Genomic DNA, 122,753 nt, shown 5'->3' on the forward strand with positions numbered 1-122,753 from the left:
AATTTATGTTATTAATTAATATTTTGATTTAAAACTGTATGCTACTAATTAATGTTTCATTTGATACCGTTTTTTCTTTTTTTTTTAAGGACCCGGCATGGCCAAGCGTAAGGCACGCGACTCGTAATCCGAGGGTCGCGGGTTCGTGCCCGCGTCGCGCTGAACATGCTCGCCCTCCCAGCCGTGGGGGCGTTATAATGTGACGGTCAATCCCACTTTTCGTTGGTAAAAGAGTAGCCCAAGAGTTGGCGGTGGGTGGTGATGACTAACTGCCTTCCCTCTAGTCTTACACTTCTAAATTAGGGACGGCTAGCACAGATAGCCCTCGAGTAGCTTTGTGCGAAATTCCAAAACAAACAAACCGTTTTTATTAATTAATATTTTGATTTAATTACTGTTTATTATTAATTTATGATTGAATTTAATATTGTTTGTTATTAATTATTATATTGATTTAATACTGTATGTCATTAATTAATATTTTAATTTTAATTTTAGTTGATAAAATAATATATATATATATATATATATATATATATATATACACACACACATATATAAGTGTGTATGCTTGCATTTTAGAAATGATTTAGCCATGAAAGGTTATGTTTATAAGGGGTGTTACTGTGTCTGAAATATTAAGATAACAGAAATATTAATTATTTTAGCCATAATGGAGGATACATTTTAAGTAGATTAAACATCAATGAGAGAGTCTTCGAAAGAAGTTATTGTATTTGTGACTGTATACGTTAATTGTTTAGTCATCGGCTGTACATCTCTAGGAAGCATACAGAGTGTTTGATGGTATCTTTCTTGGTACTCTACGAGTAAGTGTATGAACTGTGTAGATCTAATATTATAAAGATGTTATACATCCATTGTTGGTTGCTTAAATGTCAGAAAGCTCTCCAGGATGGTAAGAAAAACAAGTGCACGTTAACATTTTCATAACTTGTTGCTGGTAGAGATCTGTAATAATTACTTCACAATTCCGTACACAACTTTGCAGTATACGTTGACTTCTGATAGTGTTAATTTCTGTAGAAGCATTTTCTTATAAATGTTTATGTCCATTTATGTTACTTTTTAGCTGTTTTTTTTAGTTTCTTTCACATTTCAAATTACTCATTCTAATTTTCATTGTTAGGTAAGCTTCATGAAATGAGCCCTTACATGTGTGTCGTTTTTATTAACATTACAAAATTAAAAGTAATTAATTGCATTATGTAACAATAACAGTATTTTAAAACCAGTATTGAAACACCCAAACAAATCCATATTGTAGTTGGATATGTGGGGTTGTCAGATTATATCTTTTATTACACAGTATTTCCAGTAGGTATTTATACTTACTACTAATTGTGATGTGATATGAATAATCAGTAAAATCTGAGAACAAGACTCAGAACCAGAGTCAGTTTACCATTTTAAGTTTATCTAACACTCACTGTGAGAACTGTAATTAGGTGTTTTCAGTTACTCTGAGTAGGTTTTATTTCATTATTACAGTTTCATATGCCTGTTACCAGAAGGTTAATCTATAATAAACTGACTACATGATAAAAAGATATCATAAAATAGCTTTACTAAATTCATTCAGCAATACATGCTAGATTTGTTAATTTAACACACTTACTACTTATTGTCAGGTAATACTGATAGTGTAGTTTTATATACAGGAAAAGTTAAAAAATAGATAGTGTAGGTATTTACAGTGAAACTAAGATAATAGTCATAAATCACTGTAACTGTTGTGTGTTTTAAGAAAAGTAAGTGAAATTTAAAGATTTATTTGTAAATAGTAATAATACACACACACACACACACACACACATGTGGAATGTATTAGAACTAAATGTGATTGTATTATACAAATTACTGGTCTTCTAAAACAAAGGAAAAAGTTGTACTTAATAAAAGTCAGTTTTATACTATTTTATATCAGCTGTAGTTACATATATACTTAATACACTAGATGTTGTTGCTAGTATGTACAACAGAAGGGTTGGAAGAGTCAAGTGATGCTGTTGTTAGTATACACAACAGGGAGCAGTGGTAAGAAACAGTAAGGGTTAAATGCAAAGCCACATTATGGGCTATTTTTGCTGTGCCCACCACAGGTGTCAAAATCCAACATTTAATATCATAAGTATTTTTGTTTGTTTATGTATCTTATGAGAATAATCGTTTGGTTGAATGTTATCTATTAAGGATATGAGGTATGACTATTAATCGATTAGCAAATTCCAGCCCAATTAGTTTTTGAAATAAAGACCTCTCAGTCCACTACCTTTACAATAAAATCTTCAAAAAATAAGACTTGATAGATTAATAAGGATAGATTTACATTCAATGAATCATCTTTGATTTTCTTCATGAAAGCATGTTTCACTAGAGCAAGAAAGTTATTTGAATTTGATAATTAATTGATCATTGGGCTCATTAATTTATTTTACTAAACTCTTGAGCTGTTCTCTCATGGTACTTGAATTGACATAAAAATAAAATAATGAGAAATACTACACTTTTGATCAGTTGATTCTTTTCACATGTCATAATACTAATTAGTTCAGCTGAGCAACCTTGAATTTAACTCACAATGGTAATACTAAATTATGATAATATTTTGATTATTTGGATAACACTATGCAACACAAATTTTGTTCCTGGATAGCATATGCTATTTCTTAATTACTTATGTTGTAAAAGTACAGAAAATGGCCATTATTCCCTTCAAACTTTGCTTTTGTGATCTGGATAATGAATTTAGAAACTAACCTATTTTCTATGTAAAAACAGGCAAATTTGCACATTTTCATTTACATAAGGTCTGAATAAAGCAACATATGTATGAAGATTCACATGTATCTACAGTAAAGTTATACACAAATGTTAAGAAGTGAGTAGTTTTCTTTTAGATTTGTGACTGTAATATAAATCACTTTCAAGTATTAGCCCCCAAATACAGTCTTCCATTATGTTTTGGTTATACACTCCCAGGTCACAAAAGCAGTTTGTAGAGAAAAATAGGTCATTTCCATTTACTTTAGGCATGAGCCATTGGGAAATAACATTTTCTGCCCAGGAAGAAGAAAAAGTAAAAATTTGGTTACATAGTGTAGTTGAAAAGAGGGAAATTCTAATGTTTTTAACTGATTTCACAGGCTTATGAATTTGAACTTCATGAAAGTTTTGGTTTTATTTATAGATTTGCCATAATTCATATATGCAAATTTCAAAAATAATATATATATATATATATATATATTTTTCTATCACATAAGGATGTCTTACAAATCGTGGAGTAGAAAAAACTAACTCAGATGAAATTACTATTTCATTTACTAAAGTGAACATGTATGTGTTTTATTGTGTGTTTCTTGTGGGTTCTAGATAGATTGATAAGACTACTTGGTCAATATTAGTTGTCATTATTTTAATAAATCACTTGTGTTGAAGTATATATGACGTGGAAAATCTATATGTGATGGTGATAAATGGATATCATATTTGGATTCAATGTACAGGAATTACTGTAGAACATGTACACATTTCAAGACAGTAAAACCATTGATTATTTATAAATAAGCCTTTCTTATTTATGCTACACTAACCAAATCTCCAAGATAACCTAGATATGTTGTATTTCATTAGAATTTTTGCCAAGTTTATTTCATTAGATGTTTTGAGAATTCTTCACATACTAATGTAACAAATATTAACTGGTCTGCAATTTCTAGAGTAACTATTTTATTTTCTTTAAAAATAGAAGTAACATCATTGATAAGTCACCTGGCAATTTTCTGTTCACATGTGTCTGATCTTTGACTCTTAAAAACACAGATAAATATTGTTTGGCTCTGGTGCTTCAACTAGTATTAATTATTCAGTCTTGTTATTTTTACTACCAAATTATTAATTTTTACATTCTGTTACAGTGTATGGTATAAAGTGTAGTCTGAAACTAGCTTATGCTACTGAACATACTTTCAGCTGTGTGGTGAATCTTATACCTGATATTTGGTTACATGGTTACAAGTAGCATATTATTAAGTGATTCTGGTGTTGACTAGTTTTCTTCCACCTGGTTAGCAGTTCTGAATTTGTTATGACTATGCCTAAACATTATAGGACTCCAGCCTAGGTGTTTACTATAAATGTTGCAGAAAATACCTTTCTTTTTTTCTTTGTATTCAGAACTGTACCATAAATGACAGGTTTTTCACAAATTTGTGTGTAGTGTTTTATAAGTTCAAAAAAGACAATTTGAATGAGTAAACAGTAAATGGTATCAAGATTTAGATATATGTTTTTTAGTATTGAGAAAATAAAGGATATATTTGGATTATCAGTACTGTCCTATCTTTGTTATTGCTGTTTCATTTCGAAGTAGGTAAAGAGAGTTTGTGAATGTTTAATAGCTGTGTAGAGTATTTATTTTGAAAAGTATCTCTGAAAGTACTTGGTTACGTTTTCTATATTATTATTATTACTGAAGGATGAACAGACTGTTTTTAGTGTATTTAATTTTGGAAATTGTTCTGAAATAGTGACTCAAGGAAGTTGGATGTGTTGTTGATTGGGCTTCTGTTAAAACTGTGATGACTTCATAAAACATTATATACCACTGGTGCTTTTAGTTTTGTATGAGAAATACCTGTTTTCAGTACACTGGAGACAACATAGACTTGTTTCAGTCGAATGTTTAGATAATTTATCAGATGTAACTTATGCATCTGTATTGAATATGAGTTAGTAATGTGAGAAAGTTGCAGGTGTAAGTTGATAACAAATGGAAAACAAGCAGATATCATCCTGTGAAATGTGAGTGGTTTTCATGAGATCACAGGAAGCTTCGTACATATATGTTGATTATATACTTTAGGTATTGTTTCTCATGCACATATTCAGAAAAAGTATATGTGAAACCAAAAGTTTGTCTGTTATTCAAATATAAATGTATGAATTGTATAGAACAGTCATATCTTTAAACATTTAAGCTGTCTGCTTGATATTTGTTGTGATTTGCTTCAGATTGCAAATTCTGTTGATTGACGTAATTGACTTTGTCTATTGATTGATATTTTTGTTAATGAGTATAACTCACGTGCATGTTACAGTTTATCACAAACAAGCACACATGTGGTCATAGATGAAATAAATCATATACAAGTCTACATATATATAAAAGTTTATTATATGATCATTTGAAATGCTAAAAATAAGTTGTATATTATAGTTTCAGAGGTGATCTGATAACATATACATGTAATTGGTGATAAAGCAATGTTATGCCATTTTATAAGCATTTTGTTCTGAAAGTAATTACAACTTAATGATCCATCCTACCCTAGACCTAATTAACTTGCATTCTCTTAGGTACTGCCAAGAAATGTTTTGTGTTTAGCTGTACATTATTAGTCTATGGAGACAGACAAAAATGTTTTTTTTTATTTAATGTAAAATAAAATAGAATTTTAAATGTACAGGTCTAACTAAAATAGGAGTTGTTAGAGTCATTTATTTATTACCCTGTTATTTAACTCTTAAGTTTGTACTTCAGACTGTATTTCACTCCTTAAATATGCTCCAATGTGTGGTTGATCTAATCAGGACTTTAGCAGGTTCTTAATGTTTGATGAAAGAGTGCACATACAGCATACCTTTTTCAGAATTTCTACAGATAAATTTGAGAAGTCTGTTTACTTACTTATCACATCTAATTTATTTTATTTCTATACAATGCCTTTATGTTCCTCTCATCCAAAATACAAGTTCTTTCCAGAACTAAACTAAACTAAACTACCGTGGCAGGGGTTCAGTTTAGAGAGAGAGAAATCAGAAGAGTTCTCTCTCCAACTGGGGTGTTCAGGAACTTTGTAGTTCCTCTTCGTCCCCTTTCGTGGATTGTGATTAAGATTAAGTGGTGATTTTTTAATTTTTTTTTATTATTATTTTAATAAATTAATTATCGTTATTATTCATGATTTTTTGGGTGGAGGATGTCTCTCTAAATGCTGTTTTGGGTGGAGGCAAAGGCAGCAGTGGAAAGAAAGGCCGGGACTTGTCCCGAAAGGAAGAAGTTGGGAGATGTGAATATGAATATAATTCATTCAAATCCAGATCAAATCAAACGGCATGATTCAGGGTCTGGCAAAAGAGTTGCCTGGGCTGGGATCTAGAAATCCAATGCCTAAAGATTTTGATGTGGGGGGAAACGGGAGTGCCCCGAGAAAACCCACTTTCACACCGACAGGCGCGAAAGTTTTGCCTGTCGTGTGCCCTGTACCTGAAAAAAAAGGAATACATATTAATAACATGGATTTTATTTATTTAGATTCTTTGTTGAGTGGATTGTGATTCTTGAAATATGTTGTAAGGTGATATGTATTTTGTTGGTGCACTTGATAATTTGTGTAGTGATGCCGTTAGTTCTTTCCAGAGTTTCACACCCAACTTTATATTACTCAAGTTATTATCCACTCACTAAGATTGTCCATGTTCTTATAAGTTTGAAAACAAAATCTCAACAATTCCTACATTTTAGTATCACCATCAGACATGGAAAGTTACTACAGTGCACAGTTACTGTAAATATACCCATTAAAAAGGTTTCAAAACAGGCTTTTAAAAGATCCCAACTATTGTAAACTTTTATCAGTACCTTCTGCTTTGCAAACTTACTGTAAAATTAATTTTTTTTACCTCCTGTTATAATTATACCTAACTGTTGAATCTTTCTAAACATTGTTTCATGCTTTTTTATCAGTTTGTGTTTGAAATATACAAAGATTTACTTTTCACCATAATTTAGTTGATGAAAGGTGCAGTATATTCTTTAACTTGAATATAATTAGTAATTTATTATTTACATTATTTTTATTTACTGAGTTTTGGTTCTAAAAATAAACAAAAAAGTCTTAAAATTGATTTGTTTTCTTAATATGTTTGTTATAAAGTGTAACAGGATACACAGTGCATATTCAATGCTTGATGCAGTTTGGTAGAGTGCAGTCCAATTAACCATTCGCTGAATAATAATTTGATTTATAGATCATCTTTTACTTTAATAATACTGTTGAAGTGTTTTTGTTATGTTTATCTTACAATATAGTCAGTCTGAGATGTCCATTTCATTCATTGTTATGTTATTTGTGTATTTTGTTTTTAAAAAAAGTGATGTTAGAGGAAGTTCTGAAATAGCTGTTCTTTTGTAAAGAACATGACTTGAGTGTGCATATGCTTTTTTCTTCAGGTATTCATCCTGTTGGAAACATTGGACGAGAACAAGGCTCCTTCTGGTGGCCACTGTTAGGTGCCTACTTGACACACCCATTATACTTTTGGGACCTAAACTCTGTCTTCTCAGTGTTTTTTTTAACTGGTATTCTAAGAAATGGCAAAGAAAACCCTTCCTAGACGTTCCATCTCGAAACGACTCTTGGTCCTTTCTTTTTGTAGAGCATTGTACATCTCTCTCTGGACTTCATGGCTATATTTCAACTGCACTGTGACAGATCAGAACGGAAATGAAATGAAGTGTTGAGATGCAGCTAAGAATTTTTTTTGACAAGTCTTGTGTGGCAAGAAGTTAAATCTGTCATGAAAGATATTTGTCTTTGCTCAGTATAATGGTCGGAAAGAAATATGGCACCAATTAATTCAAGTATTTGATCTGCAAGTAGAGAGAAATGCTTTAAAGGTAATAGATCCAAATAAATTGAATTTTCACATTTTAATATTTTATTCATGTTGTTTTATTTATGTGATAAATTAATATATTATGTAGATAGGTTTTGTTGTTATATTTACTTTTGACTAGAAATAACTGAAGAAATGTATAAACAATATAAAAAATATGTTTAGTATAATAGCTTATTTATTTTATTTTTCTAAGACAAACTTTGATATCTGTTTTTAGTGCTCATATTAAGGCTAGTAAAATGAACAATGCTTATCTGCCTTTTTCTATACCCTCTTCTCATACATAAAGTGATAAAATGAATCTAAACCAATTTTTATAGACATCCAACATTTAAATTTATGTAATTGGTACTGTTTTATGAATGTGTTAAAAACACATTTAGAACATCACATGCATTTGTATCTTTATAAATAAACATTTGGTTGCTAAAGTTATTCCTGTATGATTTATGTTATAACCAGTTCTTGGTTGTGACACAAGTCATGATACTAGAAAGAGAAAACAAATAGATATTAATAAGGTGGAAGCTAAAGCAACAACCTATTGTGTTGGTGGAACTTATCATAACTAACATTTGTGGTAATGTAATGAATCATAAAGGAAAATTTGCAAGCCAGTGTGATTCAGCATGTCACATGTTGCATTGGTTGTATACTCTTGTTATAGTAAATGGGAAACACACAGAACACCTGATCAAAGGTCAATGGTGACATCCTCCATAACTGCTTCCAGTTGTGTCTTGGAAGCTTGATTTCTACTGGTACAAAAGGCCAGGTTTTGGTTCTGCATATTATCATAGTCTCCTTATACATCTCAGATCACATTATAAAACAGATTTGTTTCTTGTAAATCATACAGATGTCTGTTAGTGCTCTGTGAGACATATAAATCCAGTTCTCTCAAACCAAATCCAAAAGTTCACTTTGTTAGTCAAGCTGGTAATTAATGCCCCTTCAAGTTTGTGTCCTGGACAAACTTACTTCTTGTATCTCAGAATGGCTGGTATGGGTATTAACACTTTTACTAATAAAGTGGAGAACAACATTTTGACCTTCTTAAGTCATCTTCAGGTTAACCCAAGAAGATCGAAACATTGTTCTCTGCTTTATTAATAAAAGAGTTAATACCTGTACCAGCCATCCTGAGATACATTTTTACTTACCTCTTGCACTACCTATGGTACAGAGCTGCATGGTAAGATATTATTTCAAATGCTCAAACTGTAGCAAAATGAACTTGCATTGAAAGTCATAAAAGTAATATTTTCCTCTCATTTTTAGGTTTCAAATCTGTAGTCCAGTGCTATACAGGAAGAGATCACTGTTCATTACCGGATACTCTCCATACAGTGACATCCTGATGAGCATAAATATCCTGGGGAGAAGGAGGTAGTACAACAGGGGGGTCTTCCCCCCACAGCAAAATCTCTGGCATCGGACCTGTAGATCCCAGCCTTATTCTGAAAGGGCCGTTTACCCAGTCACAGGGTATCTAATCAATCACAGTACATTTCAAAATCAATTCGCCAGCTGCCAGTGTACTCCGTCCTCGAGCCAAGGATTGGCTCACTTCACTTTCGCTGCTTTCGTCCAGTTCTCTCGTCCTTCCTCTCACTCACAAATACACCACTCCATTTTTTGAAATGTTAAAAATAAAGTAAAAACCCCACGGATATTTTAAAACATTTCTCATGTAAGGGGACGAAGAGGAACTACAAAGTTCCTGAACACCCCAGTTGGAGAGAGAACTCTTCTGATTTCTCTCTCTCTAAACTAAACCCCTGCCACGATAGTTTTGTTTTTTTGTTTAGGTAGCACAAGAGAAATTCATTGAGATATGAAGTGCTGTCTCAGATCAAGTCCAAGAGGCTGACTCATAACAAAAGTAACAAGATAATCCTAGGGCAATGCAAAACTAAGTAGGAATTTATAATGGAGCAATTAAAATACATATCTGTTTCAGTATGACCACATCATACAAAGAATCTACTGATAAACTGGTCTAAATATCTGATATCTGCAAAACATTTCAATCATTCTTTTGTTTATATAATGTTTACAGTTAGTTAGATTTCTTCAGTATATGTGGTCTGAGGATTATTATTATTCTGTCTATTTTGTATAAGAATGGAAATTTCCAGTATTGTTGGAAGAAAAGAACTTATGAATATGTTCAGTGAATCCGTCAAAGTACAGCTTTTAATAGTCAAAATACAGTACTGTGAAAAGTATTTGGTTAACTAAATGTATTCTCCTTTAATAAAAAGGACTAAATCTGTACTTCTATTGGGTAGTTTTATGTGTAACTGATAATGGTTTATTTGTAAAAAAAAATGTAGACTTGAATTCAAAGTTTGTGTTTTATGATGGTTGATTGCTTTTGGAAACTTTCTTTTGAAAAAATTCTCCTTCTGAATTAATTCCTTAAACCTGAGTGGATGCTGCCAGTATTCAGCTAAAAATCCTGATTTTATCCACCGAACAGTGACAGCATCTGACAATGTGTACGTCTCTTTTATGAAAACTAACCTAAACCATGTTATTGTCTGTAAAATTAAGAAAATTGAAATTTCATAAAGTATGGTGACAGTTTTAAGGGAATCATTAAAATAATTCCAGCAAAATGTGCAACAAATTACAGCTTTAAAGAATTGAAGCACAACAAGTAATCACTTTTGGGGAGGATCTGATTTCTCAGTGTGTTTGTTTCTGAAGTTTCCTTCATGCACCATTGAAACTTAATTTCCAAGAAAAAGAAACAAAACAATTTGATACCAGTTTAAGTGATTGGTAGTAATAAGTAGAAGGAAAAATATAATGGAATATTTAAGTTTAGAACTACCTGGATGATAGTTGTTGAAACACAAGTAGAAAGACAAGTGTACAAAGTTAAGTATTATTTTTTGGACAAGTATTCAAAATCTCTTAGAAAAGCTTCTATTTTATTTATATATCGTAGTTTAAAATAATTTTTTTCTAGGCAAGACAGTAAGTTAACCAAACTCAATACAGAATAATAACAATTATTTATATGAGGAAAATTTTGTAATTCATCATATCTATTATTTCCTTGGATCTGAGGTACTACTATTGAATTATGAGGTCCATATTTTCCTTAGCTGTAGAGCATACTTTGATAGCAGGTTTGAAGATTTTTCATGTTATGGATTACTTACAGATGTTTTTCTTTTCTTTTACTTGTTTTTAGAACTATATAAAATATCTTGCCAAAACACAGTAACATATGTTACTCAGACTGTTTATTTAACAAATGAAGGTTTCCATTAATGCTACACCAGCCAAGTTAAAATTATGTCCCTTGTGGCTTTTTCTTTTCTGTTGTTGTCAAGATGTTTTCTTTACTGTGATGTTGAATTAAGAATAATTTTTGGTATTTCAAAGTTATTACAGTGTATAGTATTTTTTTCTTTAAATATAAGTATCTGAATATTTCAATTGTTGCACTAATCCAAACTCTCTACTGTTTTTGATGTATTTGTTACATCTTCTCTTGGAAATATTAATTTTTACAAGTCAGAGCTGAAATATGCACTGTTCATTTAGTGCAGAAACAATCAAATATGAACATGTTGTCAGGTATAAACTAAAATGTTGTATAATATTCTGTGTGCCACATTTGTCATTTTACGAATATGAATTCAGAGCTTTGGAAGAAAGTAAATTTGCAGTTGTGAAACTACTGTAGTTGGTTTTACTGTCATCACATTGGTTCATGCTTATTAAGGATGTTACATTTGTCTGACATTGAGTCTTGTTAAAACTGTTGAAGTTATCACTTCTAATCATTATAATTGTTCAAAATTAATTGATGGTGGTGATGTGTAGGTTTAAAATAGAATGTAACAAGCAAAATTACCCATTTATAGTGATGGTTGCTGTTTAAGTAATCTAGCAAAAGTACACGTACCCAGTAACAGTTACTGTTTACGTTTGTCTTGCAAAAATACTTGTCCCAAGTGACAGTTGCTGTTAAAATTAATTTTTCAATGTAAATTATTTCATAAACGTTTAAAAGGTTAACTTTTTTGCAATCTTGGTTTCACTTAGAGCCAAAGCTCTGAGCTATTTATACTTCACACCATAAAACAATTAATCACTTCAGTCATGCTAAGAGCCTCTCGACAATAACATATTGTAAATGTACATTTGTATTTTTTTTAGTACGTCATATTTTGAAATGTTAATGATAGTCTGATAAATTAAATATAGAACATCCTACTTGTGAAATAAAGTTTGGTATTAACATTATTCATACTTGTTTTACTATCATTTCAAAAGTGAATGTTAAACTTTGCCCAAATGAACAGATCTTCAAATGCTACATGTTTCCAATATATAAGAATTCAGAAGTTATTAACAGTTGCCAGTTTTAAACATAATGATAAAATAATGAGTATAAATGAAGATTATCTGTTGACAGTAACTGTTGACAGTAACTGTTGGAATAATAGTTGTACAAACAGAAACAGGTGTAGCACCAAGATGAACTCAATTTTACTTTTCTGTTATCTATGTGTAAACAGAAGGTTAACAATTGCTTTGTTCAGTGAACCAACGGTAATAACTTTGTATTAATTGTTAGTAATGTGTGTCCATTGTCTGTATATTTCACAAAGTATTCAACAATTCCAAACATTTGCAGTGTTTGATTTTATCCTTTTTATGGCAGATAGAAACAAAACAAAGTATACTTTGTACATACTGGTTGACAAGTATTCTTAAAGTAATAAAAAATAGTGCCTTATTTAAAACAAAGTACTCTAATAGATTAATAAATCTTCATTGCCACTTATTACATCAAACTAAAAAGGTCATACTGTATCACTAGGTGTAAATGGAAAGGTTTATAAGTTATTTTTAATTGAGAAAAAAACTATAAAATGTGACCAGAGAAAGGTTGTTTGTTATATAACAGTTTTCATATGTATTCATCTTGAGCATTGTTTGTCGTGTATGAATATTTATGTCTAATATTTTTTGCACATCTGTTTATAAGTAGCAGTTGAAGCCTATTTAATATCATTCTAAAATCTTAAAATGGAAATATATAAAGGCAATTTAAGATGCGAGTACAAATTTAAATGAAATTGAAATATTTTTAATAGGATGTTAAGGTTTAGTTATTCATTGGGTCCTAGAAAATGTAAGAAATGTTTGGTAATGAGGAAATGTATTTTTCTTAAAATTTATATTTGAAGATTTAGTCAAATAAGTTATAATCATTCATATATTTTTCAAGCCATTACTTATGGGGTAGGTGAAAATGATTGATACTTAAAAGATGCTTCTTTTTTAATTTTTAAAGCTACTCGAGGGATATCTGCACTAGCTGTCCCTAAATTAGCAGTGTAAAGAAGAGGGAAGCTAGCTTGTCATCACCACTCACAGCAAACTTTTGGGCTACTCTTTATCAACGAATAGTGGGATTGATCGTAACATTATAATGCCCCCACGGCTGAAAGGGCGAGCATTTTGGCGCGACGGGGATGCAAACCCGCGATTTTCAGATTACAAGGCGCACGTCTTAACCCACCTGGCCATGCAGGGCCTAGTCAAGAGAAACGTGAACCTCACAAAGATAATAGTTGAACAGTTTTGAACAGCTTATTTTATTAAGTAGTTAATATCTGTTACTGAGTATATCTTTCACTTTGTGCCTAGCATGGCTAAGTGGGTTATGGAGTTCGACTCGTAATCTGATGATCGCAGGTTCGAACCCAGTCGCACCAAACATGCTCGCCCTTTCAACCGTGGGTGCGTTATAACGTGACGGTAAATCCCACTGTTCATTGGTAAAACAGTAGCCCAAAGTTGGCAGTGGTGGCAATGACTAATTGCCTTCCCTCTAGTCTTACACTGCTAAATTAGGGACAGCTGGCGAAGATAGCCCTCGTGTAGCTTTGTGCGAAATTCAAATAAATATTTAATTTTGATCTTGGAAGATATCTTCATCTGTCGGAAGTTAATGTTAAACGTCAATGAAAAAGGCAAAATTCGACAATAAATAGAGCACTGCATTTTGTTTTTTCTCTCTTTGGTTTTGGGTATCATATGTACTCTGGAGTGTCAGGTGCTCTCTGACTTCTGCCTTTCTTTACTTATATGATCATGCAGTGTTGGTTGGTGTTAGTCACTGCTTTAGGTTCAGAGTGGGCTGAATTTACTCCGACCCTTTTAAGATCAATGTAATTTTGGTCAAAAGCTTGATGTTAGTTTCGTCTGACCAAAGAATACTCTTCCAATAGGTGAAGGGTTTATCTACATGCTTTCTTGCATACCTCAATCAGTTTAATTCACAAAATAATTTATGTAGATGTGTATTGGTATAATATTTGTAATATATTATATTTCTATAAGTCTTATCGTGATACTTTTTAAGTTATGAGCAAAAAACTACTCGGGGCAAGGGATACAAACACTTTCTGTCGTAACTGGAGTTATGTTGAAAGAGAATAAAATTCATATAATACGTTCAAAAATCTTTACAGTAAAGGTAATCAGTTTCTAAATGCAGGTAACTTTACACGTGGTTTGGGGTTCACCACGTTAATATTTGGTAACACACACATGCGAGTGAGACGGCATTACGAGAAGTTACTGAAAATCTTTCCCACCACTGAGAGTCTATTTTAACACCGTATTCACTATATGGGAGGAGAGTTGTATATTATCTTGTTGGAAATTGTATAGTCCCCCCATCCCCCTGGAATAACAGTAGTTATAATCCTTGTCTTCTTAAATTAGATCACGTTGTTCAACAAGATATAAAGCTCTTACGGAAAATGGAAAGCCAACTTCAAAGAAAATTTAAAATTTTAGCCTCGCCATAATGGCTCATAAAATGTCTTTAAGTTGGTTGTTGCTGTTTTGGAACAGCTCTTTTTTCTTTCTTATTTTTGTCTTTATTTCTAGGATCATTAAATAAAATATTTCAAATGATTGACTTAAGGTTATCAGGATCTCAATAGCAATATTCTGCAAAGACAAAAATTCATATAATAGTTTCAATTCTCAGTGTCAAAAATTTGAAGCTCTTACCTATTTCACCAACCAGTTAAACATGCAAATCTCTTGTGCGGAGATACAAATGTTAACACTTTTACACTTAAAATGTATTTTTGATAGGTATCTATCTCCTATCACACAAAGCTATCTCAATTACTCTTTGCACTCTAAGCTTTGCTGAAAAATATTTTTGTGATCAGTGCATCAGTCTTTATACCCTATCAACTTTATGCTTTTTCTAAACATGTGCATATCATGTGACTGTTCTCCACCAGTAGTGGCACATCTGTCTCCCTCTACTATTCCTTCTTACTCCTCACTTTCAAGAATTGACCTGTTCTAAGTGAAGAACACCAGCCATGAGGAGGGTGGATGTGAATTACCAATGGGAAATTATATTTTGATGTTAAAAAATAACTTCTGATGTGGTATTATCTCCACTCTATAAAAGTAAAAGGGTCAGTTAAGAAGCACAGCAGAATAACTAACTATCCAGAATGAACAGATGTACTCTGAGATGAATAAAGCCCATAAATGGGGTACTTCTGGAACAGGTATGTTCCTTACACAGGAAGGTGGGAATTAAAGTAGAATGTGTGAAAAATGGAACAATAGGTTCAAGCATTATTCATGTATAAATAAATGTTAGTACAATGAACTATATACTTTCTCACCCTCAACAGGACAGATTCTATAACTCATTTGTAACCACAAGATTGTGGATAAGGCATGTAGACCAATATACACACACACACACCAACAATCAACTGTAAGTAGAATACCATCATTGTTTGTTCTCTTGTCTTCCTGAGAGACAGTCAGTCACACTTTGATGGTGTTACAGAACAGTTGCCATCTCTATTTTTCATTTTGGGGGATTTTAATAGACACTCCCCTGTGGAGTAGTACTAATATATACATGAGGGATTGTTCCATTGAAAATATGTTCTCAGATCACAACCTATCTCTCTTCAGTAGTGGTTCTTTTCCCTATTTCCATGCACCTAGTCAGTCTTTTATTGCTGTGGATCTACGTATCTATCTGTTCCCCTTCACTTTTCTTGGAGAGATGACAATGGTAAGTGAAACAGTGAAACTACCCATTGTTTTAAGAGAGAATGGTTGTGGTCAGTGCCCTCTTACTTAAGTGCCATGGTGAAAGTTGGACCAGGTTGACTGACTTTTTTTACCACTCTTTTGGAACTTGGTCTTGCAGTCCTCAGTCTTCCATCTGTTAACAACTGCATGGAGGCAGTAAGTAATTGCATAATTCAAGCAGCTGCCAGTATGCCAACTGTATAACATTTCAATAAAAGTTATTTTCTCATTCTTTAGTAAGAAGAGGTATCATCCAATTTTCACAACATCAGTAATTGTAAAAAAACATTACAATGCATCTAAGAATGGTTTTGTAATAGTATTGACATCATTGTTGTTTAATGAAAGGAGAGATCAAAAGAAATCTGTATGTATGTCATATTGAAAGAAATAATGGTGTCTGTAACTGTTTGTTAACAACAGCTTAGCATTCTTATGTTAGTTCCTGTTAAACTATGTTGAAGCATACTAAATAACCCTATCCATCTGTTAACAGGATTAAAATTATATATTTCTATATCAGTTCCTGTTGAACAAGTCAAAATTGTGTTATCATCAAGATTAAAAGTGATGTAACATTAACAGTTGCCTGTTGAAAAGTCTAGGAATATGTTAAACAGTTTCTTTCAAGGTTAAACATTGGTTCATGTTATACAATCTTGGAGTTAAACAGCTGATACCAAAACTAAACGTTAGTTATTTTCAACAAATTTCAGACATAGTAAACAGCTGGTTCAAAACCTAAACAAACATGAGACACACAGTTGCCACCACTTCTAAGCATTGCTTCCTGTTGAACACAAGTAACACATATTAAAAGCTGTTACCAAGATTTGTTAATTTCTTCTATACTCTTTGTGTTGAATTTCTTTAAACAGAGAGTGAGATTGTCATTGAATGATTTGTAAAAGATGATCTCATTTTGTTTTTCTCAGTCTCTTAAATATACAGATCTTTTTTAGACATCATTACTGGCATTTCCAGATCTACATTTGCTGCTAACGTACATTACAAATGCACTGAGAGCTCTTTCTATTTACATTTTAATTATTTCTATCTTTCTTGGTACAAACACTACCTTTAAGGGTCAATTCCTACATTTGAGATGTCTATACTCTGACATTACAAACAACATTACTTGTTATTTCTAGACATCAGAATTATTCCAACAACACCAATAAAAAGGCTAAATTTGCCACATTCTTCATTGCAAGCTGTCTCTGGTCTAAAGACAAACCACATAGTGACAGAGATCCTTTAGTCTTTACATACTTTCCTTCAACTTGACAGAGTAGTAGAACTATCCAATGCAACATCACCTTACTGACAAGAGAAAACACATCTCTCAACATTTTGTCACTCCACTTTCAGTTTCTTTCAAATGTAAAGGAATTTCAAAGACTGTACATGTCAAATTACAGACAGAATCAATCACCTTCACTTGTACAAACTGACAGAACTGGTCTGTGTTGGTGAGCTATTTGTCTTGCATGTGATTATATCACTAACTTATCAAATCTCTCCAGTTCCACCTTTCACGTAAAAGGCCAATTTAAATCCGACTGCATTGCTTATTTATTTGCTTTACTGTACGTAAACATCCCTGACTTGTACGTAAACATCCCTGACTTGTACGCAATGACACTCTTAAACCCTCAGATCCCAAACACCTCAACTTTCCAAATCACAATGGCATTGGTGACATGAGTGTACTGGTTTTATGACATGATCCCCACAAAAAAAGTATCATTGCAAAATCGAAGAACATAAACTTATATTTAACTAAATTTTTGCACCACATGGAAGTAATAAATGTTTTTTAAAGTGATTATTATCTTCCTTGTATTTCACTTTTCCACTCCTGTTACCATGACATCATATACATATATTCCCTGATCAATATTCTTTTTATTATAAAATTCTTTTCTTACTTATGGAAAAATGTTATTTACAGAGTTGTGAGAGCATCATACAGTTTTTTATATATTTTTTCGTTTGTGTATGTTATAAATGAAACAAGTAATAAACTGTCAGTGACATAGATAATAGTTTTTATTTTATTTATACAAACAGACAAAGAAAGATAAAAGCTCTTGCACATCAATTAAAAGCACAAAAGATGTTTGTTCTGAGATTTTTTTTCAAATAATTTATGAACAAACTTATATAAATTAGTGACAGGTTATAATGACTGTGGAATTAGTGTATCCAGTGTAGCTAAACTGAATGAACAATTATCAGTGCTAGATTTTACTTCTTACAGTAGAGTTACCCTGGATGTAATAATGTCTCCACTAATAAATAATATGAAATTGAAAAGTCCCCTTATTCATATAATGCTAATCATAGTACAATATATATGCACCACTTACATATTAGATTTGTTTCTTTTATATAACTTCTGTTTGTGTATGTATGTGGTTTATTAAGAAATTCCAACTTTTAGTAATATGTGCACTGTTGCAACAAGGAAAATATATAGAGAATAATGCAACTGAAAATAACGCACTTTGCAACTTAATTATTCATATATGTTTATATGAAATTTAGTCGTTGAGTCACATTTATAAAAATAATTCATATGATCCCAGTGAATTAACATGCAAAGTCTATCCAATTTATAAGATTTAAATTAGAAAACGGTCAGCAAAGTATACTGATGTTTTTTTTAAACTATTGTCATACACCAATTGCTTCCACAAATTCCAAATAAACTTTATCATAAACCTAATTTTGTTGGTGAACATTGAAATATTAGATATAACTGCATGTGTGTGAAAGTCAGCACCTGTGTGTGTAATCTTATAGAAGAAAGTACATTTGTTTTTATTCATGACAGTTACTTTTCTCATAACGTTTTCAAATGCATTTGGGAACACAAACTCATCCACATAAGAAAAAGCCTCGAATTAAGACAAGTAATAATTTTGTTTTAAAATTTCTCTGATCATCTTTTCAGGTGAAATTAAGAGCATGGTCATTTCTACACATAACCAGAAAAAAAATTGTTTCCATAAAACTAAAATGCAGAGATTATACAATTAATCTGAGAGTTACCAATGGGGGTCATCAAATCCATTAGTTGCAAAAAGTTGGGTACACTATAAACCAAACATCTGAGTAAACTGAGGGTTCAGTACATTATAAACAAAAATTTAGAGTATAAAGAGGGTTGAGTGCATTTCATTGAGACAATTCTGAATAATTACTTCAAGAAATGTTACAATAACCATAGCAGATATAAATAGCAGTTGAAAGGCATGCAAGTGAAGGACATTTATAACTTGTTTGGCGTCATGGGAACAATAATGCTACCAAAAAATGGTCACATTTAAAAAGGTTATTTAACACCCCTTTTCTACACAAAATTTTGACATTGGAAAACAAAGCAATACATGTACAGATTAACTTGTAACGTCAAAACCATCCAAAAAGAGACCTGAAAGAAGTCATACCCCTCACCCATGGTACAGAACGTGCAGCATCTTGCAACAGATGAGAAAACATCAACATGGATGTCAGTCAGTAACAAAATGCATCTTCATCAGCATGTAACATAATAAAGAGTATGCACATCTAAAAATGCCAGAAGTCACATTTGAAAAGGTATCACTATTTTATTTTATTGCAAACAACCTCAGTTATTACCTGTTGCGAAACTCAACGGTAATATCAATGACACTTAATACTAATAATTAACACCAGAAAACACTTAATGTTAATCAATTATTAGACATAACACTACACAACAGCAATTAATAATGACTAAATTAGACTCATTAAATCAAAATGTTCTTGTAAAACGACGCCATAGATTGACTGAAAATGAAGAATCAAGTTTGCCAAATCTCAATAATGAATATACTCGTATAGTTCAGAGATGTTAGCCAAAATTAATGTGTAATCCAAGGTTCGCTTATTCAAATTCCCATCACACCATACATCCTCGCCCTTTCAGCCATGGAGAAATTATAATGTGATGGTCAATCCCACTATCCATTGGTAAAAGAGTTGCCCAAGAGATGGCAGTGGGTGGTGATGACTAGCTGCCTTCCCTCTCGTATAACACTGCTAAATTAGGAACGGCTAGCGAAGATAGCCCTCGAGTAGTTTTCTCGAAATTCAAAACAAATTATATTGATTTAATTTTGGTTTTAGTTGCTGTATAAGTAAAGCTTCTTTGATTTTGCGTTTTTGTATTTGGTTCCCTTCTTAATATCTGGTTGTTTTCTGTGGTTATGTTGTTTTAATTTCATTTGCAGTGTTCAAAACGTGTGAAGATGATTTCTGTTTTGTTTTTTTGTAGGTTCATTGAATCTAGTTTCCATTTTTCTTCTTGTTTCTGTAGTTTTAAGTCGTGGCAGTTATTGCATTGTATTTTATAAATTATGTTGGTGTTGTGTTTTTACATAGTATGGACTTAAGTTTTGTACATGGTTATTGAATAGATTTGGTGTTTCCTGGAATGTTCTGTTTTGTTATGTCTTTCTCCAAATGTTGTTTATTTTTTTCGCTGATGTCAGGAACATATGGTATGCAGCAGTATATGATTTTGTAGTTTGTTATATCTTGGGATTTATTGTTTGTTCTTGGTCTATGTGTGTGCCTATTCTCAGATAGGAGACACAACAACATGTAAGGATGTTTTAGAGTACGAACAAGTTTGTATAACTGTAGAGCTGAGTAGCCAGACACCATAGAATGTAAGGATGTAGTTTTGTAAGGACACTTTTTGATAACTGTTCAGCTGTCTAACGAGATACAACAGTATATAAGAAAGATGTAGTGTAACAACAAGTTTGGATAGTTGTACAGCTGAGTGACTAGACACAAGAACATGTAAGGATGTTGTAGAGTAACAACAAGTTTGGAGAGCTGTACAGCTGAGTGACCAGACACAACAACATGTAAGGATGTTGTAGAGTAACAACAAGTTTGTATAGCTGTACAGCTGAGTGACCAGACACAACAACATGTAAGGATGTTGTAGTGTAACAACAAGTTTGGATGGTTGTACAGCTGAGTGACTAGACACAACAACATGTACGGATGTTGTAGAGTAATAACAAGTTTGTATAACAACAGACCTGGATTACTAGACACAACAACGTGTCAGAATGTTGTAGAGTAAGGATAAGTTTGTATAACAACAGACCTGGATTACTAGACACAACAACATGTCAGGATGTTGTAGAGTAAGAACAAGTTTGGATAACAACAGACCTGGATTACTAGACACAACAACATGTACGGATGTTGTAGAGTAAGAACAAGTTTGGATAACAACAGACCTGGATTACTAGACACAACAACATGTACGGATGTTGTAGTGTAAGAACAAGATTGGTTCATTCTACAGCTGATTGAATAGACACAGCATGTAAGGATGTTGTAGAGTAAGAACAAGTTTCTATAACTGCAGACCTGACTTACTAGACACAATAATATGTAAGTTTATTGTACAGTAACAATAAGTTTGAAAAAAGTGTAACGACTGCTCCTTGACTAAAAATAATTATATATTAGGATATTGTAAAGTAGGAACAAGTTTGTATAGCTGTACGTCCGAGTAATTAGAAACAACAACACGTAAGGATGTTGTAGAGTAAGAACAAGTTTGGATACCTTTACAGCAGAATGATTAGGCCAAGTGGTATCTTACAATTTGTAAAAAAACAACAAGAAATGTGGATGCCTGTACAGTTGAGTGACTCGATTCAACAGTATGTAACGCTGTTGTAGTGTAAGAACAAGTTAGGTTCGTTGTATTTCTAAGTGAATAGACAAAAAACACGAAAGGATACTGTAGAGTGAAGTGACCAGACACAATAAAATGTAATGATCTTGTCTTGTAAGACCAAATTATTATAAATGTACACCTGACTGACTAGATACAACAGTTTGTAATGAAGTTATATTGTAATTACAAGTTTGTTTAATTGTACTACTGAGTGACTAGATACAACAGTTTGTAAGGAAGTTATATTGTAACTATAAGTTTGTTTAACTGTACTACTGAGTGACTAGATACAACAGTTTGTAAGAAGGTTATATTGTAACTATAAGTTTGTTTAACTGTACTACTGAGCAACTAGATACAACAGTTTGTAAGGAAGTTATATTGTAACTATAAGTTTGTTTAACTGTACTACTGAGTGACTAAATACAACAACATTTAATAATATTGTAGAGTAAGAACAAATTTGTAAAACAATAGGCCTGAGTTACTTGACATAATAACATGCAAGGATGTTGTAGAGTAAGGACACATTTAGATTTTTGTAGATCTCTGTGACTAGACACAACAACATGTATGGATGTCGTACAGTAAGAATAAGTTTGTTTAACTGTATAGCTCAGGGATCACCAAACTTTTTTCACAGGGGGCCAGATTACTTGGGGAATGAGAAGCGTTGGCCACATGATAATTATGTTCAATACTCATAAGTTAGAACGAAAGCTCTCTGTAAAAGACTTAACACTAAGTTTAGGATGCCACATTAGCCACGTGGGAGTAGCATGCAATACACACATATAATAAAAAACAAACAGAAATGCAACCAACATTTTTATTTACCAAAACGTTATCAAAGAAGGTTACATTAGCAAAAGCAATTGTCACATCGCACACAGTGAGTACATATCTGAATTTCACTAAGCCGCAAAAATGTTAGTGAGATTTATGAAATTGGCGTTTGCTTTTGAAATATCTTAAATATTCGGTTTTTAATTGCTGCATCCAATCATTAGAATTGGTTTCAAATGTTCATCAGTCAACCTTGATCGATGTACCGATTTCACATACTTCATTTTTGAAAATGCTTGTTCGCAGACATAAGTTGTTCCGAACACTGATGCCATACCAGATGCGAAATTCTTCAGCTTTAGAAAATCATCTTCAGGAATGTAGCTGTAAAATGCAATAAGTTGTCTGTCTCTGCGAGTTGCTTTGAACAAGTCATTTTCTTACAAATCCATGACCTCCAGCTGAAGTTCCACTGTCACGTCATCAATGACAATATCAAAATGATTCTGAAAAAGAAGTGGATCGGCTCTATATTTCTCGATAATAAATATATATATTTCTCTTCTCAGCTTATAAAAACGAGACAAGACTTTACCGCAGCTGAGCCACCTCACCGCCGTGTGATAAGGCAAGTCACAGAAATTCGAATCAATTTCTTCAAGAAACGCCTTCAACTGGCGATGATTAAGTGCATGACTCCGTATGCAGTTCACTGCAGAAATGACTGAAACCAGACCCTTCTTTACTCCAGCCATGTTTCTTCCTCCATCAACTGCAACACCTCTAAGTTGATTCCACTAAAGGCTATAGTCTTGCAAAGTTTTATGCACTTCCATGAAAATGTCTTCTCCACTTATTCTTCCGTGCATGCTGCAAACTGATGTCAACTCTTCCGTGATCTGAAAGTCCAAATCAACTCCACGAGTGAACACGAGAAGTTGTGACGTACTTGAGAGATCAGTAGACTCATCCTGTGCCAGAGAATACCATAGGGAGTTTCTAGCTTTTTGGCGTATCTGTAATGCGATATTCTCTCCAAGTTCTTCTGCTCTCCGTACAACTGACGTTGCTGAAAGGCTGATACTTTCAAAGAAATTGGCATTTTCAGGACACAGCTCATTTGCTGCTTCCGTCATACACTCTTTGATGAAGTTGCCGTCAGTAAAAGGTTTTCCTCGCTCTGCCATCCTATGCACTATTTTGTAACTTGTACGAGTGACAGATTTATTTTCAGCAAACTTTCTCGTGAAGAGATTCTTTTGAGATTCAAAAACACGTATCATGGATTCAAATTTTTCAGAACGGAACTTTCCTGAAAATTTCAAATATGTTGATAGATGTTTTGTTTCATAGTGACGCCGAAGACTATACTCTTTTAAAATGGCAACACTTTCTGTGCATATCACACAAGTAGCTTTCTGTTTTCTTGTTTCCACAAAGAATTGCTTTTCTCCCCATTCATCATTGAAAGCATGACACTCAAAGTCCACTTTTCTTCTTTTAAAAGCAGTCATGAAAAAAGAACAGGGTCTGAAAATGAAAAACACAGAGCGCTGTGAGAAAAGTATTGTACTGGTCCAAGAACGCACAAACAAAATATATTGAAACGTACTTTTGCCACGACACTTACCTGAGAATTTTTATTTTTCATTTTATTTTATTTATTTTTTTAAATGGTTATTACTAGTAGTAGTTGCATTTTCTCCATGGAGAAAAGCAAAAAGAAGAAAAAGGAGAAAAATACAAAAAAAATATGTATATTAAAGGAAAAAAAAATATATATATGAATATATATATGAAAAATACAAAAAATTCAAAATGTAAATAAAAAAGTACAGAAAATGTATAAAAAAAAGGAAGAAATAACTAAAGGAAAAAAAAAACTTTTCTTGCATAAACTGTGCCCTGAAATAGGCCTGAGTATGGAGTTATACTTTACTTTGGCCCAAACGTTCGGAAGGGAGGAAGAGGTATGATGTACCTGACCCTCCTGGGTATTTAACATCAATACCCAAATACCTGCTCAGCGAGACTTACCTAAGAACGAGTTACGAAAAGCGCATAACACGAATACTGAGAGAAATGAGCTTGCTGAAGCGGTAATCCCTAGGCCGCCGAATTTACAAGACATATCGATAGGACGAGGGTTAAGTCTGTACTTGTTTTTGAAATCCTAATGCTTTTATAGATACGTGCCTCGATATGAATAAACTGGAAGCAAGGACGAAAAAAAATTTTCCTATTAGTTAATAAAATGCGCGTGACAGCCTTGTTTCTTTTTATCATAACGTCTTGTGTTTGCTAGCTTAAAGCGACCATCGGTGTGATTTATTTTGTTATGACAGTAGAACATTTGATGAAATTCCCCTATTTATTTTCGGCCTGGCATGGCCAAGCGCGTAAGGCGTGCGACTCGTAATCCGAGGGTCGCGAATTCGCGCCCGCGTCGCGCTAAACATGCTCGCCCTACCAGCCGTGGGGGTGTATAACGTAACGGTCAATCCCACTATTCGTTAATTAAAGAGTATCCCAAGAGTTGGCGGTGGGTGGTGATGACTAGCTGCCTTCCCTCTAGTCTTACACTGCTAAATTAGGGACGGCTAGCACAAATAGCTCTCGAGTAGCTTTGTGCGAAATTCCAAAACAAACAAACATTTTATTTCCAAGCTGCTAGCGGGCCGGGCAAAATGACCTTGAGAGCCGTTGTTTGGTGACCCCTGGTATAGTTTATTGGCCAAACACATTAGTAGGTAAGGATGTTATAGTGATATTATAGTTTAACTGTACAGCGTATTGACCAGACACAGTAGAATGTAAGGATAATGGTACAGCTGCGTGAATAGATACAACATCATCCGACAGCTGTTTCACTGTGTCGTTTGTTTTTTTTTGTATTTTTCTTTTTTTCTTTATAGAGAGAATGCTACTACTACTTGTAGTAACACACACACACACAAAAGAAAGTAATAATAATTATTATTATTCAATATTAGAGAAAAAATTATTAAAAAAAGAAAAATAATAATTATAATAATAAAAAAGAAACAAGGACTAAGTGTCTAGTGCATAGTGGCCAGCTTGTGTTACATTTCTTAAATATATGTTAAAAGGGAGAGGTATTTAGGACTATTTACATCATGTACGTGATATCTGTCGAGATCACACATTAAGTCATTTTTATGCCAATTCTTATTGAAATATTTTAGAGAATTATGCAAGAGTCTTTCAGCTATTGTATCTATGTTTGCATACTTGTGCATGAATGTGGTTGAGGTGCTACGTGGTACTTTATATGCTGAAGTTAGTACTGAATTTTGTATACGTTGAAGTTTCTGTACATGTGTGGGTGCTATGTTAATCCAGGCAGGTGATGCATATTCTGTTGTTGGTCTGATGTACGTTTTGTAGATTGTAAGTATGTTGTCTGGTGTTGTTCCTTGGATTTTACCTGAAAGACTTCTTGCATAGTTTGCTCTTTTCCAGATTCATATCAGTATATTTTTAATATGTGGTAACCACGTTAATTTTGAATCATAGGTTAGACCTAGAAATTTAGCAGAAGTAGCAGTCAGTAAAAGTGATCCATTCATATAGAGTTTTGGTGGATCTTTTTTCAGCTTATTCAGTCTGCTGAATAATATGACTTGGGTTTTTGGAATATTGATTTTGATTCTGTATTTCTGGCAATATTTTTCGATGTTATTTAGGACTGGTTGTAGGTTCGTTGCTGCTATTGACGGAGTGGGGGCACTTTTCCAGACTGCTACATCGTCAGCGAACTGTGATGCATAACCTAAATTTAGGTCTGACAGAGGCATATTACTCACGTACATGATAAATAATATAGGGCTAACAACCCCTCCCTGCGGGACTCCTGCTTCGGGTGAAAAGGCCCCTGAGTGGGCCCCGTTTACATTTACTTTACACATTCTGTTTTCCAGGAAGTTAGACAGCCAGCGAATAGTTTACTGGGGTAATGCCATCTCAAGTAATCTATGACGTAAACTATTATGCCACACTGTGTCAAAAGCTTTCTCAATGTCGAGAAAGCAAGCTACAGTGCATTTGTTTTTGTTGAAACTGTCGGTAATTAATGCTGTAAGTCGAATCAGGTGGTCTGCAGTTTGGCGGTTTTTTCGAAATCCGTTTTGAATTTCTGGTGATTTTGAATTTTCTTCTAAGTAAACTGACAGACGATTACTAATTATCCTCTCTAATACTTTGCCAATACAACTTGTTAAGCTAATCGGGCGGTAGTTGTTTGGTTTATTCGCTGGCTTTCTTTCTTTCTGGAACATTAATATTATTGCTTCCTTCCAAGAAACGGGGATATATCCTGCTGATAGTGATAGATTAAATAACGCTGTTAGGTGTTCATATAATCTCTGAGTGCCTTGTTTAAGGAAGATAGCTTGAATACCATCTTCTCCAGGGGCTTTGTTTTTTGTGTTGTTAATAGCAGTTACGACTGTTGCAGTGATATGTTTTATCAGTTGATGAGTGCTCCAGTCTTTTGTTTTTTCTTGGTGTGTAATAGTGTTGAATGGAAATTTAGGTGTAAAAATGCTTCTGTTTTGATCAATAAAGTTGGTAACTGTATTATAAAAGTATCTGTTCATGTCTGGTTCATGTCATCTGAAGTTGGCTTTTCCAGTCCTGGTTTCGAGTTATTTGGCGTCACGGCCATTTTCTAATTTTGTATCGAACTAGTTTTACTTTAAATCGTAAAAGACATCATGTTAAAAAAACAGTCTAATTTGTGAATACTTAAATAGCGTTTAAAAGGCCAATGACCTTAAAACACTAAAAACATTTGTAAGATGGACATTGTCATCATTGTTAATGACACTTTTCAGTATCAGGAATAAACCTTGGGACAAAATATGTCTTCAAATGGTGCCGTCGTTGACAAATCGGAGAGTTGTCTGAAATAAAATTGTAGTAAGTAACAGTACAAACTTTTGTTTTCAATTTACAAACCTCTTGAAGAGGCCTCATAATCACATATATTACATACAAAACAATTACAAAAATCAAATACACAGTTACATACAATTGAATGCACCTAATACTATCTGTAATTGCTCATATTAAAGGACACACAATAATGTAACGTTATGAACAAGGACGAACAAGTTTAGAATAAAATTAAAATAAAGAATTGACATCATTATGAATAACATATCTGGAATAATCAAAACTTATTTTCTTTCCTAACTGACTTTTATAAAATGACAACAGATTTAAATGGATATTTTTGGCTAAACAAATTTTCCTAACAGTCACAATGCAATATTTAGCTAATGTAATAAAAACTTACACTGTAGGCTGTCATCTTTTCTTAATCCTTCTAGGAAGCCCTGTACAAGAATTCGACGTTTCTGATTCATTGGTACTGATTTTTGTATGATAAAAGAAATAGCTTCGAATACTAACGTCCATAAGGGTTGAACCATTGGACACAGGTAATATAAATGTCTCACTGTTTCAGTTTCTTTTCCACAAAGTGTACATAAGCCAGTATCATGTTTTTCATATGAACAAGTTTATTGTTCGTTGTTAAAGCATTGTGATAAAATAAATAATCTACATCAACAAAACAAGCCTTTGAATAGGTGATAAGTATGTTTATGTATTTTTTTTCCAGTTGGTATCTCTTAAAATATCTTTCCATGCAGTAATTTCTTCAGTAGCGGGGATGGAGTTCCGGTACATTAACTTAATCGGTTTATTAACAGAAAGATCATTTAAGTGGATAACATTTTCACCATATGAATCACACATCTCGAAAATAAATTTTGTTGTACCTGTAATTGTGTGAATCTCTCTTTCAACCAAGTCTTCCCATTCTTCTGGAATAGCATCATATAACTTTTTGTAATACTGTCTAACGTGAACAGGTGTCACACTTTCAGATACATCCTGACAATAGTTTTTAAGGGAAACCAACGAGGGACAAATTCGTAAATGAAGTCCCTTAAGCGAATTAGTCCCGCGCTAATAAATTTTTATTATAGAATGTGCTTAATCTCATAGTGGGAACAAAAACATTGAGAAACAGTGGTTGCCGGAAAACAATTTATGTGTTATTTGGGAAGATTCGACGACACCTAACGAGCGTTTTACATGACTCTAATACTTCTCAGTAAAATGTAGGAACATTCATCTTGTGTTGTGGGAGAATGTCACAATACCACACATCGTGCCCAAGATTTAAATCACCATATTTGCTTAAAAGATGGGCAAAAAGGATAAACAGAGATGGAACTGTGTTATAATCTGTTGATCTGAAGAACCATTTAAACCTAAACGCCGCCTTTTTCATCTTGACGTCTGTTAAATTGAGATCACCTTTGTCTTTCGAAGATACCAAAATATCATAACGCACTTTATGTACTCCACCATCCCATATAAACCGTAAAATATCATGTATAATTGTCAGATAAATCCTGGGTCACTAAACTACAGCCCTCGACGTCATTTTGTCCGGCCCGCCAGCAACTAGCCGCTTGGAAATAAAAAGTGACATTTCATCAAATGTCCGACTGTCATAACAAAATAAATCACACCGATGGTCGCTTTAAGCTAGCAAACACAAGACGTTATGATAAAAAGAAACAAGGCTGTCACGCGCATTTTATTAACTAATAGGATATTTCTTCTTTCGCCCTTGCTGCCCGTTTATTCATATCGAGGCACGTATCTTTAAAAGCATTAGGATTTCGAAAACAAGTACAGGCTTAACCCTCGTCCTATCGATATGTCTTGTAAATTCGGCGGCCTAGGGGTTACCGCTTCAGCAAGCTCATTTCTCTTAGTAGTTGGGTTATGCGATTTTCGAAACTCGTTCTTAGGTAAATTTCGTGGCAAACGTACGTTTCAATATATTTTGTTTGTGCGTCCTTGGACCAGTACAATACTTTTCTCACAGCGCTCTGTGTTTTTCATCTTCAGATCCTGTTGGTTTTTTTTCACCCATCGTTATGGCTGCTTTTAAAATAAGAAAAGTGGACTCTGAGTGTCGTGCTTTCAATGAAGAATGGGGAGGAAAGTACTTTGTGGAAACAAAAAGCCAGAAAGCTACTGGTGTGATATGCACAGAAAGTGTTGCCGTTTTGAGAGAGTACAATCTTCGGCGTCACTATGAAACAAAACATCTATCAACATAGTTGAAAAGTACAGTAAATTTCCTTTCTGAGACATCTGAATCCATGGAACGTGTTTTTGAATCTCGAAAGACTCTTCTCACGAGAAAATTTGCTGAAAATGAATCTGTCCCTCGTACAAGTTACAAAATAGTGCATAGGATGGCAGAGCGAGGAAAACCTTTAACTGAGGCCAACTTCATCAAAGAGTGTATGATAGAAGCAGCAAATGAGCTGTGTCCTGAAAAAGACAATTTCTTTGAAAGTATCAGCCTTTCAGCAACTTCAGTTGTACGGAGAGCAGAAGAACTTGGAGAGAGCATCGCATTACAGATATGCCAAAAAGCTAGAAACTTTCTATGGTATTATTTGGCACTGGATGAGTCTACTGATCTCTCGAGTACGTCACAACTTCTCGTGTTCATTCGTGGAATTAATTTGGACTTTCAGATCACGGAAGAGTTGGCATCCGTTTGCAGCAAGCACGGAAGAACAACTGGAGAAGACATTTTTTTGGAAGTGCATAAAACTTTGCAAGACTAAAACCTTCAGTGGAATAGCTTAGAGTTGTAATAGTTGATGGAGGAAAAACACGGCTAAGTGAAGAAGGGTCTGGTGGGGCTGATCAAGAAACAGTTGGAAGATCTGCAACTCCTAAGCGCTCTGTTCATACACTGCACCATACATTAGCAAGCACTCTGTGGAAGAGACTTTGATATTTCTTGCATACTGAAACCACTCATTTCTGCAGTGAACTCTATTCGGGGTCATGCACTTAATCATCGTCAGTTCAAGGTGTTTCTTGAAGAAATTGATTCGAATATCTGTGACTTGCCTTATCACACGGCGGTGAAGTGGCTCAGCTGCGGTAAAGTCCTGTCTCGTTTTTATAAGCTGAGAAGAGAAATATAGAGCCGACCCACTTCTGTCGGATCCAACTTGGTTGTCAATTTTGGTGACATCACATCCCACATGAATGAATTGAACTTGAAACTTCAGGGGGAGAATAACTTTGTCTGTGATTTCTATAGAATCATTAAAGGATTTCGGAGAAAGCTGTCATTGTTTGAAGCACATTTGGAAGAAGGAAACCTCTCTCATTTTCAGTGTTTCAATGAGTTTCATGCTGGAATCGCAGAAGATGTAAACCTGGAGTTTCAGAAAAAGATTATTAGTGATTTAAATAAGCATTTTTAGAGAGATTTTCGGATCTCAACAGAATCGAAAGTGACATTCTCCTTTCTCAAAATCGTTTTGATTGTGTCATTGATGACGTGCCAGTGGAACTTCAGCTGGAGTTCCAGAGTTCCATAAAACACAGAGAGGAGCAACTTTTTGAATTTTACAGCTGCATATCTGAAGATGATTTTTCAAAGCTGAAGCAGTTCGAATCTGGTATGGCATCAATGTGCGGAATAACTTATGTCTGTGAACAAGCATTTTCAAAAATGAAGTATGTGAAGTCGGTACTTCGATCAAGGTTGACTGATGAACATTTGAAAGCAATTCTAATGATTAGATGCAGCAATTCAGAACCGAAAATTGAAGATATTTTGAAAGCCAAACGCCAATTTCATAAATCTTATTAACATTTTTGCGGCTTAGTGAAATTCAGATATGTACTCACTGTATGCGGTGTGAAAATTGCTTTTGCTGATGTCACCTTTTCTGATAATCTTCTGGTAAATAAAAATGTTGGTTGTATTTCTGTTTGTTTTTTATTATATGTGTGTATTGCATGCTACTCCCACATGGCTAATGTGGCATCCTAAACTTAGCGTTAAGTCTTTTACAGAGAGCTTTCGTTCTAGCTTATGAGTGTTGAACATAATGATCATGCGGACCGCGCTTCTCATTCCCCAAGTATTCTGGCCCCATGTGAAAAAAGTTTGGTGATCCCTGGTCTAGAAAATTAAATTCGAAATCAGTACGTTAGATTAAATGTTATGATTTTTATTATATGCATAGCTTATAGTATACATTCGGTTGGATATTATTAGTATGTAGCTTACCTAGTTGCAGCCAACAGTATGTAATATTCCACAGTTTTAAAATATATATGGATGAGTGCAAAGTGTATTAATTTCATTATGTTGTATATTGTTTTAATTTGACTGTGTACAGAATGTGTAGTTATTCTAAATTTACTATATACATGGCAACGATGTTTATATATCTTTCCATAACTTGTTGTAATGACTACGTACACTACTATAGATAGTATTTTGTACGTGATTACGTAGTTCAGATTACATAATTTTAAACATAAAATTCCAAGACAGACATGAATGTAGTTTAAAGTTTTAAATCAACTGTATTATGGTTATATATTTATTTCGTTTACCTTTGCACAAACAAATTGTGTGTAAAACCTCAGCAGATATTTACAACTGTTATAATAATAACTTGGTACACATAAGATAGTTAAATGTATAATTATAGTAATATTGTCTCACATGACATATTTTAAATTTATTTAAGGCATAATGAACATTAAAATTTTAGCACATACATAAGCTCTCAACATTAGGTTTAAGTTAGTTTTATTTCTGTTTAGCATTGTGTTGATCAGAATTGTATATTTCTACTAAATTGGTTTGCCATATATTTTTATGTAGAATGAGCAGGCTTGACAAATGGTGACCTTCAAGTCATTTGTTAAAAATGGTACGGAGTATTACACATATTAAAGTTTAGAACTCATTTCTTGTGAGTGTGTTTAACTGTTGGTTGTTGTGGAGGAGTGAATTTGAACTTGAGTACTAAAAACAAAACAGGTTATTGCAACATTCTACATGTAATGAATAGTGTATTATAAGGAACTTTACAAAGTCATACAGTTTACTGAGATTTACTAAGAATGCTACTATATTTTTATTTGAAATGTTTCCAGGGTTTTTTGCTCATAATACTGTACTGGTATCTCTCACTTTCTTTAAATGTTGGCTGTGATTAAGTTTTCGTTTACCATTCTTTGTATTACTTTTATATTGTTTTAATAATTTCATATTGTGCTTTTGCTGTTTTTTTACCTCATGAATTGTTTGTTCTGTTTTACTGTATGGGTATTGTAGTTTGTAATTTAGTCTACATATTGCTTGCTGCAGGTGAAGAAGTGCCAACTTCAAGTTTATTCTTTTAAGAACTTTATAAAGATTTATACTGAATACTATTCTGTTTTTTCTCAAAGGTAATTTTTACAGGAGCATTAAATGAATATCAGTAAAACTTGTTAAACAGTTAACTTTCTTATAATTGTATATTTAACTGGAAAAGAAAAATTATGCAAATTTTAGGTGAGTTTCATCTTAATCGTCCAAGAATTAGGAAAATGTTAAAAATAAATTGGGATTAAATTTGGATTTTGTGATCAGAACAAGGTTTAGTGTGAACAAAACTGTATTTTTGTTCTTTACAAAACTATGAGATTTTAAGCCTTTTTCACTGTGTGAATGGCCTTCAAGTTCAACTTTCCAGCTCCTAGTAGTCACGCCGGTGATGCTGAATAAGATAACTGTGAAGAAACTTGTGAAGGAAGAATCTGTCCATCAGAAGGAAAGGTACCAATAAACAGTGGAGGTGAAACTATGGGAGTAGAGGTTACAGTCACTCCACAGCACGCACACGCTTGTCCATTTCATTTTTTTTAGGTATGTTGCTATGTTAATTTTAGTTTTGTTGAGGTTTAAAAAATATTATTAAACATTAAATTTCTTGAAGTGAGCTAAACATATATAATGTAGCTCCTACAGTAACATTATAAAGGCAGGGAACCATCAACAAAACGGGGGTCACAGAAGGCTGTGGGTTTCCTCTACTCCATGTGGGTTGATCGATGTAGATCTCTCATTCTCTTCAATCAGTCTTACAAACCCTTTTAAAATGTAAAATTGAACAGCAATTTCTTGTATATCAACATTTAATATTTGTATATGTGTCAATTATTTTTAAAGCTGACATTTGTATTTCCAAGCTCACAGCAGGCAAGGTCTAATTATGGACAGTGTTTTATAAAGGGTAAAAGGAGCACTTTTGGAGCATAAGAGGAGAAAGACAGGTACTTTAGTTCACCCATCCACTTCCATTGTTTGTATTGTTGAGCTCTTATTAAAAACCAAACTGTCAAATGTCTTGTGATGACTGAAATTTCACTCTAGAAGGTTGTGTGCCTTATTGTAAGATAAAAACTAGGGTATATTAAGTAATTATTTAAATTATAAAATGAAAGAACATATTTGTTTAAAACTGTTATTATGTTACGATAATTACATAAAGTTCAAAATGCTTTGGATGATTGGGTGAAAATCACTTAGATTTTACATGTGGAGAGAAAATTGGAGTTGCCAGTTTTTATATTGCTAGGACCCTCGTCAGGTATTTGTTGGCGTTATAAGCATGACACCAAAGCTTGAAGTAGTATGGGATGTTATCTTGTTGTTTATTTTAGGAGATATAAGACCACTCCACTGTCTCTAAACTGTCTTGGGTCTACACCAAATATCTTACTGTTTTTATTTTCCCTTTCATTCAAGTACAAGTGGCAAAATAAAACACAAAGTAACAATGAAACAACATACAACTGTAGGCTTCTTGGAATTGTAAGGTTCAATAGACACTGCAATAAATACTTACGGGTTAGAGGAACTACATTTTTCTTCTTAAAATTAATGTAAGAGGTAGGTAGGAATAAAACAAAGTCGTAAATGGATGACACAAATGAACCCTTTCATTACAGACTCAATCTGTGTGAATGTGTTTATAACTGTCAGTTCCCACTTTTAAAATGATATGTGTATCTTCATAAAAGCTAACTAGCTTTCTGGAAATATTACAAGTCTTGTACACAAAAAAAATTGAATTTTGTGGTTAAATATTTTCACTAAAAAGGGTTTTCTTTTTCTTTTTCAAATTCAAGAATTTTACAAACCAGACCACTTTCTCTTTTCCTCCTTTTCAAAAATGCATTACACCAACATTATTTAAGTGTTTTCAGTTAATGACAAATAGTGTAATGACTAAAAAATATAAGTTTAGGGCTATAAGATAAAACACACTGTTTTAATGTAGGTAGTGTTAATTAATTTACTTTGTGAGATAATATTTCATGATTGTTTTTTTTTCACAATAAGAGAGTTAAAAGCAGACAGTTATTGGAAGTTTTGTAATTACTGTCAAGGCTACAGAAATTTCTAGAATGCCCCAATACAGGATATAAAAAGTTACAACAACCATATCAGAGACCACAGAGTAAGAAGTGAGCTAAAAGTAAAGCCAAGGAAAAGAGAGTTTCAGTCAGATAAAAGTTAGAAAATTTGAAATTTAAAATAGAAAAAAATAATTTGGCTTGTCAACTGTATTTTAAACCAATTGATTTCAGCCAAAATAGATTTTTGTCAAGAAGAGAACCATAAAGTATTTAGATCCAGTTGTGATACATGTGGTGTGAAGAATTTGTCATGTTTCACTTGTTTTGAACATATTTTATAATAAGTAGAATGCATGCTGTTCATTTATTATTGAATTTATCTCCAAGAAGCTGCAAACACCCACTGTAAAAGAATCGTTAGTCAACACACCAAGTTAAATTATTATATACAATATTTAAAAATAGATTTGTGATTGGAACAAAATCAGAACATTGGAATAATTGTGGTTCTGTAAAAACTGTAGGAATGGGTGTGCTTTTAGGTCCAATGCACCAGTGTCCAACAGTATTTTCATAGTCACCAAAACTGTGTAAAATGTGTCGACATTTTCACAATGTGGCAGAAGAATTAACCATGTTTTTACAGATGGGTAGTAAATTCAAAGTAATGTTTTCAGTTATTTATTAATAGAATTAATTATACTTAAAAAATAGGTGGTAGAAGTAAAGCACCAGTTCACCACAGGTCAATAACTGCTTTGTCATGTGGCAAGTGGTGACCGTGTTGGACACCATGGTTTTGAGAGTCCACAGTAAGTGAAAAACTATACTATACTCTTCAAAAAAAGAAACGCAAAAGGGATATTTTTGTTATTTTAAAGAGAAATATATGTAATAACGTTACAAGCTTAGAGTATGTGATGTAACACATGTTAAGGCACTGATTGTCAGACCAAAATGACAATAAAAGTTGTGCACTTTGAAAACGGAGGAAAACATCTGATTTTTCGGCAAAACGCATGCGTGTCCAATAAATTTGTTTGAGAGATCTGCATGTTCTGCAAGTGCAACATGTGCAAAATCCCTATAAAAGTGACGGGTTCTCGGTTTCCATAGCTCAGTGTTAAGCCACCGACACGCAATACAGTTATGCCAAGACTGACTGAAGCACGACACAACGCCATTGGTCGGTTGGAAGCAGAAGAATCTCGAACAGATGTTGCCAGAGCTGTAAATATCCACCCAATCACCATCACGAGGCTATGGAATCGTCACCAACAACATGGATGAACTCGTGACCATCCACGATCTGGCAGACCTCGTGTGAAAACGCCCGCACAAGATCGCTACATCCGGTTACGTCACCTTCGGGATAGGACCACCACGGCGACGTCTACTGCCTTAACAGACCTTTTGCACATTCGAGGGAATCTTACGGCTCAACGATACGTCGACGAGATTCTTTGGCCCCATGTGCAACCCATCATGGTGAACGTCAACGACGTTTTTCAACATGACAACGCCAGTCCTCACACAGCCCGACTTACCACTGTCTTCTTGAAACACCACAACATCAACGTTTTTCCCTGGCCCTCCAGATCACCAGATTTAAATCCCATCGAACATCTTTGGGACGATTTGGACCGACGTCTGTGACGGCGATGACCTCAACAGCAGACTCTATCTCAGCTTGCAGCAGCTTTGCAGGCTGAGTGGACAGCCATTCCACAGGATGTGATTCGTCATCTCATCGCTTCCATGGGCAGGAGATGCCAAGCAGTTATTGATGCTCACGGGGGGCATACTCGTTATTGACGTTGAGGGACGTTAAACTTCAATTAGTGAGCGTGGACTTCGCCTTTGCAGACTTTGGATGTTCAGCAGTGAATGCAGAAAGTTTCACACGTCATACAGAACTACCCGGAATAAACTTGTTAACAATTTGTCTCATATTTTGCCTTTTGTGTTTCTTTTTTGAGGAGTATATTTTCTCTCTATCACACGTCTGCTAGTGATGAACATGTTTGATTGTCAAACAAAATGAACCTAATAATTACATGTTCTTATTCTGTTTGAAAAGAAGAAAGTGGTGTTTATGTTCAGGATTTTCAAATAAAAACTGATTGATAATTTTTAAAATACATTTATTGCAAATAGAAACATTTAAATGCTTCATATGCTTTAATACTTTTAAAGGCAAACATATTTATCAATGCATTTGATGCACAAGCAAAATATGCACATACTGAACTGGAAACATAAATTTTGATAAATGGATATTTCTAGGCATCTGTTTAAAACCTTGTAAGAATTTTCCAAAATTATTTTCCTTGTTCAGTAAAATGAAACTTCACTTTCTCAGAGGCCTTGTATAGGGAAAGTTTTATTTACATATTTCAGCACTCATGCTGTTTCGGCTTCCTTTATGAAAGGTAATTAAAGGTTATTGAATCAACTTATAGATAACAACCAGAGTAACCAAACAATAATAAAGCTGTTATATTTAATTTTACTTTTTTTTTTTATAAATCAACAAACATGGCAGCAGATGTGAAGTACTAGTACTACACACCTGGGAAATAGAATAACAACTGTTCTCTGGAAATGAAACAAGAAAAGAAGGAAAATAGCTTTATAAATCCTATCTTGATTTGTCTAAAGTAGAATAAGTAAGTAGTAATATGCTATGCAGATACCATATTCCTCATTGCTATATAGCATATATACAAAAACATAAAAATTTGTGTCTCTTGTTCCATTTTCTAACTAATCCAATATAACTGGACCGATTTTAACCAAACTGTGTGAAATGTTTACAAAGGAGTCTTAAAACAGCAGTGTTTTCAATAGATGGCTATCCTTCTACATGAGATTAAATGTGGAGATAATTTGTAAAAGGGAGGCGTGTTAATGAAGGGTTCATGACTACTCTACAAACATTACTGCTGTTATTGAACGCTTTGATGTAAGTTAACGTTAATTAAATTCATAGATAGTGTCTTGTTCTTAAACTAAAAAGTAAAGCACATTTATAAAATGTTCTCTAATACACATTCACACGTTGTGCTCAACTGATAGATCTAAAAGGTATTGTTGTATAAACTTAATAAAGCTATTTTTTAATATATCTTATGATCTAATCAATTTATTTTACACTATGTCTTTGATAAACAGGCATATAAAATTGTCTTTCTTTGATACCCATACAGTAACAATATAATAAAATCTACTAATCTGGAAACCCCTGATTACAGTTCTCACAAAACTAAAGTGTTAGTTAAACTTGAAATGGTAAACTGACCAGTTTTTAGTTTAGTTGTTGGATTTTATTCATTATTGAAATCACATCACAATTAATTGTAAGTGTAAATATCTACTGGGAATACTGTTAAGGAAAAGTTATGATTTGACAGCCTTACATATTTCTCTATGTTGATATCATGATATGTACATATATTTGAATATAACATAATGTTAGACACAGGAGGTTTATATATCTATATCTTAACTTTGAAAAATTTATATACAGGAAATATAAAACTAAATTTAAACATAACAAATCTGTAGCAGACGAAAACAGAAATAAACTGATTTTTTCATCCTTAAACAGCCCGGCATGGCCAAGTGTGTTAAGGCGTGCGCTGCGTAATCTGAGTGTCGCGGGTTCGCATCCCCGTCGCGCTAAACATGCTCGCCCTTTCAGCCGTGGAAGCGTTATAATGTGAAGGTCAATACCACTATTCGTTGGTAAAAGAGTAGCCCAAGAGTTGGCGGTTGGTGATGATAACTAGCTGCCTTCCCTCTAGTTTTACACTGCTAAATTAGGGACGGTTAGCCCAGATAGCCCTCGAGTAGCTTTGTGCGAAATTCAAAAACAAACAAACAATCATCCTTAAATAAACCGGAAGTGATATAATTTTTACAAGTAATAAAAAATTAGCAATTAATTAAACTTTAATCTTTGAGATGACCTCAAGAGATTTATTGGAGTGATTTGTTAATTTGTAGTTAACCACAAACATAAAGTCATAGAATGGGATGTTTGTGCTTAGCCAACCAACCTGATTTTAAGCGTTGTAAGACCGAAAACATGCTTCTAAGTTAGAGGGTGGCTTATAAAGGATATCAAGAACAAATAAAATAAAAAATTAGTAGAACGAGATAGAAAAATAAAATATTATAATAAAGGAAGAAATTATTTTAATGAGCAAGAAAAGTCAAATATCAGGATGTTTTGTTTGTTTTTGAATTTCGCACAAAGCTACTCGAGGGCTATCTGTGCTAACCGTCCCCAGTTTAGCAGTGTAAGACTAGAGGGAAGGCAGCTAGTCATCACCACCCACCGCCAACTCTTGGGCTACTCTTTTACCAAAGAATAGTGGGATTGACCGTAACATTATAACGCCCCCATGGCTGGGAGGGTGAGCGTGTTTGGCGCGAATCCACGACCCTCAGATTACGCAGCGCACGCCTTAACGCCCAAGGCCATAATATCAGGAAGGAAAGAATGTTTAAAAATGTACTTACCTGTTACCATTATGTCTGAACTAGCATACCGTACACCACTACACACAGTTACACAACCCCTTTCAAAAATGTTTAAAAATGTAACAGGTGTAATACCAATATCATATTACAAGTGTAATGGTAGTCATTCTTTGACAACTTCTAGGAGACAAACGCGACATCAAATATTAATCCACTGTCTTCTTGTTTGCAGTAATTGATAACATATTAACCACCGAAAATAAGATAACCGAAAAAAAAAAAAATACGCTATACTATAGATGCAATCTTTGGGGTAAATACCCTTCCGGGATCTGTACCGAAACAGTAACTTCCTAAACGAAAAAGTTCCAAATACTGATGTATAATGTGAAATGGTGATTTAGGCACGAGCTCTAACATTATTCAAATACCTAAACTATTTTGCGTTACTTTATTGGTGATTGAACAGAACTTAACCCCTTTATTAATGTCATACATATATTTTAGTGCTTACGCTTGTTTTTGTATACTTTTTGCATGTGACGTTATTGTGAATATTGTATTACGTAAGTCCTGCCTGTTGTTGAAACTTGTGAATTCTTGAAAGTGAAAAGAAACAATAATTGTTTGAAGAAGCGCGCGAGAACAGTTTCAAAATTTCTACAAACTCGTGTGGTTCTTATCAAATGCCGAGTCAAAAAACAGAATATTGTTGGTGAGTGTTCTATAAGCCTACGAAGCTATAACGTTAACTGATTTCGAACATTACCAACCGTTCAACTTCAATGAATAACTTCAGACGTTATTATTCCTACGGAGGCATTAAATGTCTTCGTCAAAAGAAATGAATTAGTAAATGTGTGAGACTTGTTAAAAAAATACGACGTTAGGTTAACTGAGGTACAACAATAGCAACTTAGAATTAATTTGTTCGGCGTGTGCTTGGATCGTCGATAAAATATTCAGTTCTAAACCGGATACACGACTTAGTGTTGTTTGTAAAACTGTTGTATATAAACCATCATTTGTAATAACTATTAGTAATAATCGTAATTATACATTGTATTGTTTTTATGTTTGCATATTAAAATGTATTTACGTAAAAAAAGGCAACTGTGTGTATCAATCTTGTTCGCAAATAATATGAATATAATATTAACTACTAGGCTAATTTGAACTTCAGGTTATTTGAGATAGTAATATAACACGTACAAAACATAATAAATCGAAGAGTGGTCCGAAATAAATTTATAATACGTAATAGTGCAAACTACTGCATTATTTAATTCTCGTTGGTCTGTCGACGTTACATTCTGTTTTCACATATTGTTTCATTTCAAAATATTCCTTACGGTTTGTAGTTAACCGACAGGCTTATTTCTGTCTTCAAATAGAACGGTTACTCGAAGCGTTGCCAAGTGATTAAAAAGTAATAAAAATTTTTAATTGTACATACGTATGTATAAGAAGATTTACATATCAACGAAATAAATATTAACAACATATAAAGGTAATAAATTAAGATTATTTTAAAATCTTACAAGAACTGAACCAGTGGTTAATAATAAATACATCTAATTCAACAATTACCGTACTGTAACGTGCACTGATGGTTCAAGAACTATTGTAGAGCGTCACTGTATCATAGCAACTTAACGGTTATTCTGAAAAGAACGCAATAATTCGAATAGTGAGTAAAGTTTGAAATAAAACTTGAGAATTGTTAGTAAAATAAAATATAGATATTAAATTAAATGCAAGTAAACACAAAACAAATCGGATCCAGAATTATAAGTACAAACAAAGAAGATACAGTAAATTGATTTATATTTTACAAAATTCTTTAGAAAGAATTAGCCGGTAAAAATATGCCTTAGATTTTGTGAGCAGTTCTTGACTTAGGTTCAAGTCAAAAGGCTTAAAACAACAAAGTTAATAAATTAATGTGTTACGGAAAACATTCTCATCGTAACATTCGCATAATCTCGACAAACGTCTTAAGTTTATCCATTAAATACCAAATGGTTGTTATTTAAAGAATGAATAATTAAAGATCTAAATTGTTATTTAATCAAGCCATGAACAAGAGACTCCTCTTGGTAACATTATGTAGGGATGCAAAGATGAACGGAATTGAAAATACTTAAGATGCACAATTTTTATTATTATTATTAGTGAGAAGCATGAAACTGGTATTTTTCTGACAAAATTACACTTAACTGAGGTTCAAAGTTACTGCTTCCTGTCATCAAAAGTGATTGTAAATGCTCATCAGATAAGGTTGATCTGTAACTAGATTTCACGTACATCTTTGAAAATGTCTTCACAAAAGTAGGTAGTGCCAAAAACCGAAATGAATCCACGAGTAAAGTTTTTTAAATTAACATATTGAACACCTGAAAAGTATTTATAAAATTCATCAGTTTTCCTTTTATGTATTTATCTTTCAACATGTCGTTAGATTGCAGATCAGTCACTTCCGTTCGAACTTCAGGTGGCAGTTCATCAATAACACGATCAAATGGGCTTTAGGAGATCCTTATTTCTATTGTACTCGCATCGAGATCAGAAAATCGCTTACTGAACCGTTGTTTTAGGTCAGAAAGGATATCCACTGCAAATAAAAGCTGAAGTCTCTGACCGACTTTGCGCAGCGTGCCTTAACATGACACACTGAAGGATAAAAACGCACGTGCAGAACAGAAAAGTATTATTCTTATGTGCTCTTGCTCCAATAACACAGTATTGGATTAAGCTGGGCATATGTTTCCTACAACACCTACAAACGAAATTTACAAGGGTAATAAAATTGTAATTTAAATGTGTGAAAATATTTATTATATGGTTCAAAGTTTCACTGGTTCAGTAAACACTGAAGGATCTGAGATAGCAGGTGTTTTAATGGTACTGCTCATCTATTTAACGTCTGTCGATTTCGTAACATATGTGTATGAAGGTGTTATTTGGATACTTATATAATTTAATACCCTCTTGTTTTAAAGTTCTCAAGTTTTGAATGTGGTATTAAATTTACCTTAGACTTTAGACTGAAACAAATGCAGTGTGCCTAACTGTGTATTGGCCTACAAAACTATACTATTTCGGCTACCGTACGTTACTGAATAATATATACATGCATATCACTACTTTTCATTAATGTTTACGTTTTAGTATGTTTTTAGAACATATAAAGTAAATAAGAAAAAAGCATTGATTTTGAGTGCATAACGTTCAATACTAAATCTTGCCAAGATTTGCGGGTGATTTGTTTGTTTTCGAATTTCGCGCAAAGCGACTTGAGGGCTATCTGTGCTAGCCATCCCTAATTTAGCAGTGTAAGACTAGAGAGAAGGCAGATAGTAATCACCACCCACCGCCAACTCTTGAGCTACTCTTTCACCAACGAATAATGGGATTGACTCTCACGTTATAACGTCCCCACGGCTAAAAGAGCGAGCATGTTTGGTGCGTCCCGAAATTGAACCCATGACCCAAATGCCACCTCTTAGGGGATGGCGGTATGGCTATGCACTTAATATTTGGGATTAGAGACCTCCGTCAATGGACAAAACATATAACCCTATATTTTTTTCAAGCAAAGCTCTGGAGGCTAACCGTTATATCTGAGGTTTAAAATATTATTTTATTCGATTTTTGTGCTGGACAGAGTACAAATACTGCACTGCGACACTTTGCGCTTAACAACAAACAAACAAACAAACAAACACTTCCAGCTATGAAACAAGACATGATGTCGTTATTACTCGATAGCCTCTTAATGATTTAATAATTGTGTTTTGTGATTTTGATCAAAACAAGGTCGAAAATCTTCTCTGATAATGTGTGTGACCTGCCATCTAGTGAGTAAAATAAAACGTAATGACTACATCTGTTTGTTTTTTAGAGATCATACCCTTGTAAAATAGGAAATAAAAACATATGGAATGGTAGTTATTCGTAAAATTTCTATGAGGTATATGTAAAACGAAATAAATTTGCTAATCAACGTAATGATTTAAATCGTTTTAAACATTGTCCATCCACACTATCACTTTACTTGTTTACGTACTTTTTACTGTACCTAATATTTTGTTTTTGGATACATTTATAGCAATTCTATGAATAACCAACGATTTATAGTTTTTGTTAAAAACGTGATTTTACCCTTTGTATTAAAATTAGATTCTGTTTAGTTTTATTTGAATTATTTTTATTGAATTTAATTGTATGTGAGTGAAATAAAATGTTAGGCTATCTTTATTTTGGTGGTTCTGTTTCTGATTCAGTTTAGACCTCTACTTCACCCTCTAATGACTCTGTGCTGTTTTTTTTAAATTTCGCGTAAAGCTACACAAAGACTATCTTGGCTAGCCGTCCATAATATAACAGTGTAAGACTAAAGGAAAGGCAGCTAATAATCACCACTGACCGCCAACTCTTGTGCTACTATTTTACCGACGAATAGTAAAACTATCAGTCACATTATAATGACTCCACAGATGAAAGGGCGAGCATGTTTGGTGCGTGCGACGGGGATCCGAACCCCTCGACCCTCAGATTACGAGGAAAGGGTAAAGAATATTTTTGTAAAAAAAAGACGTTAGGGATATCAGAATAAAACTAAAGCCCTAAAACTAAGAATGAAACTAAAAATATATTCTTTCCGTATTTCATAATAGTTTAATTTTATGTCGCTAGGGAAAGCACACAATTTTCTTTCGTAAGGTCTTGTAACATTTCATTGCAGGAACATATCTTCCAAAATAATTTTTCTATCAATAAATAAATGTTCAAATTAATGTTGCAACTACTAGGCAGTTGAAGTATTCAATCAACTGAATGATCTGTGCTTGTGTTACTGATGTTTCATTTTAATAACTCCAGTTTCTTAATAATCGAAGCAATGCGTTCTATACTGGTCGTCTTTTTTTCAACTCTTCATTGGAGCCAAACCTGGAATTGTGTGTGCGGTATTTGACAATCGTGTGTGTTGGACTGAGGCATGACGAGGGGGTCAGGGATATTAAAGTCCTGGGGCCCGAGGAAATATGGGATAAAGAGTAATGCATTCGTATTTTAATAATGTACTTAACGCAATATTGCGGTACTGCGGAAAATCGCTTTGCCTCAAAAAATGTAAATTGTCAACACATCTGGCTTCCACCCACCAAAAAAAAAAAAAAAAAAAAAAAAATATATACGCTTATGGATGTACCACGAATTTATGAAGAGTTCAAAAAGGGGCCCGGGAACATAGCTGTCCCCCTGACCTACCTCTCAATACCCCTTGTTGAACTTTCTAGGCTTCTTTGGACTTGAAAGTGGTTTTTCATTATATATTGTCACATTTATGTCCAGGTATTTTTCTCTAAACCTATTTTCATTGGATTATTTCTGGCGAAGGCAGGAATGAGTACTGCCTCCCCCCCTACCTTGCGCGACACGGTTTGTCAGACGTGTCGTTCATTGGGAACACTTTATAGTCTGCTACTATAAGCTCTCTGTATACTGCTAATGATGGTGAAGTTATGGACCGTCTGCAGCACTTTGATTCTGCATGATATGTTGCAACACTATCTTCCTCTGCTGTTTTCCAGAAGTTATTTGAACGTGGCTGTTTATCACGGGATCAGACTGAGTAAGTGTAACAATTGCAAAGTCATGAGGTATCTCAAATGGAGAATAATAGAAAGTCATCCTCTTTATATTCAGACTGGCAGGTCTCATAGTGATGTACCAATCTTCACAAACTTTGGCAGTTATGGTAAACTACGCTGGTATGTTCCATCGTTTTGGTCGTGAGGGGCATCTTTTCTGTTCCTGTGATACTTTCCATGCCAGAAGTATATGTACTTTGGGCATAATGGCGACGAATGTACTTTGTGTTGTGAAATCTGTGGGGAGGGACACAGCTCCTCGTCTTGCCTTCAGAGGGCGCCCTACTACGCCAGTGAAATGGCTAGTTCTCAGTTCATTTCTTTGAGAGCCTCTGAAACATCCAACCTTATTCTCATTACTCAAACATGTGGTGTCAGTGGTCGGAGTATTCAGTGAAACCTTATGTTTCTGTGTGACCTCTTTCATTACACTGATAACAGGAATATCCTTGCAGTAATCGTTCCCATGATTACAGTGAGGCATTTAATTATGTAAACCACTATATTTTATGGTTTGCTTTGGTAAGATGTGGGTTTCTTCCTGTATTTCTTTATTATTTTTGTTCTTTCTATTTTACTGCTTCCAGTAAACTTTTGTTGAATGAGTTTTTAACACCTTATTTCTCCGTTCATCAAGGTTCGTGTTAAGATTGCCAATTGTTTCTTCTGCTGCATACCTTGACCACTGAGAATGTTTCGTTTTTTATTTTTATCACGCTTCAAAGTATCCAGTTATCTCATGAGGTTCCTGTTGGACTTGTTGGCATCATGTGTATGGCTACACATCTTTACATCTGGCCTTCTTCCATGGTACTGCTCTTGCTGTGATGGAGACGTTACTCTCAGATAAGTAAAGCTCAAACGAATATTCTCAAGGCCAGATGGTTGGGCCATCTCGTATCTTCCTTTAATATTCCGTTTGAGTTGACATTAGCAAAGTCTTGTTTAAAATGCTTTGTGGTTTGGTTCCTTTCCTCTCTTGACGTTCTTTGGTTTGATGTTTTTGTCTTCTCCATTATATCATGAACGATTTTTTGTTCCAGTCCTTCTTATATTATACCTAATTTGTAATTTCTTCATAAACAGGTCTTACCTCTTATGCGGTATGTCGGTGTTGCATTTACCCTGGAGAAAAGTTGTTTATGGATTATTGATCTTCTTATCATTTTCTTATTTGTCTCGTGGCTCTCTCAACATTTATCTTCTGATAATGGGTATCTTGAAATTCCGTGTATTAGGATAAAATGTTTATCATTACTGTTTATCTTATCTGTGTAATGTCTGTTTTGGGATGGCAATCCCTGTTGTCCGTTCTCTCGCTACTCGTTGGGTGTGGAACTCAGGGTTTTTAGCTCTCTACTTTCCTTGTTGTTTCCCATGTACTTGGACTCTTTTCTCCAGTATTTCCAGCTCTTCATCATTGTCAGAGAGGTTAGTGGTTTTGATGTTTTGTCATTGTAGCCTCATTCTCTTTATCATTTACTGGTCTCTCAACATTTTCACTAAACTGGGCAACATTATCTCTCTTGGGATTATATTTGGATTCGTGTCGCTTTGCATCATGTTGACCTGTACCTGAAGGTTTTCTGTTAGTGCATTATTCACAATATTTTACCTGTATGGAAGCATCGGTATCTTCATGGTACCAGTACGTCTGGGTGCTGCCCACTCTGTCACGCTCGTGTTGAGTCAATTATGAATCCTTTGGTTTTATCTCAGTGTAGGTTTTCTTTCAATTTTATTTTGTATTTCGTTTATTGCACTTACTTCTGTTCTTTAATATATTCCATTAATTGTGTCCAAGCACCTTGTGATAGGTGCTTGATTTAGCACATGCGCGCAGGTGCTAATATGGGTACATGTGCAAGCAAGTTATACATTTTCGTAATTATGCGTTCATGTGCATTAATTGAAAGATGAGCGCGCAGGTACTTATTTTGGGACATGCGCACGCAGGTTTTTATTTTGCTAGATGTGATCGAATGTGCTTATTTTGATATATGCGCCCAGAGGTCTCATTTTCGCACATGGGCACGCAAGTGCTTATTTTGATACATATCCGAGCGTGCAGATGCTTATTTTAGTACATGCGCACGAAAGTGCTTATTTTGGAAAATGCTCACGCAGATACTTATTTTGGTACATGGGCGTGCAGGTTCTAAATTTTCCTACAGTAAGCACATGTGCATAAATTGACAGATGCACGCAAAGGAGCTTATTTTGGTACATGAGCATCAAGGATCTTTTTTTTCTTATCCGCGCGCATCTACTTATATTGGTAAATGGGAGCACAGGTGTTTATTTTGGAACATGCGCCCACAAGTGCTCATTTTCTTACATGCGCACGCATGTGCTTATTTTAATACATGCACACTCAAGTGTTTATCTTCGTACATGTGTGTTAAGGAGCTTATTTTGGTGCATGCGCGTGCTAGTGCGTTAATTGCTAGATGCGTGTGCACTTGCTTATTTTCATACATGCGTGATCAGGCGCTTGTTTGGTAGATGCGCACGCTAGTGCTTATTTTTTCATGAGCGCGAAGTTAGTAAAATTGTAGATTCCTCGCAGGTGCATGACTTGGTACAATGGTGTTTACATATTTCAGCAAATAACACGGATTCATTGTTTTTGCTTTCATTAAAATTATTATAAGTTTCTAATTATTTTTTAATATGTACAGGCTATCAAAGATGTTAATCAAACAACGGATTTTGTCTGCAATGAACAGAATCAAAAAGGACTGAGATCATGGAAATTGGTGGTTAAGGAGATGTCAAAAGTTTCTTCAAATCTTAGGTATGACTTATGGAAGTATTGTCGTCTTCGGAGAAGCTGCATACAGTTAATCACAAATCATACTGAGATATTCAAGAGCAAACATCTCTTGAATCGTTTTGTTAGATTATTCAAAAGAAAGGAAATCAACAATAAATCAGATTAGGTCAACATGTTTCCTTGGGTGTTTGGATTGCTTGCTTTCGGCTTGATCTGACGAAAAGATATTGAAGTATGTATTGGCATTAAGAACTTGATTCAACTGTCCGAATGGTTTTCAGAACAATATTATTGTAACTTTATTTCTGACAAAAGTTGTATTTCGTGTAACTTCCTGAGAATTGGTATGCCAGAAGATTCGTATACACATGCAGTATGAAGGAATATTAATTGTAGTTTGTTTATAATGAGAAAACAACAGACCAGATAATGGTTTCAGAGGAAGGGTAAGATTATAATATGAAAAATTCAGTGCTTTTACATTACAGCAACAAGATAATTTTACCACATGAATCACATTTTAAATACTATTATTTCGAAATTTTTTATACAAAGTATGAAAATGTTAACCCTAGTTACAACATAAATTCATGTGTTTTTTTCATTTTGATATTGCATTAGAACCCTTGTATAACACACCTACATTGTAAATGAAACGTAAATCGGTTGCAGGAATTATTCGACGCTGAAGAGAATTACATATCTCACCGTCAAAAGCGGATTGAAAAACGTTTGATTTGTAAAATTCATGTTAACCTGTTCCTTTGTTGTATAAAAGAGGGTACAGAATCATATGTATAAAACTATTTCACATTGCTTATTAATATACTGCAGACAATAAATTATTATTTATTTTCTTAAAATCAGATACACGCTCATCTATGTTACGTAGCAGGAGAAAAACTCCATTCACAAACAATCGAAAAATCAGAATATCTTGTTGCAAAATCAGCAGTTACTAAAACATGTAGCAAATTAATCCTTGTATATCTATATCTGTTGTATGAAAGAAGAAATCACTGTCTCTACTCCAATCACCCACACGTGAAAATGGTAAAGAAAACAAAATCTGAAACACACATGCGTGCACATCTACCAAAATCAACACTTGCGAGAGCATGTATCAATTTTCGCACATGTGCACGCTGCTACGAAAATCAACACTTGCGTGAGCATATACTTATTTTCGCACCTGTTCACGCATCTACAAAAATCAGGACTTCTGCGTGCTTGTATTATTTTTTGCACTTGTGTGCGCATGTAACAATTTATGCCCCTGCGCGCGCTTCTATGACAATCAACACTTGCGCGAGCATGTACCAATTTACCCAGGTGGGTTTAGACGTTTGACTCGCGATCTGTGCGTCGCGGGTTCGAATTCTCGTCACACCAAACATGCTCGCCCTTTCAGTCATAGGGCGTTATAATGGGACGATCAATCCCTCTATTCTTTGGTAAAAGAGTAGCCCAAGAGTTGGCGGTGATGACTAGTGCTTTCCCTCTTGTCTTACATTGCTGAATTAGGGACGGCTAGCGCAGATAGCCCTCGTGTAGCTTTGCGTAAAATTACAAAAACAATCAAACAAATAACAGGAAAGGAAGTAAAACTAACAATAAAATCTACAAAAGACAAGACACCAGGAGAGGATGACATACAAGCCATTCTCCTTTTTTGAAAAGGCGTTCAGGGACCGTGTGAACACATAACAGCAATCTTTAACTTACCACTCAGTTCTGGATACATCCCGGTTTTTTGGAAGCAAGGAATAGTCTTTGTGTTCCATAAAAAATGAAAACCAGCAAGTAAACCAAACAATTACTCCCCGATCAGCCTGGCCAGCTGTGTAGTAAAAATTCTCGAAAGAATAATTAGTAATAGACTCTCAAATTGTTTAGAAATATCTTGAAAATTACCAGAATTTAGAAAATATAAAGATAGACCACAGATCACCTGGCTATCTAACTTCCTGGAAGATAGAAGTTGGAAAATAAATGTCAGGGGAACCTTATATATGTAAAAAACGGCTCGTTTGGGTTGAGAAAATATTTTACATTGAGGAGCGAACAACGTTTCGACCTTCTTCGGTCATCCTTTGTGAACCTGACGATGCCGTTTTAACATATTTCTCTACAAGTGGGTTTTCTCGATATCACTGATTATTATTTCATCAGGGAAACCTTCTCCTTTATTCCAGAGGTTGGTGTCCCCATGGAGGGGTAATTAGCCCTATTCTGTTCATCAATATGCCCTTAAAACACCCAAACGTGGAGTATGCATCACACTTCGCGGACGATGTTGTGGTCTGGAAAAGTGCTCCCACCCCATCCGTAACAGCGACAAATCTACAACTGTTGGTAGATAATATAGAACACTGTCAGAAATATTGTGTTAAACCAAACTTACCAAAAATCAATTAGTTACATTCACAAACAAAACATGAAAGAGATCCTTCCAAATTACACACGAGCGAAACACTTCTCCAGACCACAACAAACCTGTTAGATTTAACCTTCAATACGAAACTAACATGGGTGAAACATGCAAATGACACATTTAAAAAAACTGGAAACGCACAAGTTGTGCAAATAATCTAACCGCCAAAATCAAGGAACCTCACCAGACAACATAATAAAAATCTACAAAACATACATACTACCTACTATGGAATATGCATTTCCAGTATGGTTAAACATGGGACTGAAACACATAAATAAAATACAATCAATTCAAAACTTAATAATTACTGCAGCATACAAAGTCTCTCGTAGTACATTGTGAAAATTTATGTACAAATATACAAACCACAGCCAACAGACTCTTGCATAGTTCTCTAAATTACTTTGAAAAAAATTGACAAAAAAGAGATCCACTGTGTGAACTTGATCACTACTACAAAAATGATGAAACCAAAGTATTAAAATACATTTTATAATCTAAAAATTGTCAAATTTCCTTTATCTGCAAAACCTCCTAATTGAACACCACTCGTTTTTAAACATTCCACACCAAAATTGTAAAACAATCACAGCTATAATACACTTTTTGTTCTGCTACAACAATAAGAAAATGTGAGATTGTGTGATTATTACACATTTAGTCAATAAACTATAAAAATTCAGAATGGCCATTTCAGTCACATGTAACCGAAAATTATACACGAATGGTTTACGTTTTTTTTTTTTTTTTTCAAATTCAAGTGTTTCACTCACATCCTGCTTCCTTCCCACCAACACTTAATTTAAGCACTTTATGTACATATATGCTTTTTATGTTTGATTTCCTTTATTTTTCCGTGGATATATTTATATGTACACACACACACACACACACATACTATTGTTTTCATCATTCTTTTGGCGCCTTGCAAGTTTATAAGTTTTTAATCGTTTACGAGTTAACGTTCGTTGTTTTTCACGTGTAAATAATATAAATAAGCTTTTCTACTTTTAAGATTATTATTTATAATAATAAATTATTATTATTATTTATAATAATTTTATAAGATTTTTAAAGTTTACAAAAAATTTCCAAACAATATGTATGTTAAATATAGTAAAGTAGCAATTTCTAATAAAGAGAAAACTCAATGAAAATATTAGAAATGTGAATAGAATGACACTAGATGACAGCACTACAGGTTCAGGATGAGAAGTTAATTTTTTATTAATGGAAGCTCCTTGAAAAATGGCATACAAAAGAGGTGATGAGTTAATAGTGTGAAACTGTCCTCGTTTCCCTGTAAGGAAATTTTTTATTGGATGTAAAAAAAATTGATATATAAAATATTTTTACAGACTCATCTTGTGTTATCCCTATTACTAACAGTAAACCTTCTTGAATTTACAATTGAAGGCAAAGAGAGCTTTGAGAACATGGCTGTATTATGCTAAAAATATCCCTGGAAAAATGTTAATTTACTTTATTCAGTGAACTTTCTTCAAAGACAATAACAGCTGGGGCAAAATCTTGCTATTTGCCAATCAGCTATTTAAGGGGGAAGATATACATACAAACGTGATCACCAAATGGGAATGACTAGGGTTGTAAAATTTGTACAAGGATTATAACATAGGATGGGAAATCAAAAGATGGAATCTCTAACACAAAAATGTGAAAATGTCTTAACTAAAGATAAATAGCAATGTATAAATAAACGTCTGTTTAATCCAGACTGTTAAGTCCTCATTCTTCATAATGAACATTATGAAATGATTCAAGCAAATAACTCAAAATATTCAAATATCCTGTATCATGTTAAAAATTCAATAAATTTTCTTTTTCCTTCACAATCACTGTATTCAATAACACATTAGGACATATGATTGCATGAACAAAAGAATGAGGAACACTAAAAAATGTATCAGACAAGGATATATTGATACAGCTGTACCAAACTATCCTTAAAACATCTCAAACTGAATGTTATGAAATAAAATCAGAAATATAATGCCACAATAATAATGTATGTTGAATAAAGTTGTAATGTTTACTTCTATAAAAATAATTTTACGTCATTATAAGAAGAAGTATTAAATGAGAGAAACATCTTGATAGTGTGCATTGTCTTCTTATTTTAGTTGTTAAAAACAAACAGTAACAAAGGCTGTAGATTATATTCATCACGTTTTTATGATTTACAAATGAAATGATGTCTGACAAAAGTACTTGAGGGAGAAGTATATGTATCTAGAGTTGCATAGTAAATGTTACTACAAAGAACTGTGACTATACAGCAATATCTGTAAGTCACACACAGCCTATAATAAAACAATCTACAAAACATTTTTTGGAAACTATGTACTAGTCATTTTGTTAACAACTGTATTATTATTTCTTAACTTCAAAAAAAAACAACCAACATCTCATTAAAGTATGCTTGTTTGTTATTGGATAAAACAACATAGTTTCATATAATATAGTTCTCGTAAATACATACAAATTACTGTTTAAAACATTAAAAATTAACACCAGCTAACAAAACAACACTAAGTATACAATTAACTTTTAATGTATTCTCTCCATTCATCCATCCAATATTTTCAGAAATCAAAACAAATAATAAATATACTGTGAACATAAACATATTGCTCTATATACAACTCAAGCAAAAAAATGGTATTATTAAATAGGATAAATTTACCAAAAATTTATAAACTGATTTTATGGAAATTGTTTGGTTTGCACACAAAAGGCACTTGAAAACTATCTCCCAAAAACTCAGCAACAAAGGTATGGACAGATAGTTACAATAAACTATTTTGTGGAAAAAAAAAGTAACCCACAAACAAAAAAAACATACAACGTACAATGCAGATAAATATCTTTCATAGTTACTAAACAAAAAAACATTCCACAAAACTTGATTTCTTCAAACTGAAAAATATCAACATCTAACACAACCAGAAAAATAAGTATGTTATACAGTTTCTTTGTAGCAGTTATAAGTTTATAATGATAAATAAAATATTTTCCAAACACACACACACACACAAAACAGTTCTGACTTGTTTTATTTGAAATCTACTTATAAATATTATGTTTTAAAGTTAGTTTCTCTGATAAATTTTTATTACTTACACAAAAGCAAAAGCATGACAATATTATCAAATTTTATAACCTTTTAACGAGTGTTAAAATCCCAATTGAGTTAAATGGTTTTAGCTGTTTCCAGAAGTGTAAAACTAAACATAAAAAAGCACTGCATAGTTCAAAACATCAAAGCAATATACATATATTTACACTAATTATTCATGTCCACAGTAACATACTATTCTGAAAAAAAAATTGCCTATGGTCAAAACAAAGTAATACAAAAGGCTGGGACAAGAAACAACTAAATGTTGAACATTCAAGAGTAAGCAGTTTGAATCATGATGTGACCATTGAAGTCCAACCTGACAAAATGGATTGTAAACAACTAAGAGTGTTTGTGAAAACATTCAAGAAACACAGAGGATGATACCTTTCAGAAGTTTCCACCCTTCATGATGGTTATTAGCTTACAAATATTTTGAACCCTTAAGACAACTGATGGTCACAGAAAATGTTAACCCTTATCACTAATCTTTGTAACTGTTGAAGGCCTGTGCAAGGGAACTTGCACTATCATTAACAAATTGTTTTATATTAGTTAAAAGGCCACTCTGACTTTTTTTCCCAACAAATAACAAAAACAAAACATGAAAGTTTTTTACTCACAATCTTAACATGGCTATCTTTTGTTAGAATTTTATATTGCTCTGTACCTTTTACATTTGTCTGAATCTCTTGAGTATCTGATTCACAATAGGTATTCTATGAATTAAAAAAACAACAACAACATTATGTAGTACTGTACTTGTACAAACATAAATTAAAATGTAAATCATGAGTACTAAGTCTTCTGTTTACAATCAGTAACAGAAGTAATGTTACAAAAAATTCTTCTTCATTAACAAATGTTTACTAGTAGTTCTAGTGCTGTAAACATTTACAAGTTTGGGACCATCAAAATTGGTATTTCATGTAACAAACTGCTCTCCCATGAGCAGTCAAATTTATAAAAGAAAAAGCATGAATGATATTAAAAAAAAAACACTTAATGACTGTAATTATGAAAAAAAATGGATCTTAACATATTTTTCATAAAGTATGCATTATTCACACAAACAAAGTAAACTATATTTCCTTATTATTAACTGCAATGGACTATTCCACTAAAACCTCTTTACAAAGGAAAAGTATTTAACTCCACCATCTACCAGATAGTGGGGTTTATTTAATGTAAAGTACAAAAACTGTTGAAAATTATACTCCATCATAACCTGATGATGTATCATTCATTATGAGCCTAAAATGTACAGTACAACATAGCTAATAATTATTTTATCTTATTAGTCAATTACAATTCAACCAGTAGCATACTTATATGACAAGTAAAAGGCACAATTTTAAATGTTTCATAAAAGTTATGCACAAGTAACTTCTTTCAGTGTCAAATTATTAGAGAAACATGTCAAACATTATTCCCATTTTTAAAAATCTTTAAAAGTTCTTTTCCCATTTGTAGACTATCCTACCAAACATATCTTTCAATCATGAGATGTGTGAGATTTATATCAAAATAAACTGAACACTGGCTTTCAGATAAGCAGAACGTAAATGGGTTTAATATTGAATAAAAAACCAGCTGCCAGCTCTAAGTGTCTGATGTAAGTAGAGGATGAAAAGTCTGTTTATACAATGACAAACAAATTATACTACTGTGTAATATTACTACAGACATATTTGTTTTGTTTATGTAACAAACAAACTGAATTATTCTATAGTAGTAACATCATATGCTCTTCTCCATTAGTTTGGTAAACAAATTAGTCAAATTATTTAGCACCACAAAACAGTCACCTTATAGCAACATCAAGGTACAGCACAGTGACAATCATTTAGCCACTTTTTCATGGTTGTAGTACTGTTTGTTTGTTTTTAGCATCTCCCACTATATTAGAGTATACCATATTAGTAGGGTAACAATCACATTACCCTTTTTTTTCATTGTCATAGTACTGTGTTTTTCTAGTGTCTGCCATAAGGTTGCAGCAGTTGTGGTATAATAACAATCGTTTAGCCATTTTTGGATTATTATAACACAATGTATTATTATGTTACAGCATACCAGTCAACTATACCTAAATTATTGTACATAATACTAACTGTTCTCTCCTGTATTGTCTGCTTACCATTTTACTTCACCACATACCAGGTTGGCAATTTTACTTTGCATCCACATGATGATGTTTCTTCCAGTAATAACTGGGACCACACTTGAAAAACTGTATTAAGTACCATTCTAAAAATCTCATAAAGGCCCTTGGTGTTTGTTTTGAAAACATATCTTTACAGATATTGTTTATACAGATGACTCTCTTAACACAACTATATCAGTGTGTTGAATCATAAAGAAGACAGTTTAGATCTATCATAGCTGCTATTTATTAGACTACAAGGTTTGTTTATATTCTAATGTCTGTATGTAATTTTACAATTACTTGTTAAGCTATATTCGGAAAACATAAGGAATTCAGTTGTATCACAACAACAGTTTATTAGATGATTCAAGTTCATTATCTACTATCTATATATTACATTGAGACCAAACAGTTATGAGCTAGCTATTAAATATGGAAAATTAGAAGAGAACTAAAACACTGACCCGTGTTTAATGTCTTTTTTTTATTATTTGTGTTACGATCACAATTTAATTTTATATCAAACTTCCCTCAGAATCACACTCTTTCCCTATTCTATAACACAATAAATGGGCTAAACAAAAAGTGATTTAAAACTGAGAAATAAAGCAATACATGGGTCAAATAATTTTAATAATTTAGTGTCATAAACGTTTTTGTCTCTCACAAAATTTTAAAACTATACAGCCAAATAATAAAAATCTGGTCAATATATTTTGTTAGAAATAAGTAGAAAGTGCACTTCTTGGCCTAATTTCCCTTTATGGCAGACATTAATATGGTAAGCTCTGCTGCTAGAACTATCCATTTTTAACAAAACTGTGGTCATGATAAGAATCTTTATATTTTATTAATGTTAACTGAAAGCCTGGTACAGTCACTTCTCAGAATAATTGATATCAATGTTCTTGACATTGAACAGTCACATTTTACTAATTCATTAAACACACAAAAAACTGAATGGATACTTTCCATCAAGCCAGTAATTATAGGAAACCAAAATATGTAACAAAGGAAAGAATTAAGTACAATTATACTAATCACTGTTTGATGTTAACTGTCTGAGCTGTTTTAGGGCAGTTTCTACCAACTTCTTCTTGTCCTGCTTCTCTCACCCTTAAGGGAGTAAAGAACATTAATTCACACTAAAAGTATGGATAGGTCAAATTAATATTTTAAAAAATTAGTAAATTATATTATTAAAATTGTACAAATCCTTTTCATTCACAAGCCTGAACAAGACCTACCTGAAAAAAATAAGACCCTTTAAAAAAATGTTGCATTATTTGAAACTTGTATTTTTAGCAATAATTTTATTTCTAAAACAACTTGAAAGGTAGTTACACACTTTTCATAAATAAATAAACATTGCAATTGGTTCAAAAGCATGATTTGTAAAATATAAAGTGTAAACACACCATTGTAAAGTAAAAAACAAAAAAAACTTTTTGTCTTTATAACACAAATTTGCCCTAAACAATGTTTTAGGTAACACTGCATGACAAATCATTTTCTACTAGAGAAAACTCAAGTGATTCTTGGTAATTAAATAGTTTTGGTTTCAGACACGTAATCAGAATTTGTCCATCACCTCCAGATTTTAAGATACTGTAGTATCTCACTACTTTATCAACAATAAGTGTAATACCATACAATCAGCTCAGTTCAATAGGTTTATACTGTGAAATTAAGTTTACATAGAAAGTTTAATGAACAAAAGGAATAAATTTTTGATAACTTCAAACAGTAACTGTATTGTATTGGTGTAAAACTCCATATATATTGTTTATATGTGCTACTTGTTCTTGATAAAATTATAATGACTTGCACCAATTTTGCTTCATTCCCATGTTTACCTTTTCTGCCCAGGAACATTTGAGGAGTCCCTCAACTGAGCTTAAAATGGGCAGAGTGTTACACCTCTCTCTCAACTGCTTTTCACTCACTCACTCAGTTGGTTACTTTGTCTGGCTCTGTGCACACTCAAAACAAAGTCCATCTTCCTCACATCATACCTGTGATATAATCAAATAAAATCAAAATTTTGTTTTTAAAATATTTTAAACTAGTTCTCTAAACATAATTATTTTATACTTTTTAGAAAATTATTTGATGTACTGGCTGCTTTCACTTCAAGTAAAGTCCAAAAACCACCTAAACAGTTTATGCTACATTTGTGTTGTTCAGTTTCCAAATCTGGCTTCACACAGTGGCTAAATCAAAGAAGAGCAATTGTGTCATTTACAATTTCAATGATACAGTGTGAGCCCAAAGATCATCTAACTTACTGTTATTTTTGCATTAATATTTCTGGATATTCAGACAAAACTAAACAATACACTAAATATCCAGAGATTGCACCTATGATGAAACCAGTACCTCATGGGGATGATTTTCTTGTGTCACATCCAGCAGCAAAGTGGGAAACAGAAGTTATACTGCAAAAAAGACAATGAATCATCTTTACTTCCTTCATTTAGTAATTTTACCCCTGTGGCATCTCAACATAAACTGCCTCATCTGATCACACAAGATGAGCTAAATGATCAGATTTGTGACTTGTTTTATACTGAAACAGCATGGGGAAATTTCATTTACGGCAATGGAATTTATCATACAAGTCTTGCTTCTCACTACAGCAAGCAAGATATTTTGTGTTTCTCTACAAATGTTGATGCACTAATTGAAGAATCAAGTACTGAATATACTCTCAAGAAAGAAAATATTTTTCCAATTCATCTAAAGTTAGTGTGAAAACTGTGCTTTTACATAATGTGAATACTAAGCCATTGGTTCCTGTTATTAATGCTGTGAACATAGTAGAACATGCAGCTTATTCCTGAAGCAATCAAATATCCACTACTGCTAAGTCTATAAAGTGAGTACACCAAACACTGTAGCTTTTTGTCTGTCTGGGATAGCCGATATCATAAAATTCATTTAAAAAAAACGGAATGGCCAGTGAGAGAATTATGTTCCAGGAAAACAGAAAGTTGAGTTCCAAATTTCAGTGAATCATCAAGATATGTTTCTTCCATCACTCCATCTGTCTTATAAGTTTCAAAAGTTAGTGAAGTAAAACTAAAAGGTCGTATTTTTGTTGGGCCACAGATTTGGGAAGTGCTGATGAATGGTGATTTTGAAACATCACTCAGTCAGAAAGAACTTACTGCGAGGAAATCACTCAAACTGGTTGTTAAAATTTTCTTTGGAATTTACAGAGAGGAAAACTATGTTGTGACGATTAATGATATCCCTGAGAACAAGAGGAAAACTGTGTCCAAGATGTCACTAAAGTTACACTTCTCACTCTTTTAATTAAGTTTCTTATGAAATGATCTTGGTGCAGTGAGCAATAATCTTGGTGAGCACTTCTCTTAAGTTATGTCTATAATAGGCCAGCAACATCAAGAAAGACAGTGGAATCCTGTGATAACGGAAGATTACTGTTGATTCTTGTAGCATGAAACTAACAACATACATTTATATGCAAAACGGCTCGTTTGGGTTGAGAAAATATTTTACATAGAAGAGCGAACAACGTTTCGACCTTCTTCGGTCATCGTCAGGTTCACAAAGAAAGAGGTAACTGACCGGAAGCTGACCACATGTTTGAAAGGGGTTGTGTAACTGTGTGTCGAAATGTAGAGGGCGGCATTAGATGTTTGAATATATAATTTTATTTATTTTATTATATTAATATAGGTATAAAGGTGTTCCTTTATATTGGTTTATTTTGGGTTTAAGTTGCTGTATAAGTAAGGCTTCTTTGATTTTGCGTTTGTTTATGTTTGTTTCTTTATTTAGTATTTGAGTGTTTTCTATGGTTATGTTGTGTTTATTTGACTTGCAGTGTTCGAAAACGTGTGAAGGTGACTTTTTATGTTCTTTGAATCTGGTTTCCATTTTCCTACTTGTTTCTCAATATAGAAGTCGTGGCAGTTATCACATTGTATTTTATAAATAATGTTGGTGTTGTGTTTGTCAGTGTAGTTTTACATAGTATAGACCTCAGTTTTGTGCCTGGTTTTGAATAAATTTGGTATTAACTGGAATGTCATATTTTGTTACTAATTTTGCCAAATGTTGGTTATTTGTTTGCTGATGTCAGGAATATATGGTATACAGCAGTATATGGTTTCGTGGTTTTTTTTTATTCGTGAGCTGTATTTACTTTAGTTGGTGGTTGATTTTGCTTTTTGTCTAGGTGTGTGCGTATAATGTTTTCTACGGTTTGTGGAGGAAACTTATTGATGTTGATGAAGTATTGTTTTATTTTGTCTAATTCATCGTTAATTTTATCTGGTGAGCATAGTTTTATGGCTGTGTTTATTTGGTTTCTTAGTATGTTGAGTTTTGTTTTGTTTCATGTGCTGAGTCCCAAGGAATGTATAGTCCAGTATGGGTGATTTTTCGGTGGATTTCTGTTTTGAATTGTGTGTCAGTTCTTGTAATTTTGAGGTTAAGAAATGATATTTGATTGCTTTCTTCCTGTTCACATGTGAAGTTAATGTTGGGATGTATAGAGTTAATGTGATTGAAAAAATTAAGTATGTGTTCTGTAGATTTGAATCCATAACCGTGTCATCTACATATCTGTACCAGTATAGTGGTGGATGTAATGCTGTGTTAATTGCTTGTGTTTCAACTTGTGTCATAAAAATATTGGCTAGAACTGGTGATACTGGGTTGCCCATGCTTAGGCCATTTGTTTGTATATAGTTTTGGTTGTTGAACATGAAGTTGGTCTTTATCGTGGTGAATTCTATGAGGGTTGCTAACTGGTTACTGGGAATTTCTATAGTTGGGTTAGGGTCTCGGATATAGAGTTCTAAGGCTATCTTGCAGGCTTCAGTGGTTGGAACTTCTGTAAAGAGGGATATAACATCAAAACTGGCCATTAAGGCTTTATGATTAAGTTGATTTAGATTAGACTTGAAATTAAAAGAGTCTTTGATGAATGAGCTGGCTGATGTTACATATTTAGAGAATGCCCATGCTATGTATTTACCAAGATTGTAATTAAACGATTCATATGTGGACATTATTGGTCGTAATGGACAATCTGGTTTATGAGGTTTGGGGATGCCGTATATTTGCGGTGTGCGTGAGTCGGTTTTACGTAGGTAGGAATAAAGTGTTTGTGAAATTGTGTTGGCTTTTTTCATTTGTAGTAGTAATTTGTTCAGTTGCGTCTCGTGTGTCTTTGTTGGATTTGTGTGTATTGGTTTAAATTTGTTCGTGTCTGATAAGATGTTATTCATTTTTTGAATGTATTCATTCATGTTCATTATGACTATAGCGTTACCTTTATCTGCTTTTAGAATTTTTATGTTTTTGTCTTGTTTTAGGTTTTTAATGGAATTAATGTCTCTTTTTGTAAGGTTGTTTTTTAGTTTTCTGTTTTGTGAAATTATGTTGATGGTTTTGTGAGAAAATTCTTTGAAAAAATCGTTTAAGATGTTGTTTTTAGGTGTTTCTGGAAAATATAAATTTGTAATTTTACCTGGGAAGTTTGGCTGTTGGATGTCAATAAAATTATCTAAGTTGTCTTCTTCATGTTGGTTGTGTTTGTGTTTAACATCTTATCAGACACGAACAAATTTAAACCAATACACACAAATCCAACAAAGACACACGAGACGCAACTGAACAAATTACTACTACAAATGAAAAAAGCCAACACAATTTCACAAACACTTTATTCCTACCTACGTAAAACCGACTCACGCACACCGCAAATATACGGCATCCCCAAACCTCATAAACCAGATTGTCCATTACGACCAATAATGTCCACATATGAATCGTTTAATTACAATCTTGGTAAATACATAGCATGGGCATTCTCTAAATATGTAACATCAGCCAGCTCATTCATCAAAGACTCTTTTAATTTCAAGTCTAATCTAAATCAACTTAATCATAAAGCCTTAATGGCCAGTTTTGATGTTATATCCCTCTTTACAGAAGTTCCAACCACTGAAGCCTGCAAGATAGCCTTAGAACTCTATATCCGAGACCCTAACCCAACTATAGAAATTCCCAGTAACCAGTTAGCAACCCTCATAGAATTCACCACGATAAAGACCAACTTCATGTTCAACAACCAAAACTATATACAAACAAATGGCCTAAGCATGGGCAACCCAGTATCACCAGTTCTAGCCAATATTTTTATGACACAAGTTGAAACACAAGCAATTAACACAGCATTACATCCACCACTATACTGGTACAGATATGTAGATGACACGGTTATGGATTCAAATCTACAGAACACATACTTAATTTTTTCAATCACATTAACTCTATACATCCCAACATTAACTTCACATGTGAACAGGAAGAAAGCAATCAAATATCATTTCTTAACCTCAAAATTACAAGAACTGACACACAATTCAAAACAGAAATCCACCGAAAAATCACCCATACTGGACTATACATTCCTTGGGACTCAGCACATGAAACAAAACAAAAAACTCAACATACTAAGAAACCAAATAAACACAGCCATAAAACTATGCTCACCAGATAAAATTAACGATGAATTAGACAAAATAAAACAATACTTCATCAACATCAATAAGTTTCCTCCACAAACCGTAGAAAACATTATACGCACACACCTAGACAAAAAAGCAAAATCAACCACCAACTAAAGTAAATACAGCTCACGAATAAAAAAAAAACCACGAAACCATATACTGCTGTATACCATATATTCCTGACATCAGCAAACAAATAACCAACATTTGGCAAAAATTAGTAACAAAATATGACATTCCAGTAATACCAAATTTATTCAAAAACCAGGCACAAAACTGAGGTCTATACTATGTAAAAACTACACTGACAAACACAACACCAACATTATTTATAAAATACAATGTGATAACTGCCACGACTTCTATATTGGAGAAACAAGTAGGAAAATGGAAACCAGATTCAAAGAACATAAAAAGTCACCTTCACACGTTTTCGAACACTGCAAGTCAAATAAACACAACATAACCATAGAAAACACTCAAATACTAAATAAAGAAACAAACATAAACAAACGCAAAATCAAAGAAGCCTTACTTATACAGCAACTTAAACCCAAAATAAACCAATATAAAGGAACACCTTTATACCTATATTAATATAATAAAATAAATAAAATTATATATTCAAACATCTAATGCCGCCCTCTACATTTCGACACACAGTTACACAACCCCTTTCAAACATGTGGTCAGCTTCCGGTCAGTTACCTCTTTCTTTGTGAACCTGACGATGACCGAAGAAGGTCGAAACGTTGTTCGCTCTTCTATGTAAAATATTTTCTCAACCCAAACGAGCCGTTTTTGCATATAAATTTCTCAACAAGTGGGTTTCTCGACATCACTGATTAACAACATACATGAAAGATGCAACAAGTCAGTCAGGTATTTTGAAAAAGAAATAAAAAATAATACCATGATGTTTTTGAACATTCTTAAATGCAATTTGCAATAAATAAAGTTATCAGAGAGAGTTATTTTCACAACATATAAGAATATTTAGAATAAACCTAACATAGCTCAAAAACTAGTGATCAGTAATATTCAACAATTTTTAGAATCAGGATCAACAAACTACTCATGAACAGTTATATTTTTATTGTAGTAGAGAAGCTTCTTTTGTGCACAGTGTAACTTCTAAACATATAATTACTGTGCAAAATTACTCAAACACTTATATGATTGACATATTTCTAAAAAAATTACTTTGATTGAATGACTTGAGGATATTTCAACACATAAACAAAAAACATGAATTTTATCTCATAAGTACAACTCAAAGCTGATAGTTAAAACCATATATAACTTCTATTGTAAAGATGCTTACACATAGAACAGCCTTAAATATAAAATTTTCAAAATAACTTACAGATCAACCTATACAAAATATATACTTCATGATATTCCTACAAGTATCTATATTCTTAGTTATGCCAACTAACAAGACAGGCTTTAACAGATATGAGGTGTTCTTTCATTATGGAAAGCCTAGACACCTAGTTGTCATAAAATAAAAGGTTAAGGAAAACTATCGTATTTATATGCAAGAAAGTATCAATTAATTGTGCAAATTTGTGGTAAGCACTGTTAAATATATGAATAAACAAACATTCTGAATTAAAGTGGTTTTCTATTAAATGAAACTAATTATGGCTAAATTAACTAACACATTCATGATCATTAACTTCAAAATGTAAAATAGAATTTTAGTTATAAACATTATACCATAAATTTAAGATTTTATTTCTATCTACCTCAGAAAAATAATATATTGATAATATTTATCTACTTTGTATTCAATGTTTTATTACTCTCACATTATACGTGGAGATGAAAATCTAAGAATGTTTATTTAATTTGAAGCATTGGAACCTATCATCTTGTGAATATGTGCAAATTGTATGCATGTATGATTAACTGACTACACAACAGACATTCAACTGTTATTAAACTCTAGACAGTTAAAACTGATTCATTAATAATTATGGTATTAATACAGAGAATTCTCAAATTTATATCAAAAACCGTTTTTGCATATAAATTTCTCAACAAGTGGGTTTCTCGACATCAGAGAATTCTCAAGTCATGTTTAATGTATTACTATGATAAAAACAATCTACGGAGAGAAACGTTTTGGTAATAAAATCTACAACTGTTTCCAACTTCTGATCAAAACAAAATACCTATATAGTTCAAATAAAAATTAAACAAGAAATGAATATTATGTACATCTAACATATCACCTTACTTATTATGATTAGAAGGTATTGATTCATCTGTCATGGTACCCTCAATTCAAGCAAATTTTGTGCTATAATCCCAAACACAAGATTCAGCAAGCTTAGGAGGTTTAGTTTTGTTCCAAACATATATCTTAAGATAACAATGCAAAATAATCCTCGTAAACAAATATACATATATATCAAACAATTTAACCAATACTAAAAATAAACTAACATTAAAGAAAGAAAAATAAAGTATTACTTTAATCACAGTCTACAACTATTTATCATCTTACCTTCATTCTTTCTAAATTTGTATTTACACCTGTCAAAGGCTAGTTGAGAAAATAAATAAGACAACTTTTAATTTAAAAAATGAAACTTGACATCTTGCAGGACATGTCTTGGAGTAAGACACCAATAGTATCAGGTATCTTAAGGACAACATATGACTAGGTAACTAAACATACAACTTTCATCAATAGTATCAGGTATCTTAAGGGCAACATATGACTAGGTAACTAAACATACAACTTTTAAGGTGGCGATATGTTTTCTTTTTCCTTTTTTAAAAATCAAAACATGCATAATAATTATTGGAAAGACTTTAACAATTTATAATAAAACAGTATAGAATGACATTTAAAATTAGCTTTGATTACTTTTATGTTCCACTTACTTTTCAAGCAGAACTACAGCAACTTGTGGGTTTACCCTTCAATACTTACTATTTTCTTGTTCATAGTCATGAAAGTAGGTTGCCCAGTACCAAGTCACGAAAAGATCTAGAAATTATAAGAAAATATAACTACAAAAATTTTGAAAGATAAATTCCAGTGCTCCAAAATAAAGTAAACTGCTATACGTATATTAACTAACAAAAATTACAAGAAGGAATTGTACACCATAAGTCAGAAAGTAATAATAAAAAATCAGTTTTAGTGAAAGGAGACTGATGGACTCTGTGACAAAACTAAAATAATTGGAAGATGTGATATCGAAAAATATATGTAACTATTTTACTTAGTAGAGTTTCCACAGTTAATACATCTTTAATTATGTTTGTTTGTTTTTTTAATTTCATGCACGAGGGCTATCTGCACTAGCCATCCCTAATTTAACAGTGTAAAACTAGATGGAAGTCAGCTGGCTATCCCTAATTTAACAGTGTAAGACTTGATGGAAGTCAGCTAGCTATCCCTAATTTAACAGTGTAAGACTTAACGGAAGTCAGCTAGCTATCCATAATTTAACAGTTTAAGACTAGATGGAAGTCAGCTAGCTATCCCTAATTTAACAGTGTAAGACTGGAGGGAATTACGTACTTTACATTCACACTTAGACACAACTAGCTATCATCTGATCTTAACATTAGTAACGGAAGGTGTATTTACTGGCCTAAATATAAGCACTGGGTGTAAAACATTATTGTAACAAAGGCTTAGTTGAAACACTACTCCACTGAAACCCTTGGTAATTTTTATCTTACTTTTGTCTATACCTCAATGTTAATAAACAACTGAAAAAAATATAAATAAAATGCTATCTAACTTATCATGGTGCAATAACTGAGCCTAGGGTATTATTTGTTTTATAATTAAGCTTAAAAATGTACTGTGCAATAACTTACTCTAAGCTCAATAGAGACAAAATATCAATTCTAAATCTAAATAATTTCTGAATTAAATTGTTTTGTTCTATCACCAAAGTTAACAAGAATAAAAAACAAACCAATATGTATATTAAACATTCACAATATAAATACCATAGTTGACCTAACAATATCAATTGGTAGTTTTGTTACAAAACAATGATATAAATTGTAGACCATTACTATTAAAACAAAGAAGCATGACACAAACTGTTTATTATACATATTAACACCAGAGGGACATTTAGAGTGTTCCTTCTACCACACACATTATACTCTTTAACACTGTAAATACCTGACAGCCATAAAGCTTCTTATTTCCAAAGAATGCAACATGTAGATCTTCAATGTTTTCAGTTTACTAAAATGTTTAGTTAAAATAAAGTTATTTCAATTTTAAGTCTATCTCATGCTACGTTTATCATTTTTATAAAGTACTTCATAACTTGTTCTTAATGTTTCATGAAAAATTCAAAATCTTCCTATTAACAGTAAGCAGAGCCAATCTTTATAAATATACTCAAAAGGTGATATACAAAACTAACTTTTATCTCTGTATTTCTATAGACTGATGGAACTTTTAGGCGAATAGGTCTATTCAGATACCAATAACTATTTTGAATCTATTCAATGTTACACAGCGTGGCTTTCAAATGCATCACTAAACTTATGGAAAAGAAATATCAATAACTAACATACTGAGCAAGAGCAAGAATTTAAACTGAACAAAATACACTATTCATTTCAAGCAGGCCAAACTAGCCTAACAATCCTTTGACTGTTTATGTACATGTAAAACTGAATGAGTGCTTAAATCTTTATCAGTACAACATATAACCCAATAAAGGTGACATAAAATATCTTAACTCGATTGACTATTCTTTTTTAGGATAATAAAGAGCAATGATTAGTAGGGCACATTACAAGTACAGATGTTGATGTCATTTATGTAAATAATAACAGAAGAAGGCATTCCTGTCATGTTTAGATGTACATAAAAATATATGTGCATTATATGAAAGATGGCAGTGACAACAGTTAAAAAAATGTTAAAACAGGTTTCACAGAATAGAAAAATAAAAAGGAATGGGAATTACAGAAAATGATAATGTAAAGAAATATATAGGAAACAATACTAATATATGGAAAATAGAAAAATTAATAAAAATATAGGTGATATTAATATACAGGTAACAAAAACTAATTTACGGGAAATAAAAAAATGAATAGAAATATTGGTGATATTAGTATATAGGAAACAATCCTAATATACGGGAAATAGAAGCTGAGCCTTGAATACAGTACTGTAGTCCATATATAGAACAAGCAAAGCAGTGACAGCACCAGATCAGACCAACTTAATGCCAGCAAACTTGTTCCTGTGAATACCAACATGACCAGTTATCCAGAAAAACTGGATGTGAATAGAAGATAGAAGAAAAATAGGACAGCCAGTGTTGAATATTGTGAAAATAAGGTGAGAATTAACACAAAGCGATTCTCTGACCAGTAGAGAGTGAAGAGAGTTGGTATAAATAGAACAGTGAGTGTACTGTGTAGCTTCGATATCATTCAGAACAAAAGAAATGCCATATAACCTGACAGTGAACACAGAAACTGTAAAGAGGATATTGTACAAAACCACCTAGCTGCAACAAACCATGGCAGATCCAATAGACTTAACTGATTTTAAACCATCTGTATAACTGGGAATGAAAGAATGGTTCAAAAGATGTTTGGCAATGAAAACAGTACAACCAAATGGAAGTATCAACCTTCCTCAGATGACTCAGAGAAAGGCAACAAGCAGAGGTGGTAATAAAACATAGTGTGGTGGGCTGATTGATGGAAAAAGCAACATCAATCTGTGACATACTGAACTCAGTCAGCTTCACCTAAATATGAAGACCAAAGGGAAGAATGGCAGACTGTATATTTCCAAAAAGTATAACCAGTGGAACCCAGTGTACAGACTCTGAACTGGAGACATATGGAAAGACCCTGTTCAAGGCTGAAGTCTCAGATGGTGAATAGGGTACAGCATCTTCAAGGCCAAGGTCCTGGCAGAAACTTAAATAAGAGACAAATAGTTCAGTTTTGAACAAAAAATCAATCTGCTCCACAAGAGGTGGAAGAAGGGATCTGGATGTTGAAGATGTTCAGTGCCGTTGTACACTTTGTATTTCAGTCGGTTGGTTAAGTTTTACTACTGTATATATTTGACAATTACATCATTATATTGGGTCAGAAAGGCATTGTAAAGTAATAAAATCAAAAGCAGCCAATCAGGAAATGTTTAGAAAACTGAGACTGTGCTAAAATAAAAATTGTTATTGCATTTTCACAATCTGCAATTATTTTGTATGTCCAACATTTGCTTCACTACTTTCATTACAGTTGGTGTTATGGTGGTGAAGATGAGAGAGCAAGTTTAGAGTTCTATGAAAAATAAATAAAATGATATTCATTAAGATGGTATTATAAGTAAGGTTAATTTAACATAAAAACCATGAAATGAGCACAATTAATTTTATTCTTAGCATGAAAAATCACACTTTACACAGAATTACTTGACAGAGAATTCACAAATTAATGGATGAATGTTTTATGAAAGCAATTTACTTGAAATATAATTTCAGTTAATAAATGGCTTCTAACTTTTACATAAACATTTGCCAAAACTCATGATGGTACACTTTGTATATTTAGAACATTTCAGTAGTTTATGTAGTTTCATGGTTACATGGAGATTACAGAACTGGTCAGAATGACCAAGCACACATACAGGTTCAATAGAATATAATTTAATTGATAAAGGAATGTGTATGTGGATCACAATCAGTTGCCTGAATGTTTTTGTTTGAAGTGCATTTTTTTAAATTCTTCAGATACACTTGCCATTTTGGAAACTTCTAGTAAGCCTAATTTTCTTTTCACTTTTGATAAAACACCACCAGTGACTTCATCAGGAAAACTGCTCTTGATTGGATGCTGTAAAAAATTACTTTTCATAAATTTACTTGCTACAGTTAATTTTAAACATGAGTGAGGAATAAAATCAGGGGAGAATGTTTATAATACATAAAATAAAGTTTGTTTTTCAATGGCCCATAATTAATCTTTTTGTTAAAATACAGTTTACTTCTAATTATTTGGTATTGGAAACTTTTGTATTAAGGTGGTTAATTACCTCAGACACATTTCAGTTACATTCTTAACCATAATGTTGGCAAGTATTTCTGCAATTTTATATCAAATCTTATTTCTTTATTGAAGAAATTATAATAAAATAAATAAATTTTATAATCTTAAAATCCCTTTGTATGGGAAAAGATTAAGTACAGAAAATCTTAGTGATTTACATAAAAAACATAATTAAAGAAAAAGTTATTAATTCAAATTCTGTTAAACATTCATGAAACAAAAAGTAACTTCTGAATTACAAGGTGACAAGTGCCTGAAGGATCAAACTACTTCATAAGAAAGATAATCAATATATCTTTCTCTGATCCACCAAATACTTATGAAGTGGTGTACAACTTTGGTTTTCATGCACAAGAAGGAATGGTGATGTATGAAGGACTGTTCAGAGTGATGCAACTTAAACTGATTATCAAGTAAAAACGAGGAAGTTATCTTTCTATTCAAGCCACTAGTTGGTCCTCGATAGTCTTCACTTGAAATATTGTGTGAACTTTGTCTGAGTAATGACACAGATTTGTTGTAAATTGTTCACACCACAGCTACAAAAGTTACTCCAGGGATGGAAAGGTTATATTAAGATCTCTTTATAAAAGATCAACAGACAAGGTTTTCAGTATGTTTAAGTGGGTGATACTAATGAATCAGGGAGATAATCCTGTCAGTGTACTATGTAGTGCTGGATTGTGACTCTACACCATATTTTATGCACAATATCTTAAGGAAGATCCAGAGGCATGCTCTCCCAGAAATATTTAAAATCAGAAACACCATTCTCTCTATTTTCTGGTCTCTTTTAAAATAAGGGTATAAAAAGTGATTAAATTTGCAATGAACATGTGATTTTGTGTTTCCTTCATTAGATGTAAAACAACTTTTCATAAATGTTATATCTTTTCTCCTTTTGTAATGTGAAGATGCCTTTGAAGTAGGCAAAACTCTTTGGTAAATATAATTTTTGTGGGGGAGTGGGTGGGGTGGTTTGATTTACTGACTGAATACGAAACAACATGACTACATTTAATTTCGTATGATTGAGTAGAGAATGCCCATTAAGTACATACTACTGACCATACAATCTACATTACATTTTTCTCTCTCACAATAAAGTATTTAAAATGACTTTAAAACATATTCCTATAATTAAGAACATGAAAAGTTCAGTTAAAATAATGTTGATGACTGAAATTTTACAAAATAAAAAAGCTTGTTGACAAGAAATGTACAAAACCAAAGAAACTAGATAGAATTAGGTAGATTCTCTGTTTTCAACTGAAATACGTGATTGACTTACCTGGCAACTTATGAAAAGCATGTTAAGAGCATTAAAAAAAAGAAGAGAGAAAATAGATTTTATTTAAATATATAAAATATTCAGGAAGGATGAATGTGTTGTGATTTCTTGTGATATATCTAAAAACCAAAGGATAAGAATGTACAAGTTTAGGATTTTAAAAAAGACACACTAGATTTCAGGTAAGACCAATTTTATCCTCTTAACTAGGTGTCATGCATAAACAATAAATTATTACTAGCATTAGTGTACAGCAACACCTTGCAAGATAGGAATAGACTCCAAGAGTGCATCCAGTGGCAAAGACAGGGTGGGCACATGCTAATCAACCAACAATGCCACCCCTACATGCATGCGCTCATCCATCACACAGCCTGTCATTTCTGTACAAAAAAAAAAAAAATACTGAAAGGTAACTGTATTGGCAGGTTACTGGTACATTTCCTGTAAGGAAAGACATGCAGAATGGTAGGAAGCAATCTGTGTTTTGATGTCATCCAGATTACAACGTAAACCTTGACAGTTCCATTGTATCAAGTTGGACATTATTACTTATGTGCAGGTAAGTTGGGTGGAGAACCCTTCTGTTTTCGTCCATGTCTTTTGTTCTTTACTGTCTTTATTTGAGGGAGGTCTGTCAACCTCCATGGATCCTGTCCTGGGTCGATTGGGTAGGTCTATGCTGTTTAAAGAGGATTCCAGTGACTGGGGACAAGAACAAATGATCCTTTTGCATCTTGTGGTGGGAGAAGATGATGCACCCAAAGAAATGTCTGTACCCAGAACCAGAGGAAGTGGATCTTGGGATTTGTTGGAATGTATGTTAGGGACAGAGATGGATGTTAAGCTAATTCATCAACTTTTTTAACAATGCAGGTCAAAATCCTTTTCATTTGGTTTGAGAATGATTCTTTTGGAGACACAGAGATATCTGTCTGCACTCCCACTGTAGTTGTGGGATGACATGCAGCAGCCATACATCTGAGATGAAATGCTGGACAGCAATTTTCAAGCCTCAGGATAAGTAATGTTATGAATCGTTTTCAAATGCTGCATCTCTTTTTCTTCTAACCATTCTGGGCAAGAATGAGCACAGTTCAATGAACCACAACATGACGTCTTTGAGCGACCGAAACACTGACACTGGAAATATCTGAGAGGGTTTGTAATGTATGGCTATACCCTGCAATTAAGATAACCTGCCTTGATTGTGGCAGGTTGATGTGGTAATATAAATATCAGAATAAGGATGTGTTACACTCATACTGGTGGAGAGTTGTTGAATGCTAATTTACACATGTGGCATACATGTGTAATTAGATAGTAATTCACAGCTAGTAGTGAGTGACAATCTGTGCACGAGAAGGAAATCATAAGAAAAATAGCTATAACTGTGAAAAAGGGCGGGTAATTGCACTGGAATTTCAATGTGTGTTTTTTCAGTAAAACTTTACGTGTTATGTTATTTTCCTCATTCTAACTCTACACCTCATACACCATGAAAAGAAAACATATTGTCCTTTTTATTTTCAAGAATGACTTCACGACACATTTGACTATCTTAAATAGCTTTAAGCCCTTTACAATATATGTATATTTATGCTTAAATTTTATTGCTCTTTGAACTGTGTCTAACTAATGATATCACCACACAAGTTGTGAACCACTTTGTAAACATGTAGCTTACGTTACCTGAAGAAATTATGTACTGCATTGGTTACTAATGAGCATATCACAGGAAAACGTTTTTTTTTATTTATTTAACCTAATCTGAAACTTATATTTTATTTACCTTTATAATAATAAATAATACACATGAAAAACTAGAAATATAGTACTTACCTGGGCCTTTTTTTTATCAACTCTCAATTAAAACTATTATTATAATGGTATTACTGCACTAAATGATTTTTAGTTAATCAAAATTGCAACAAAATATACAAAATAACATGCTAAAAGCACATATTGTCCTAGGACTATCAAAATTTTCTGGCTTTCTTACCATTCAGTAAGACTCAATAAAAATTTAGCTAAACTTGCCAATGCGTTTCCTGTGGGAATAAAATTTGCACTGGAAGCAAAATAAACAAACTCCTGAACAGAAAATTATGTAATATAATATTTGGATTTCTGTTGGTTAAAAGTAATATAATTTTAAATATCAAAGAGAACTAAATATTGGAAACTTGTGAAAGAGAAAACTTAATTGTGGGTGTGGCTAAAGGGACTTGATTTTCTAGTTTATAGCTCTGTAACCAAATAAGATTGAAGGCTATAAAAAAATTATACTTTGTCTGAGTAATAACAATATTATAATGAGCGACTTATGTCAAATTTTGTAGTTCTTCAAGAAGTGGTCAATGAATAAGAGAAGAGGAAATACTTAAAATGCAAATATCACAATTCGGAAACAATGGAAAATTGAAGACATTTTTAAATGTTGTCCTATAAAACTATATAATTTCCAAATTTGTATTACAAGCTAAGTTTTGTTGCCAAGTTTACTTACCATGATAATAAAAGTAACTTTATTAAATTTTAAATATAACTCAGTAAACTCTCATGACATGCCTCTAGCAATATGATTAATGTAAATATGAAAGAACAAAAGCCCAAGCACTGACCCTCAGGTACTCCATAATTAACAAGCGTACAGTTTAATTGAGGTACTCAAGTGATCAATGTTTTTTGGAAAGTTTAAATAGTCTCAAACCAGGTACTCTACATGGAAACCATAAATATGTAAAAAGCCACTGATCATGCGAGTACTTAGTTAATACACTGAACTTTCAGAAAAACATGTCATTCATATACTGGTTGACTTGCCAAACCTTTATCTTTATTTATAATTACCTTCACTTTCATTTCTTTTGTAAATTATCCGATATTTCCAGCTGTTATTTCATTCAATTGATCAAAAATAACAGTTCTTTTCCAATGTATGATAAGACTGATACGATATGCATGTTCACGTAATGTAGGAATTTTACCTTTTTTTCTCAACACTTTACTTACGTTTATTCATTTTAAATTTTAAGTTTCTTTCAGTTTGATCTTTGTATACAACAAACTACAGCTTGCCAAAATTCCATCAGTAACAGCCTTTTATTTACTAGTATTCTTCAGCTTTCCTCACTACCAAAGTTAGAATAAGTTGACTAAATTTCATTAAACAATGTTTATACCCCATTATGACAAGAGAGCACAATGTTAAAATTTACAAAACAAAGGCAAGGTACCAGCAAGACTTATTTTTATATCAGTGTGATTGGTTTATGAAATTAGTTATTGTTTGCACTTGTGGAGGTCAGTACTTACAGAGAATCAACTATATAACTATTCAATGTATTATGTTTATTTCCACATTCCATCACTTTTCTCTGTATTAAGTCATCTACATCTATTCTTTACACATGTTAAACTGAAGATGAAAAAAGTCAAAAACAATATTCACTTATTATAAAATGATGGGAATATGAAAATGTATTATAAGTTAAAATATACATATAGAAAGACATTCTCAGTTCCTATTAAGCCTTATTCAAAACTTAGATAATTTAAACTTAAGCAAATTACTTAATTGTTAATAAAGACATCTTAAATTCCAAGACTCAATAAATAACCGAGTGTGGTATGTAACTAACATTGAAATTTTGGTCTGTTTATATATATATATATATCACTACTCATTTTGGTTAGTGTTGCTTTTTAATTACCTTAACATGATAATAAATAAATGCAGGTTAAATTAAATTGCTGAATGGTACCAAATTTTTTTCAACAAACTGAATGACAAGTTACTTGAAATGTTTAAACTTTTTAAAGTTACATGAAACTAAGCAGATACTAAATACTATAGAAATTAACTTACTTTCCACTTACAAGAGTGTCCTCACATACATTCAAAATCATAGAATCTTGGCAGATGGTTCAATTCACAGAGACAATGTCCAGCTTGTTGAAGCTTGTTTCTGTTTGTGCAGATAGTCATGACACAACACCACTGATATAATACAAAATTCTGCTTTACCACATGTAAGAAAGGAGTGTATAATCCAATGTAAACTTTTAGATAGGCTAGAATCATGATTTATCTGGATGATAAAAACACAGCATTAGAACATTTAAACATGAGGTACAGTTCAACACAAGTACTTGTTTATAAAAAGTTATTCTGCATTTTGAAAGATTTTGTTGCTCAAAAATTATATCACAATGATCCATTGATTTACTCTGAATATCTAGATGAAGATCAAAGTTACAAAATAGTAGGTTATGCTCTGATTAATATATATTAAATGAAAGTGTTATTTTTCTATCTCACTTTCTGAACAAACGTAATACTTTTTATTTACCTGAAAGAAAAATAAAGACACTAAAATATAACTACTTTTTTATCTTTAACCCACACATCAATTTTAATACTTACACAAAAAGACACAGCATAGAATTTGTTCACAAGCACACATCATTACTCAGTATTTTAAGTTTGGTATTAAATCTTTCTTATACAATACTAAAAGGAAAATTACATACAAACAGAGGCTTTAAAGAAGTTTGATTTTTATTTTGTTGTTGTTTAATAAACATAACAACACTATCAACCTTATAATAACATTACTTGAAAACAACAGACAGCTGTCAGTTAGGTTTGCATTGAGCTGAGCCAATTTTCAATCACAGTTAGCTTTAGAAATCTCCATACAAGTCATACTTATTCACCAAGCTGATATCATATCTCTTACTGTACACAAATATTGAAAAATTTGTTTACAAGGAATTTTCCAAACATGAATTCAAATGTCATCAGTTTAAGATTATGACTTGAAATGTCAACTATATATATTTCAATTTTTTACACATTTTACTTCTAGGATAATATTATTTGTGAATATAGATGTCTGTCCACTGCATACAATTATGAATAAGAAAATAAAAATTTAATTTGTGTTTCAATTATGTCTGTTGTATAATTTTTTTTTTAAAGTCTGTTCAGAAACTAAATGTTTTGTTGAGTTCTAAGTATTTATGTGTTTGTAATTAAGCATAAATATACACAATAGGCTATCTTTGCTTTACCCACCATGTGTATCAGAACACAGAACCAATTTTCTGGCATTAAAAGTCCACACACTGTGCTGCTGGTAATAGTGCAAGAATTCTAAGAACTCTGTTAACAAGTGGAAAAACATGAATAACTCATTCAAACTTTTGACATAGGGGTGTTATAAAGTTATTCTGCTCTTAACAAGTACATAAAAAGGGAAAATTGTTTGAAAATGTGATAAATACTCATAACACCAACACTGCTGTAAGATTATTGGAAGTTACACCTTTTATAGTAAGAAGGAATATTTTAAAAACAAGTTGAACATTTCAATCTCTCATGCAATCATTCTCAAGAACAAAAGTTTTTATGATAAAGAAGGTTCTAGTAATTATATCAACACTCAACACCCTTAAAATGTGTTTAAAGAACTTTTAGAAAAACTGTCTATATTCACAGCCAAATATTTGCTTTTTGTGGTTGTATAAGAAATGTAAGTGAAGTGATACAACTCTAAATATTTTGGTGCTTTCTAATAATCAACTACAGTTCAGAAAGAAAGTATTGTAAAAATAATTTCTACCAGAAAAACTCTAACTGAAATTTTAATCTTGAAAGGCACCTTAGGGGCTGAATCAGTAAATGAACAGATCAATCCCACCTAGAATTCCCTGTTCTTAATTTTATGACAGCATGTTCCCTTAAAATATCAAAAAATATCACAATTAATGTTTTGCATATTTTGAATCCTTAGCCCCTATATTTTCAATGTCTTATCAAAACCTCTGAGAACCACAGTAAACCCTTAAAAAGTATGAAAGCTAAAAGATTTTCTATTTAAATGTCCTATTTACATTCCATGTTCATGGCAGTGTGATCCACAATTGTTTTGTCCATTTTTGTTAATAATTTTACCCAGTTTGTCTGTAATTCCTCCTCATTATCAAAATGTAGATTTTCTTATTACTACTTCCTTTCAATGGACTTTATCAATAACCTTTTATTGATGAGTCAATCAAAAATGTTAAACTCTATGTGTTAAACAAAGAAAATACTTTTACTTATTCATGTAGTCCAACAAAAATGTTTATTACCCTTGTAATTCCTGAATATTTTAATTTGGACATGAAGCATGGTCCTCACAAATCAGAAACCAGGAAGTTTCATGACAACAGATACACAAGAAACAAGCAACTGAAAAAAAGACTAATAAGATTAGTAGCAGCACAAGAGAATCACTCGGTAGCAAAATTCTGTTGATACTCATAGTGCAAATACCAGTTTTGAAGCTAACATTTAAGCATGATTCCATGATGCAAGGTGCTTCTAAGAGAAAATCTAGACATTTGTATACTTTTGAAGGTACTGTACCAAAGAAAATATTACACAAGACAATATCCACAGTGGTAATATGTTTGTTGATATGGACAATCTATCAGAAGTAGCAAGGGAGTTTTGTCAGTGTTTCTGAGAGATTGGTTGGTTAGTTGATTTAGTGTTTTATAGCACAAAGCAGTTAGGCTTTCTATGTCAAACATCCAGTAAAAAGTTAAAAGTAAATTTAGTAAAATTCATAAAAGGAAATTGAGGTAAAACAAAATAATGTTTAAAAAAACAACACATAAATAGCATGAAACCAAAGTTTACATCAAGTCTACAACATTAAGAGAAATACTACAGTAATTCAAGTTGTACATTTTCTAGTTCTGAACAGTTCTCTCAGTTGTTTAGCATGCAATTGGTACTACAATACATGCTACAATAACATGAAGAGGGAAACTTCAAGCCATTTCTGTGTAGACCACAAATTATTTGAATACACTGGAAGGTTATATTAAATAAACAAACAATACTGTCATCATAAACTGAGACAAGTACCTTTATAATGCAATTTTTTCATACGTATGATGTAGCGTAGGTTTATCCATACTGAATGAAAGTTTAAGAAATCCTCTTGATTCTTAAACATAAAATTCCACTTCCAGAAGAAACTCCCTTCCCCCCAATACACAAAAGAATGTTTCAAAACTTTCCAAACAATCACATTTAAATACTTTTTTCTTCATAACATTCCTTAACTGTTTCTAACTTCATGATAAGGACAGAAATAGTTGTTCACATATGTTCAAGATATTGAAAATTTGTTCACTGACTACAAAACTTAGTACCAACAGAGACCAATTCCATGTCTAAAAGTAAGGATGAAAACACAGTGAAAAACCATACTTACGATGCATGTACTGAGATGGTATGATTCACCATAAAACCAATTCTTAAGTTTTTTAAATCATAGAACATATTTTGATAAGCTAATTTTCTTTGATCTTATAAGAAAAATAGCAGAGGTGTCACAAATTAGCCTTAATATTTGCAGAACAAGTGTCTAATCCTCCATAAAACAACTCTACTGTTGATCTTATCAGTAAAAAACATTTTCCAAATTCGTGTTCATTCATTAAACCTTTTAAATACTTTCTCAAAAGCATCATTTTATCATCAGGGCTATCACTCTAGTAGGTCTCAAGTCTTTCCAAATACTTGAATTTGTTTGATTTTCATTTTTTTGGAATTCATGAAACATTTTACACTTTTGTTCTGCAACATGAAATTGTGACCTGTTTCTGTCAGTATTTTTATCACAATTGTTAACATGTATTAGTGAAAATAAATACATTTTAATGAAGTTAAATAGTGAAATGTGTAAAATCAGAAGGAATGACTCCATTAAAACAGCAAACCTAAACCTCTAACAAATTATACTAGTTTGTTATAACTCAAAAACATGAGAAGTTATGGACTTGAGCACCCACACCTCTCTTTCCTAATTTCTAATTTTATATCTATAAGTAGGGCTTCTTTGATTTTGCATTTGTTTTCCTACTTAGCATCTGGGAATCTCCTATGATAATGTGTTTACAACATCTGTTATATTGAAAAAAGTGCAAAGATAGTTTTTTGTGTTCTTTGAATCTAGTTTCCATTTTTCTGCTTCTTTCCCCAATGTAGAAGTCATGACAGTTGTTGCATTGTATTTTATAAAAAATGTGTGTAGTTTTCATGAGGAAAAACATGCCCCACATCATTTTCATATGTAGGAAGTTGTGGGCTTGAGCACCCACGTCTCACTGTCCTAACTTCTATTTTTAATTCTGTATGTGTTGCTACTCTATTTCTTATATGAGACTGGTGAATGGAGGTTAAGACTGATAGACAGTGTATCTCCACTGCAGTGTGGGTCCTATTTCTTCAGTCACCTCAAAACCCTAGGGTACATATCATGATCCCACACTGTAGTTTGTACCCTGGGAAATTTTCAATCAATGCAGCATTTTTTTTTAAATTTGTTTTTGAGATATAACAAATTAATACACACTTATCACTGTGATTACTGATATTCCATTTCTGCCTTTACAAATGCATCATTAATGTAAGAAAAAGGTATAACTTGCATAACTATCAAGGTTTCTCCATTTAGGCCTATACAGTTCCCCTAGAAGTATACAAACTAGCTTTTGATACATATAAATATTAAATATCCCAAAATAAGACACTGATAAACTTAACATAAATTATTATGGTTATTCTAATCAAATGATGTATACTTTTCACCATACTCTTCTTCCAACTAATATAATAATTAAGTTTCATGCAGAATGATACACAAATATTAAAATGATTAACATCAACAGAGAATGCCTTTAAAAATTGCATAAACCTCACAAACAATATTATAAATAAGTAAGAAAATAAACACTTTATTAACATTGTAAAAACTTCTAAGTACCAAACATTATTATACTGTCAGTAAAAATATTTAGTACTAAATATTATGCTATTTGATGGACCTCAAACATTATGCAAGAACATCATAATTCATGGTTTAATTACAAGTACTCAACTACCAAAATTAAAATTACAAAACAAGAGAAAAATGGCCCTGTAAATATTGTAGGCAATATATGTTATTCATTTATTTATAATTATTGTTAATATCGTATCATTCCCACTGATATTCTGAACCAAACTAATTTAAATTCTCTAAGTCTTACTCTAACTTCGTGGCCTGGCATGGTCAGGTGGTGGAGGCGTTTGACTCGAAATCTGTGGGTCGCGATTTCGAATCCCTGTTGCACCAAACATGCTTGCCCTTTCAGCCGTGGGAGAGTTATAAGGTGACAATCAATCTCACTATTTGTTGGTAAAAAAGAAGCCCAAAAGTTGGCGGAGGGTGGTGATAACGAGTTGCTTTCTCTGTTGTCTCACACTGCTGAAGTAGGGGCGATGAGCGCATAGACCTCGAGTAGCTTAGCGCGAAATTCAAAACAAACAAACTCTTAGTTATTACTTCGTTCTTATCACATTGTTACAACTTCCTTCGCGCTTTATTACTGATACCTTAAAATATGTACTGAAAATTATGATTAAATCTAAGTCTGGATACAAGAGAGCTACATATACATAACAAGTTGGTGTGTCACTTCAGTTTCCAAATAGCTAAATTTGGCTCGAAATCGAATCAGACATCCAATTTCATTCAGTGTCAAAATCTATTTTTTTTTCAAAGTTTCGATATCAAATATGTCCGCATGATGAAGATATTCTTGTAAGCGCAGATTAATAATATATTATTGTGGTGATACATAAAAAATTTAATTAACAGGAATCAAATTATTAACGCTAACTACAAACTTCAATGACGACACTCTCAAATTATATCCTAACTCAGGCACGCCGCCATATATTCACAACTTTCACCATTGAATTGGTTTCGCCAATCACAGTCAAGTAGCGTTTGTGACGACTCTACGTAGATCACATTTTAAAGAAGTACAAACAAAATTAATAAATGTGTTTCTTTAGAATAAACCTATTTGTAAAATTTAACTGATTTCAAAACAATTAATAATAGTTTAAAAATAGATTTTTTATCATTTTCAAACTGTGATAAGTGCACGTACATACACATAAAATTGCACATTTTTTCTGACAAAGTACCTTTCAAAGTTTGGTTTGTTTCAGAAGTTTTCATGAAAAGCTTATCAAATAAGTTCCTACGCATAACCGTTAGTATATGTGAAATGATTTGTTATTTTTGATACTTTGTTTTGTTTCTGAATTTCGCATAAAGCTACACTAAAGGTATCTGCGCTAGCCGTCCCTAATTTAACACCAGAAGGAAGGCAGCTTGTCATCACCACCCACCGCCAACTCTTTTACCAAAGAATAGTGGGATTGATTGAACATTATAACGCCCCAGGGCTGATAGGACATGTTTGGTGTGACGAGGATTCGAACCCGCGACTCTCGAATTACGAGTCGAACGCTTCAGCCGGACCGTTTGAAATGATAGGCTACAGTTTGTTTATTTAATTTCTTAATTTCGTGCAAATCTACGTGAGGACTATTTGCGCTTGCCTTCCCTTAGTGTCAAGTTTTGTGTTGATTGGTCAAGAAATGACAAAACGTGGAAGGAAAATTTATTGAATGATAGTTATTATTTCACTCGACAATAATATTTGTGAATGTTTAAGTATTATTGGCTGTTGTGGTTTATTGATAAAACAATACATGACGTCACAATAATTAAAAGGTGATGCTTAGATACGGAACGACGAACACGTTTATGAAATAGTTTCTACGTGACAAGTCAATGAACGACAGCAATTAAAATAATAGGAATCTGGGAAATAAGAATCTCAAGTGAAATAAGTTGCTGCAGCTTGATATTTTGCCATGTTTCCTGAAGGAATAAAAACAATACGTTTGAGTATCAATGGAATCAGACAAAAGATTCCAGTTGAAAAGCTCTCCAAGTGTGAAGTAGACAGTTCCCTTACCACTCCAGCACGTCAACGACCTTGGCATCTGCCTAAAGAAAAGAAATATCAGCTTCAAGGAGGTGGGACCATGTTCCCTTTCTTTATTCATTATATAAAGACAAAACATTTCATTGTTCCTGGAGATGATGGGAATATTAACACATTCCTGCAAGGAATTAAATACTATGAAACTGAACTGGCAGAAGTTCTTGTTTCACAAAACCTCGCTCTTCTTCAATTTCAAAAAGAGCGTGAGGATGATTTCATCAGCTGCATTGATGAAACTTTAGTCTTTCAAACGGAATTTACTGATCGTAGATATTTAATGACGATTCACGGCTCAAAGAAAAGTTTGATGGAAATTTTACCAAAAGTGAAACCAAAGGCTGACAAACAATTTATAAATCTTTGATGGAAGGTGTCCATGTGTTTTAAAAAGTATTACAAGTTTGTAAAGGCATTATATAATTGCATTCTGTTTCAGTTTGTGTCAAGACAAGGATACATCATCACGTGTTCTTCTGAGTGGCGCAATAGATCAACTGAAGATCTCACAACCCAAGGGTTACTTTACAGATAACGCATCATTTGGGAAGAACAACAAAGGCCAAACACGACTAAAATTAAAAATTCACTTCACCGTATTTTTAAGAGATTAAAATTTTGGAAAACATAAGTTTTTTTTAAATTTAAATTAAACTTAATAGTTATCAGTTTTAAATTTACGTGTACTATTATTATTAGAATTAATAGTTTTTGCTGATGTCATTTGAGAACAGTACAATCTCCATGACTGCTTCTTTGAAGTTCATTGCTCTATGTTAAAAATTGATATTGATGTTAAAATTACTAATTGAATAAACGTTTAAAGAAGAAATAAAATAATGAAAAATTTATGTAATCTGAATAAAAAACAGTTTCGTAATTCTGCTATTCCTCATTCTATGTAGAAGTCTTTATTGTATCTGTAGCTCAAAAAAATTATTTTGAAAATACACACGTGTTTAAAGCCACATCGTGCTATCTCCTGTGTCCATCGAAGAGAATCGAAACCCTTATTTTAGTGTTGTAAATCCGTAGACTTACTGCTGTCCTAGCTGAAGATTACTGTTAAATTTCCGAATAAAAGATTCTTAGAAAGTTTTTTTTCCCAAGTGTTTTGTATAAACAATTGTTTAAAGAGCAATAAACACTTTAAAGAACCTACATTAGAATATCTTACACAAGCGATTTATATTAATTCATTCTAATTTTTTTCAAAAAATGTATATTTTGTACATATTAGAAGATCGAAGGTTCGAGCTACGATATGTCGCTGAACACGATTTGTATCTTCAGCTATGGGGGTAATTTTAGAGTGGAATCAATCCTTTTATTTGATTTAGAGTAGATAGGTGAAGACTGATTTCATTCCTTTTGGTCAGCATCTCTTAATTAAATGTGAATATATCTGAACCTTAATAGTCTCTGACACCAGGATCATCAAGGAAGATATACGTTAGAAGGATCTTCAAAGAAAATCGTGACACAAACATAAGGCTTATTCACTTCATTTAAAGTTGAAACAACGTGATTTGGCGTGAACTAGCGTGTATTTTAGTATGGTTTATATTTCGTTTTAATGATTATATTATATAAATCACGGGTAAAGGGAAACATCATTTGAACATTTGAAAACTTACAACTTTTCTTATCCTCTCATCACTGACTGACCATTCAGAAAAGACTGAGAAAAATTTATCGCAATCTAGAATATTTGTCAAAATAAGTAAAGTTAACAACGCTAAAATCAGGAGTTTGATTACACTCGGTGGGCTCAGCAGATAGCCCCATGTGGCTTTGCTATAAGAAAACACACAATACACACAAGTAAAGATAAATTACCTCTGATGAGCAAACAGTCTGCTTTAGTGGAAAGTTTACCGTGAGATCTTATGTGGTGTCCTTTAAACGTCAAATTACCAAGCTTCTTATGTATATCATTCACAACAGATGAGACCTATATATTTCAATTTATTTAATATTTCCTATTTTTGTCTGTTACACCAGAAATGTAGGATAAAATGACTCATTCTCTAGTGTTAAATGCTTAGAAAATTGAAGCAACAATTAGTGGGTGTAATTTCAACACACACACACACATATATATATATATATATATATATCACTTCTTGTGTGCTTTAGACCGTATAATCAGTGAAGTGATGATTCAGAAAAATGTTGTTGGATATATAACTTTAAAAAGCCAATATGGACTTCACCGGAACATCTATGGTTTATAAGAAGAAAACATTGGTATTCAGAGTCACTTAAAATATTAATGAAATAAAAATTCATATTCTTTTCACGAAATACGTCGAGATAATAGTAGCAAGTAGAAATTTACGGAAATGGTTTACCTTCCTTAACACGAATAGTTTGAACGACGTTTGGTTCCATTTCTATGTATTTTCATCAGGTTGAGACATATTGTTATTTGCCGTTGACATGCTTGATTAACAGTTTAATGTGGCTTTTAAGAATGCAACCGCAGCATTAGATTATCGTTCTTAATCAGAATATTTAGAAAAAAAACAACAAAAAAACGAAAACGTTTACAACAGATTTTAGTGGGGGTGTGGACTAAGCGACAGGTGTGGATAAAATGTTTTGGGCAAACTTGGCATAGGCCGAAAAGTGGTCGAAGGGTCGTTCAGCTCATCAGTCGGGTTATTTCAGGGATTTAGGCCACAACAGCTTTGTTCGGGAACCGAGTTTATGTTCGACAACCGAAACATTTTTTTCTCAAAGAATATGTTCGAAAACCGAATAGTTCAGGAATGGAGTCATTCAAGAATCGAGATACCACTGTATTTGACTTCATTTTATATGTCATTATTCCATATTTTAAGTAAGTTATGGATTCCACGTGAACAAAATTCCTTTAATTTGGATTCAAAAAACAATCTTAAGTCAGTTTTGAGTTCTTCATTATTAACAAACATTTTTTCATCTTAGTAATGCTGTGAGGATCTTAAAATATGATAATCAGATGGAGCAGTTTCTAGTGAATTGGATCGATGAGGCACAACTTCCCATTTTAAGGCCTGAAGTTTTTCTTGGGTCATTTATGAAGTGTGTAGAATTCAAAACACAATCTTAAGTGGTGAAAAAACATTAGTGTTCTATATTGATTAATGCAGTTCATTTCCTTATCAGTGCTTGGTGTTAGCACTCCAACTGATGACAATATCTTTCAGCTGTGATTTGGATCCAAAATTTTGTGATAAACTGCACTTCCCAGATCTCACCAAACACAAGGCAAAACTTTTTTTTTTTGGATATCAGCCATTCTTCGGTGTTGGTACAGGTGTGTAACAGAGATTCAACAATTGTCTCTTACGTTGAGTATGCTCATAACAAAAAAAAAACAAAAAAAAACTTCTCGTTGCCACTAACAATTCTTCCCAGAATTGGTTCATGAGCATTTCTTGTTGTCAAAGATTAACAAATAGTGACTCTCTCAACATGTTAATTATCCGAAACCTAGTGTCCAAGTTTTGAAACTTTTCCAATTTCGTAGATGTAGGTAATGATTGTTACATGGAGCTGTTGAGCCATTTCTCACATAGTCAACTTTGGATTGCTTCAAATATTAAAATATTGACATTGAGAAAAGGCATAAATTTGCAAGTTCTTTTCCTCAAACCGAATGACAACTTTTTGCATAAAAACGTTATTTACTTTCCTACCTAATATTCTCTGTGATAATTCTTTGTATCATTAAAGTTTTGTGCTCTGGTAGTCATCACTATGGTCACAATTTTCGTGTTCGCAGCATCCCTAATGTGTTTCTTTAAGTATTTGTTATACACGCACACTCGTATATAATTGATTTGAAAAATTGATATTTCACATTCTGTATTTTATTCCATACAACAACTTTATTTCTTTATTTTAATTTTTACTGCACTTCTTATTCTCACCCCTCAGTGTGGACTCCTGTACGTGGTGAAGGGAACTCCCAGGGAAGGTTCTGTTCTTTCAGATTACCTCTTCTGGGATCTAAACATCCACCCACGTGTTTACCGTGTGTGGTGAACCGTGAAGGGGAGGAGAGGATCCTGTTGGTTGGGGGTCCAACCATAACACACCACTTTGACCTTGAATTCCTATAGACAGGCAGCCTTGGGGTGGCCCCCTTGGATCAATCAGCTGGTCCACTTGGGCTATGGTCAACCAGGTACCAGTGTTGAAAGTTCTTAACAGGTGTTGTGGACTTTGTGTCTAACGCAGGTGTTTGGTTGTAGTGCTCACAAAACCCTGTCGTTGCTGCAGTGTCCTTGCTTGACATTGTAGTGCATCTCCTTATAGGGCTCTATGGTGGGTGGGATCAGAGGGCACCAAAAGTTTCTTTTCTCTTATGGATCCTCCAAACAAACATTTAAATAAAATAGTGAAAAAACAGTCAATAGGAAAACAATCACGTCTTGAAGATTCTGATCAGCAATGTTCAACATCCGTACCACCAGTTGTACCTCATTTTATTATCCTACATAGGTTTCAGAGAAACCTTAAGGGCAAATGTCCTCCTTTTTTATTCAGAAGGGACTGTAGGGACTTGCTAGCTCTCCAAAGTCAGAAAAGAAGCTTTGATCTGGAGACATATCAGTGGAAACATCCAACAGTTATTGTTGAGAGGGATTTGAAGAACATCCCCGAGTCAGAGATTTTAGCTGGGTTCTCCACTCGAGTTTCTGCAGTGAGGTGTATCTCCACTCACAAAGATGGAGTTACAATACCGAACAATATCCTCATTCTGACATTTACATCACCACCTGCACCTGCCACCATCAAGGCAGGTTATCTAAATTGCAGGGAACGGCCGTACATTCCAAACCCTCTCCGATGTTTCCAGTGTCAGAGGTTTAGTCACTTAAAGACGTCACATCATAGTTGCCTGACATATGCTACTTTACACACCCTTCAAGGCCGTTGCCATCCGTGTTTCCTTGGGTCGTACTATGTCTGTTTGTAAATGGCATCCAGTGTAAAGATGTCATTTAAATTGATATATTTACATTTTTACTCTTCATTTTTAAACTAGAATATGTAAATATAACAATATGAACCAGTATTGGGCAAGAATGCCCTATGAAACAGGTATTCATTTTTTTCTGGGCTGCCATAACAAGTAGAGACATGCATGTCATTTGCAAAATTTTTATGCTTTACTAAAAGAAATGATGTCAAAAAATGTAACTTATACAAGCTTGGATGCTATTGGTGAGCTTTTCAGAAAATTTTTGATGAAAAATGTGGATGTAGGAGAACATATTTTAATTGATGAAGCATTAGTTCTATGGAAAGGATGACTAGGCTTTCGCCAATTCATAAAAACTAAATGTACAAGGCATCAAATTATTTGTCATGTGCAACAGTGAAAACAATTGGTGTGAATACAGCATAAGGGCGTACTACAGAGAATACCCAACAATCAATATTCTTTACTTGATGTTGAAGGAGTAAATAAGCTTACATCTAGTGAAAAAATAAATAATTGTCCATTTATTAGAATCTGTTCTTGAACAAGGGTGTCATGTAACTGTAGTCAACTGGTATACAAGTACTTGATTGGCACATTTTTTGAAAACTCAAAATATAATGAGGATGACTACTATTCACACTAATAGAGAAATCCCAAAAGAGCTCGCTAATGAGCATCTGGAGAGTCATGACACAGCTTTCGTTCGTAATGACAACGCTCTGATAGTAAAATGGGAAGACAGAAGAGCAGTATATGTGATAACCACAAAATATTCAGCTAATTTTGTTGAAAAGGATAAAACTTACTTTGGGGGGGGCCACCAGACAATTTTACAAAAAAAACTATGCTATATAGAAAAGTTTAATGAAAACATGGGAGCAGTTGATAAAGCAGAACAGTTGCTGAAGCTTTATGAGCCAAGTCATAAACCCCATGCATGGTTTAAGAAGCTAGACCTACACTTGCTGACATGTATGCTGCTAAATAGTTTTCATGTTTACAAAAATACTGCAAAAAAAAATTTACTTTCAAGAGGTATGTAGTAATGGTCACACAGCAACTGGTGGAAATGCATAATTCAGATGGAATTGCCACTAAAAAGAAATTTGTTGCTATCAATCCTCATGTAGGTTGCAAGCAATAGCCTGGAAAAAAACTGTCCATGCTTTAGTTTCTATTCCACCCTTGCCTGGTGGTTGAAATATGCATCCAAAAAAGTGATGCAGAGTGTGATATCCAAAATGGAAGGAAACAAGAAAGTGTTGTAATGAATGCTCTGAAAAACCAGGTCAATGCAGTACAGACACTTTGAAATATGGCATAATAAATCGGATTCTTCCATTTACGTAAGTATTATAATTCAATAAAGTTATATACTAATATACTGGCATATTTTTCAAGAACATATTATATAAGTTATACACTCATAAAAACAAAGTGTATAAAAATTAATTATTTTATTGGTAGGTGGGTAAAAATCATTTTACGCTACATGTGGCAATTTTCACAATTTGTACAGAAAGGGTTATTAACAAATTGTTAGAGTACAACAAGGACCCAAATTATGAATATATTTTCTTTAACATGTTCAATAAATGCAAAGAGTTAGATTGCAATATGAATTCCAAATTTAATTTCTTGTATCTCATGTCCATTTCACTGCTGGCACAAAGATTTAAGGTTGTTGTTTTGAATTAAGCACAAAGCTACTCAATGAGCTATCCGTGCTCTGCCCACCATGGGTATTGAAACATGGTTTTTTAGCGTTGTAAGTCCACAGACATACCGCTGAGCCACTGGGGAGCAAGATTTAAGGGAAGGTGGAACATCAGCATGATGGCTGATTATTGCTGAAAATTGAAATAAAATAGCCAGAAGCAACATATAAAAGACCACATCCCATAGTTTTGAGACTAAAAGATGTACACTTCACTAAAAAAATCAGGAAGAATGAGAATGCATATTCATTGTAAATAATATTCATTTTTTTCTGTCAAATAAGTTTTTACAAATCAGGAAGAAGAAAAAACCCTTATTTAGATCAAATTATTATTTTGTTTATGATAATGGATAAAAATACAAACAAACTAAAAAAAAGAATATTATTTTTAAAACCAGTGGAGCTGAATTATGGGAAATTGAATATTAAATCCAAAACAACTTTAATTATTACCATTTTTTTATAATATCAAACATCCAACTGAGAAAACTAATGTTATATTTGTTTGTTTACTGCTAAGTACAAATCTGCAGGACAAACTATTTGTAATATGGGTAGTTACTGCTTCATAAGTTGTCGTCTTTTTTATTTTACTTCAAGCTTGTTCAGTTTTCACATTTCAAACATCTGGAGTTTGATTCATACTTCCACCAAACTTGTTGGCCCTGTCTCTGTTATGGCAATTTCTCAGTGCTACTGTTTTTGAACTGCTGATCAGAGAGAAGGCAACTGTTTGTTAGCACCCACCACCATTTGATTTTATTTCTGGAACAATGTACTAATTAATTAATTGATTAAAATACCACTAACTGCTCAGCTATAGTGGTCAGTTTGAATATATTAGTTTACTTAGAAAGGTTGGCAGTGATTTCTTTTGCTAATTATATTTATATTCACTAACTTAATACATATGTCAGCAGCAGAAAGTATACAAGACTTTACAAATCTACCTATTAGAAATTTTATCATTTTATCTGCCAAAAACCAGACATAGGCCTGTCGATTGATACAAAACTAGAAGTGGTTACAGAACAGTTGGAAATGACTTACAGAATCACCTTTTAGCTAGAATTATGAGTTAACAAACAACTTTTTGAACCATTTACATTTGGACTCACTCAGTTTTGGTTTTAACACTTAAATATTAGTCCATAAGAACCAATATTCAAAAGCCTTGTACTTTTCTGAATTTGACAAAGAAAAAAATCCCACTTTACATTTGGGTCACACCTCTTGATTTATATCATTTTGGTGATACTGTGCCTCACTGACTATACTATAACTGAAATGATGTTTATTTATACAATGGCTGATTAACATAGAAATATCCTCTGAATTTGTAAACACATTAGTAAGATTAGATACCAATAAACACATTATGGAAGTAGCTAGATACTACATATCTATTATATTTTTTGATAACACAGGTGGAAGGGGGGGAGGGTTAAGATGAGGATCATACCACTGGTAAGTGAAATACCAACCACAACCTAGTCTCTTGAGAATAATATTAAAAAAAATCATAAAATTGGACAAATTTAAAAAGCATGACAAAATACACCTTGACATGAGTACTGTCAAATGAGAAATGATAATTTGGCAAAATTCAATTGGAGTGTCACATGTGTCTAGAGTGTGTGTCACACTACTTTTTGTTTGCTAGAGGGATGTTGCATGATGATTTACAGGGGAGATGCATTTGAATCAGTTGATTATAAGGTATGTAAATGCTCAAGACGTGTTGCATATGAAAAAAACATTTCTGTATGGGGAGCAACATTTGAGAGGGTATAATGTACCATACTGGAAGGCAATTTTTTTTCCCTTACTTTTTAAGAACTTTTCAGAATAAGGGCTTCTGGCTTGAAATTTATTAACTTTCTAAACTTTTATGAACTCTTTATACATATGTGATCAGGTGGAATTAGTGTGACTCGAGTTTATTTACCCATTTTTTTCAAAAAAATTATATGATTCTGAAATTTAGTTGGTAATTTGCAAACTTTTGGCTAATGAGATTTGTTCAACCTCAAACTTTCTTTATTATCTAGCTAGTGGTACAATAAAATTTGTTTCAGTGATCATCTGGGTTAGGGGTTCTTTTGATAATCAAAATCCCTGTTCTGCAGATGATAGCATTGTTCCAACTGGTTTAGGGTGTAGTTTCTGAGTCTGTTGTTGTCCTAATTGTTTAGTCACAAAATTTCAATACTTCACTGATGAAAAGTGAAAAACTGCCTTCCTTATGTTAATGTTGTTTTTGGCACTAAATCATTTAATAATTTCATTACATGAAATGAAAGGCCTATGATATGTTCCTCCACCTACAAGTCTTATAATATGACAGCACTGTATTATTAAATAGTGTGGAACTGTGAACTTCAATATATAAATCTGTTAAACATATCATTAACACTTATATCTGTAGCAACACATCACTCCACTAGCGTATGTAATTCATCAAGTATGATTAACCTTCAGTACCCATGAACATATCATCTACTTAATAAATTGTGCCAAAATAATAAAGATTAAAATATACCTGAATGAAAAATTAATCTACTCTAGGAATAAATATATACAATTTTCTTCCTTTCTTACTATTTCTATACATACCTGAAGCTGTAATGATATTCCAGGATGGGAGTGGCATATGCGAGAGATTAGCTGAGAAAATGCTGTATAAAATAGATATGGAGGAAGCTTTTCCACAAAATTTGGAATGACCTGAAAAATTATTAGAACTGTGAATAAAATACAATCCATAGAAACTGGTATACTAGAAATTAAATCTTAAGGTATGGTTACTGTCTTACCTGTAATTCTACATAATAATAAAATAATAATACTTTTTGTTACCAAACAGAAAACAACAATGAATTGTAAGAACAGAAAAGATTTTATTTACTTTGGTTGTCATAACGTTTAACATCCTTTCCCACTGTTCCAGATTCTGAGGAGGTTTCTTACTCTTCTGGTGCTCTACAACTTGTGTGCCTAAGTCGAACCAAAGTGACAGCATCCTCGGCATGGAGTGAAAAAGATGTCTGCATCCATACTGTAGAGAGCGCCCATAGCACTGAACCATGTGGACAATAACTTCACTGAAATATTGACATCTAATAAATATACCATTGTAATAACATTCTTATCTCTTTACTTTCCACAAAAAAGAAGATGAGGGGGTTTACTAGAGATAAAAGATAGTATTTATTTGCCAAAATATTTTTTGTAATGAGTCTCAAACTTAAAAGTTGAAACAAAAACAAACTGAGTTTATAAAAAGTTTTACAAAGGATAAAATTGTGGAAACCATGTTAGTTTTCAACTCTTTCCATATACATCTCATTTGCAACCACCATGGTAACCACTATATTAGTCATAATATAACTTCTGATAATGTAAGAATATCTTCATGCTGTTTTGCAGAGTATCAGTAAATATTACCACTATTTTGTATCTAACAGAATGACTTTTTAATTAAGTATTTCTACTGAAAACTTCATCATGAACACATGAAGTCAAAATGCTGACTTCCAAGAGTGAAAAGTAATTTCAATCTTAAGATGAAAAATACTTTTATTTATCTGAAAATTGCAAATCTTCATCTGTACAATTCTAAAACCTTTTAAATTAGTATCAAATGCTTACCAACCTGAAGACACCATAAATAACTAGACAATAAATCTACATCATACTTTTCCTTATAGAATGATTGCATATTGTTACATAACAATACAATTTGTTTATCCTAAATAGCTTAAAGCTATTTTGAAACAAGCCTAATGAATAATCTTGCCATATAAGTAGTAAGTCACTTGGCAAACATGCAACTGACATTAGTGTATAAAATTACCTACCCCATGAGCATACCTTCTGAAGAATTGTTATTATTTACTAGGAAACAAAACTGTTTTCCAACAAAACCCAAAATTGGAAAGGAAAGGCATGTTAATAAACAACAGAAGTCATCAAAGCAAATGTACTTTCACTAAACTGAGATAATGGTTCCAGTAACATTAGACATATTCAGCTAAGTTTATTCACCACTCACACACTTGACATAGTTTATATAAACTTGTCACTGGTATAATTTTTCTCGACATTAATCCCTTATTTTCCTTGTATTCTACTTATATATAAAACCCTGTATTGCTTAATTACATATCACAGCCAAAGAAAACAGTCAAAACATGTACATGATTATAAAACTGCGCAGTGACTTTCCGAACATCCTGTACTTAAAATAAACATTTGAAGTTTCCTATTAACATATTACAGTAATTTTAGAATGAACAAAGCATAATTGAAATTTAACATTATTCATCTATTTACATTTATTATCTTTTATTGAGCTTTCAGCTGTGTCTGAATAACAGTAATGCCACAAAAGTTGCAATCACGTGACACATGAGCAGCTCATGTTAGCATATCCAACAGTGGTCTTTAAAAAGTACAACTGTTTTAGTTTTTTACAAATAGTGCACCTAGTGTTTTGTAAAATATAATCACATTTCAGTTACATTATGAATGTATGTATATTATTACTATTTTCAAATTAATTTTTAAATTTCAGTCATTATTCATAAAACAGAAAACTATGTGAAAAAATATAGAAAATAATTATCTTTGCTAACTACAAATGTTAAGGTTTATACTTGCTTGGCATAAACTGTAAACATTGTTAAATTTGGCACGAGAAAAATATAAAACAAAATAATCTTTTTAAATTTTATATATGCATTTTGAAATGACAAAAAAATATATAAATTATTATGTAAATGCCATAGAATTTCACTGCAATGTATCAAGGCTATCAACTAAGCAGCATTTGGGTCTAAAAAATACATCCAATCTCCATTTTGTCTATATTTAAAAAAGGTGGTTCTTTAGTACTTACGCCTTGCAAAGGCTGAGAAAAGAATGTGAAGGAGAAGTCTGAGCTTTTGATTTGCTATGTATACCTCATGAAGTGCAGTGGGTTATGTGTAAAAATATGGTTTCGAAAAATGGAAAAGGAGACAGAGCAATTATGGTGGATTCATTGAACAGAATGATATCTCAGGACACAGAAAATATAAGAGGTTCTTATTTTATATTCCAGCTTGCAATATTAATAATTTGAGTTTGTAACTCATAAGAAACTAGAGATGTTGTATTGTGAGCTTTATAAAATGTAATATGACCAAACACATCACATGACAAAAAAAACTGATATTTAGCAATCTTATTTTGATATTTATTTTCAAATTAAGAAATTAAATAATGTATAGTTTTATGCCAAATTTACTGACATGAATTTATAAAATAGTAGTTCAATAATATTTTGAATATAACTCTACAAACATGATAACATGCCCTCTGCCTCCAATCCATAGGAAAATTTGCCTCAATGGGGTTAATCACTACAAAAATTATGCTTTGCCTGAGTAGTAACAATATTATAATAAGTAATTTACATCAGTTCCTTATTCCTTGAAGGGATAGTAAATTAATTAGAGAGGAGACTTAGGGAGTAGACATCACAATTTTCATACTGTATAAAATTAAGAACTCAAACTGACATAATATTACATGTTTTTAACATTTGATTTATTAACTTTATTTGTGACCATCTTTATTTGAAGATGTTGATACTACTATCATGATATTCTGTAAAAGGGTTGCAAAGTGCAGAAAAGGGTGCTTGTATAGAAAACGTTAAACATAAAAAATATAAAGACAAATTAGATTTAAAAGAAAAAATAGTAAAATTTATCAGAAGATGTTAATTCAACAGTGTTTGTAAAATGCAACATAACCCTGAAATTGTCAAGCCAAGTCATTCAGCATAGATGTATATGATATAATGATGAATTTGTTCAATGAAGAAAAAATTCTGAGTGTGAAAAACATATACTTATACTGTGTAAGAAATTTAGCAATAAAATATTTTGTGAAATAAACACAAAACAACCTTGGTACACACACCTTTTCTTTTCTGATTTCTCTAATGTAGTCATAACTCGGTCATAATACTTGGCTAAATGGAAGTGACCTTCTTCCCATTCAGGCTGAATGGCAACCACAACTCGGTACATTAGAATAAGGGCATTACTCTCCAAGACAGCCGATTCTTCACTATATTTGACAAGCATTAATGTTGCCTAATAAAGATAACAGAAAGTGGTATTACAATAAATGAACTTAGTTATCTTAAATTATTTCATATGCTCTATATTATTCATGTGGTCCTAAGCAAAATTTATACAGAGATGGAACTACCACAGTATTCAGATTTGAATTTATTCAAAACACCCAATCTACATTATGATTTTATATCTACACACTAATAACCCAGATGGAAGGAGAAGATACCAATAGTTTAGGGTGATGGAATAATATTTTACATTATTTGATCAGACTGAAGCTTCAAATTTTACAGTTGAATAAACTATTAAAACTCTGGAGGATTTAAGAGTGTAACAAAGGCAGTATATATTTCACAAAAATATTAGATATTTTGAAATGAGAATGGAAAACTTCAGCTTTCTTAAATCATAACTTACCATTAGAAAAGTTAAAAATGAAGCACTTATTATGTATTTTTGCTTTTGTTAAAATACCCAAAAAAGAAATACCATTGTTAACTCTCTCAACATGGGCTTGGTTGACTTGACTGACCACAAGACCTCTTTGCACTCATTTCTACTCTTTCTATATTTAATACTTCTAACTTTCAATACAGTGTATCTGTCCTCACAAAATTTGGCATACTTTCAGTTAACATTCCAAGTCATTCACATACAAAAATCATATCTTTAGTGAAAAATTAAAAAAAAATACAATGGAGATTTTTTCACGAATTTATTGAGCATTTACTTTGAATAGTCCACAGGCAAAGTAATTTTCATATTAAAATAAAAAAAAAACTTTTTGTCACCTCAAGAATCTCAAATTTCCTTTGTGTAGTCCCTATAATCTCCTAAGTAATACGTTTCAAACAATTTTTGTTCCAGTAAAAGTTTATAGTTCATGTTATTTTCTTTACCCTATCTCAAAATAAAATCAGTCAATGTTAGATACCTTGTCAGCACCAGAAAAAAACAACCAAAAAAGTACCCATCTTTTCTTTCTAGAATGACTTAAATTGTAACATAAACCTACATTCTTTTATCCCAAGTAGTTTTAAGCTCACAGCAGAATAAACCTACTTATAACTAAACCACTAACCCACCATTATGAGATGTTAATCACCTGGGAAACATGCAGCTCACATTACATTAATGAATTACATTACTTGTGAGTTGCTTGCTCATGAAAAAAATATTACTTAATTTGTCTGAACTAAACTACACTAAAAGGATACTTATTTTTACACTTTAGTTACTTTAATAAATATACATAAAAAATAAACATGAAAAATAAAATGCTTAATCATTTTCATGTTTTCTTGCTATTGACTATTAAAGAGACTTCATCCTAATTATGCTAGACTCCTAATAGTAATGCATTTAATAATTTGTATTTAATTAAATAATGCACCAAACAATATAGATTTCTCAAAATTTTCCCTGGCTTTCCGGCTATGTGACAAAAGTCGTTACAAATTCATTCAACGTAGTTGTTAACTTTCTTGTAAGAATGACGTTTGTACTCCGAGTGACATCAACATTTCAGAACATTGTACAATATGCCATTTGATACATAAAAACCTTGACTTTCTATTGATCATAGGTAACATATCATTAAACATAGAGAGAACAACTGATGAACTGTGAAAGGCATGATGTGACAGGAAGGGTCTGATTTTCTCTTTGATAGCTCTGTAACCAAACAGAATTGAAGGCTATAAAAAAATCTGGTTTGTCTGAGTCATGATGAGTGTATAGAGAGAAATTTACTTTGAATTTTTTACTTTTCTGAATAGTGGTTGATAAAATATGAAAGATGACATGCTAGAAGAAAAGGTGTCAGAACAGAAGAAATACATGATTTTAAATATTGTAGAATTAAAACTTATACACTATTAAAATATGGATTATTAGCTATGCTATTGTAATTAGTATAACACAAACACAAAGTAGTTTAATAAACATCTGAATGTAAGACACTTAAACTTTGTATCTTATACATTAAAGAATAACACACAATATTAAAATAGATAAACAATCAATCACAATTTAAATTCAGGCCAACCTGCAGCCTATAAAATGTTGACTCTATTTGGTTGGGGCCAATTGAAAGTGTGAGAGTTGGCAGGCCATAACATTTCTTTCTATAAAATAAGCAAAAAAGAGTCCTTTATATTTTGTACCAACTAAAAAACTAATCAAATGTCTATTAAATTGTGATATAGAAACTCTTAAATTTAATAACAGATGAAAAATAATTCATCAGATAAAAAACAAAAACTATCAAATTTAAGCACTATAATTTCATGTCATGAGCTGTATAGTGAGTTGGTGAACCAAATCTGACCTGCAGGCCACATGTTGTATATCTCTGTTCTACATGTTTAATATTTTCTACATTGTTATCAGCAAAAAGGATCTAAGGAATGTAACATAAGTGTCAAAACTTCTGTATAAGTAGCATCCATTATTACCTTGGCACAAGCAGCAGCCTCTTTCTGTTTTTTGAGATGGGTTATTCTTGAACTGAGAAACATCTGGAAAATGTTCCTGAATTCCTTTCTGAAGAATATTGATAGCTTGTTCCTGTTCATTCTGTATAACAAGTCACAAAATAAGCATACAGGTACCAGAGTACTAGCTGGCTATTAAAATTTTAGAAACATGACAAGTTTGCATATCATATAACTTTTGGTGTGTCATCCTATTTAACTGATATCAATATCTACTAAAAACTTAAACACATTTAAAACCTCAATTTTTATATACATATCAATTTTGACATAATTTTAAAATAATACTGATTTACTACTGATTCACATGTATGTTTCTACAAATATCTTGTACAACATCCGTTTTGAAGATTCTTTACTTGATAACACTGTGTTATCAACCCTTCTGTTTCATTAAATTTTAATATCACCAGAGGAAGGGTGTTCAGGCTATCTGTCATTTTTTGTGGTATAAATTTTTATTCTCCATTTTTCTTTAATACTAGACCACAGTAAGATGTAACAGGGTCATTCAGTACAGTGGTTACAAATCTACATTATCACGAATAAAATACAATATTAGGCCTAGATGAGTAATAACAAAATATTATACAGATAGATCAAAGACTAGCTTATCCCAAGTACAGTTCAAGAAAAGACCTAGTTGAATAACAAGATTATTCTATACAGAGATCTTAGTTTACACTATCACAAGTACAGTTCAACATTAGGCACAGTTGAATGGAAACAGGATCATTTAATACAGTGATCTAAGACTATATTATCACAAGTATAATATAATATTAGGTTAAAAAAAGTGACACATGATCATTCAATTTGAGGTGTTATAGTTTAAAAGTCAGATATAACTTTTCAATCAGTAGGGGAAAAAATATAGCTTGTTTTCTATACAAAATATATAGAAAACTAGTACATCAGAAATATATGATAATATTTTAAAATGTAAGATTTTTCACAGAAAACTTACTGTTCATTATTTTAACCCAAACCATATAACATTAAATACTCAAAACAAATCAAACTTACTTTAAACTATAAATCTTACAATTCAAGAGAGCAACACTCATTTGGAAATTGTTAACTTTCATGTAATCTAAAACCTACAGTGTTGAATTTGTTCACAAGTAAAAAGTAAGTTGAAGTTAATACCTACATCAATGTGCCCTCTATCTTATATTGATAGTGTTCATAAACACCTCTGCACAACACTGACATTTTTTCGAGACAGACCCAATCCACAGTCCCTCCCTCAGACATGAATGTCTGCATAGACTGTGGACATACTAAGAGAAATATATAATACTAACAACATAGTGAGGAACTGCACCACAGCCACAACAGGCATGTTACACACTCAGAAACTAAACTGTGCAGTGGATGTGGAACTTGAAATGATATGCTATAATCACTGGCCAAGCCCCAACCACATATCCAAGATATCACTGTTCAGGGTTGGAATCACAGGATCATGGTTCCTAAATCCCATGTTGGTGGATAGGGCATTTGGATCATAATATATATATGTGTGTGTGAGACAGGATGGATCCAAACCCATAGCTACAGAGTGATGCATCTGGAATCATAAGAAGTAAATAAATAACACCAATGTGGACAAGCCCTTTCCTCAAACTGAAGAAGTCCAAAGGCAAAACCACAGATTTGGAATAACATGACACTGCATGCAATATTTAACCTGAGGAAACAGAACTTATCCAATCTGAAACTACAGACACTCATCTTCTCTCCCTAGCCAAGTGGGCAGCATAAATTCCATTTGTCCCTGGAATTACTGGAAAGATATGGAACAAACTGTGATGAACCAAAAACACAGAATGGGACTACTCTGCATCCACAATTATGAAGTGACAATGAACAATGTACTGAACCAACATTAATCAAGAAGAAAGACCACACCAAACCCAACTGGATAGCTGAGTGTCGAAACTGAACTACTCTTACGAGTAAGCTCCTGTTTAAGCTGGTGCTGCTCCTACCAAAATCTGGAAAAAAAAAAACAACACTCAAAATCCTGAGTAGAAAGGTTTCTAACTGGGGCAGGGGTAGTGCACATTAGAGAAGTCCTGAAAAACAATGCTCTAGAATCAGCAAAGTAAGTGAACCAAATTTCCTAAATTTTTAAAAGCAAACTGACCCTGATTTATTCAATCCACTGATCAGCAGAGATGGGGAAGAACCCCTTATGCTTTATTCATTATATTTTCTGAGTGGTAATCCAGCATAGTAGAGTAATACCACTCAGTCTGTCTCTGTGTGGTTGTATGTGACACCATATTTCCACAGAGCCTGTAACAACCTAGATAAAGTATACTGTGTCAGTAGTTGCTAGAGTGAATTTGGTTTGATAAAAGCACACTTGATTGGGCAACACTCACCAAAAAGTAGAATTTTGAAATTAAAAAAAAAGAGAGAAGATTAGTGATGCAAATACTCACCTTTCAGTATAACCTAGCAGATGAGGTTAACATAGATGTAGGGGTAGTAAAAAAAACCTCAAAGAAAGATAATGCCAGATTATGTAAATAATGTGAGATAAAAGTATTGGGGAAGGTTCACACACAAGCTCAGAATGTCCTCCAGTGAGCAATTCAACTGGGCCACGATGAACATAGAAATGTGATGAATCTGATAAGTTGAGACTTGTAGAATTTTCCTTGCCTTCAGAGAGAGCCCATAAAAATCAATATGGATCAATTCTACCACTCATCCCATTGAGGTAACCAGAGGTAAGCCCTGGGAAACTAAAGAGACACAAATAAAAAGCCATTGTCCAGCACCACTAAAACCTTTAGTTTAGGCAACCTAACACCTCAAGGCCTTCATTAGACATAAGAAACAATGGGGACCCATCATTTATATGTGTGAAAATAAAGAGGTCAGATGAATCAGTGAAAAGTATTTATCCCTTTCCCTGGCTGCCAGTGGTAAGGTAAGGAGGACCTATCTGGGTACAGAAAAACATGGGTAGAATGAAAAAGTGTCCTCTGTAAGTGTAATGCAAATAACTCTGACTGGTGATGTCCACAGGCCAGAAGCAACATAAAATAAACCCTAAGGGAAAAGTGGTACATGGTATATGAGATAAGGGTTGATTAGGCCAATCTCGTGCAATCAACAGAATACGACAAGAGATTGAAGAAATCATTGCTAGGAAGCTGGGTAACAGATTAATCAGTGGGTAGGTGTATAAGCACAATCCAGTCCAGTTATGACTGAATAGAACTATTGTCAATGCCTAAGGGTGGGTTACTAGAGACCAAAAGGCTGGTAGTTGAGTGTTCCAAAGAAAATGAGAAGTTTTAGCTCTGATAATAAATTCTATCTTTTTTGCTTTAGAGAAATAGTATCTGACTGTGCTGTGATGCTGCTACTAGTAGCAAGATGTCCATGTAATGGTGTGTGCACAGGCCCAGAGGATGGGGTTAATTAAAAAAAGATTTGTAAACTTTAATAGTCAATAGCAAGAAAAAAATGAAAATTGTTAATCATTTTATTTTTATGTATATTTATAAAAGTAACTAAAGTGTAAAAATAAGTATCCTTTTAGTTTAGTTTAGGCAAAATAAGTAATAATAATATTTTTTCATGAGCAAGCAACTCACGAGTAAATTTAATTTATTAATGTAACGTGAGCTGCATGTTTCCCAGGTGATTAACATCTTATAATGGTGGGATAATGGTTTAATTATAAGTAGATTTATTCTGCTATGAGCTTAAAACTTCTTGGGATAAAAGAATGTAGGTTTATGTTACAATTTGAAGTCATTCTGGAAAGAAAAGATGGGTGCTTTTTTGGTTGTTTTTTTCTGGTGCTTACGAGATAGCTAATATTGACTGATTCCATTTTGAGATAGGGTAAAGAAAATAACATGAACTATAAACTGTAAACATATGGAACCAGTGTGAGTTTAAAGGGCAGAGAGATGACCTGCAGCACCAAACCCTTGTGCACAAAACATAGATAGTAGCAGGATGACTTCACCATGGAAATGTGTAGATAGGCATTAGCAACATTAAACATGGTCAACAACATTCCCAACAAAAAAACACCAATATAGAATGAGGAATGACTCCACCGTGAACTGTGGAAGATTTAGGAATTGATTTAAATGAAAAGACTGATGACAATATGGGCACAACAAATATACAGAAATAAACCTTAGTAAGAACTGAAACAACTCTCTCAATCACTCCAATGACCAACACATCTCTGATAACCATGGATGGAATGAAGTTAAAACATTTGAGGACTTGCAGGAAGTGAAATACTATAAGATGATGAAAAATGGTAGTGGATATGAGAAATGAATGATCAATTCTGATGCAAGGGCCTGTAGTACCCATGGATCTGTGGTAAAGGTTTTCTACATGTACAAAAATTAATGTAGATGAGTCCCCACAGGACACAAAGGAATACAGTAGTCATTTACACTGCTGGCAATACTCCAATCAATTGAACATGGAACCCTGTAGATAAGGGCATAAAATATTGTAAGTAATGATGAAACAAGGGGTTGTTGTTAGGGTCAGGACAACATTGGAACTAGACCTCCTGTAAGAGCTGAGGAAAGTCAAGCAACCAACAACTAAGACGAATGCAGATGGGTGACATAAGCCCTTGAATATGAAGGGTCTGGAATGCCTGCAAAAATCAAGAGTTTGAGAAAAGGACTCATATAACACATGGAGGTTGTCAGTAAGTAGACAAATGCCCTCTAATATGTTTCAATGAAATACCAGCCACGAAATTCAGGAAAGTGTTGAAGTCGACAACTGAAATGAGGAGAAAAAAAAGTGTCCATACAGTAAATATTACAGTGTTAGTTAAGGTCAAACAAATCCTACAAAACTGTGATATATTCAGATTAAGCATAAACTTCTTTAACTTAACATTTTCAGGAGCTGATCTATTCTCTGAGAGTCTAAACGTGTATCTACCTCATGATAATGAGTTAAACATGCTGTTCTGACAAACATGGCAGACAAGACATAGCTGTCCCTTCACAAAACTGAGCAATAAACATCTCTTATATGAGCCTCAGTATCAGGGAATGGAGGGAGGACTAAGTACTCACCAAACTGAGCAGTAAACATCTCTATATGAGCCTCAGTATTAGGGAATGGAGGGAGGACTAAGTACTCACCTTCAGACCTTTCCACCCCCAAGGAAAACCCACCAAGTAATGACAAAAAACATGACACACTGAATGAACTAAGTAAAGAAAAGAAGTTGGTAAAAGGTGATCAAAATTAGCCTCATTAGAAGCAAACAGATGAAAGGAAGGCACAAGAAAAAGCAAATCTAAATTCTCTCCAGAATGTCCAGGATCACCTAAAAGTTCAGCATCACAGTCCCCTGGAGACCACCACATCAAACCTATGTTTCCACCTTACTACAGATAAGGTCATGGACAGCCTCAACTAAGAGCGACTCCTTTCCCAATTTGGGAGCAATGTTATATATCAGAGGTGAGATAGGAGAGGCCTAATTTGTTTCCATGCTGGATACATTAATTCATGAATTCAAGCTGTAAACGTACATACCAAACAATTTTTTTTTTTTACTTCATGAAAGTCAAATATATAACCTGAAAAAATGCATAAAATATCTTCAACAACTGTACTACATGCACCTGTTAAGAAATGCTTATATACAGTTTTAAAACAGAGGTCACATTGATGTAGGTGAAAAGTGTAATGAGATAGATTTAAAGGTGAAATAAAACACTGGAGCAAGGGAGAAAAAAATCAGACCTATACTTAGATGGACAAAGGAAAAGAAACCATAGCAGCTGAATAATAACTGTAAGGTAAGAAGATATAAATATATTTTGGAAATTTTATTTTTGATGTAATGCAACTCACATTTGAACTAATTGTTTCTTTTTTAAGAGGTATAAGATACTAATACTGCACTGATGTGGTTCTAATTTGAGATAACAATCATATGCATAAATAAAATTTATTTATTTACTATTAGTTCAAAAAATGCAAGTCGACAGAAAACTGTTATAACTAAACACTAAAATTTGCCAGTAAAGTGCCAAAATAAATAGACTGCTGTAACATTTTTGTTAATTACAAATTCATCATTATAATCTTCACAAAAACTCAGATTCAAAGTAAATATTACAGTTTAGAAATACCAAATGTTATGGTGTTTGATGAGAGAACATTTTTTACTGCCTCAAATATAAAAATTTTTCACTTCCAAGGTTAAATTCTTAATGCTTTTAAGTTCCAGAATCTTGTACTTCCAAATGTATACATTTAGAACATACAATGTTCATAATTTAACAGTTTCAAAGTTTAAAAAAGTGACATTTATAAATTAATAATTTTCAAATTTACTACATTATAACATAATAGTTCAAAAATTTTAAATCACAGCAAAATCCTGGAGCTTCCAATTTCACAATTTTGGCATTTCAAAAATATTAAAAAGAGGTACTTTAAATAATTTCATCAAAAGTTTTACAAACAACTAAGAACAGTATCTGCTTTAATAATTACAAAAAATATTACCACTGAGATTTATATTTACTTTATTCCAGTGCCACTTAGATTTTTCCACAAATGTCTCAGGTATGTTTAATACTGAAGCTTCTAGCAGACAACTATAAGCCCTCTGTTGATGACCACTTCTAAAAAACACAGGTTGAAAATACTATTCTGAAAATTAATGGACATGATTCATTGTACAGTTAATGGATTCTAATCATAATGTATGCAATATAATAGTGCAATTAATTATTACATAATTAATATAATTATGCAATTAATTATTACACAGATACTTCTTAGTTTTTAATAACAGTTAAATCTAATGATATAATTTAATTACAACTCATTCTTAAATAAATTCTTCACTTAGTGTATGGTACTAATTCTACAGTTATCAGATGAATTACTATCAAATATAATATTTATTCTAATGATTCAAATCTAGTACCAGTTCTGGACTTTAGCAGTGAACTTGAATACAAGCTATTAATATGCACAAGATTAGTTGATGAACACATGAAAGCTTCAAGCATGTCAAGAACTTGAAGTGGCTATAAAAATACACGAGTTAAAACAAAGAGCATTTATTATCATAAAAAAAACAAACCTAGATACAGCACTTACAGATTCCTGTGCTAACAAACTTCCAAAACAAGCACTGAGAAACTAATGTCCCCATAAATTAAATCAATTATAGAAAGCATGGTGTCCTGAGACTCGTTGTTGAATGTTTATGCAAAGCTACACAAGAGCCATCTGCACTAGCCTTCTCTAATTTTGAGTGATGAATTATATAGAAAGCAATTAGCCAATACCATCCACCACTAACCTTTGTCAGACTGAATAGTGGGACAGACTGTCACAATATATAATGTTCCCACAGCTGAGAGGGCAAACATGTTCAGTGATGAGGTTCAATCCTGTAATCTGTAGATTACGAGCTGAAAAGCCTAATTATCAAGTTTCAGATGTAATTTCTACATGACAGTTGCATGAAAGAGCCTTCTGTAATGGAGACTGTGCTGTCAGAATATTGTCAAGATGTACAATCGTTAGACAGAGCACAACTATGTGGCAACATGAGCTGCAGCACTCCAACAAAATCATTGACTCATTCTCTGTGTTTGAATATTTTCAATAGGGTTATACAAGTTTAGATTGATTGATATCCTAGGTAAATTATGTATGATATCAGTAGTAACCAGATGTATACATTTATTCATATTACCTTTTGTTATATGGGGTTCAAGTCCTATTATTTTAGCATTACTCTAAGAAGAAAACTATATGTCAGAGATTTCTCTAAAAAACATATACAGGATACGTACACAATATTAAGTCAGAAAAGCATTTAGAAGCCAAAACAACTGTAATTAATTTGCATCAAATCACCTAACAGAGAGAGATCATATACAGCATCTTCTGTGGATTCCAATATGCTGTAGAAACATCAAGACTAAAAAACACTAGAATTCAGAAATATAAGAGATACACAGTAACTGGTAAAAGTAATCTATTATAAAAGCCCACCATGCCACAGAATAATTCCACCTTAAAGTTCAGAAAACTGCTAGTGGGGTAATTGTCAAATTATCAATACAATATCATTTTCATATTCAAACCCAGTTCTGCACAAGAACCATGTCAATCCACACACACAAAATGTTATCCTCATCACCTCTTATGCCAGACTTACAGTCCCCTGAAACATGTATGTTGTATTTATTCACTTATGTACAGAAAATGTGAGATAGAAGAACATAATCAAATATCTATCAGATCAACTGAAACAAGCTTTAGTTTCATTACATCCATCAGTAGGCCTCCATATTTCTGTAAAGTTTGAGGTCTGTACCCTCACGATTTTGGACATTTTGCTACTCTGGTATCAAGCTAATCCCTAAAAATTAAGCTACTTCAAAAATAATCTATTCTAGACAAAGTTCAATGGTTCTTACAATATTCTGAGTAATGGCACACATTTAAATCTCCATTATCATACTGTTGACAAAAGAGAAATAAAAGCAATGCCAGATGGTAAACAAAATTATTTTTGAAACAGTATGATTTGGTTTGTAATGTCCTCTTTTGTTTGATCATTCCTGTATAAAACTTATGGACCTTATCTATGAAGATAGAATCATTTTAAATATGAAGTTTTCTTTCAAAACTTATAACTGGGTTACAAATAATACATGTCTTTTAACTTGACATAATTTTAGGCTAAAGTGACAATGCATAATTAAAATATATATGTAAAAAACGGCTGGTATGGGCAGAGAAAAACTCTATGTAGCAGGTTTTTCTCACCATCATGGATCATAAATTATTTCTTTAACATTTTACTATGTGACACTAACAACAGAATCAAAAAGTCAGATTTTGATGAGAAATACTCCCCCCAACTTAACTCAGTAAACTGGATTACGAATTTGTTTTTTTTAAAACTGCATTTAGTTTAAATTTTCATCAGAAGCTTACAACCAAGGTGTGCTACTTGTATAAATTGTGAGACTAATATATAACTTTACTGTGATTATAAATTAAAATATTTTAATAAACATTAATGATTCTGTTAATGTGAACAAAGTGTTAGAAGAAAATGATACCCCATAAACACATTATATAATATTCTCTCTGTGAGAATGTACATAAAAGCTCAATAATGTCTTACAAAGAATTAGAAATGAGTAATAACTTCTACATGCATGCACTGACAGGTTTAGGAACTTTTCAATGTGATATCTTCAGTATTAGTGGTGCAGGAAGGAGAGAAATAGGTGGAGTGCTTGACTAGACACGCAAAATGTACAACGAGGAATTTAAAGTATAAGAAGCTGCTAAAAGTGTTTCCCCCCTGCTGTCAAAGTCAGCTAAGTCTGTAAAGATTTAGGGCATGTCCTCACCAGAAAATTGATATAATAATTTACAGTTGCTATGCATGTAAAATATGTAAAAGTGGGGATGTTACAACACCTCCAGGTCTGATGCCTCTGAAATACTCCATACACATTTCAGAGAAATGTATGTTACTATATGATATTAATGAAAGAATAGATCAGATTAATAATTGACTGAAAAGTTAAAGGAACAGTACAGATGAGGTGATTACAAGAATTTATTTGCAGTGTAATAAAACCTACTTTCTGGCAAGTTTTGCACTTTGTAACCAGCAAGTTACGATTTCGTAATCAATCTTTTTTGGTCTGCTCAGGAATGTGGTTCTTGGCTATTGTAAGGAGAACCCGGTACAGATTAAGAAGAGGTTCCTGATAATGAAGTGAGGACTGTAAAACAAAGAAGTAAAAAAAAAAAACACTCATGAATACAAAATATTATTTCTAATTCAAGATCTCCTCTACTAAGTACTGTTTAAAGGGAAGTTAAATACAATTAACAAACATTTATAATCATAAAATATAATTCATCTAAATTTTAGCCTTTAAAATAAAGAATTAAGTAAAAATAGACAAATATTATATGAAAACCAATGAAACAGTTGTTATAATTAAAATGGTATATCTTTAAGTTTGGGTCATGGTATTTCAGTAAATTTCATTTCTATATTACTTTTAATTATTTCTAGAGAGACAAACAGAACTATAAGTGCCTGTTCAAGGTTAGATTAATAAAATTTTAATCTTTGTTTTAATGTAGACTTTGATTATTAGTATACTAATTATTTTAAAACGTTTGTGTATATGATCATTAAATGATTCTTTATTATTTATATTGTATAATCTGCTTTAAACAATTTATGTTTTTAAACTCAGAAATGTGTTCTCGTACCTAAAAAATGTACAATATCAAAGATATAAATGTTGAAGTTCTTATCATTAGAGTAGCTGCTCCCGATATATAATGAGACACTTTTTTTTAAAACAAGAATGATAAGTGCTTTCTATTTTTCTCTTCACATCTCATTTGGTATCTTTAAAGCTTTAAAGAAATAATCAGTAATGTATACAAACTATAAGTTAAATTATCAATATCATTAGATAAAAAAATCATTCCTAGCTTTTGAGACTGCAGTTTTATATATTCTATTTGCAATAAAAGTAAAACCTGAAACACATACTTGAACCAATTTTCTTCTTCCTCTCCACTCTTCTAAGAGTGGAGTTCAATCTACTGACTGAGGAGTAGCTTCCTTGAAATGAAGGGCAGAGACCTGTAAAAACTTAGACTGCTTTCTCCATATCTGTCAACATGTGTAGTCTGGAAGAAAAAACAAACACATACTCCCTAAAATCTTAACAAACTACATTTCAGTGTCTGACGAATACAGAAAAACTAGTATATATATATATAAAAAAAGTAAACTAACAAAAGAAAAACACAACTGAGATAGAGAATCATGTTAAATATCTTTCTAAACCATTTAAACATTTTTTAGCATGAAAAGAAAACACAGCTGAAAGCAGCATAATAAAAAAACATACTTCTAATTCACTGTTACTAAGATAAAAGAATAATATCTGATGATATGATGATACCCCCAAATATAATGTAACATTTCCATGCAACTAGACATGGAAACAATTACATGGATGGCTGGTTGATTTGGTGTTCTAGCAACCAGGCTATGTGCACCAAACATCTGGTTAAAAGTTAAAAGTAAAGTAAAATTATTAAAATTCATTAAAGGAAATTAAAATAAAACAAAATAAAGTTACATTTGTTTTGAATTAAAAACACAAATAGCATTAAATCCAACTTTTACATCTAGTCTACAGCAGTAAGAAGAAAACTACAGTAATACAAGTTGTGAAGGACTTTTATAGCATAATTATAATTATCATAACTTGCCAGAATGACCAACAGGTAGTTAAAAAGTAGCATTAGTCACCTGAAGTTGGTCTTTCCATTCCTGGTTTCAAGTTATTGGATGTTATGGCCATTTTCTAATTTTAGATCGAACTAGATGTACTTTGATTCTTAAAAGTGAATCACATCAAAAAAATGTCTAATATATAAAGTAAAAAAAAAAAAAAAACAAACTTAAATAGCATTAAAAAGATTAATAGACTTTAAACAACTAAAAACATTTCAAAGGTGGACAATGTCACCATTGCCAATAACAATATCTAACAAATAAACCTTGGGACAAAACATGTTTAAAATGGTGCCATAATTAAGTCGTAATGACACCAAAACAGTAAAATGTGGCTTAATGTAACAGACAATACATTGGTGCATCAGTCCCAGATAAAAGAAAACGATGAATTAAAAAACTGTGACCAATGTGTAGTCTAGTTAGGACAATTTCCTCTTTCCATTTCTGGTCCTTAAGAAAGCAAGATAGCCAAAGTCCAATAGCACGTTTTATTTAGAAAAGCTTGTTTTCACGTTGCTCACTCCAAGTCGACTGCTAACTGGCATGAAGCTGAGCCTTGAATACAGGACCATAGTCCACGTATGGAACAGAAACAGCAGTGATAGAGCCAGAGCAGACAGATTTATCTGCAGTGTCACCAAGCTCGTTCCTGCAAATACCAATGTGGCCCAGTATCTAGAAACACTGGACAGAAGTAGATGTTAAAGAGAAATGGGCCAGTCGATTTTGAATATCAGTAAGAACTAAGATGAAACAATTCAAGGACCAGTAGAGAACTAAGCGAGTCAGTATAAATAGTACAATTTGAGTACTGCTTAGCTTCTGTGTGATACAGGACAAGAGAAATGACATACAGTTCAGCAGTGAACACAGAAACTGTAGAGAGGATTCTCTGCACAACCACCAAACCATGGCTGAGCCCACAGAGTCACCTGATTTTGAACCATCTGTATAAATAGGAATGGAAGGGTGGTTTGAAAGATGTTCTGCAAATAACATACAGTATTTCCAATCAGGAGTGTCTGCTTTTCTCAGATGACTTAAAGAAAGGTTACATCTTGGGACTGTAATAAGCCATGGTAGGATGAGCTGACCAGTGGATACAGCAAATGTTATCCAAGGATAGACCCAATTCATCCAACTGTACTTGGATACAAAGGCCAAAAGGAGCAATGGCTGATTGTCTATTTTGCAAAAGCATGGCCCACTGAGGAAGGAAAACATAATCCCAGGTGGAATGTTATGGTAAGGACTGAAGTTTTGAAGCATACAGTAAAGACAGTTGCAAACGGCAGAGGTGCAAAGAAGGTTCATGAGATTCTACGTATAAGCTATGAACAGGGAAGTGCTGAAAGCCCTGGTGCAGAGCTGAAGTCCCTGATGATGATCTTGAAGGCCAAGGTGCTGGCAGAGCCATAGACCAGTGATCCATACTCTAGTTTTGATCAAGTAATAGCCTGATATATCTTTAGCAAAGAACATTGATCCACTTCCCAAGATGTGAAAGAGTGGACATGGAGGATGTTCAGTGCTCTTGTACATTTGACCTGTAGCTGCTTGATGTGTGTTATGAAGCTCAGCTTACAGTCAAAGATAAGCCCAAAGAACTTTGTTTCAGGGACCACAGTTAGCACAACTTCACCAATATTGAGTTCAGGATCAGGGTGAATACCCCATTGGTGGCAAAAGTGCATACAAACAGTTTTAGAGAGAGAGAATTAAAACTGTTTGCAGTGATCCACTTCAGAAAACAATTGAGGGCAGTTTGTAGCTGTCGCTCAATATACTGCATGTTTGATGATTGACATGAAATGTGAAAGTCATTGACATAGAGACCGTATGCAACAGTAAGAGGGAGTAGTTCAGTGATGGCATTAATCTTTATACTGAAAAATGTGTCACTCAAAACACAGCCATGAAGAACTCCAAGTTCCTGTAGATAAAGACAGGAATGTGTTGAACCCACATGAACTTGGAATCACCTGTCCATTAAAAAATTTTTAATAAACATGGGTAAATGGCCAAGTAACCCATATATATGGAGGTCTCGCGAAATGCCATACCTCCATGTTGTGTCACAAGCCTTCTCAATATCAAAGAATATTGATACAAGATTTTGTCATTTGAGAAAAGCTTCTCTGATTAATGTTTCAGGTCGAATCAAGTGGTCCATGGTGGAGCACTGTCGTTAGAACACACACTGGGTGGGCGAGAGGAGGTTATTTTCTTCAAGGAACCAAACAAGACGAGCTTTAACCATCCTCTCTAAGGTCTTACAGAGACATTTCATCAAAGCAATTGGATGGTAGTTTGAAGGAATCTTCGGATCCTTCCCAGGCTTAGAGAAAGATAGGAATATAGCTCAGTGCCAGGCATCAGGAAAACATTCTCCTGCCAGATCTGGTTGAAAACAATCAGAAAAACAGCAAGAGAAGCAGGAGAGAGATAGCACAGCATTTCATAGAGCACATCATCAGGTCCAACCGAATGTACTGACAGACTGATGAAGAGCCAGTGTAAGGGGACGATTATAGTCACAGAGACAATCAGCTCAAAGGAAAGAAGTGATTACTCTGCCCAACTGGTGATAAAAGATATGTTGGTTGTGAACTTAATCCAAGAGTCCTTCTGGCTTTGACATATTACCCACCAAGCATGTGCACGGGCCTGTTGGAAAGCGATGCGATTCGAGAATGTGGGATACCTATGAAAAGTATCCCACGTCCATTTTTGAGTCTTCTGTGCCATGTGGCAGGCAAGATTCCACCACAGATGATGATATTGTGGAAAACATGTCAAGGCTTTAGGAATACTTTGAGCAGCTTTCTGTACAATACAGTCAGTTATTGCTGTCACACAGTCGTCTATTGATGGCATACAGATGATGGCAGGATCAAGTTCTGTAAGAACAGTAAAAGAGAGCAAGTTTGCTTGATCCTTTTTCCATTGGTGCACATGGGTTGGGTGGCATTGACCACAGCCAGTCTCTCTCAAAATTGTAGAAAAATTATCACTGCTGCATGGGTTATTGTCAACCCTCCACGAAAAGTGGGAGAATAGTGAAGGGGAGTAAATGGAGAGATCAAAAGCAGTAAAGAACTGACTAGATGCATGAAAATAAGTATAAGAACCACTATTGAAGAGAGAAAAGTTGTGATCAGAGAGCATACACTCTACGGAGTGACCCTCTCATCAATATCAGCACTTCCTCAGAGGGGACGATTTCCATTAAAGCCCCCAGCATTAAAATGGAGATGGCAACTGTTTAATGAGAGCATCAAGGTCTGATTGATCATAGGTCTCTCTAGGCAACAGGTAGAGAGAACAAACAGTGATGGTACGACACAAAGAAACACAAATGGCTACAGCCTCCAAGGGTGTGTTGAGTAACAAAGACAGGGTAAGCACATGCTGATCAACCAACAGTGCTACCCCTCCATGCACTTGTCCATCACACAGCCTGTCATTTCTGTACAAAGAAAACTGCTGAAAGGTGATTGTATCAGCAAGTTTCAGAAAGATTTCCTGCAAGGAAAGACATACAGGATGGTAGAAAGAAATAAGTGTTTTGATGTCACCCAGATTAGAATGTAAACTTCAACAGTTCCATTGTATCAAGGTGGCTACTTTTATTTACGTGTAGGCAAATTGGATGCAGGCCATGTTTTATTTCTTTATTGTCTTTATTCGAGGGAGGTTTACCAACCTCAATGGATCCTACCCTGGGTTGATTGGGCAAGTCTTTGTTGTTAGAAGAGGATTCCAGTGACTTAGGGTGCAAACAAATGATCATTTTGCACCTTGGGAAAGGAGAAGAAAGTGTAACCAAAACCAAAGGAAGCAGATATTGGGGTTTGCTGAAATTAATGTTAGAGACAAAGATGGGTGTTGACATTGATTCATTAACTTTTTTAACCATGGATGTCAGAAGACTTTCTGTTTGTTTTGAGAATGATTCTTTTGGAGGTACAGAGAGATCTGTCTGTACTCCCACTGTAGTAGTGGAATGAAGTGCATCAGCATAAGTCCAACATAAAGTGGTAGATAGCAATTTTCAAGCCTCAGGGCAAGTAATATTTTGAATCGTCTTTAAACACTGTACCTTTTTATTCCTTCCAACCATTTAGGGCAAGAATAAAAGTAAGATGGGTGAGAGCCATTGCAAGTGATGCAACAAGGGTCTGTTTCATACTCATAGACACCATAATCCTTGCCACTGCAACGAGCACATGTAAAGGAACCAAGACATGATGTCTCCGAGTGATCAAATGGCTGACACTGGAACTATCCGAGAGGGTTTGGAATGTATGGCCGTACCTTGCAGTTAAAATAACCTGCCTTGTTGGTAGCAGGTGGATGCTGTGATGTAAATGTTAAAATGAGGACATTGATCGGCATCAAAATTCCATCTTTGGGAGTGGAGATACACCTTACTGAAGAAACTCCTTGTGGTGGGAGAAACCAGTGGGAATCTCTGACTCAGGATGTTCTTCAACTCCTATCAACAATAACTTCTTGTTACGAATTCAAAGTTGAATGAGGCATAACCTCAATAGGTATATTGCCTTGGAATGTAAGAGGAATTCACTGTGCTCGAGATGTGGATATTTCTACCAATATGTCACAAGAGCGAATCCTTCTGACCAACTTTGGAGAGCCAGTGAGACCTTCTGGTCCCTTCTGAATGAAAAAGGGAGACATTTGCCCTAAAGGTTTGTCTGAAAGAAAATGTAGTATAATAAAATAAGGTACAGAAGTTACAAATGTTAAAGATTGCTGCTCAGAATCTTCAAAATGTGATTGTTTACTCATAAACTGTTTTTCACTATTTTGGTTAACTTTTTATTTGGATGGTCCATAATAAAAAAAGAATTTTTCGGTGTCCACTGTCCCCACCCACCATAAAGCCCTATGAGTGGATGCATTACAATGCCAAACAAGAACACTGCAGCAACACCAGGGTTTCATGAGCACTATACCCAAACACCAGCATCAGGTACAATGTCCACAACACCTGCTGAGAACATCCAACACTGGTACTTGGTTAACCCTAGGCCAAGTAAACCAGCCAACTGACCCAAGGGGAGCAACCCAGGGATTGCCCATCTACAGGAATTCAAGGCCACAGTGGTATGTTAAGGTTGGACCCCTCAACCATCAGGATCTTCTCCGCCTCTTCATGGGTCACCATGCACAACACACATGTTGGTGGATCTTTAGATCCCAAAAGAGGTAAACTAAAAGAACAGAACCTCCCCTGGGAGGTCCCCTCACAAATCACAGGAATCCAGAATGAGGGGAACAACTACCTGAAGAAATCCACAATGGTAAATATTATTCATCATGTAACTACACATGAAAACAATTACTTCAAGATATCCACAATGATATGTGCCTTTCTCCTTGTAATTACACATTAAAACAATTACTTCAAAGATATCCACAATGATGTGCCTTTCTCCTTGTAATTAGACATTAAAACAATTACTTCAAAGATATCCACAATGATATGTACCATTCTCCATGCAATCAAACACTAAAACAATAACTTGAAAGATATCCACAATGATATGTGCCTTTCTCCATGTAATTAGACATTAAAACAATTACTTCAAAGATATCCACAATGATATGTACCATTCTCCATGTAATTAGACATTAAAACAATTACTTCAAAGATATCCACAATGATATGTACCATTCTCCATGTAATTAGACATTAAAACAATTACTTCAAAAATATCCACAATGATATGTACCATTCTCCATGTAATTAGACATTAAAACAATTACTTCAAAGATATCCACAATGATATGTACCATTCTCCATGTAATTAGACATTAAAACAATTACTTCAAAGATATCCACAATGATATGTACCATTCTCCATGTAATTAGACATTAAAACAATTACTTCAAAGATATCCACAATGATATGTACCATTCTCCATGTAATTAGACATTAAAACAATTACTTCAAAGATATCCACAATGATATGTACCATTCTCCATGTAATTAGACATTAAAACAATTACTTCAAAGATATCCACAATGATATGTACCATTCTCCATGTAATTAGACACTAAAATGATTACTTCAAGATATCCACAATATGTACCATTCTCCATGTAATTAGACATTAAAACAATTACTTCAAAAATATCCAGTGATATGTTCCATTCTCCATGTAATTAGACATTAAAACAATTACTTCAAAGATGTAATTATATATGGTGAACCTGATGATGACCGAAGAAGGTCGAAACGTTGTTCTCTTCCATGTAAAATATTTTCTCAACCCAAAGGAGATGTTTTTGCATAAAAAATTACTTAAAGATATCCACAATGATATGTACCATTCTCTATGTAATTAGACACTAAAACAATTACTTCAAAGATATCCACAATGATATGTACCATTCTCCATGTAATTAGACATTAAAACAATTACTTCAAAATATCCACAATAATATGTACCATTATCCATGTAATTAGACATTAAAACAATTACTTCAAAGATATCCACAATGATATGTACCATTATCCATGCAATTAGACATTAAAACAATTACATCAAAGATATCCACAATGATATGTACCATTCTCCATGTAATTAGACATTAAAACAATTACTTCAAAGATATCCACAATGATATGTACCATTCTCCATGTAATTAGACATTAAAACAATTACTTCAAAGATATCCACAATGATATGTACCATTCTCCATGTAATTAGACATTAAAACAATTACTTCAAAGATATCCACAATGATATGTACCATTCTCCATGTAATTAGACATTAAAACAATTACTTCAAAGATATCCACAATGATATGTACCATTCTCCATGTAATTAGACATTAAAACAATTACTTCAAAGATATCCACAATGATATGTACCATTCTCCATGTAATTAGACATTAAAACAATTACTTCAAAGATATCCACAATGATATGTACCATTCTCCATGTAATTAGACATTAAAACAATTACTTCAAAGATATCCACAATGATATGTACCATTCTCCATGTAATTAGACATTAAAACAATTACTTCAAAGATATCCACAATGATATGTACCATTCTCCATGTAATTAGACATTAAAACAATTACTTCAAAGATATCCACAATGATATGTACCATTCTCCATGTAATTAGACATTAAAACAATTACTTCAAAGATATCCACAATGATATGTACCATTCTCCATGTAATTAGACATTAAAACAATTACTTCAAAGATATCCACAATGATATGTACCATTCTCCATGTAATTAGACATTAAAACAATTACTTCAAAGATATCCACAATGATATGTACCATTCTCCATGTAATTAGACATTAAAACAATTACTTCAAAGATATCCACAATGATATGTACCATTCTCCATGTAATTAGACATTAAAACAATTACTTCAAAGATATCCACAATGATATGTACCATTCTCCATGTAATTAGACATTAAAACAATTACTTCAAAGATATCCACAATGATATGTACCATTCTCCATGTAATTAGACATTAAAACAATTACTTCAAAGATATCCACAATGATATGTACCATTCTCCATGTAATTAGACATTAAAACAATTACTTCAAAGATATCCACAATGATATGTACCATTCTCCATGTAATTAGACATTAAAACAATTACTTCAAAGATATCCACAATGATATGTACCATTCTCCATGTAATTAGACATTAAAACAATTACTTCAAAGATATCCACAATGATATGTACCATTCTCCATGTAATTAGACATTAAAACAATTACTTCAAAGATATCCACAATGATATGTACCATTCTCCATGTAATTAGACATTAAAACAATTACTTCAAAGATATCCACAATGATATGTACCATTCTCCATGTAATTAGACATTAAAACAATTACTTCAAAGATATCCACAATGATATGTACCATTCTCCATGTAATTAGACATTAAAACAATTACTTCAAAGATATCCACAATGATATGTACCATTCTCCATGTAATTAGACATTAAAACAATTACTTCAAAGATATCCACAATGATATGTACCATTCTCCATGTAATTAGACATTAAAACAATTACTTCAAAGATATCCACAATGATATGTACCATTCTCCATGTAATTAGACATTAAAACAATTACTTCAAAGATATCCACAATGATATGTACCATTCTCCATGTAATTAGACATTAAAACAATTACTTCAAAGATATCCACAATGATATGTACCATTCTCCATGTAATTAGACATTAAAACAATTACTTCAAAGATATCCACAATGATATGTACCATTCTCCATGTAATTAGACATTAAAACAATTACTTCAAAGATATCCACAATGATATGTACCATTCTCCATGTAATTAGACATTAAAACAATTACTTCAAAGATATCCACAATGATATGTACCATTCTCCATGTAATTAGACATTAAAACAATTACTTCAAAGATATCCACAATGATATGTACCATTCTCCATGTAATTAGACATTAAAACAATTACTTCAAAGATATCCACAATGATATGTACCATTCTCCATGTAATTAGACATTAAAACAATTACTTCAAAGATATCCACAATGATATGTACCATTCTCCATGTAATTAGACATTAAAACAATTACTTCAAAGATATCCACAATGATATGTACCATTCTCCATGTAATTAGACATTAAAACAATTACTTCAAAGATATCCACAATGATATGTACCATTCTCCATGTAATTAGACATTAAAACAATTACTTCAAAGATATCCACAATGATATGTACCATTCTCCATGTAATTAGACATTAAAACAATTACTTCAAAGATATCCACAATGATATGTACCATTCTCCATGTAATTAGACATTAAAACAATTACTTCAAAGATATCCACAATGATATGTACCATTCTCCATGTAATTAGACATTAAAACAATTACTTCAAAGATATCCACAATGATATGTACCATTCTCCATGTAATTAGACATTAAAACAATTACTTCAAAGATATCCACAATGATATGTACCATTCTCCATGTAATTAGACATTAAAACAATTACTTCAAAGATATCCACAATGATATGTACCATTCTCCATGTAATTAGACATTAAAACAATTACTTCAAAGATATCCACAATGATATGTACCATTCTCCATGTAATTAGACATTAAAACAATTACTTCAAAGATATCCACAATGATATGTACCATTCTCCATGTAATTAGACATTAAAACAATTACTTCAAAGATATCCACAATGATATGTACCATTCTCCATGTAATTAGACATTAAAACAATTACTTCAAAGATATCCACAATGATATGTACCATTCTCCATGTAATTAGACATTAAAACAATTACTTCAAAGATATCCACAATGATATGTACCATTCTCCATGTAATTAGACATTAAAACAATTACTTCAAAGATATCCACAATGATATGTACCATTCTCCATGTAATTAGACATTAAAACAATTACTTCAAAGATATCCACAATGATATGTACCATTCTCCATGTAATTAGACATTAAAACAATTACTTCAAAGATATCCACAATGATATGTACCATTCTCCATGTAATTAGACATTAAAACAATTACTTCAAAGATATCCACAATGATATGTACCATTCTCCATGTAATTAGACATTAAAACAATTACTTCAAAGATATCCACAATGATATGTACCATTCTCCATGTAATTAGACATTAAAACAATTACTTCAAAGATATCCACAATGATATGTACCATTCTCCATGTAATTAGACATTAAAACAATTACTTCAAAGATATCCACAATGATATGTACCATTCTCCATGTAATTAGACATTAAAACAATTACTTCAAAGATATCCACAATGATATGTACCATTCTCCATGTAATTAGACATTAAAACAATTACTTCAAAGATATCCACAATGATATGTACCATTCTCCATGTAATTAGACATTAAAACAATTACTTCAAAGATATCCACAATGATATGTACCATTCTCCATGTAATTAGACATTAAAACAATTACTTCAAAGATATCCACAATGATATGTACCATTCTCCATGTAATTAGACATTAAAACAATTACTTCAAAGATATCCACAATGATATGTACCATTCTCCATGTAATTAGACATTAAAACAATTACTTCAAAGATATCCACAATGATATGTACCATTCTCCATGTAATTAGACATTAAAACAATTACTTCAAAGATATCCACAATGATATGTACCATTCTCCATGTAATTAGACATTAAAACAATTACTTCAAAGATATCCACAATGATATGTACCATTCTCCATGTAATTAGACATTAAAACAATTACTTCAAAGATATCCACAATGATATGTACCATTCTCCATGTAATTAGACATTAAAACAATTACTTCAAAGATATCCACAATGATATGTACCATTCTCCATGTAATTAGACATTAAAACAATTACTTCAAAGATATCCACAATGATATGTACCATTCTCCATGTAATTAGACATTAAAACAATTACTTCAAAGATATCCACAATGATATGTACCATTCTCCATGTAATTAGACATTAAAACAATTACTTCAAAGATATCCACAATGATATGTACCATTCTCCATGTAATTAGACATTAAAACAATTACTTCAAAGATATCCACAATGATATGTACCATTCTCCATGTAATTAGACATTAAAACAATTACTTCAAAGATATCCACAATGATATGTACCATTATCCATGCAATTAGACATTAAAACAATTACTTCAAAGATATCCACAATGATATGTACCATTCTCCATGTAATTAGACATTAAAACAATTACTTCAAAGATATCCACAATGATATGTACCATTCTCCATGTAATTAGACATTAAAACAATTACTTCAAAGATATCCACAATGATATGTGCCATTCTCCATGTAATTAGATATTAAAAAACTACTTCAAAGATATCCACAATGATATTGTACCATTATCTATGTAATTATACATTAAAACAATTACCTTAAAGATATCCACAATGATATGTGCCATTCTCCATGTAATTAGACATTAAAAAATGACTTCAAAAGATATACACAATGATATGTACCTTTATCCATGTAATTAGACATTAAAACAATTACTTCAAAGATATCCACAATCCACAATAATATGTACCATTCTCCATGTAATTAGACATTAAAAGAATTACTTCAAGGATATACACAATGATATGTACCATTCTCCATGTAATTAGACATTAAAACAATTACTTCAAGGATATACACAATGATATGTACCATTCTCCATGTAGTTAGACATAAAAACAATTACTTCAAAGATATCCACAATATGTACCATTCTCCATGTAATTAGACGCCAAAACGATTACTTCAAGATATCCACAATATGTACCATTCTCCATGTAATTAGACATTAAAAAATTACTTCAAAGATATCCACAATGATATGTACCATTCTCCATGTAATTAGACATTAAAACAATTACTTCAAAGATATCCACAATCCACAATAATATGTACCATTCTCCATGTAATTAGACATTAAAACAATTACTTCAAAGACATTCACAATGATATTGTACAATTCTCCATGTAAGTAGACATTAAAACAATTACTTCAAGATATCCACAATATGTACCATTCTCCATGTAATTAGACATTAAAACAATTACTTCAAAGATATCCACAATGATATGTACCATTCTCCATGTAATTAGACATTAAAACAATTACTTCAAAGATATCCACAATGATATGTACCATTCTCCATGTAATTAGACATTAAAACAATTACTTCAAAGATATCCACAATGATATGTACCATTCTCCATGTAATTAGACATTAAAACAATTACTTCAAAGATATCCACAATGATATGTACCATTCTCCATGTAATTAGACATTAAAACAATTACTTCAAAGATATCCACAATGATATGTACCATTATCCATGTAATTAGACATTAAAACAATTACTTCAAAGATATCCACAATGATATGTACCATTCTCCATGTAATTAGACATTAAAACAATTACTTCAAAGATATCCACAATGATATGTACCATTCTCCATGTAATTAGACATTAAAACAATTACTTCAAAGATATCCACAATGATATGTACCATTCTCCATGTAATTAGACATTAAAACAATTACTTCAAAGATATCCACAATGATATGTACCATTCTCCATGTAATTAGACATTAAAACAATTACTTCAAAGATATCCACAATGATATGTACCATTCTCCATGTAATTAGACATTAAAACAATTACTTCAAAGATATCCACAATGATATGTACCATTCTCCATGTAATTAGACATTAAAACAATTACTTCAAAGATATCCACAATGATATGTACCATTCTCCATGTAATTAGACATTAAAACAATTACTTCAAAGATATCCACAATGATATGTACCATTCTCCATGTAATTAGACATTAAAACAATTACTTCAAAGATATCCACAATGATATGTACCATTCTCCATGTAATTAGACATTAAAACAATTACTTCAAAGATATCCACAATGATATGTACCATTCTCCATGTAATTAGACATTAAAACAATTACTTCAAAGATATCCACAATGATATGTACCATTCTCCATGTAATTAGACATTAAAACAATTACTTCAAAGATATCCACAATGATATGTACCATTCTCCATGTAATTAGACATTAAAACAATTACTTCAAAGATATCCACAATGATATGTACCATTCTCCATGTAATTAGACATTAAAACAATTACTTCAAAGATATCCACAATGATATGTACCATTCTCCATGTAACCTCAGAACTTTTATATTTTTTGCTTCTTCAGTTTATTTTGTCCCCATTACTTTAAGACTTTTGTCAATATGATTATTAATCCTTTGTTAGTTACTTTCATTTAAACTCTTATTTCTTAATTCTGTAAGCATGAAATGCATCACTTTTCTTATAATTTGATAAAAACAGTTACATTGAGAACATTATATCTACCCTGGTACACACAATTTATCTTGTAAATAGAAATAAAATTAATTGCAATCACTTGAAACCATGGTGGAATCCACACTGGTATTAACTATTCCCTTGTAAGTAGATATAACAAATTACTGAAGAACATGATAACATGTATGGTGATTTATACTTTTATATAAATGGAGATTTAATATAATTACCTGAGAACGTGACTGCATCCACGCTGGTATGCACCATTTTCCATGGAGGCTGCTGATAAAGGTCCCATCTGCTGAGTTCTTACAATTTTCAGGTGTTCCAATATTTTCTCATTTTCCTATGTGAGATAGTCAATGGTGGAACAAAATTTACCACATCAATCCAAAAAGCATTTTGAATATTTCCTAGAGACATGAATAATCTTTAAGTGACATGCCTCTTCACTTCTTCCAAATACATTTACATTACTAACATATAAAAAAATATGTATTGCACTTGAATGTTGGAAATACATCTTTGCTAATTAAAGCATTTATTTTCTTATGGAGATACAAAAGTTTATTTATACCATGATTATACTTTAAAACTCAGGAAAGAAACTAAGTTTTTCTCAAGAACTTTGCTATAATGTTGTGTATGATTATAACCAATGGCAAAAATCAAAATTAATTGAAAATTTATGTTACAAGATCTTCTACATAACATCACATTCATGGTATGAACTTATTTTCATATGCTCTCAATGAACAGGTAGATTTAAACAGTTTGAATACATCTTTGGTGTTAAATTCACTTATTTTTTTTGTGGAGATGGTTTACCACAGGTTTGTTATGTAGCTGTGCATGTATCATACTTTGATTAAATTGTTGTGAATTGGCACTTGTTGTATATTGCTGAATCATGTCAGTAGAACCTTCCAAGATTTTCACACTATCACAAATTATTGCATCATAATATCCCATGAAAACCATTGTGTATAGCAACTGAGGCCTCTTTCAGACAACAAATATGCATTCAAAATGCACTTTGAGTTGGTCACTTAGATATATCTAGACAGTCTGAGTGGGAGTTTAGCCATAAAGAGTGTATTCTGGCTGTTTCTGAAGTGAAATTATCACAGACTGTATTGTAACAACAAAGTAAAATTATATAATATGAACAAGATTGTGCGAGCTTTAAGAAAAGGAGACAACAATTTAAAGATTTGGATACAACTGTAATAGCCAACAGTGTAATGAACATTTGAATATGTTTGACTTGTTTTAATTTACTATTATTTAAAAAAAAGTGAACTCTATGCTGTTTCTTCACTGTTGAAATGCCAACAAGTCAGACACTTACTGTAAAGCATAGGCCTATAAATTCACAGCTGAAGCAATAGAATAAATATTGTAGAGGCCACATATACACCATTTTAACTGGCTTTGATAAGTGGATGGTGAAGGGCAAATAACTTAGCCTTAAAGATGGTGATATATGAGAGTTTGTTACACAACAACAAGACATAAAGAGAGAAACAAACAACAAAAAAGAAGAAGAAAAGAAAGGCTGAAAAAAAGAAATGAAAAACTGGAAACTGAGAGAGGAGAGACTAAAAAACAAAGAGAATATAACAGTACAACTTGAAGTCACTAAGTTTAACAAGCAAATTGAAGGATCATTAACAATGGGCTGACAAAACTTGATGAATAGAAAGACAACATGAATGATCTAATGAGAAGTGAAAGATTCACCCCTCAAGGTCAAAACTGGGACAATCCTTTTCACAGTAAAAGGACTACAAGTGTATGTAGGTGTAATATCAGAAGATGCCATGGACTAGAATATGTTAAAAATTGCCTTGCTGAAATGCAATGAAATTACATAGGATGGTTTTTGTTAGAATTTAGAAAAGGCAAAGTTGACACTAGAGAAACTATATTTCAGTTTGTGGCATGTCTACAGCAATAT

General features: G+C 32.7%; 1 protein-coding gene and 1 long non-coding RNA gene across 17 annotated transcripts; one reads left to right on the plus strand and one right to left on the minus strand.

Moving 5' to 3' along the window:
• The first annotated feature begins 576 nt into the window (after positions 1-576).
• LOC143242584 (uncharacterized) lies at positions 577-11,974 on the plus strand. The gene is made up of 3 exons (XR_013022965.1): positions 577-830; positions 7,259-7,705; positions 8,989-11,974. It is a non-coding gene; the product is annotated as an uncharacterized LOC143242584 (long non-coding RNA).
• Positions 11,975-52,235: 40,261 nt separating this feature from the next.
• On the minus strand, positions 52,236-121,173 carry LOC143243114 (serine/threonine-protein kinase atr-like). 16 transcript variants are annotated; one of them, XM_076486883.1, is made up of 14 exons: positions 121,024-121,173; positions 107,049-107,188; positions 106,114-106,257; positions 103,011-103,110; positions 96,410-96,530; positions 93,793-93,968; positions 90,731-90,926; positions 90,439-90,549; positions 74,082-74,213; positions 68,614-68,706; positions 64,793-64,849; positions 57,674-57,732; positions 57,151-57,309; positions 52,236-56,410 (listed from the first exon to the last, which is right to left on the minus strand). In XM_076486883.1, the coding sequence occupies exons 5-9, from the start codon at positions 96,527-96,529 to the stop codon at positions 74,103-74,105; spliced, it is 714 nt and encodes a 237-aa protein (XP_076342998.1). In that variant the 5' UTR covers position 96,530; positions 103,011-103,110; positions 106,114-106,257; positions 107,049-107,188; positions 121,024-121,173; the 3' UTR covers positions 52,236-56,410; positions 57,151-57,309; positions 57,674-57,732; positions 64,793-64,849; positions 68,614-68,706; positions 74,082-74,102. The 16 variants fall into 16 exon arrangements, with proteins under 16 accessions (XP_076342998.1, XP_076343009.1, XP_076343006.1 ...); XM_076486884.1 differs by lacking the exon at positions 57,674-57,732 and having other exon boundaries at positions 52,432-55,234; positions 55,334-56,410; XM_076486894.1 differs by lacking the exon at positions 57,674-57,732 and having other exon boundaries at positions 106,114-106,239.
• Positions 121,174-122,753: the final 1,580 nt, after the last annotated feature.

The sequence above is a fragment of the Tachypleus tridentatus genome, unplaced genomic scaffold (assembly GCF_004210375.1).
Source record: "Tachypleus tridentatus isolate NWPU-2018 unplaced genomic scaffold, ASM421037v1 Hic_cluster_2, whole genome shotgun sequence".
NCBI lineage: Eukaryota > Metazoa > Arthropoda > Merostomata > Xiphosura > Limulidae > Tachypleus > Tachypleus tridentatus.

What these genes read in the sequence shown, in the direction of transcription:
- LOC143243114 (XM_076486895.1), bottom strand. Translation starts at nt 96,529, where the DNA reads ATGAACAGGAACAAGCTATCAATATTCTTCAGAAAGGAATTCAGGAAC. An exon ending in AGGCTGCTGCTTGTGCCAAG is followed by an intron (nt 93,969 to 96,409) that starts GTAATAATGGAT and finishes TATCTTTATTAG; the next exon opens with GCAACATTAATGCTTGTCAA. An exon ending in GAATATCATTACAGCTTCAG is followed by an intron (nt 74,214 to 90,438) that starts GTATGTATAGAA and finishes GTATTATATCAG; the next exon opens with TGGTGTTGTGTCATGACTAT.